At 33.6% G+C, this 144,179-nt stretch overlaps 8 protein-coding genes, 1 long non-coding RNA gene and 1 pseudogene across 12 annotated transcripts in view; 5 read left to right on the top strand and 5 right to left on the bottom strand.

The window, feature by feature from the left end:
* LOC132738926 (uncharacterized) overlaps nucleotides 1-1,256 on the top strand; it is a 1,480-nt gene extending 224 nt beyond the window's left edge. Inside the window, exons 1-4 of the mRNA XM_060726546.1 lie at nucleotides 1-170; nucleotides 487-549; nucleotides 801-891; nucleotides 1,093-1,256. The exon at nucleotides 1-170 is cut by the window's left edge and continues 224 nt beyond it. Of these exons, the coding sequence (XP_060582529.1) occupies nucleotides 9-170; nucleotides 487-549; nucleotides 801-891; nucleotides 1,093-1,157 (381 nt within the window). The 5' untranslated portion in view covers nucleotides 1-8 and the 3' untranslated portion in view covers nucleotides 1,158-1,256. The remainder of the gene's footprint in view (nucleotides 171-486; nucleotides 550-800; nucleotides 892-1,092) is intronic.
* Nucleotides 1,257-5,332: 4,076 nt separating this feature from the next.
* LOC132738925 (PR domain zinc finger protein 14-like) lies at nucleotides 5,333-19,347 on the bottom strand. Of its 2 annotated transcripts, none has more exons than XM_060726544.1 (10): nucleotides 19,121-19,347; nucleotides 15,467-15,762; nucleotides 10,080-10,256; nucleotides 9,439-9,599; nucleotides 8,949-9,065; nucleotides 8,420-8,570; nucleotides 7,728-7,857; nucleotides 6,892-7,018; nucleotides 6,356-6,466; nucleotides 5,333-5,928 (listed from the first exon to the last, which is right to left on the bottom strand). In XM_060726544.1, exons 1-10 carry the CDS (start codon nucleotides 19,183-19,185, stop codon nucleotides 5,767-5,769), a joined length of 1,497 nt encoding a protein of 498 aa, XP_060582527.1. In that variant the 5' UTR covers nucleotides 19,186-19,347; the 3' UTR covers nucleotides 5,333-5,766. The 2 variants fall into 2 exon arrangements, with proteins under 2 accessions (XP_060582527.1, XP_060582528.1); XM_060726545.1 differs by having other exon boundaries at nucleotides 8,949-9,056; nucleotides 19,121-19,346.
* Nucleotides 19,348-25,797: 6,450 nt separating this feature from the next.
* Nucleotides 25,798-32,818, bottom strand: LOC132738935 (glutathione S-transferase 1-like). Its single transcript, XM_060726555.1, has 5 exons — nucleotides 32,633-32,818; nucleotides 29,162-29,254; nucleotides 28,501-28,616; nucleotides 27,358-27,462; nucleotides 25,798-26,188 (listed from the first exon to the last, which is right to left on the bottom strand). Exons 1-5 carry the CDS (start codon nucleotides 32,763-32,765, stop codon nucleotides 26,024-26,026), a joined length of 612 nt encoding a protein of 203 aa, XP_060582538.1. The 5' UTR covers nucleotides 32,766-32,818; the 3' UTR covers nucleotides 25,798-26,023.
* A 3,539-nt stretch (nucleotides 32,819-36,357) lies between these two features.
* LOC132738933 (probable glutathione S-transferase 7) lies at nucleotides 36,358-41,278 on the bottom strand (annotated as a pseudogene).
* A 5,668-nt stretch (nucleotides 41,279-46,946) lies between these two features.
* LOC132738927 (uncharacterized) lies at nucleotides 46,947-61,951 on the bottom strand. Its single transcript, XM_060726547.1, has 12 exons — nucleotides 61,933-61,951; nucleotides 61,290-61,439; nucleotides 59,365-59,484; nucleotides 58,773-58,888; nucleotides 57,458-57,565; nucleotides 54,256-54,422; nucleotides 53,383-53,389; nucleotides 51,605-51,776; nucleotides 50,520-50,612; nucleotides 49,880-49,995; nucleotides 49,109-49,213; nucleotides 46,947-47,345 (listed from the first exon to the last, which is right to left on the bottom strand). Exons 1-12 carry the CDS (start codon nucleotides 61,946-61,948, stop codon nucleotides 47,181-47,183), a joined length of 1,335 nt encoding a protein of 444 aa, XP_060582530.1. The 5' UTR covers nucleotides 61,949-61,951; the 3' UTR covers nucleotides 46,947-47,180.
* Nucleotides 61,952-63,621: 1,670 nt separating this feature from the next.
* LOC132738932 (CXXC-type zinc finger protein 1-like) lies at nucleotides 63,622-88,704 on the top strand. Its single transcript, XM_060726554.1, has 16 exons — nucleotides 63,622-63,739; nucleotides 73,772-73,810; nucleotides 74,642-74,781; nucleotides 75,222-75,322; nucleotides 75,759-75,895; nucleotides 76,566-76,655; nucleotides 76,837-76,905; nucleotides 78,069-78,169; nucleotides 81,109-81,142; nucleotides 81,634-81,717; nucleotides 83,813-83,985; nucleotides 84,368-84,578; nucleotides 85,715-85,822; nucleotides 86,662-86,805; nucleotides 87,397-87,549; nucleotides 88,099-88,704. Exons 1-16 carry the CDS (start codon nucleotides 63,734-63,736, stop codon nucleotides 88,240-88,242), a joined length of 1,734 nt encoding a protein of 577 aa, XP_060582537.1. The 5' UTR covers nucleotides 63,622-63,733; the 3' UTR covers nucleotides 88,243-88,704.
* A 762-nt stretch (nucleotides 88,705-89,466) lies between these two features.
* On the bottom strand, nucleotides 89,467-99,177 carry LOC132738931 (large ribosomal subunit protein mL46-like). Of its 2 annotated transcripts, none has more exons than XM_060726552.1 (6): nucleotides 99,021-99,177; nucleotides 92,989-93,214; nucleotides 92,414-92,553; nucleotides 91,574-91,722; nucleotides 90,643-90,765; nucleotides 89,467-89,670 (listed from the first exon to the last, which is right to left on the bottom strand). In XM_060726552.1, the coding sequence occupies exons 1-6, from the start codon at nucleotides 99,091-99,093 to the stop codon at nucleotides 89,518-89,520; spliced, it is 864 nt and encodes a 287-aa protein (XP_060582535.1). In that variant the 5' UTR covers nucleotides 99,094-99,177; the 3' UTR covers nucleotides 89,467-89,517. The 2 variants fall into 2 exon arrangements, with proteins under 2 accessions (XP_060582535.1, XP_060582536.1); XM_060726553.1 differs by lacking the exon at nucleotides 99,021-99,177 and adding an exon at nucleotides 96,384-96,571.
* A 1,549-nt stretch (nucleotides 99,178-100,726) lies between these two features.
* Nucleotides 100,727-119,210, top strand: LOC132738930 (adiponectin receptor protein-like). The gene is made up of 8 exons (XM_060726551.1): nucleotides 100,727-100,848; nucleotides 109,117-109,227; nucleotides 110,034-110,139; nucleotides 111,278-111,602; nucleotides 112,400-112,580; nucleotides 113,089-113,276; nucleotides 114,690-114,883; nucleotides 116,263-119,210. Exons 2-8 carry the CDS (start codon nucleotides 109,133-109,135, stop codon nucleotides 116,386-116,388), a joined length of 1,215 nt encoding a protein of 404 aa, XP_060582534.1. The 5' UTR covers nucleotides 100,727-100,848; nucleotides 109,117-109,132; the 3' UTR covers nucleotides 116,389-119,210.
* Nucleotides 119,211-133,534: 14,324 nt separating this feature from the next.
* LOC132738929 (uncharacterized) overlaps nucleotides 133,535-144,179 on the top strand; it is a 23,824-nt gene continuing 13,179 nt past the window's right edge. The window contains exons 1-2 of one of the 2 annotated variants that reach the window (XM_060726550.1): nucleotides 133,538-133,744; nucleotides 140,068-141,870. In XM_060726550.1, coding sequence (XP_060582533.1) covers nucleotides 133,549-133,744; nucleotides 140,068-140,225 — 354 coding nt within the window. In that variant the 5' untranslated portion in view covers nucleotides 133,538-133,548 and the 3' untranslated portion in view covers nucleotides 140,226-141,870. Of the gene's footprint in view, nucleotides 133,745-140,067; nucleotides 141,871-144,179 lie in introns of those variants that run through there. The other variant, XM_060726549.1, reaches the window with a different exon arrangement.
* The window catches only part of LOC132738928 (uncharacterized), a 5,513-nt gene continuing 5,446 nt past the window's right edge, over nucleotides 144,113-144,179 (top strand). The window contains exon 1 of the long non-coding RNA XR_009626935.1: nucleotides 144,113-144,179. This exon is cut by the window's right edge and continues 100 nt beyond it. This is a non-coding gene — a long non-coding RNA (uncharacterized LOC132738928).

Genomic DNA, 144,179 nt, shown 5'->3' with positions numbered 1-144,179 from the left:
AAGAAATCATGTCAAAGTTAGCGCTTGTTTTTCTTCTGATATGTTGCATGGTAGTCGTGACGGAGGCAAGTCATCTTCTGCCCGACACTGATGATGAAATTGCTCGATGGGCCCTGGACGAGATAGGCTCCGGTTATGTACTGATCAATGTTAGGAGGATTAGGCAAAAGGTTTGCTGTATGTTACATATAACTTTTTAACTTGTTTCTTCTGGAAACTGGTTTTATTATTTTTAATTTATTAATGATAAAAGGAGTCAAACTGTTTCAATAATACTAGTATCAGTGTCTTAATAGATAAAATTTGAAAGTTATATATTTACGAAATCTTAATGCCAGGCCTGTTTTGATCTCTGTTATGTGCAATGAATTAAAATGTAAGCCTTTTAGAAATGTTTAGACATTTTAAAAATATCCTCATTTTTTTATTGGGATTCACTTATTCAGTAAAACATGCATACTGTTGATAAACTTTTTTTCCACCTAGCACGTAGACGGTACCCTTTATAATATGAAGTTGAAGGTCCGAGAATACAGACCCGGTGGAAGGGTGAGTGCTTTTAAAGCGTCTTAATTGTTTCCTTATATTTGTTATAAAAAAGATAATGATTTGATGGTTTGATAAGAACTAGGGGAAAAAAACAATACCATTGATTATACTGTAGGAATGAATTTAAACACATAATTAATACTTTTCATTTAAGTGCAATCATACAATTTAACTTTTTCATAAACACGACAATATTGTTTTTTAAATTAAATCACCGAACTTATGTTCTTAACAATTTGATCTATTTTTAGCGCACCAAAATTTTGACCTGTAGGGTGAAGGTCGTGGTCTTCAACAATCGTAGAACTCTCCTGTCTCACAGATGTTTCTCCTCCGGCTCTGGTAACAGTTAGAATATTTACCAAGTATTTTTTCACCAAAGTTCGATTCATTTATCTTTTTTTTCAAGGCTCATGTCTTCTTTTTCTGGTTTTCTGGACAAATTTAGCATTGCACATAATTTCGTTTTCGTTGACAAAAGCTGTTTCTATTAAATATTCTCAATTTCATCCGATGATTTCTTTTTTTCTTATCATTTTATAGGTCGAGGTCCATTTGATTCATCTGAAGGTTCATTTGATTCCTTGGGTTCAGCTGGTCCACACTAAGCAGCGTCTCAGTACTGATAGTTCTTCCGACATTCATTATTTTATGTCTATATGATCGGGTCTACAAATAAATTAATGTAAAATTCCAACTATCTTGTTGTTGTTTTTTTTTTTTTTTCGGGAAGTGCTGGAACTGGAAAGTCTGGTCCTTAGATGCAATGAATATTGCATTTAATCAAACGGCATATATCTGTTGGTGTTACTAGGCAAATTATGCTTCAGAAACGATTAATTTTTTACTATTTGAGAAGGGGCAAACATGAATAAAAATATTTAACATTGAAATCGTGGTTTAAGAGCACGTTAAATAGGTGCTTGATACCTGAAGAAAGTGGCGTTAAATGTAAATCATCGTCAGAGCCCACGGTAAACATTCCTTATTGGCGACCGCGCCGAAGCGCGGCGCCCTTATTGAATGAAAGGGCAATTGCAACTTCTCGAGCCTTTTCGTCGGCCATAATAGCCGAATATTCCGATTGTTGTGAGTGTTTGATTATCAAAAATGAAATGTCGCGATATGTAAAATGAATAGCAAACTGGATAATTTCGCGATGTAAACATATTCAAATGAAATTATCTTATCCGTCAATTAATCGCGCTCTTCGGTATTTTTATTAATCATTTTGTAGTACACAGCGGGTTATTATGTGTGTTATTGCTTTACCTATATACAGAATGATAACCTGAACATTGTGAAAGTCCGAAAATCTATTTATACTGGAACATACGATCCTTAGCTGTGTCATTGGATATCATGAATGATATCCTGTCATGGTGTCAATTGTTATTTGCACTTTTAAAGTCTTTTATTTCCTTATTTTTTGTATAATATTATTTCAATCTCAATTGCAGGTTTATCGAAGATTGAAAACTTTCCATCAGATGCTTTCTTCACAAATTTCTTCTTGCTTGAGAATACCAGTAATGATGAACAAGATACTGAGTGTAAGGTCACAAAAGATACCATGAATTTGTCGATTCAGATTGAAGGATTCAAATATGTATTCGTGTCACAGAGAAAATGAAGTTGGACCTACTTGTGCATTCATATATCTGATGAAACATTTTTTCAAAGCCGCATGCCTCCAGATTACCCAAAATATTTCAAAGAAATTACACTTGGAAAAAAACATACTAAAACTTTAAGAAAAAGTAAACAGATCAAAGATTCAAGTGATAATTTATATCTTATGTGCAATTAATGACTGTATATTGCAGTATTTATCACCATATTTATACTGCGTTACTAACGCAGTAGGGGCCATTCATGCACATTTTGACTTCTTTTTGGTAATTTATGTAGATTATAAGTGCTGATTTCAATGTGTCAAGTATTTTTTTTGTTCATTTCACAATATTTTTGTATTTGTATTCCAATTATGTTTACATTTGTACTGCTAATATTCATAAGATGAAATAAATATTTAAAAAAAAAATGTGTAATGTGTAATATATTGATAAAGTGTTTTTTTATCAACTAGGTAGTCCTTCATGCTGCCTAGCCTTTTAATAAAACGAGTAAAAAGAATTTTAATAAGTCAGTGGTTCAGTATAAAAAATCACAGATATATTGTCCACTGGTCTGATGCATATATATACATACAGAAATGTCACATGACAAATGGGTCGAAGCTGGAACTCTAACAATGGGTATGCAGGTTGATGACCAGTATGACGTGGCCATTGCAAATATGAATCTTAGTTGTTATACTATTTACAATTGAAAAAAGACCACAGTAAGAAACATTGCATAAAAAAAGTTTTTCTAACCTTTAACATTCTTAACTCCATGTTTATTCCTTAAATGTCCTCTTATACCCGATACAGAATTGTATGACTTATCACACTGATCACATACATAAGTTTTTCTTTTATCATCTTTAGATTTTACACTTATCTTATCCTCATCATCAGAATTTTCATATTCACTAGCTGTAAATTCACCAAGAAAAAAAATCTAAATCAATATCCTCAAAGAGAACAAAATCCGATTTTCCATATGCCATATTGCAGTGTATCAGTATGTATAAATTTCATATATGAACATTGCATCTTAAATGTTATCTTTTTATGAAAAATTTGAGTTATAATTTATAATTAAAAACTGTCATTCAATAGCATATTTCAAAAGGGCATTATTGTGTGAAGTAAGAAAACAATCTATTCAAAAATGAAGATTAAAGCTAAATAAGAACATAATTACAAATATATGTGAAAAATATGTTTTAAACATCAAAGATTATCAAAGGCCATGTTGAAAACAAACATGAATAAAACAAAGGTCAGACATTTTATTAAACCAAAAAATTATTACATGTTATAAACATGTTTATAACAGCTGTACACTTTAATTACATAAATAATAAGTCCCAATACAAAATAATTTCTATGTTTATTGACACCTTGACATAATTATATTCTATAATTAATATAAACCATGTAATTAAAGCTATAATTGAAATTTAATGATTAAGTTATTTCTGAATGTATTTTAATTACAAAACGTAAATTTTCTATCATAATTAAATATGGTAAATTACTTTTCTGTATCTGTTTCATATTTATTAATATTAATATTTTTAAAATTGATCGAATGAAAAAAGTATTTAAGAAACCAACAACCTTTTTTTCCTACTATTTTGATTGCCCACCTCCCAAAATCACCGGAAAATTTATGCACGGAATATATCCGATCAACCCGGCATGTACCGTGATTACGGCGTTTAAACACGGCGCTTATCGATCGATCGATTCCAATTGGACACCAACATTGGCACTGATAAGAAAGCGCGAGTGACATATCCCGTTATAGTACATCCCAGATTTATAGAAGTAGTTTTAGTTTACCGAAACGGTCATTCGTGTCGCAAGAACTGGAGAATTTTGCAGGAAATAAAATGCAAACATATTAAAACAATTTATTGCAATCTTTAAGTAGGCAATTTTTACGAATTGTTTTATCATAGTATTATCATTCTTCGTCTGCAATTTTAACATGAGTTGTTATGGGTTTATTGATAGGCATGTAAAACACTCTGATGGATCTGACTAGGTCATTTAAATAGTAGATTGACCTCCCAAATAAATCAATTAACAGATTTTGTCCATTTTGACTATTATGTTGTATGCTCCAAAGAAAATACCACATGAACTTGAAATTCTATCAAATAACCAATATTAATGATAATATCCAAAAATACCCCTATATAGTATAAATAAACTTATACCATATAGGGGATATATTTTGGATATTATAGACCTGTATATTTTGGATATTATCGTTAACATTGATAGAATTAAAGTTCCTGCGGAAAAAAACATTAAATATTCAAATCTCTAGCATGCCTACCAAAGTTCATGATGAACAATGTCTTTCGTCCGCCCATTCATAAATAATATACAATACTGGTTAAAACCAATTAACGATTGAAAAGTTTATAAGAATATCTGGTCATCGGATGTCTACTTGTTCATTTCATTTGCTGCATTTCTTGCTTGGACGCCCTTTGATGCTTTGCATCAATGCTTTTCTTGTATCAATTTGTCATTAAAGTAGCTTATCGCATGGGGCGGTGATGTTTCAAGAGACATGCTCTATTGACAATAACCCACAGTGCGATTTCTCAGATAACGCACACTTCTTTAGAAAAAGTGTGCTTTATTTCAAATAAAGCACAGTCATGTAAGTACACTTGGTTCACGAATAACCTTGACTGTAGACAAAAACACGAGAGGCCCGAACACGAGGAAAATTAAAAATTTTGTCTTTTAATAAATTTCATAAATATTCCATCTGTATATTTTAGATTCGATATAATATACCGATAGATCTAATGAAAATATTAATCATTTCATATTTCATAGTGAATGGCTCGCATATAATTATCATATTTTTTCTGCTTCAGCAGTCAATTTTAGGATAAATCATTTAGATTTTCAAATAGGATTAAAAATCTGTTCTGAATCCGTTTTAAAATTGCAGTAACTGGACATGAATTTGTATCAGATGGCTCTTCTTGTTAATTTGATTTTATTTGGACACATGCTTTCCCTTCTAGAGCGTAAACTGTGCGCTGGGTATATAGATTTTAATTATGGTAAACATGCGAAACAAAAATCATTCAAAAGTAAAATTTTATTTTGAATAAAACAACATACATAAAACCATCACTTAACAATAAATAGAACAAACGGATATGTTTAAAAAAACAGTTACATGAGCTAATTTCTACCAGATAAAATTAGAAACATTCTACCAGATTAAAACAACATTAACGAACCTCGATATAAGGTTCTCTATTCTATTTTCATTCTGGCAGTCAATGTGCTGGTTTAAATTGCATTTTATGCAGTAAGACCTATAGATGCATAAGCCACTTGTAACCTCGACCCCATTGATAACTTTCCGCAGTCCGCACTTTCTCTATAGTTTTGGCCGTCTCCCTCCCAGGAAAAAAGTGGCGAGGAAAAGGCGGAAATTTTACTGATTAATCTCAGATGGCATTCTTAACATTATTATATAATTCTTCTTGGGGTTGGCAGTCCTACAAATGACAGGTGCACTTTTCATTATGAATCAAACAATATTTCAACTATTTTCTTTTCATGATCACTTCTGAATATGAATTGTCATGTGGAACTTCAATTCAAAAGGTTGAGAAAAGGATTTTCCGCAGACTGAGCATGCGCAAAGCCTTTCACGTGCATGCGTTCTTCTCACGTGACTATCGTGCGCAGCGTGGGATGCAAATGCTTTTCCACAGTGCTTGCACTGAAAATAGAAGTAAAATTTTCAGACATGTATAATACTCTACTGTAAACATACTTTTGAGGATTTAACACAGAATAAAGCATTGCAACAAAAATGAATATATTTTGCCTTAAAATAAAGGTAAATAAATCTTAGTGGAGCATTTCATTAAATTTGAATTATGTCCCTTTTTGCTTATCTTTATTCGTTTTTATCGATTGCTGCTTAAGGGGCTTAAAAGGAATAACAGTTTTCATTTAATGAGATATTCTTTGTTCTTAAAGTCGACGCTTCTTTACTGATCTCAAAGTTTCACCCAATTAAGAGCTATGACACTTCATTTTAAAGCGATGATAAACACATCGATCCCATAGCAAAATGCAATCGCCAGTTACATCAGTATTATCATACTGAATCTTTTGACTATTATAACATCATCAATTTTTACCTTAAAGGGTTTTTCTCCAGAATGTTGCCTTATATGAGTCCGTAGAATACTTGAGGCAGTGAATGCTTTATTGCAGTAAACACATTTGTACGGTCGCTCTCCACTATGTACCTGAAACAAATTCAAACATGCATGTTGATTATGCTTTCTAACATATGATATTCGGCATTGTACCAAAATAATTATTGCACTCTATATTTAATTGCTTAAGCCATCGGAAAAATCAATCGGAATCCTTCTATGATTATTCATAACCATGTTCCGGAGTTTGACGGAAAGGACCGAAATGTTGCGACTGCGGAAAAGTTTGTAACACTCTGAAAACATTCAAATTTTCTTAAAACTTTTATGGTATGCTTTGTTATATTAACATGATAAATGTTAAACTGGCGGAAAATGCCGAGTCCTAGTACACTTGTATATTCCATTTACATATCTAATATTTATGTACTTTTTTTATTCATCCTTCGTATATGTCATTGAAACTTCTTTAATATATATAGCATTACTGTTGTGTAAAAGTTAGAATAACTTACTCTCATATGTTTGTTAAGACTTGATGACTGACTGAAACTTTTGTTACAGACGACACATTTATGAGGTCTGTGTTTCTCATGCACGTGCAGAATATGTATCCGGAGTCTGTCACGTTTCTCAAACGACCTGTAACAATGATTAAAGGAACGCTGTACTTAAATAACTTTTCAGTTCCCTAAATATATACAAATTCATGTGATGTATATGGATTTTATGGATTTTATTTCCGGAGAAGCTGTAAGGAGACAGCAGACACGTTAAGACGAAAGAATACGTCGGGAAAAATTTAAAACCGTAAGATTACAGTAAATGTTGCAAGAATTTTTTTATAAGTATTTTATTTTTAGATTGTTTTCCTTTACAGCAAGCTGATACAAATGGACTTGTGGTAAATGAAAATAAAAGTAATATTGGAAATCATTCTCCGAGATCAGAAGTCGTTTCTTGTACTTATAAAAAACAACAAACAAAAAAAACAATAAAAAACACAAAAAAAAAACAACTTCACAACTTAATTGGGGCGTCTTTGACCGAGTGGTTAAGGACGTTGACTTTCAAACCACTTGCCCCTCACCGCTATGTGTTTGAATCCCGACAGGGACTTTGGATTCTTTCATGCGAGGAAGCTATCCAGCTAGCTTACGGAACGTCGATGGTTCTACTAAGGTTCGTGTCTGAAATAATGCACGAAAGGGCACCTGAGGTTTTACTTCACCAGTAAATCTGGAACGGCGCATTATGACCTATGCTGTGCCGGTGTGACGTAAAACTCGATCAATCATAACTTAATTTAAAATATTGAATAATTTGCAGTTAAACTAGTATTAAAATATACCTTGTACATAAATGACAGGGGTACTTCCGGTCACCTTGATCCACACATCTGGTATATTTCAAATGTTTGTCCCTATAGTACTTGTATGCAAATACCTTACCACACCGCTCACACTGGTATCCTTCTGACGCTGAAATATAAAATACAGTTTATGTGAAATAATTACCATACACACTTTGCGCATGTGCAAAATATTACTTCCGTTGAAACGAATATTTCTAAATGTAAAACATCAGAAATAAGATATCATTTTAAATATATAAATTGTATTAGAGATTTCCGGTTTTTAGCTTGAAATATAATATGCAATTCCATATGAAATACATGTAAATACGTAGTAAATTAAAAAAAGGTTGCAGGCTAAATATTAGCAATGAAATTATAAATCTAACACTGCTAGGAAAAAACAACATAATAGATATCCATAGAAAACAGGGATAATTATACATTGCAACAACTATAAACAGTGATGTACGCAGTGTTAATGTCAACGGTAAAAGAACAAATAAGTATTTGATACGTTAAAAATGATTGCAAAAGGCGAACAAATCAAACATTTCTTTTAAATGATATACAGTAAGGACTAATTAACTGGACATAAATATAAAAACATGTATATTAGTGTATCATAGTAAAATTTGCAATGAATAATTGTTTTGCTACATTATAGTGCCACTATTTATTTGACTTACAATCCGCCTCCTCTTGCGCCTCGGAACTGTTTGTTTCCTTGAGGGATACAGGAACGCCCATAAACTGTAAATAGCTGTCCCCATACCATACCAATAGCTCGGTTTCCTTCGATATATCTTTACACACCTCATAATATACATCCCCCTCAACCTATAACAATAGAAGCTAGTTTAAATAATTGTTTAGAAGCTACCTCGGTTTACTCGAACTATCGATATCTCGAACTAGTTTACACGGGTCCATCGAGTAAGAGCGAACAAAGTTCGACTTAAGTGAAAATGGTTGATAAATATCATCAACCATTTGTTGATTTGCTTACAAGTAAATTAGGAGAAAAATGAACATCTTGTAAATATGTTCTCTTCTTTTGTAATATTCATAGCAACTTTGATTATTATAACGTTCTGATGGTCGATTTTTCAAATTACGCTAAAAAAGGAAATATAAAAAAATAACATCCGGCCAATAGGTCGACGAAAGCATCATAAAATGACTAAAATATTGTTGATACAAAATAATTAAGACAACCTGTAGAGCAATGAGGTTCTGTTCTTGCGCATATCTGGCACAGTTGACAAATGCCATCCAGTTCCCAGCATTCCGTCTACCGTCAACAAAATGACTCAACTTCCCGTCCTGAAAAATCTGTAGAGGGTGTCAACTAGTCAAACAATACTGCCAGAAACTTAAAACAAAATCATAGTTGGTAACCCAAAGTTTTCTTAATAAATTCACTAATACATATTTCTTACATTTGATGAAATATTTAGCCATCGTGTATTGATGTTTAACCGCGTGTGAAATGCAGTAATTCAAGAATAAAAAGAAATCAAAGTGAGAAAAGAAAAACAATGTCGACGAAATATTCCAACGTTGTCAATATGTTCGTTAAGTTGTGATTTCAGAATACTAACCATCGCAACTTCTCGGACATTTCCATCAAACTTTGGATAAGCATGGTTATGAAAAATGGTCGAGTTGTTCCAAATATAATACCATGGCAACCAAGTAAACTTACCTCCCACATGAGAGAGTTATCATCATTTGCCTTAATCTCACTAGTGTTGATGACGCGGCCTTTAAAAGGTCCGAACTTTGTACCTTTTGTAAGTACTGGCTTATTACAGAATACCCCATAGTGAACCGAGCCCGCCACCAACGTCTTCCTGATTACCAAGCCTGATAATGAAACAGTTTTGATGTAACAAACATTTCTTCTATATAAATTACAATTTTGCTTGTAGAGACCCGATTATTGCATGTACAGGAGCCAGATGTGGTGCATGCCTTGGTGTTCGTCTTACATGATTGAACTAATATTCAAACCTGAGAAGACGGATAACTTTCCTAACTAATGAAAATAAAACATTGCTTCAGTTGCTTGCGTTATATGATTTTAAGATAAACTTTTTTGACAGCCATCTTATAATCCTAAGTATTTCGAATAATTAATGCCTTGAAATCCCCGAAAATTGAAAATTAGATGCTATGTTTGACAGTTTCAAGATCAAAATAGGAAAACCCCTAATGTTCATATTAAGTAGGAAAGTGTGTAATAAAATTCAAATTTAGGTATCTTTTTTACAGAAAATACTCAGATTTTTCTAAAAACAATTTTCGTTGCCACGTACATCCCGATAAAATAAGTAGAATTCTTACCTTCTGGAAGGTCAAGGCCATCGATATCGACTGTTCGGGTGTCCTTTGTTGCAGTCAAATGTCCGTCTGTATGTGTGCTTAACAACATATCTGACCTAGAGACCGATATTCCTTGGTGTGCCGGTGGTGGGGTCGGGCTTTTCACTTCTGATTTTGTTGACAAGATTCTGTCAATACCTGAAATGACGTTATTTTTATGAATATATTCACTATCTATGTATTTCTATTAATTTCTTGCTAATATAATATATAATACATTATTCAACAAATTCTCAAATGTATATTGTTTCATCGCCTCCCGTTCTATCGTTGTTTTGCAATGATAATGAAAAAGACAAATTCCCAGACATTTTCGGTGTGTATCGAACTCGTAACTCCAATTCCATCTGAGTTTACGCCACAAAAACCAAATCAGTTCTATATTCGTCAGTCTTAAACCACACACTTGTATTGTTTAAAATGTGAATTTCTTTAAATCTAGCCCGAATATGATTTTTATGGTTTCTATAATTAGTATAGGGGTTGAAATTTACGAAAATAGAATTGATCTAGTTTTAAAGGCGTAACGGTTTGTATTGGGTTTCAAGTTCGATTTACACCCGATGAGTCTGTTGGTATTAGCAAAGAAGTTGTTCATTGTAAGCATATGTTTAAAATAATTATCTTTATGGTGTGTAATTGAATAGCAATTCAGAATTCAAATAATCATCTACTAGTATTTTATTTTTGATGTATTTCGGACAATTTATTTCCGAAGTTTCTGTTGTACCGGGTACAAATAGAAGACAACAATACTCCGCTTTGATCGGAGACGCTGACAAGCTCATAAGAGTTCATGTAATTCCCTACTCACTACAAGGTTAATGATGAGACAGAATTGACTCCTTTTTAAGTTTCAATATTTTGATGTTTTTGATGGCATTATTGGTCGAATCATATTGTGACAATACTATAACAATTATCTGGAGATATCTGGTACCAGACAATTCAAGTTGAGTATCTGTTTAACTACAAGCGCGTGTTTCCAATCATAATTCACTGCAAGGTCAAAAGGGGATATTTTCAAATTTTTTTTGCGGTGAGCGCTTGATTTTAATATTGAGTTGAATGTGAGTTTAGGGTCACGCGTTTGTCAGGTTTTATAAAACACTTCTGTTTGTATTATTTTTTTAAAGGAACCAATCAGTGTATGTCATGGCCTTATCTGCTCAAGACCAACTAAATGTCATCACTCTACATCTGCAAGTTCTTTAATTACTCTCAATAGTTTCTATGGTAATCAAATAAAACACGAGTTTAATACCGCGTGCGTAACACATGGCTTAAATAAGAGCTTCATTAACTGGTGAAAATCGCGCAAGTTCTTAAATCAACATTTACCATTGATTACTCGAGGCTTTAATTGACGTATTAACAACACTTGATAATCGTTCAAGTCCTAAAATGACTACACTTTATCGCGATTTTCTATTTGTCTAGCGACAAATAAGATTTTGTTACCCGCTACGGGTACTATTCAGATGACCTAATCATGTTAGCATTCGATTCAAGTGATATTGTCAAATAATGAAATAAAACTTGATGGCGAAATCCAATCTAGATACTCTCTAAACGGGAGGCGGAAAAATCAGTAATCAAATTCGTTTGTGCGCAGGCGTTAACCTTCGATCTCCGAACAGCCAATTAAACGTGAGAGATTAACGCGATGTGAGCTAAGTTTGTTAAGGAGGTGAGACAAGAACACTTTCTGTTGACCAGCAGTTACTTTGAGGACAATAATTATTGACTGTCTTAAATATCTTGTGAATTGATAAAAAGACAGGTCGCTCAACATATCGTACCTAATACGTAAAAAATTTTCTCTTTTAAATCCAAATTACACCACGCTCAGACATATTTTTTTTGCGTGAAAGAATAAGGACCGGGTTAAAAAGAACGTATACTTTTCTTTTACGCCTGACATACAGAGTTATGCTAGTGTAGCATATAGTTAATGAACATAAATTGATATAACTTGGTAAAAAGAAATAAAAGTAGAACAAAAATGAATGTTCAATGGCAATTCATTCAAACTATCAATTGCTAAATACACAAATACTGCAGAAGCAGTAGTATATTGGTAAATACTTTGTCGAAAAAAATGCAAGTTCTGTTGTTGTTTTTTTGTTTGTTTTTTTATTATTAGTTTTTTTGTTGTTGTTTTTTTTGCGGGTTAGAATTTCTTGTGGTCGTGGAAAAATGTTATATTCTACCCTGTAACAAAATAACCGAATAAATCAAATAAGTCAATAGAATAAAAGTAAATCATTCTCAAAATCTTGTATGTTTTTCCCCAAAAATGATTCACGTAGATGTAGCTATTTTTCCAACAAACTAGCCAATGCGCAGAAGGGAACATATACACGTCATACGGCGTTTGTAAGCCTGTAAAATCGTGAACAAGTTTGGTTATAAGAGGTCATGATCTTTATTAAGTGCCCATTCAATTTCAGGAGTAAATTGATTTAGTTTTCAACAATATTTTTCACAATGTTAGAAGAAAGTTAAGCCTGTTTTCTTTACATTAATTTTCTTCTTCAAATTGTTAGTGTTACTATTACATTTCACCGTGAAATCTTGTAGTAACTTATTTTATTAAAGGTTCGATTGAAATAAATATCTGGAATTTCTCCTTAATCCGATGCTAATCCGAAATTAGTGCTTTATCACCGAAATGTAAGTCTTACAACTTTGTGTTTCTTACAGAATTTCACCGGTCAAAGGATTATTAAAAGAAATTAATGAACAGCTAGCGTCAATATTTTGTCGGCAGATAAAGTATGAAAAATCAACATTGAAATGAATAAGGATCATATATTTCGGGTCTAATACCCTTCGAATTGTATACAGATATATGTAAATCAACAAGTTTTATTAGATTTTAGCGAATAATAGGTTCTTAAATAAACATTTAACAAAAGGTGGCGTACGGTAAGGAACGTAATCCGGAAAAAATCCGAACCCCCTTGGTCCGTAGAAAATAAATTATAGAGCCGTTAAATAAACATGCTTCTAGCACGAGGCGGCGTACTTTTATCTTTAGAATTTTAGATATATCCAGCGAAAATGAAACATTTATAGAAAAGATAAGATCCTGTACAATGCTTTAACTTTAAGTCTTACAGCACGCTTCAGACATTCGAAATGTATATATTTGACGACATTTTTTCCCGATCGCTATCATAGTTAAAGAATGTACATCATTTCTAAACGTATCAAAATATTTGTCTAAAATTTACAAATGCTCAATTAGAAACAAGTACTCTCTTTATAATTGAACTATTTTTATAACCAATTGAAATACATATGTTGATCATAGTTGGAAACAATTAAAAAGCCAGTGTTGAGAAAGTCTCCAATAATCTTTAATTGACTATGAATTAAAGAAAAAGAAAAATACCGACCAATCTGTGATACATAAAGCTATGATCATACATTCTTAGATCATACATATATATAAAGATTATTTTTCAGTGAGCTGGCTTGCCTCGGAAATCGTTAATAATAAGAGACTAAAAATAAACAATAAAAACAAGAACGACACCCGTCTCTCTCGCCAAAGTGAATACAAACTAAGAAAACTACATATTCATCGGTCACATATAAAAAAACATTTTTATACATTTGCCAATCAGGAGTCAAACTTACAAATTTCGAAGACCAAACTATTTTATTCTTTTTAATTGGTATTTTATGATTTCTAGTTCTGACAGAATAACTGTCCCAGGTTAAGTACATTTACTTTTAACCGTTTTGTAAATTATTTTAAGCAACACTTCGTGGCTTACGGCACAGGTGGGTTCATTTTCACTGTAAGACCAATTAGCCTACTAAATTTCCAGGGTTCCTAATTTGAGACCACCATTATATACCCCTACAGCATAATCATCGTTTGTTTTGTAATTCATAGTTACTTTTCACTGCGCCTTTTTATTGTCTCAGTCACGTGGAAGCGGTCACAATTAGTAAATACACGTTTGTCTATAATTGTAAATCAAATAGAGTAATTTAGAAAAGCTTTTACCTTTTATTTAATCTGCCCATCGCAAACTTTGTCACTATCAGTACTTAGATCACGTTAATTGTGCCAATGTTTAATTTACTTTTTTTTCGATCTTTGGAAAATGAAGAAGTGTTGAGCGGATATAACATAAAGTATAAACGTGAAATATTACGCCTAATGGCCTCAGAGCAAATAGTCTACGAACATACAAAAAAATCTTTTCCAAACACTTTGGGCGATATACTAAAGAGATAGAGAGCTTCAGTGTTTGTTGATGCAAATATAAAACTTCTATTTTTGATAATTTTCTCATTTAGATATAAGGGTCATATTTCGCCCCACAAGACGTTGGCTCTTACACAAGAAGAAAACAGATTTTTGTATGTTTACATAGGTGGTATAATATCATTTTAAGTGTAGTTTAACACGACTTAACGCTAGCTGTATGGTTGCAAGGGTACGATGCCTGTATAAACACTTAAAGTATAATACAAATCTTTGGTCTATGCTAACAGATGTCTGTCAACGCAGTTTGACAACAAGAAAAAAATGTATAGATTGTCATACTGGCTATTTCAATGTACATAGAAATTGTTCAATAAAGTGCGGCATTTTTAATAAACACTAAATTTTGTTCAACTTCTTCCGCTGTCCAGAATATCTGAATGACTGGCGATTTTAACGGAAATATTCCGAACATCATAAACCAATCTAAATACATTTACACTAGTATCACATAAGTCATGTCTGTTATTATAGACGATAATAAGTGATCTCTAAATACTAAACAAAATTGCCGTCCAAATGTCCAAAAATCACCATCAGCGACATAACCCTCTTTTTTGTAAATCTCCTTTGACAGCATGGTGTAACATAAAATTATGGTTTATGAAATTATACATGTTTAATTAATACTTTTTTATCAACAGAAAATTGCATAGCAATTATAAATATACTTGTATACTTAAAAGTGTGATGATCTCCAATGGGCGCATTTTTGATAAGTATTTCAATTGATGAAAACAATCGCAATATCTTTTGATTTTTTTTAATGAAAAATATCTGGAAAAGACTTCTTAAGGGGTTAAGTATGTTCGAAAAATAATATAGTGTTTACTACAATTTATCATATGGTATAAATTTATATATCATATCGGATCATGTAGCTAACACCTAAACCATCCATATATCATTCTTTCGCAGTCTGTTTTCTTGTATTATACTAAATACTATGAACGTAATTATTTATGGTATTATAGACATTCCATCAAAGACCAATTGTCTTTAAATGGATAAATTTTGTTGTTAATTTTGTGACTTAATGCATTGTTTTCATTACACATACCATAGCTCAAGTCTCCAGACCGCAATCCGGACAAAGCATGACGGCTTTTATCGTCTTCCTTGTTCTTTGTGTAGCCATAGAGAACCATGTCAACTTCCTTCTGACTGAAGTTCAATGTCGGGAAACTGAGTCCTAGCGGCGGGTAAAATCTAGGTGTCAGTAAGCCGGGGCTCATCGGTGATGGACATATCGACTGCGCATGTGAAGACGGAACCGGAAGTAGATTTTGGTATTGTTGAAATGGGAAGCCAAAGGGTAAAACTTGTTGTGGGAGACGATAATCTTCAAATGAAAACCTGAAAATGAATGTAATATTCAGAGTTGAATTTGTACTTGTACCTATAAGCATATACAAGAATGAGTTTCTAAAGAAAGCATTCATTTTCTAAGTGACTCACGAATGCTAAGATATTTTTTACTGAATGTAACATAAACCTTTATTGAAGCCCATGTGAAAACGCAAATGGACTTAAATCCTTAAACTTATTTTTAATTTAAAAACATTTGTAAAATATATTCATTATTTTCGTGACATTATTAATCAACAAAACAAAAAAAACCACGACAGTTTACCTTTATATCTTATTAAATAGTCTCATATATGTACACAATCCCTTTCAAAACATAAATACAAACATATAATAAAATTATATATTGCATTGACATTTTTTTTATAAAAATCATGAGAAACTTTCACATATATGCATGGTTGGAGATTTACACAAATGGGATAAAACCGTAAAAATACACATTTATATTGTATAATATTCATTATAAAGAAGCATTCCTCCAAACACATGCTAATGTTCATAAAAAAATTGAAAATATATTTAAATAAAGTGAAGAAAGCAAAGACAGAAAAATCAACTTCAACGAATTACCAGAAGATAGATCATATAGACATACAGATATACGAAAGTTAGCAACACTGGTAGAATTATGTGATACAACCGCCAAATCAATGGCATAGATATATATACATACAATATATATATATATATATATATATATATATACAATATATTTTTTCACTAATATGAATGAAATAATTTTTTTAACATAAAATGATAACTAGCCATTCTTTGATCTTTCTAATAATTTGTCAAATTTCTTCTTTATTTCTGAAAATACCTCATGTCATTTTGCCTATGCCTTAGGAATGAAAAAACTTTTTTTCCTATTGTCGGATTTTCTAATTTCCATATACATGTATACATATGTTGAAAATATTTAAGTGTATAAAGCTCTATCTAATATATTTTTATATAGTATTTTTTATAAAATACAAACAGTAACATTACGTTGTTTAAATAATACTATGGTCGATTTTCGAAAAAGTTGTAACACAAATGTACATTGTACATCGACAAAATAAGATATTCTGGAACAAAATACTATGCTGCCATTTTAATTATAAGTAGCGTTTTAACCGTTTAGCAATGATTTCCAGCGTGCGCCATTCGCTCGTTAGGACTATACAAACATATTTCTTTCAAAAAGATATTTTTGAATAATTTCTTTTTCAAAATTCAACCAAAAATTTATTAAACTTCCGTTAGCAGATATATAGCTTTATACACTTTAAAATAATAGATATATTTTTTTGAATGCTCGGGCAAATGAAAAGAAAAAATGTAAATTGACTGAAAAGTTTAAATCATTAATCAAAAAAAGAATGAAACTTTATACACTTATGAATGTCTTGAAATAATTATATTGTAGAAAAAATAATAAAATGATAAAAGATAAGCTTTTTTTATTTTCTCCAAGAATGAAGAGATGCTTGTAATATAAATAACAAATACATTAAAATATTATCCAACTGAATAAGAAAAAAAAAACAACAAAAACAAAACCACGCACATACAACATTTTAAGTATATACATGTACTGTATATACGAGTAGATGTATATCAAAACTATACATGTTTAACAATTTACAATCAATTATGTTGCGATCATATTTTGTATAAGAATAAACTTCATAATTATCATCGAACATTAATATTAATCTAAATTCCATTGCGAAAAAATCTGACTGTAAGACAAGAACTTGGACTTTTAATTATCGGTTAGTTTTCTGGTGGTAAGAGATTCTATCCATGCGACTTGTACAGACCAAATCCATGCTCTCTGATCCTGGTCTGCACTGTGCATTATGAAAAATTTTGAGGTCCCACCTGAGTAACCCCGTTTATTTTCCTCTTTGTACCTTACATCTTCAATATGCAATGTATATATTACATAATAATTGTAATAATAATTGTAAATATATGTTTTAAAATTTTCCCTTTTAAATAAATAATGGTTGCGTCCATAATGAAAGATGGATAAGTCAATTTAAGATATTTATGTGTGGCATGGGTTAATAGTTAGTACCGGTATATATTTTTTTTTTCTGGCGAGACGTTGGTCATTCTGTTTTCTTACATTTAGATGTTTATTTTTCTAACTACATTTAACCTTTGCCATGAAGCATTAAAAGTACTAGTAACAGAGACATAGATAACATCTATGTCTTTGTAGTTCAGATACTATTTTCAAACTCTCTATTACTTGATAATAAAATATTTTAATGTTCATGTAATATATGTGTTACCAAATAAGTGCTTGTTTTTCTCAGTATAAATATTTTCAACTCCGAAGTCATGGATAAAAGTAAAACCGGTTACTTTTAAAACTTTTAAAAGTAGTGTATTTTTGTAATTTTTTTTTCAAAATAAAATGGTTATATTTGCAATAAAATTAGTAAATGTTACTAAATTTGAAGACATAATATATTTTCTTTGAAATAAATATTGTATTGAAGTTTTGAATATTTGAATAGCTAAGATTTTAGGAAGAGAAAAAAAACAAAGGAATCATTAGAATTTGAATATTTTAAATTTTAAATCTTAAGTCTTTTATCAAAAACTTTGTAACATAATTATATTGTTTAAATATCTAAAACACACTTAACTTCCTAACTTATTAAAATGTCAGTATGACAACATTATGATCATATTACAAACATACAATTATTTAATTGAAAAGTTTTTTTTTCGCGAATCTTAGTCTTCAGTGTTGTTAACAAGAAAATCAATCATAAATTATTGTTACTGTGGTAGAAAAGAAAATCAAAATGCATATTTCTAATATATTATCATGTTGGTATAATTAACCTTGCCACGCTAAAGAACTTAAAATTTTCAATGAATCTGCTCAAAATCATTTGTCGTCATTTTTAGTGATAGTTTCGAAATATATTTAGTGGCTAGTAATCTAATGATTCGCTATCCGCATGGGTTCAAACCCCGTCAGTGGCAAGTCGTTGTTTCCTTGAGCAAGAAACTTTTCAGTCATTGCTCAGTACTGGTTGTTCAAGGAACGGATTCGAAAGTGTGTCTATAAGCTTAGAGCTTCATATACAATCGAACTAAAATGTATTCTGTATAAACCAAATTAATTCTAACAGGATAGCGTAGCGAACAGTGTGGACCACTGTTCCGATGTGCATGTTGATCTTGGTCTGCACTGGTTGCATGGGTAGATCTTTCTGTTGCCGCCAGCAGGCTATTGTTAACCAAGTATCCCGAAGACTACGTTTATAAAATGTACTACAATTTAATAAACTTACAAAAAGAAATAAATACGTCTATAAAATGAATTACTTACCCTTGTATGCCATTTAGTGGTGCCCTAAACCGCTCCTGGAACAGCTGAAGAAAATTTGCTTGCATTTTAACTGTTCACGACGGAAAATGTTGATGTTCACACCTTATGATTAGAGCTGTTTTAATAATTGACGATTCAAAATATTACTTTATTTTGTCTGATAAGCATTTAATCCATTTTTAAGTGTAATCATTGACTTATTAGTCTTATTCTTTCTTTCTTTATTTCTTTACTTATTTATTTCTCTATTTTTTGTAACAAAACTTTGTATCTTTAATATTTCGAGTTATTTGACAGGGAATTTGAAGATGATGGGGTTTTTATTGCCGAAAATCTTTGCTATTTGATAGTGATAATTGATTGGCAAACGTTAAACAACTATTTGTACAATAGGAACTTAATATTTGCCTTTCATTCGCTATATTTTCAATATAATTTCGTTTGCGCAGGCGCATCTGGAGGTGAATTAGGAAAAGAAATAGCCTCAGGGGGAGAGAGAGAGAGAGAGAGAGAGAAGAGAGAGAGAGTAGAGAGATTGAGGAAAAAAAACTTTTTTCAAACAACAAAAAACCCAACCCCCCCGAAAAATATTAAAAACAATTTTTTTGTTTGTTCCTCCCCCCCAGGCGGCTGAATAAAAAAACCAAAAAAAAAAAAAAACCCCTTTGTTCAATAACAAAAAGGACCCCACCCCCAAAACCCACCCCACAACATATATATATATATCGCCCCGAAAAACTAAAAAAACCTTCCCCCCCCCCTATTTTTTGAGGCAAGGGATAGAAAAAACAAAAAAGCGGGAAGCGGGGAAAAAAATAAGAAAAAAAACTTTTTAACACAACACACACCCCCAAAAACAAAAAAAAAAAAAAAACAACCAAAACACCCCAAAACACACCAAAAATAAAAAAACAATGGAAAAATATTAACATAAAAACTTGGGAGAGAGAAAAAGAAGGGCGGGGGGGGGAATTTCTTATTTTATGATATAAACAATAAACTTCTTCCAACTGGGGGCAGTCTTTTAAACCCCCATTTTTCCAACGGGGGGACTTTAAGCATCATAACGACTTGTACCCGCGATCCGGGCAATTAAGAAAATAATAACATATGAATATAATTAAGGTTGTTAAAATTTAAATTCTAAAATGATAATTATATTCTATATGTAAAGGAGTATTTCCTATGCTAGAATTATAACTGAATTAACATAAATGATTGAACTCATATATAGGATAATTCATATAAAAATAGAAAAATAAATCACAGAGTTATATGTTCTGTTATGTAAGTCTTTGAATAAATTTAGATAAAATCTATAAAAGAAAAAAGACATTTAAATAAATTGATGAAGATTATAATGATTTGCAATAGAAGGGTACTGATTGTTGAAATAATTTTTAGAGATCAGCCCATTTTAACGATCCGATAATTGATAGAATGTTTTATAAGGTGACTTATAGTATAGTATAAAATGGTATTATATTGGGAATCATATTGAAGTTGTAAACGATTTTAATTATCTAGGGGTTGTTTTTAATTATACAGGTTCTTTTGTTGCTAAGTAGGGAAAGGTTTAAAAGCTATGAGCATTTTATTGAATAAGATAAACAAATTTCATTTAAATCCTCATGTTTCACTACAATTATTTGATGCCTTTCATGGCTCAATACTTAATTATGCATATCCGGTTTGGAGTTTTACTAAATCTAAAGATATAGAAAGGGTACACCTTAAGTTTTGCAAATCAATATTAGGAGTAAAACAATGTGCTAGTAATAATGCTGTGTATGGCAAATTAGGTAGATACCCCTTACATATCAACAGATACGTACAAATCATTAAATTTTGGCTTAACTAAAAAAATTAAAAATGTTACAAAACAACAATTTTTCACCAAAATTAGGTGAAAGACCACATGTTAACATGGAAAAACTAGATTTTGGATAATTCCAAAGTTTTTCATCATTTTTTGTTAAGCTTGTAAATACGGATAATATTATACTGAAAGAAATTTATAGATATACAGTAAGCAATAGTTTGACTGGTGTAAATAATTGGGTTCATATTAAATGAATTTGGCTTTTCTTATGTGTGGGACAACCCATTAAATATCAAAAGTAGTTTCTTTTTATCTGAATTTAAGCAAAGAGTTATTGATTTTAGGCAAAAATGGTATACAGACATAGAAAACAATATCGTACTAAACACTTTGTAGAGTTATATCAAAAAAGACTTTTGTTTGGAACCTTATTTAAGAAATATTTATTGCAAAGGTATATGTATGAATATTTGTAGAATTAGAATATTTGCTCATAACTAAAGGATTGAAACCGGAAGATACGGACGTAATAAAATACAAAGAAATGACAGATTATGTCAATTATGTAACTTACCAGAAATTGAAGATGAATATCATTTTATTTTAGTTTGTCCATGCTATCAATATATACGAGCATTTATCAAGCGTTATTACTATACAGTATTAGACCTTCTATATATAAATTAGTAGATTTACTACGATCAGATAATAAAATATACTTGTAAATTTATGAAAATATATAGATGTAGCCAATAAAAAGAGACAAGAATTGTTACTACATGTACCAGTTGTTAATTCATAACACATTTTGTAATGATAATTGGTTCAACTTATTATCCTTATTATCGTTAAAAAGATACATGTGATACTATACTTTTGACGCCGTTATTTTTCACATCTTTTTTGTTTTTTGGTGTTTTTTTTTCTTTGGAACTTATTATTTCTATGAATGATAATGATGTTGTGATGTTCTTTGTTCCTTTATTTGCAGCTGTCTGTTCTCCGTTTGAAACAAATTTTCTAGAATGTCATCAGTTAAAACTTTTTATGTTCTTCTTATTATTTTTTTTCTTTGCTTTTGTCATGTGACCACATAATTATTATATTTGTAATTATTGTATGTAACGAGATACTGTAAATGTATAAGTTACCGAAATAAAATATTTCTTCTTCTTCTTCTATGACTATTTCAGTACGAATGACTGCTTGTAAGACAGACCCTTTGGCTAATACTCCGTGGAAATTGCATGGAAGTAAATTATCAGCACTTTGTGCTTCAAAAATCTTAAATAAGGGCATGACTTGTGACATGTCCGGGGTCTGTTGTCGATAGCGAAAGCTGCATTATGTGCCTTCACGGGCAGATGGGCCCTCCTTAGACATTGCATAGACTATATAGGATGCATATAATTGGTTAGATATATGTGATACACATCATCGTTTACGATTTAAGTCTTTTTTCTCTATTTTATTTAATAGTTTTATTTGTTTCACAGATAACCTAATGTCATATAATACATGTACATATTTATGACCAACGACATGCCATAGCATTTGATTGGTTTACAAATTTAATTAGTGCACGTGTGCTTATTTATTCTTAATGAAGTAACTTATATGTCCATGTTACCGGGAAATGAATCATCTATATACATGTTGATAAGAGTATATGTAGGTTATTTGTGTTTATGATAATGTGTTTATTGAATAATAATTTGAGTCTGAATTAGTAATTAGTAGTTCCTCTAAATTGTTCGTTATAATTCACTATATAACCGATTACAGTGGATTAGATTATACTAAAGTTCGAGGATTCTTTCTATGAAATAGTTCTAACATCTGAATTGTACTTCATGCTGACTTCGGCAGTATGTCTGCGACAAAAAAAGCCTACAGCGTCTCGTAGAGCATTGATAAAACGGCCCTAGAAAGGTGGGAAGCGGTTTGTGTTCAGAGAGTGTTATCAGAGGAGTGGGAGGCGGTTTGTGCGTACCTACTTCCCGAGGGTGTTATCAGAGGAGGTGGGGCGGTTTGTGCGTACCTACTTCCCGAGGGTGTTATCAGAGGAGGTGGGGCGGTTTGTGCGTACCTACTTCCCGAGGGTGTTATCAGAGGAGGTGGGGCGGTCTGTCCGTACCTACTTCCCGAGGGTGTTATCAGAGGAGGTGGGGCGGTTTGTGCGTACCTACTTCCCGAGGGTGTTATCAGAGGAGGTGGGGCGGTTTGTGCGTACCTACTTCCCGAGGGGGTTATTAGAGGTGGTGGGCGGTTTGTGCGTACCTACTTCCCGAGGGTGGTACCAGGGGAGGTGCGGACGGTTTATATGTGTTCCTTCTTCCCGAGGGTGTTATCAGAGGAGGTGAGGCGGTTTGTGCGTACCTACTTCCGGAGGTTGTTATCAGAGGAGGTGCGGACGGTTTATGTGTACCTTCTTCCCAAGGGTGTTATCAGAGGAGGTGGGGGTGGTTTGTGCGTAAAGTCAACTTCTTTATAATCTCTCTCGCCTGTAATTAGTTCTTCTTACTAATTGTTCTTAAAAATGATTCTTTGAAGTTTGCCTAAATTTGTTTTAACTGAATAAAATTAAGCCTCTGGGTGAAGTACAGATGTTTGTTTAATACAGATTGGATATACATGTATATGTTTAACTTCAGACTCTTTTACTCTTGTTCATCAATCACTGAACATGTAACGTTTAGTAGTTACAAATAGAAACGATTGGCACCTTGGCTTTCCATATTCAATTTCAGACTAAAACCGTCTGTAAGTCTTGCAAAATAACCATGTTTTCATTAATAAACCTCAATTTTACTCGCCTGTGGTGACTCAAATATTTAAACTTGTCTGATTTGTTAATCCTTCTTTGGGGGTTTCAATAACAGTACCTGTATACATTGACGGTACCATCACACAGTATTTTTATAAGATCATAGCCGAACGAAATAAGATTATCTGCTTTGTTGGATTAAAGTGGGAACTTGAAAACCTCAGCACGCAGTTAACGTTCCTAACTGCTGTTCAGCTGAATATTCTTAATATCAACATTTACTCAACTTGTTGAAAAATATTGACATTATGTACATTTTGAGAATATTACGCATGTCGGATGACTAATTTGAATTTCAAAATGACTCAACGTTTCTTTACTATGATTTTATGTATTTTATCATCGGATACATGTTTTGTATTATAATTATGTTTAATAAAATTATGTTTAATAAAATGCGAAAATGTAACAATGCTAAAAAGCGAAAATGCAACAATGCGAAAACGTAACAACGCGAAAAAGCGAAGTAGCAACAATGCGAAAATGTAATAATGCGAAAAAGCGAAAATGCGAAGAATCGACAAATTATACTTGTAAGTGTTTTCGCATTTTTGTATTTTGGACCAGAAAAAAGCGTGTGTTTTTTCGTTTTCTTTGTCTCTAAAATCCGAAAAAAGCGAAGACACGAAGAGACGACAAAGACCAACTATGCCGTTCCTTCGTGTTTTCCCATTTTCGCATTTTGAGGCGAAGAAGCGAAAATACTACATAGCGTAAATCAGCCCCCATAGATTAGCCTTTTTGCCACCAGTATAGAGCCAGTCCACTGCTAACGATGTTGTTTGTATTTTGTATTAAAATCCCTTAAACTTTGAATGGACAGTTCCATATTAGAAGCAGGGCAAATCCATTTAACAATTTACAGCAGGTAATCTTTATTTTACAATTATAACAAAATCTGATAGAATCATTAAATAGTAATTCATGTATAAAAAGAGTATTAGAATTACCTGTAAATAGCATTTTTCTATTGAATGTATATGGCAACTGTTTGCAAAGAATAATAATAGTTATAGATATATAAGGAATGTAAAACTTTAAACGAATTGCTGGAAAAATATTTATCACTATTTTACAGAAAATAAAGTTGCTTCAGATTGGCAAAACGTGTATGTTACTTTTGAAGGAGAAGTAAAAACAAGAATACGACGGTGCAAGTCAATTCGGCTCAGTGGCAACTCGGCTCCAAATCAACCCGACTCGAAGTCAACCCGGCTCCAAATCAACTCGGCTCCAAGTCAACATGGCTCAAAGTCAACCCGGCTCCAAGTCAACCTGGAGACTTCGTTACAAGATCCTCGTTATCTGTCCTCGGTTTAAGGTGCTAGTGGAAGGGTTTTTTCTTTCTTTTTAACGATGAAACGACGATCTCAGTATGATTACAATAATAAAATTGGCATCAGTCCAAATGACGTTAAATATTTGACCTTAAATCATTTTTTGCTACTAACGCAATGACTACCATACGGCAATTTCGTATGAAAATTAGCAGCAAAATGTTATAAAGTGAGTCTGAACAGTTTTAGGAGACAAAGTCACTGACAACATAGCCTTCAAGCCTGTAGTAAAAAAATGCTGGTGGATTTGAAAGAACCGTTGCTTATGAGGGGGGGGGGGGGGGGAGGGGGGATAAGCCGCTAAACAGAAAATCTTCAATTATATTTTAGGGATATTCTTAGCAATAGAGCGTTTAGACACCCAACATATTGCTTTAACTCTGCCAATTGTGTCAATACAAGGTCTTCTGACTTTGACTATCAAATTTATATATTTATTAGAATAAGAAATTATGGTCTTTTACCTACTTCGTTAAATCAACGTCAATTTCCAAGCAATAGGGATTTTACAATCATTCCATTCAGTTAAGCAACTGCACACGAAAAAAATGATAAAAGAGACATTAATGTAAGTGAACTTTGACAATTTCGTTAACTGACCAACAGAACAACAAGTTTGGTCAAAATTGACACGAACTTCCGGTTTCCAAGGTGTTTATTGGTGAAGGTGAAGGCAACAAGCATAACATAATTGTTCTTTATGGCAATTTATTTATCACTCGTTTCACACAGCAGTTCTACAACGACATTTTCTAAGTACAGGTACATGCATAATTGTAAAATATCGTCTGAGAATATTGTATAAGTACAAAAATACAAATCTGCAAATGGTTCGAATTATTGGCCTGGAAAATTCGCCGCTTTGTTCATTGGTCCGCTGTTTGGTAAACATATCTTATCAAGTTTCAGGTCGCTACTTATTGTGGTATTTTCGGCATTGTTGCGATCCATTTTTGTATCCTGGCATCAGATTTTACGACATCCGCGTGTTTTTTTATGTCTGGTGCTGATGAAAATAATCCCGGAAAATTTGTCTCACATTGATCGAATATATTATATATTTGTATGTCGGCCAGAGAGATCTTTAATAAAAGAAAATAAAACAAATGTTTGTTATCATTATTATGTAAAAGATTAACAACTGGTAGGCTTATCGGATTGAAAAACAGCCCGGAAACATTCAAAATATTTTCATTTCATCATTTGGCATAAAAAGTATTAAACAAGAACATGTTTGGTAAACGCAAATATCCCCTACTTGTAACAATTAGAGGAAGAAAATAGATAAGATAAATGTTAAGAAATCTTTTTTGAGCACCCCTGACACACTGACACTTAAAATTCCTTCCAAAGGAAGAAGACAATGCAAGATATCATCCCACCAAACACGAAAAACATCAGTCAATAAATAAAGGCTGAAAAATCAAATATTTAGAAAGCTATTATTGTCACCTAAGACCTTGACCCACTGACCCAATCTCAATCTCAATTCAAAGGAAAAAGACCATGCAAATTATCTTACTACAAAATATGAAAGACATCTGTAAATGAATAAAGCCTGTAGGGGCAAAAGTGATAAAAATTTATTTTAGCACTAAGGACCTTGACCCGGAGTCATTAAGAGGTAAAATATTTCTTAATTTATGTTCCTACCATACCAAAATACATCTGTCAAAAGAAGAAATGTTACACACGTGAAAGTGTTAAAATATATTTTTGGTATTCGTGACCTTGACCTTGACCCAATGACCCCTTACTTAACCTAAAGGAAGGAGATTTCCCAAGGCATTTCAGTGTCTTAAACATGAAAGGCATCAACTTAAAACTAAATGGTGCATAATTAAAAATATACATTTACTTTTTTTAAACCAGTGACCTCGACCCATTTCTCCATAAAAAAGAGAGAACCATTAAAGATATATACCCTTTAAAAATGCAAATATTAGGAGACATTTTTAATATAAATCCATCTATGCAAAATTGGTTAAACATAAAGGGTATTGACCTTCCATGGCGTTTTTTTTTCCACATAGATGAGAAATGAACTCGCTATACTCATACAGACAGTCTTACCAAATGACGGTGTTTGCCGACTTTATGCGAGCGAGTATTTTCTCGGTTGAATACGTTCATTACGACAAACGTCTCACATTGATTTGATTGGCTTCTCTAAGTACAAACGTAAAGGGGGACCACTGCGTCAGAGTTTGTCATTATAATTGCTGTTTACAAATTATAATAGTGTACGTACCTTTTTACCAATAATAAAACCGTTCTCGCCGAGCTGTGAACGAAGTTTGATGTAGTCATTGAGTTTGGGGGCATTTTCTGTGGTCAACTTTTGTTTTAGCTCTTCCTATGAAAATTATAATAATCAGTTAAAATATTTATGCTGTCTTTCAAGAAAAATAACAATGGTCTTCCTGTAGTTGAAATCAAAATGTTCAAGGTGAGCTTCAAAATTAAAATTGTCAAACACATTATCTTAAGACGTTATCAACTAAGTTTCATGAAATACTCTAAGAATATACTGAAATTTTAAGCAGAACAAAATGAAAGCTCGAATAATTCACCTATAAGAGTGACAATTATCTTGACCTGGAGTGGCTGCAGTATGCATTATGTATATTCCGTCTCAATATGTTTAGAATTTGACCTAGTATCATAAATATCTTTCTAGGGTTGTCAGAGATAGGAGCAAACATATAGTGATTACTCGAGTTTTTACCATCAAGTCTGAACATGATTATATAGAGGATATTTGTTGAGTTCAGTGTAAGATCGGAATATATTTCACCGAGTGAGCACGAAAAGGTATATTTTACGCGTGGCGCAGCATGAACTTTTGGTGTTCACAAGGTGAAATATATTTAAATCTTACACTAAACTAAACAAATTTTCTTTTTAATAATATGCAAAGAAACGTTTTAAAAAGACATTAAACCTAATACTGAATGAAAAGCGCGCCAAATAATAATACAACGTGACGTCATTTACGACGTCACGTCATTAAGTTCGTTCCCAGTACTGTGCACGCTAGTATTTCACTGAAACACCCTTAGGGGCTTAAATCAAAACATAGATAATTTCACTGTTTAAAACAGTGAAAATATCAGTTTTATATCACTGATATATTTCTTTAAACCACCGAAAAGCATGTGCTTACTTTCTTCAAATCATTTCATTGTGGTAAACTATTAAAATCCGTGTAAGATCCTGAAGTTATGTACAGCGAAAACTAGACAAACAGACAGACGGACGTTCTTTTCAGACCTACACTATGATGTTATTTCTTTCATATTCTTTGATCTTGCTAGCAACAATCATCATCATCATCCTCATCATCATTATCATCATCATCATTGTTAATGCATTTAACTGCTTTGGCATTTACCTTCGCTTTTTCATCCTTTTCATAGAAAAGTTTAAAGACTTCTTTCAGGAAGTCGGCAATGCATTCATATACTTCGTCTATCAGAAGTTCCTCCTCGGGGGATGCTCCCAACAATCCTAAATCATAAAAGAATACACTTGTCTGTAAACTACACGTAATAAATAAAACTATAATTTTGAATGATATTAAGAGGAATTTTTTTTTAAGAAGTAAAAGCCTTTTATTTGCAAAATATTGAAGATAGAAGATAAACGCTTTTCATTTGTGTATTATGGACAATGTATATATAGAATAAGTCATAACAAGTATAGATTAGGGACATTTGTACCCATATTCTATTCAGGATCATTACTATCATTGTGTTAAACTAAACATTGTAGAAATGTTTGTGATAAGAAGTTTTGTAACAAAATACTTTCTTTTTTTATGCTGCATGTAACAAGATTTCCAGGTATCACAGTTCGAAACGTCATACTTATGACAGCAGCATTGACCGTGATCAGTCGGCATGTTTGATCAGTGAGATCGTACTCCAGACAGACTGACTGACTGACTGACTGACTGATTGATAAGCGTTGGATATGATAACATTTAAAACATTAAAAACTCGTTATTGGGTGTAAGATAGTTCAAATTTATGTCAAACAACTGATAGGCCTACCAAATTTTCGTGCCAAATATCTGGCACAAGCTGCAGACTGACCATACACAGTACCATTCACAGTGAGTAGTGGCATCTGCTTTGTAGGCGACGCTGTAATTCAAACATAATATATCGCACATATTATTGCTGTATGAAGACAAAGAATATTGGCTGCTGCTAAAGCCTCGGTCTCACTTACTCCCGGCAGAGCCCAGGACCATCCCGGTAAGTTACCGGGATGATCCGGGACGATCCGGGATGAAATTATTGTTGCGGTCACACTTACCCCGGCAGCACTACGGTAGTTCCCTACTAACCACCCAGGATGCGCTCCGGATCATCCAGGCAGAGCCCAGGTGTAGCTACAGTTCATGCCGGTGCTTCCCCGGTCGTTCCCGGATGACGCCGGAAGAGCCCCGGTTGACCCAGGCAGATCCCCGGTCGATCCAGGCAGAGCTCCGGCAGAGCCCAGGACGATCCAGGCAGAGCCCCGGTAGAACCCCGGTGGATTGAAAACGCCCGAAAATGATAACTTTGATACATAATTTTTATTTAATATAATATCTATTGTTCCAGAATAGTAATTCATGATGATTTTCTGAAAAATCCTTATGCCATACTGGATAGAAGGGAAATGGGAAGGCTTTTAATACAAACAAGTGCAATCATCAAAAATTGTCCTTATTTTTTTTAAATGATCTGGGCTTTGCCGGGGCTCTACCGGGGCTCTACCGGGATCAACCGTAGCTCTACCTTTATCCTCCGGGGCTCTGCCTGTAGTTACCGGGGCTCTGCAGGCATATACCGGGGCTCTACCGTAGCTCTACCGTAGCTCTACCGGCTATATCATACCCCGGATCATCCCCGGTTTGTGCCGGCAGAGCTACGGTGCTTTCCCGGTATCACCCCGGTCGTTCCCGGCAGAGCTAAGGAGGATGCCGGCAAAGCTATACCTTCCCGGATCATCCCGGACCACCCCGGTGATATTAAATATTTTATTCCATCCGGGGTCGAATGCCGGATGTTCCCGGATCATCCAGGACGTTGCCGGCAGAGTTACGGATGTACCCCGGTTGTTCCCGGTCGTTCCCGGATCACCCCGGACGTCTACCGGGGCTCTGCCGGGATGTAAGTGAGACTGTAGCTTAAAACATAGTAGAAGTAACAAATAGGCATGTCTTGATTTGTTAGAAGAAAAAAAAAATTACTAACCATCGATTTGGAACGTTTTTGTGCGTCGTATTGTCGCTAGCGATAACACAACAAAGCGCTGTCGGACATTCGTCGTGTCTTTCTTTCGCTAAAGATGCACGCAAAACGGCGCGTAGTTATGCGACGTGTTGTCGCGGTGTCACATTGTTGCTCGGCTCAAATCGAAGGATTGGCGATAGGGCAAAACGACATCGCGAGCCAACGCGCCGTTTGGCTAGCTTCGTTGGAGACAGGACGAAAGGCGATAGAACGACAGCACGCCGTTTGGCGTGCTTCGCTAGCGACAAGACGGTAAGACGATAACGATTGAGGTTGTGTTGTGGGCTCGCTATCGACAACGCAAAGCGCAAAGTGTTCCAAATCAGGCTCAGCCAACATAAAGATGGCAGGACTCTGATATATGGATTACCAAAGTGCAAAAAGTTCGATTCAAACACTTTTCGAATTTTTCCCGAATCGAAAATGTGTGCTTTTCAAGAAATAATATATCCCAAACTGTGATATTATTGCTCAATAACATCACTGTCTGGAGTTCGGATGCGGGGAATTATAACACGAGGGCGTAGCCCGAGTGATATAATGATGCGCATCCGAACGACAAACAGTGATGTTATCAAGCAATAAAATCACCGATCTTATATTATTCCGATTCTAACACGACATCAACAAATAAATGCTGCCGTGCATTATAATTAGCTATAATTGCGCCTGCTTTGTTTCCATACTTATTGTCAGCCCGTCAAATTTTTAGTGGTAACGTCACGTGTATAATGATTACGTCACATGTCTAAATATAGAACGTCAAACAGCCATTTTATAGCATAATAACACACACCACACTTTTGATAGGGAAAAACGCGGGTCGTGTTAGCATATGCAACAGTCACTATTGACGTTCTATATTTAGACTTGTGACGTAATCATTATACATGTAACGTAACCAATACAAATATGACGCGCTGAAAATAAGTACGGAAACAAACCAGGCACAATTTAGCTTAATATCAGGTACGGCAACATTTATTTGTTGATCGAAATAATAGATCTATATCCTAATCGGTGATTTTATCGCTTGATAACCTACTGTTTGTCGTTCGGATGCCCATCGAGGGCGTAGATATAATTTCTCGCATCCAAATTCCAAACAGTGATGCTATTGAGCGATAAAATCACTGTTTGGGATATATTATTTCTTAAATAAACCTCGATTTTTGCGTCAAAACAAAACAGGCGCATTGACCCGACTTTGCCGGGAGAGACGGAAGTTAAACTCTAAACTTGGCCGGTTTTCCCAGCTATCACCGGTGCACGGAGTTTGCTACGTGAAATGTCTGCATGAGCCGCCTCATTATTAAGCATTTCTAAACCACCAAGTTTAAATAGGGCATTCCTACATGTGCGAATTTAACTGGTACAGGTCTAAATAATTTTTTCATGTTAAACCAGTTTTATATAATTATATCAATATTATTTTGCGTTACTATCTAAATGTGTACATTTAGATCTACTTGATTCATAACAATGAACAGGATCTTTCAAATAGGATGGTCTTGAGTTTGACCAATTTTACGAAAAAAAAAGATGTCGTGATTACGTAATCTCTTCTATTTGAAAGACCCTGCCTTGGCGCATGAGCCGTAAAGGCATCAATTTTGTACTAAATCTTCATTAACAAAGTATGCTGTATGGTAACAGTTCAATAACGTATGTAGATATCTAAGTCTTTAAATCAATAAAGAGTAATCATTATGGACAAGACTCAAACGTCTGCATGAATGATACGGAATGATCAGCGTTATAGCACTATATATTCTGATTTTCGGGCTAAAAGATCGAACCGAACCACATAGCGCCCGAATTAACAATTAAAATAAAGATAAGCCAATTAACTCTGAATTAACACCGTACGCACGTTCTATATATATAAAAAGTACGCACTTTCTAGATATATAAAAAGGTCACAATTAATTTTGCTGATGATTTAATTGGGATTTAAATTAATACAGGATTAATTGGAGCAGTACCGCTATAGGCCCTTGCAGAAATCATGATCACAAAAAAGACGAGTTTTACATTTTTCATTCACTATCATACATAAATCGGTGTGAAAAGATGAATTAAACCTGTTCAAGTTCATTCTGTTGGGTAAAAAGGCAAGATTTTAGCATTTTATCATTCAAGCGCCTTGTCCGGTATGTACCGGAATACGGTATTTAGTGTGGTGCTCCAATTTATTTTTAGTCTCACTCATTTAATTGTACACATAACGTCACTTACCTTCCTTAACCTTCGCCCACTCGTCTCTGGTCAGCCTCTCATCCTCAAAAGCCTGTTCAGCAATCACTAAAACAAGCCGTATGATTTCTGCGTTTCCTTTACCAGGAAAATAAGACACCTTGTATGTAGCCATGTTTTTGAATGAATGTACACATGTAACTGAATCCACCGACTCGTGTACTAGATTTGATATACTCGCGTACTAGTTTATCCGCAACGATCAATACATGTACAGGTAGGTCATTCAATAGAACATATAAAGGAAGTTTAACTATGCATTAGCGTAGAGACGAAGATTAAAACAATGTTTTGAGGATATATTCAAATTTGAATGAACAATTCTTAATTTTCATACGTATTGCTTTTCGATTAAATATGAAAAATGATTATAACAAAATAAAGAAAGATTTTACCTTGTTTTTGTTCAATAATTCTTTGTAGGCTATTGTGTTGGATAAGCATATCTTAAGGCTTCAACAGACGATAGGATTTAGTTCTACAACACAAATAGAGACAATGTGTACAATTTTCAAAGCTATACAACACTTGAATTCAGACAGTGATTCTGCATTGTATAGGAATCATCTAAGGTGTCCATTAAAAAAGTTCCCTCCCAATTGATTCCTTATATACTTTACTCACTAAATATTTTTTTCTCCATGAAAAACACTTACCGTAGACAAGAAAACATCAAGAGACACAAGCAAAAGTGTCACCAAAACAGTATGAAACAAGAACCAGTTGATGCTCCCCAAGAAGGTTTTAGGCACAGGTGGCAGTATCAGTGTTTGGACACCCCACCCCTATCTGCCCCTGGACCCCTACTACAACCCTGAAAAAAAATTCAACACTCTAAGGCTTACTAAAAGGTACCAAATACAAAACCACCGATGAAATTATATAAAAAAAAAATTTTTCCACTATCAAAATTATAGTTATAGAAAGGTGAAAAGCCTACTATATGTTCATTTTGCCAAACAATGTTGAACACGGGAAATCGTCGTTTCAATGAAACCTACCTACCTACAAACTTTCATGTTAATATCACTTATAATTTTAGAGTAATGTCCCGGACAAAGTTCAAAGCGTCAAAATGAACAAAGGGAAATAACACCAAAATTAGGCAACACAAAGTTACGGTTCTTATACACTGCAAACCTACTCAATGAGATCTATCTATCCGCAAAGTTTCATGTTGTTAACTCTTATAGTTTTAGAGTTATGTCCCGGACAATGTTCAAAGAGTACAAATAAACTAAGGGCAATAATTCAAGTATTTGGCAAAGCAGAGTTACGGTTCTTGAGCACTGCACGCCTACTCAATGAGATCTATTTACCTACAAAGTTTCAAGTTGATACCTCATATAGTTTTAGAGTTATGTCCCGGACAAAGTTCAAAGTGTAAATATAAACAAAGGTAATAATTCAAAGTGTAAAAATAAACAAAGGTAATAATTCAAAAACAAGGCAAGGCAGAGTTACGGTTTTTGTGCACTGCACACCTACTTAATGAGATCTATCTATCTACAAAGTTTCATGTTGATACCGTCTATTGTTTTAGAGTTATGTCCCGGATTAAGTTCGAATCGAAAAATAGACAAAGGGCAATAATTCAAAAATAGGAAAGGCAGAGTTACGGTCCTTGTGCACTGCACACGTACTCAATGAGATCTATCTACCTACAAAATTTCATGTTGATACCTCTTATAGTTTTAGAGTTACGTCCCGGACAAAGTTCAAATAGAAAAATAAACAAAGGGCAATAATTCAAAAATTAGGCAAGGCAGAGTTACGGTTCTTGTGCACTGCACACTTACTTAATGAGATCTATCTACCTAAAGTTTCATGTTGATACCTCTTATTGTTTCAAAGTTATGTCCCGGACAAGAAAAGCGGACAGACGGTTGTTCCAACATTTTGGGTTTAGGGGCTATTTTCTTTGTTATTTTCTTTGTTTTCTTAATGGCTACAAGCCCATAAACCCTTTGAACCTGGAATGAACCTATTGTTCTTCTTTGTTCTCTATACTGTTATGTAGCCCCTAAACCCAAAATGTTTGCTCGGACAGACGGACGGACGGACGGACAAAGCGGCGACTATATGCTCCCCCGAAATTTAACGGGTAGCATAAAAAAACATCCGAGGAACAAAGACGGCGCCGCCTTGGAACGGTCGGCAGCACAAGTACTGCTTGGGAGTTAGCTCTTAGCCCCAACATGTTCCTTTTAAACGAGACATTGTAAATAAAATGAATCCCTGCCAAGCGAAATTCTAACAGTTGTTATGGTTACAAAAGGTGAAATAAGTAGAACATAGACATGATCATGTAAATACATGTAAAAGTAAACCCAATGACCATAACAAAAGTACTCAATGTCTGACACCGGAAGACAGAGCAACAAGAAAGTCACCTGTTCAAGGGCCCGACGAAGCAAGACAGAAGACGAACATTAAGACAATTCAATCCCAAAGGGCTTTAAGAACTGTCCATCATAGAGTCTCCCACTTGGTCCGTCAGATGTAATCAAAAGAGGAAAGCGTAGTGTCAAACTGTAAAAGGGTTGAACACCAAGCATGCAGTATGCCTTAAAATAGTAGGATCATAACCTCTTTTAATAAAACGTTTAATGATTTTAGTAAAAACAGTGGAAGAATTGCCATGACCCAAGATCTTACGAAGTTTGTAAATCACATCGCCATAAAAATCAGGCTGGCTAATCCCTTGTCGCAGAAGTGTTTTCAAATTACTATTGAATTTTGAAATTAAATCAAAATTACGAATAAAGTCTACGAATTCAAGAAATAGTTGCCTTCACACATTAAGATTTGCTTGTACATCTTAGTTTTAATTGGTGTTGTACTTCAATATCCTACCGTCTGTTGTTCATCCGAGCTGTTCTACAGAAATAAGAAACATTCTCCTGTCGCCATCGCTCCCGTCGAAGTTTCTAATTTATGTAGAACAGCTACGGATGAACACTAGGTATATGTTAGTGTTCATCCGAGCTGTTCTACAGAAATTAGAAACTTCGACGGGAGCAATAGCGACAGGAAAATGTTTCTAATTTCTGTAGAACAGCTAAGGATAAATACTAACATACTTAGTGTCTTCATTATTATTTACTTTACTACGTCACTATGCGGTTCTATGAAGTACTATGAAAAATAGAAGTCGACTTTGAACGAAATTCGATATAGTATATCTATTTTTGTTCTTCTATGAGAATTAACGCACATAATTTTGAAGAAATACAGCGTTTTCATTGGATGATAAATAAAGCTGAACACTAAGCATGTTAAGTGTACAACTTTATTTGTCGCTATATTTCTTAAAAATTGTGTGCCTTAATTTTTATAGAAGAACAAAAGTCGATACTATACGTACAGTATCGAATTCCGTTCATGGTCGCCTTCTATTTTTCATAGTACTTCATGGAACCGCGCAGTGACGTAATTAAGTGAAAAATAATGAGACCAAATAAAGCTTGACAACAATCGTAACAACTCGGCAATTTCCTTCAAGTTCGGAATTCTTGAAGTCGCCAGAGGTGTTCCGATTGGCTTGACATTAAAGTATGTTAGCAGGAATTGACAATATCGTCTGTTTATGTTGTCGTGAAATTTCGCACATCGTTAAAACAGCTGTTTGGTCGGTCTGTATGCGGAATATGGACTTGATGACGTCATAATAAATATAAAAGGGCGTATGAAAATGAGGTATAATATTGCATGTTCTCTATGGCACTTTATTATCATTCGTTTCACATAACATTTAGATCTACAACGATATTTTCTAAGTACATGTACAAGTATAATTGTAAATAATCGTCTAAGAATGTTATATTAGTACAAAAATACTAATCTGTAAGAGTTTTGAATTATTGGACTTTAAAATTCGTCGCTTTGTTCATTGATTCGCTGTTTGATAAACATATTTTAAGTTTCAGTTCGTTTCTTATTGTGGCATTTTTGGCATTGTTGCGATCCACTTTTGTATCCTGGCATCAGATTTCACGACATCCGCGTGTTTCTTTATGTCTGGTGCTGATGAAAATAATCCCGGGAAACCTGCCTCACATTGATCCACTATGTTATATAAGTGTATGTCGGCCAGAGAGATCTTTAATAAAAGAAAACACAACAACTGTTTGTAATCTCTATGTTGTTTGTCCATTTGTAAATGGTCCATTAAATGTCACCCCGTAAAGGAGCAAAAACAAATTCCATAAAAGTGAGAACTGGTATATTTATAGTAAATGGCAACAATTCCGACGACTTCCACCAGCAGGCTTTACTAATTTTAGTTTTTAGATGAGATAGTACAAAAATATACATCTGTTAATGAGTCCAGTCAATGAATTACTATTGGGTATTGAACTTGCATGGCGTCAGTTTGAGTTTGTAAGTTTTTTTTTTATAGATGGGAAATGAACTTGCTGTACAGACAATGTTACCATGCAAAAGGTAACATATTGTATGTGAAATGACGGTGTCCGCTGACATATGCAAGTACTTGATCGTTTCAATACGTTCATTGTCAAAGCTAAAATGTCTCTGAATATGATTACAGTTTATAAATTGAACAGTGTACGTACCTTTTTACCAATGATAAAGCCGTTCCCGCCGAGCTTTGATCGAAGTTTGATGTAGTCATTGAGTTTGGGGACATTTTCTGTGATAATCTTTTGTTTAAGCTCTTCCTATGAAAATTATAATAATCAGTTTAAAGATATTCATGCTGTCTTTCAAGAAACAACATTGACTTTTATGTAAGTGAACTTCAAATTTCAAGGTGAGCTTTAAAAATAAAATTGACAAGAAATACGGTATACGAGGTATGACCAAAATGTTCTCGGTCCGACATACTTCTAGCCACTACACTGACATTTACACATGATACGTCGACACTGATATTTTATTGAAGATAACTGCCCGCGTTACATGCTGTTTTACACAGTTTAATTTACATAAAACATACTTTGGTCAGTAGAGAGGTGAGACATTTAGACCAAATGGAGAAAGTTGAAATCAGAGCCACCATGTAATACCTGTGTAAGAAAGGGGATGTCCCCCAAGGAAATCCATAAGACTTCATGGATACACTTGAAAAGTAGTCCACTTACTATAGCATTGCGAAAAAATGGGCTGCTGAATTTAAGAGGGACAGAGAGAGCATTTGATGCGATGAGCGGCCTGGGCGGCCAAAAGAGGCCACCAACGATTAAAATGCCAAAGCTGTGCACGATCTGGTCATGTGCAACAGAAAGCGAGACCTGCGAAGTGGGTATAAGCTTTGGTTCAGTTCAGGCAATTCTGACTGATGAAAGGTTTCTGCTAGATGAGTCCACAGACAGTTGACTGGCGAACAGAAACGGGCCAGGCTTGACATTTCAAGATATCTTATTTATTGCTACGAGGATGATTCAAGATAACATGGGTCCATCATTTCGATCCAGAATAAAAAGAAAAAAAACAAAAACAAAAAAAAACCCAACAAAACAACAGCGCGTGCAGTGGAAGCACCCTGGTTCACGCCCTCTGAAGAAATTCAAGAGAATGCCATCAGCAGGAAAGATGATAGCATCATTTTTTTGAGATAGTTAGGAGGTAACCATAATTGACTATCTTGAGCAAGGTCGTACCGTAAACGTAAGTTATGCAGACGGATTGAGGCGTCTGCGTCAAAAAATCGCAAGTAAAAGGAGAGGCAGACTGACTCAAGGGAGCACGACAAAGCGCCAGATCACATATCCCAAGTTGCGATGACATCGGCTTTGAAATTCTTCCCCATCCCCCATATTCTCCGGACTTGGCTCCCTCTGACTTTCAACCAGTTCCGAAATTGAAAACCAAGCTTCGTGGCAGACGTTTTGAAGCAGAAAGTATGTGGAGGTGGTCAATGAGTTCTTTGAGGACCATAATAGAGTTGGAGCAAAGGTGGACAAAGTGCGTTGATGTAGAGGGCGATTATATTGAAAAGTAAAGCCAATAGTTGGGTTCTCAGACTACCGGAAGTACATCGGGCCGAGCACTTTTTGATCAATCCTCGTACCTGTCAAATAAGTTTCATGAAAATCTTCTAAGGATATATTGAGATTTTGAGCAGAACAAAATGGAAGCTCGAATAATTGACCTTCAAGAGTGGCATTGAAATTGTCTTGGAGTGGCTGCGTTATGGATTCTATTTTATGTCTCAATGTGTTTAAAATTTGACTTTGAATCATAAAAGTCTTTCATGGGTTGTAAGAGATAAGAGCAAGCATATAGTGAATACTCGAACTTTTATCCTCAAAACTGAGCATGATTATTTACCAATCGCTTACATTCTTTTAGAGATACTTATGCAAATTAATGACAAAATATCAAATGATCTTATGTACTCAAATCAGCTAACATGACATTTTGTAAAGTCCCAGCATGAATTTCTGTTTAAATTCTTAATATTTCGCGTTTGAAGTATAAATGTTTTTATACATGTTGAACAACATTTAGACGCCGACAGAATCACCGAGTAGTTTTTAACCAATCATGTGACTTGAACAAACCCTGGAAGCTACAATGACAGACAGTGTGGATACTGTTTGATTTTGAAACAATTATTAAACAGTTATTCTTTTCATATTCTTTGACAATCATCATCATTATCATCATCATTATCATCATCATTGTTTTTGCCTTTAATTGCTTAGGCGTTTACCTTCGCTTTTTCATCCTTTTCATAGGTAAGTTTAAAGACTTCTTTCAGGAAGTCGACAATGCATTCATATACTTCGTCTATCAGAAGTTCCTCCTCGGGGGATGCTCCCATCAAGCCTAAATCATAAAAGAATACACTTGTCTGATTTGTAAACTACACGTTTTAATAATAATTTAGTAATAAATAAAAACGTGTGTGCCTTAAAAAAGGAAGATGTTATAACACTACAATTTTGAACGAAATTAAACATTTTTTACCAACAAATTAACCTAACTTATTAACTTACCTAATTAAACTACCATTGATGATATGTTTGTGAAAAGAATTTTTTTTAAACAAAATACAAAATAATCTTTATGCTGATTTGTAACAGCCCAGTGTCATAGTCCAAAACGTCATGCTTATGCCATCCGTAATGAACAAGACCAGCCAAACTGATTAATCGTCTGCTTGATTAATTTGTTGATTAATTGATTTATTGCTTGTTTGATTGATTGGTTGATTGATTGATATTATATACCATTTAAAACAGTTGGGGAAAGAAAGTTCAAACTAGTGTCATACAACTGATAAGCCTACCATATTTTCTTGCCAAATATCTGGCACAAGCTGCCGTCTGACCATACACAGTACCATTTACAGTGAGTAGCGGCATATGCTTCGTAGGCGACGCTGTAATCAAATAGAATATATCGCATATATCATTACTGTATTCGGACGACAAATATCGACTGTTGCCAAAACATAATTGCAGTAATCCACAAGACAAAATCGTTTTACATATAAACATCTCTCTTTTGGATTATATAATTGTTGATAAAGCATAGTTATTCACCCAAACCTCTAACCATCGAGGGTGGCAAGACGATTACTATTTTTGCGCTGCGCATTACCCCGGCTGTGCCAGGAGAGATGGAAGATAAACTCGGCCGGTTTTCCCCGCTATCACCGGTCCAGGCGATGTGAGCAGAGTTATACATGCATGTACCTGAAATGTCGGTATGGGCCGGCTAATTATTAAGCATAGCAAAATCACCAAGAAGTTTAAAAGGGGCATGTGTGAATTTAGCTGTTATCTTGTAATTTTTTTTTCATATTAAACCAGTTTTTAACAATATCTATCAGCGATAGATTGCATTACTGCCTAAATGTTCGTCACCTTGCATGGTACGTAGTCAAACTCATTAGACATCGAGATAATTTTGGACAGGCGATGGCTAATTGATGGCTTAACGGTTGACAGAATGAAAATAAAGTGAAAATGACGCTGAATTTATGGCGTATGAGTGGTTAAAAAGTAAACTAAATCTACATTAACAAAGATAGTGTATAACTGCTATTTGTATTCATTATAATGTTTCTACGGTCTATATGCTATTTATAAAGATCGACAGAAATGTATGAACGTTTAAGTAGTTCCTCAAGAGTTGTTGGCCATGGATATATATATAGAGAGACTTCCGGGTGATAACAATTTTAATGGTATTTTGACTATGTTCACTGACCATGTGACCTATAGGTGTCTTTAATTCAAAAATGTAACATCAGTTACAAGACTTTAACGTCTGAATGAAATGAAATGAACAGGGTTAACTGCACTATTCTGACTTTCGGACTCTTAAACCGAATTACATAACGCGCGAATCTGTTTAGAGATTAATACAAATCGTCTTTTAAAGATAGATTCTACAAATATTCATATGTAAAACAGCCTGTTAATTCTTTAAAATATCATTACCATTGTCCTCACGTTCTATATCTTCAAGAAATGTTCACGATGATATAAATGTGACGTCACTTACCCTCCTTAACCTTCAACCACTCGTCCATGGTCAGCCTCTCATCTTTAAAGCCCTGTTCAGCAATCACTAAACAAGCCGTATGATTTCTCCGTTTCCTTTCCAAGGAAAATAAGACACCTTGTATGTAGCCATGTTGTTGAATGATCCACCGACTTGTGTACTAGATTTTGATGTACTAGATTTTGATACACCCGCGCAGGCTACCGGTTTATATACAGGTATAGGAAATTTAATAGACCATATAAGGCAATGTGTACACCGGTCTCACTATTTGACACCGGTGCGTATTTGTACAATGCCATATTATACAATTATTGACTAGTGAGCCATTGAATATGATGTGATATTCACCGGCAGATGACATATTGACCGAGGCGATAGCCGAGGTCAATATGACTTTCTGCCGGTGAATATCACATCATATTCAATGGTTCACTAGTCAATAATTGTTTTATTATATGAATAGGCTAAGAAATTTTAAAAAATCACAAAAGTACAACCTTATAATTATACATGTACAAATTTTGCCTCGTTGAAGCGCGGGAAAAAAGACGCACGTGTAAGGCGTGCAACGACTACGCGAACGCTACGCATACAAAAATAATTCAAGTTTATACTCATCATTGCGGTGTAACCTTTAAGTATAATAATAAAGTATTGATATTTTAATCGAGAAATATGCCATAAAGAACAAAAAGCAACAATTTTCTTTTAATTAACACGCGTAATTAACAGTCTACGGTGTATGATCATTGAATATGAGTCTCAATCTATTTTTAGACTGGGAAAATCCAATTCAGCCAGTGAATATGATACTACACCCAGTAAATATGATTTTATAAAAAGTTCTGTTGACTACTGTTTGGACCAATGAGATTGCAGCTATATTTAGATCATATAATAAAAGGTTTTAACTCGTCTATTTGACACATCAGTGCTTTAGCGTAGAGAAGAAGGTACAATAAATGGTTTTAATTTGAATTAATTAACGCACTGCTCTTCGATTATATATGAAAAATGATCATGATGATGATGAGGATGATGAATCTGTAATTTTCGTTTAAAAATTAATATTCTATTTGTTGTAATTAAGCTTGTTACCACACTTAGGTGAAATTTTATATAGGCTTTTTGCAACTTACAATATTGATAAATCTTCATTTCAACATTATATTTATGATATAAAACCATAAAAAAGAGTTACAGTAGGCTGTAGTGTATGACAAATAACAAGGTAAAATACATAAAATTATGAGGTTTTTTTTTTATTTTTAACAGTCAATTCAAGCGTTATAAAAATAAATTAACGAGTTTTGGGGTGGGATTCAGCGCAACGCATGCGCGTGTTAAAAGATGTGGGTAAATATTCTCACACCCTTCCCCCACCCCAAAACAATATTCTGTTTTCACTTAGAGAAAATTCAGCATATTTGACTCATGACACTATAAGAAAACTAGCTAAATGCCAAATCCCCTTTTGAATATGCGTTACTATTTGTGCCTCGAGCCTAACCTGCAGCGTTCTTTATTTAGAAATGAATCAAATGTTGTTCGTCTGCTTTACCCGTATGCGCGCGCAACTTCAATACATGTATCAGCAGATAAAGGTCTATACTTAAATTTAGTACCATGAATTTTTTTGCAGTGTCATTTCAACATTTAAAGGAAATGTGGGGAAAAGACCTTGACTGTAAACATACTTGGCCTAGACAAAGGCTTTCTTTTAATATGGTCGTTGTCGTCGGAGGTCTCTTGTGATTATTTTCCTCATCAGTACATACTAACTAGCCAGTTTCTAAAATGCTAAATTGATTCTAAATGTCACAGTTCAGAACTGTTCACTATTTAGAGGAAATGATGTGTAACCGCGATACGGTATTCCGAGGGTCCCGGGTTCGAGTCCCGGTCAGGCTGCACATTTTTTCTCATCCTGTGACATTTGGCGCCCAGCGGTAGACCGTGACTGAGTTTAATTTACATTGCTCTGTAACTCTGTGAAATTCGAAGACGAATTTTAATATGGAAGGGGGGCATGTCTCGGTTCAGAACTATTCACTATTTACGGGAGAAGATGTTTAAGCGGCCTGAAAGCTCAGTCGGTAAAGCCGCGGCACGGTATTCCGAGGTTACCGGGTTCGAGTCCCGGTCAGGCACATTTTTTCTCACATAATGTATAATTATCATATATACATATACTATTTGCAATCAGCTTCAGTTGACTTTATACTACTTCAAGAATAACAAATTGTAAGATTCAATCTGGTGATATACATAAATACATAAATATTGACTACCATTTAAGTTCATTGGTTTGTTTGTTTGTTTTTTGGGTTTTACGTCACATCGACACAGTATAGGTCATATCGCGACGTTCCAGCTTTACTGGTGGAGGAAGACCTCAGGTGCCCCTCCGTGCATTATTTCAGGCACGAACGGGCACCTGAGTAGAATCACCGACATTCCGGAAGCTAGCTGGATAGCTTCCTCACATGAAAGAATCCAAAGTCCCTGTAGGGATTCGAACCCACAGCGGTGAGGGAAGTTCATTGGTGATTTGATTTATTGTTGTTGTTTCGTATTTGGTAACATCAGGCTTACATTGTTGTTTTGCACGGAACGTTTTATAAATATTTGGCTACGAAGTTCTATTTCATTTACATGTATTTATTCATCTATTTATAAAATATAACGTAAGATATTAAGCGTGCACCACTTGATGTTATGCGATAAATGATATAATACACACCTCGAGGACAATGCCATACTATATATCTCAAGGTCATTGCTATACTACACAGCCCGAGGTCATTGGTATACTACACACCTCAGGGTCATTGCTATACTACACACCTCGGGGTCATTCGTATACTTCACACCTCGAGCTCATTGCTATACTACACACCTCGAGACCATTGCTACACTTCACACCTTGAGGTCATTGCTATACTACACACCTTGAGGTCATTTGTATACTCCACACCTTGAGGTCATTGCTATACTACACACCTTGAGGTCATTTGTATACTCCACACCTTGAGGTCATTTGTATACTTCACACCTCGAGGTCATTGCTATACTACACACAGAGCATTCGATCGAGGTCATTGCTATACTACACACCTCGAGGTCATTAGTATACTCCACACACCTCCAGGTCATTACTATACAACACACCTCGAGATCATTGCTTTACTACACAACTCACAGGTCATTGCTATACTACACACCTCGAGGTCATTGGTATACTTCACACCTCGAGGTCATTGGTAAACCACACACCTCGAAGTCATTGCTATACTACATACCTCGAGGTCATTGCTATACTACACACCTCGAGATCATTGGTATACTACACACCTCAAAATCATTGGTAAACTACACATCTCGAGGTCATTGGTATACTACACACGTGTAGGTCATTGCTATACTACACACCTTGAGGTCATTGGTATGCTACACACCTTGGAGGTCATTGGTATACTACACACCTTGAGGTCATTGGTATGCTACACACCTTGAGGTCATTGGTATGCTACACACCTCGAGGTCATTGCTATACTACACACCTCGAGGTCATTGGTATACTACACACGTGTAGGTCATTGCTATACTACACACCTCGAGGTCATTGGTATACTACACATCTCGAGGTCATTGGTATACTACACACCTCGAGGTCATTGCTATACTACACACCTCGAGGTCATTGGTATAATACACACCTCGATGTCATTGCTATACTACACACCTCGAGGTCATTGCTATACTACACACCTTGAGGTCATTGGTATACTTCACACCCCGAGGTCATTGCTATACTACACACCTCGAGATCATTGCTATACTACACACTTCGAGATCATTGCTATACTTCACACCTCGAGGTCATTGCTATACTACACACTTCGAGGTCATTGCTATACTACACACCTCGAGGTCATTGCTATACTACACACCTCGAGGTCATTGCTATACTACACACCTCGAGGTCATTGCTATACTACACACCTCGAGGTCATTGGTATGCTACACACAGTCATTGGTATACTACACATCTTGAGGTCATTGGTATACTACACACATCGAGGTCATTGGTATGCTACACACCTTGAAATCATTAGTATAATACACACCTTGGGGTTATTGGTATGTTACACACCTCGAGATCATAAGTATACTACACACCTCGAGGTCATTGCTATACTACACACCTCGAGGTCATTGCTATACTACACACCTCGAGGTCATTGGTATGCTACACATCTTGTGGTCATTGGTATACTACACACATCGAGGTCATTGGTATGCTACACACAGTCATTGGTATACTACACACCTCGGGGTCATTGGGATACTACACATCTTGAGGTCATTGGTATCCTACACACCTCAAGGTCATTGGCAAACTACACACCGAGGTTATTGGTAAATTACACACCTCGAGGTCATTGGCAAACTACACACCTCGAGGTCATTGGTATACTACACACCTTGAGGTCATTGGTATACTACACACCTTGAGGTCATTGGTATACTACACACCTCGAGGTCATTGGTATACTACACACCTCGAGGTCATTGGTATACTACACACCTTGAGGTCATTGGTATACTACACACCTTGAGGTCATTGGTATGCTACACACCTCGAGATCATTAGTATAATACACACCTCGAGGTCATTGGTATGCTACACACCTCGAGATCATAAGTATTCTATACACCTCGAGGTCATTGCTATACTTCACACATCGAGGTCATTGGTATACTACACATCTCGAGGTCATTGGTATACTACACACCTTGAGGTCATTGGTATACTACACACGTGTAGGTCATTGCTATACTACACACATCGAGGTCATTGGTATATTACACACCTTGAGGTCATTGATTTACTTCACACCTCGAGGTCATTGGTATACTACACACCTCGAGGTCATTAGTATACTACACATCTCGAGATCATTGCTTTACAACACACCTCGAGATCATTGCTTTACTACACAACTCACAGATCATTGCTATACTACACATCTCGAGGTCATTGCTATACTACACATCTCGAGGTCATTGCTATACTTCACACCTCGAGGTCATTGCTATACTACACACTTCGAGGTCATTGCTATACTACACACCTCAAGGTCATTGCTATACTACACACCTTGTGGTCATTGGTATACTACACATCTTGAGGTCATTGGTATGCTACACACATCGAGATCATAAGTATACTATACACCTCGAGGTCATTGCTATACTACACACATCGAGGTTATTGCTATACTACACACCTCGAGGTCATTGGTATACTACACACCTTGAGGTCATTGGTATGCTACACACCTTAAAATCATTAGTATACTACACACCTCGAGGTCATTGGTATGCTACACACAGTCATTGGTATACTACACATCTTGAGGTCATTGGTATACTACACACATCGAGGTCATTGGTATGCTACACATTTCGAGGTCCTAGGTATGCTACACAGCTCAATGTCATTTGTATACTACAAACATTTCTATAGCTCTGTAAATTGTGACAATACATCGGTCTTCTGACTTTGACTATCACTTTATATATTTATTAGAATTAGAAATTATGGTCATTTACACCAAACAATAAGGATTTTACACTCAATCTACTAATTTGAGCAACAGTAACTGTACATAAAGATGATTAAAGAGACGTTTCTGTGAGTGAATTTCGTCAACTGGCAAACAGAACAACAAGTTTGGTCAAAATTGACACGAACTTCCGGTTTCCAAGGTGTTTGTTGGTGAAGGTCAAGGTAACAAGCTTAAAATAATTGTTCTCCATGGCACTTTATTTACCACTCGTTTCACACAGCACTTCTACAACGATATTTTCTTAGTAAATGTACATGTATAATAATTATTGTAAATAATCGTCTCAGAATGTTATATTAGTACAAAAATATAAATCTGCAAATGCTTTGAATTATTGGCCTGGAAAATTCGTCGCTTTGTTCATTGGTCCGCTGTTTGATAAACATATTTTATCAAGTTTCAGTTCCTACTTATTGTGGTATTTTCGGCATTGTTGCGATCCATTTTTGTATCCTGGCATCAGATTTCACGGCATCCGCGTGTTTCTTTATGTCTGCTGCTGATGAAAATAATCCCGGGAAACCTGCCTCACATTGATCCACTATATTATATATCTGTATGTCGGCCAGAGAGATCTTTAATAAAAGAAAATAAAACAACAAATGTTTGTTATCACTATGTTTTATTAATAGATTAACAATTGGCATGATAATCAGATTATAATGAAGCCCGCATGCAAATGTAGTGAAACATTTCAAAATATTTATTTAGAAGGTATTGAACAAGAACATGTTTCGTAAACACTGTAAATGCCCCCGGTGCAGATACCTGTACCAACTTTTCAAAAAAAGATTTACGCATTCACAGTTACAGGCGGAAAAAATGCCAAAATATGTAAATACAGTCATGGCGTTTTGTTATTGCTATTTGATGATATTGAAACATATTCAATTTACAAATAAATATTCATCAAATATATACATGACCTTGAACCCAGTTACCTCACATTTTACTCAAACTTTTGAGGACTAGTAGCTGAGGTATGTCCCTTCTTAATGTGAACTCAAATCTTTTATGGTTTTATAACATAATTATGATGCTCAAATGAAGATTTATCAATATTGTAAGTCCCAAAAAGCATTATTTGTAAAGGTATTACCGAATTTACATTTCATGTTAATAACGGTAGGTAATTACAAATTCTTTTTCTATAAAGTCTAAGTCAAACTTTTCAACAAAAAATGAATGCATATATTTTAATGATTACATCATATTTTAATGCGAATAAACATTTGCAGTATATATCTAGCATATTCTTGGATGTTTGAAAATTGCTTTTTAGAATAATAATAATATACATATAAAATTTCACAAGTGTTGTTACATCCTTCATTACAACACACAGGATCTCCGGATGGGAGTATTAAAAAATTCCATAAACATGAGAACTGGTAAATTTATATATATCACGCTATTCATGCGACTTTCAACAGAGACTGTTACTTATTTTAATTTTTGGATGAGATAGTACAAAAATATTTTGATAAGTTCATTCATTGAGTCTTGAACTTGCATGGCGTAAGTTTGAGTTGGTACTTTCACATAGAAAGGAAATAAACTCGCTATACTCGTCCAACATGCAAAATAAGATACGGGAAATGACGGTGTTCGCGAGAACTTGATCGCTTGAAAACGTTCATTACGACAAACTCCTCAAAGTGATTTGATTGGCTACGCTTAAATCAATCTCCTATGCGGTGATCACAATCTGCCAAGGAAGGTAATCACTGTGAGGCGTTTGCGCAAACTCCTCACAGCGGTTACGTCACGCTTTGCTACTTTAACCACTGCCACCACTGAAATCACGTGATGATAGTTGTATCATGTGACAAAAACATGGCGGCCAGTTTCAGAACGCCAAGGATCCCATATCAAACTGGCAGATTTATAATTACATCCTTACCAGACAAAATTAGTTCAAGACACACAATTTGTTATCACTTTAAAACAAGTGCCGGATCAAATCTTTTTGTGCAATCGTTCAATAACTGTTTCTATTCTGCCATTGTTTACTGGTTGTTACTATGCATACGGTGTCACAGTGAAAATATCTTTCGTTATGTTTACAAAATAAGTTTTATACGTATAATTTTTTACTTTCTTGTACATTAAGCATAACTATTTAACGAAAGAAAACTAAAATGATATAAAGTATTATATTTTAAAATTAAAAGTGAAAAAAATATATCCGGCTATATTCGACCGAATTTACTTGTGGTGGCAGTGGTTACTGTACAGATCAGGGGAAGTAACCGCTGCGAGGAGTTTGGCGTTTGCGCAGTAGCGACGCAAAGGGGACCACTGCGTCAGAGTTTGTCATTATAAATGCAATACGTACCTTTTTACCAATAATGAAACCGTTTCCGCCGAGCTTTGATCGAAGTTTGATGTATTCATTGAGTTTTGGAGCATTTTCTGTGGTCAACTTTTGTTTAAGGTCTTCCTATCAAAAATAAGTAATAATCAGTTAAAAATTTTATACTGTCTTTAAAAAAAACAACACTGACATTAATTTTGGGGCGATTGAAATTTTCAAGGTGAGCTTCAAAAATAAAATTGCCAAGTACATTGTCTTAAGACGTTATATACCTATTAAATAAGTTTCATTAACATTTTCTAAGGATATACTGAGATTTTGAGCAGAACAAAATGAACAACTGACCTTTAAGAGTGACATTGACCTTGACTTGCAGTGGCTGCATTATGCTTTTTGTACATACCGTCTCAATGTATTTAAATATGACATAGTATCATAAAAATCTTTCTTTCTAGTGTTGTAAGGTATAGGAGCACATAGTGAATACCATCAAGTCTGAGCATAATTATATACCAGCCGCTTACATTCTTAACATCATTTCATTGTGGTAAACTTTTACCAAAGTTTTCATTAAAATCCGTCACAGTTACTGAAGTTATGTAACGGGCAACCAGACAAACAGACAAACGAACGTTCTTTTCAGACCTACAATATGATATTATTCCTGTCATATTCCTCGATCTTGCTTAACCAACAAGCATCATCATCATCATCATTATTACCATTATCATCATTATCATCATCATCATCATCATCATCATTGTTATTGCCTTTCAATGCTTTTGTGTTTACCTTCGCTTTTTCATCCTTTTCATAGAAAAGTTTAAGGACTTCTTTCAGAAAGTCGGCAATGCATTCATATGCTTCGTCTATCAGAAGTTCCTCCTCGGGGGTTGATCCCAACAATCCTAAAGCATAAAATAATACACTTGTCTGATTTGTAAACTACATGTAATAAATAAAAACGTGTGTGCCTTTAAAACGGAAGATGTAATAACACTACGATTTTGAATGAAATTAAGATTTTTTATCAACAAGTAAATGCCTATTATTTGCAAATTATTGACTACAGTAGATAAAAGCTTTTCATTGTATTATGGACAACGAAGAGTAAAAGTCATAACAAGTAGATGAGGGACATTTGTAACCTATTCATGGGCATTATTATCATTGCGTTTATCTCGCATTGTAGAAAAGTTTTTGTAACAAGATACTATCTTCTTTATGCTGCTTATAGCAAGATTCCCGGTGTCATAATCCGAAACGTCATTCTTAACCAAGAGCCGCTGGCTTGTTTGATCAGATTGATTGATTGATTGATTGATAGATATAAGATTGATTGATATAAGCGTTGGATAGCATTAAAATCATGAAAAACTCGTTCTTTGGTGTAAGATAGTTCAAACTTATGTCATACAACTGAAATGCCTACCAAATTTTCGTGCCAAATATCTGGCACAAGCTGCCGATTGTCCATACACAGTACCATTTACAGTGAGTAACGGCATCTGCTTCGTAGGCGACGCTGTAATTCAAACAGAATATATCTCACACATTGCTGTATGCAGACGACAAATATCGGCTGCTGCTAAACATACTAGAACATACTAGTAATAGAAGTAATCTTCAAGACTATAATCGTTGAACATATAGGCATAGAAGAAAAAAATAACATTTTAGATAAAGCATAATTATGCACCCAGACCACTAACCTTCGAGGATGGCAAAAACAAAAGTGTAAGAAGTACGAATAAAGCAAAAACAAGCGCATTGACCGGCTGTGCAAGGAGAGACGGAAGATATTATTGGCCGGTTTTCCCCGCTATCTCCGGTCCAGTCGATGATAGCGGGGTGCATATACGTGAATGCCGCGGTATGGGCCAGCTCATTATTAAGCATTTCTAAATTACCAAGAAGTTTAAATAGGTTATTCCTATGTGCAAATTTAACTGTTATCTTGTATAGTTATTTTAATGTTAAACCACAATATTTTGCGTTACTATCTAAAAACATGTACATGCATGTACATTCTTGGCACATCAGCGGTAAAAAAAGCATCATTTTGTTTCTAAATCTACATTAACAAAAACGATGTATAACTGCTATTTGTAGTAAAGATTTTTCAATTTCTATGCTTTTTATTTCTAATTTTCTACGTCAACGGTTCAATACCGTATGAAGATATCTTTAGATGAACCTTTAACTAGTTCCGCAAAAGTTGTCGGCCATGAATATATTGACCGTTACTACAAGAGTCTTTTTTTAAATCCATCATTGACAAGACTAAAAACGTCTGGACCAGGGTGTACTATTCTGACTTTTGGTCTAAAGTTTGAACCACGTACAGACACTTGGAGTGTGGAACTCAAGTTACTAATTAGATAAAGCACGAATCTTTTCAAAAGATGAATAAAAAATCGTCTTTTAAAGATATCCATTTTTAAAACAGCGCATTAATAAAATATCAGTACTCGCGTTCTATATCTTTGAAAAACGGTTATTATAAATTTTGCTTACCGTCCTTGACCTTCGCCCACTCGTCTCTGGTCAGCCTCTCATCCTCAAAGTCCTGTCCAGCAATCACTAAAACAAGCCGTAAGATTTCTGCGTTTCCTTTACTAGGAAAATAGGAGACCTTGTATGTAGCCATGTTTTTGAATGAATGTAACTGAATCCACCGACTCGTGTACTAGATCTAAAATATTTGCGTACTAGTTCTATACAGGTAGGTCAGGTAGGTCATTCAATAGAACATAAAAAGTTTTAACTCCTCTGCTTGACGCACCAGTGCATTAGCGTAGAGATGTAGTCAAAATATATTGACGTGCTAAAGCTTGGTTCTGTGGGGCAGAATCTCGCTTTAAGAGGCGAGATATTGCCCAGACACGAAAATAGCACAATATTTAAGTAGAGACGGAGATAAAATAAATTGGTTTGAGTATTATAGAATGTACAATTTCTGATTTACGAAAATACCTGAAATTACTAAAAATCGCGTTTTTTCCATGTTAAAACATGGACTGACATATCATTTTGAAGAAAAAATGTTGTTTTGTAGAATTTTTTATATTTCTTTCATTAACAAAAAATGATGAAATTACCTGAAATTACTAAAAATCGCGTTTTTCCATGTTAAAACATGGCCTGACAAATCATTTTGAAGAAAAATTGTTGTTTTGTAGATTTTTTTATTGTTTTCATTAACAACAAATGATATGTAAAATCAACATATTTTCCCTCCCCGTGTCGTATCCGTTGATAAATAATGAACGTGCGCGACTTAAAGATCCTGTAACACATTTTTTTCATGGTTTTATTTCATAAATATGATGCTCAAATTAAGATTTGTCAATCTTGTAAGTTCAAATAAGCATTATCTATAAAGATATTACCCAATTTAACATTTCGCGTAAATAAAGGAGGTAATTAGAAATTTATTTTCTATAAATTTTAAGTCAAATTTTCCAATAAGAAATGAATGCATGTAACTTATTGATTAAATATAATGTGTACAAATATATACAGTACACATTTTACATATTCTTGGATGTTTGAAAATTGTTTTATTTGCATAATTATATACATACATAATATTTTGCAAGTATGTGATACACACAGTTACAATATCAATCACAAAACATATAGGATCTTTAAATATAAACATAAAATGTAGCAGCCGATAAAAGCTAGAATTACTTAAATTTAGAATTACCAGAAATTATTTTGCAGTTCATTTCAAAATTAAAAGGAAAAGTGGGGAAAAGACCTTGGGGGCATAACCCACAAGGTATTTTAACAAACAATCCGTCGCTTGAGGTCTCATATAAATATTTTCTTCATAAGCCTTTAACTAATACATACTAACTAGTTCCATGTGTAAATTGATTCTATTGCAATGAGGAACTGATAGCGAACAGCATGGATCCTGATCAGCGCTGGCTGGTCTTGATCCATGCTGGTCGCAAACGGATTATGTTGGTTTTGTCATGACGCGGCTCATTTGGCTTTTTAGTTACATGTAATGGAATATCTAGTGTATCCCGGGAATGTCAAGCGACATTACGTTTATCACCTGTGGCTTTTAACATTTAATAGAATGTCAGGTACTTGTTTATCAAAAAATTCAGGCGACATTTATTAATTGCCGCGTGGCTTGTAACATTGAATAGAATGTCAGGTACAACAATTATCAAACAATTAAGGCGACCTTTAGTTAATCGCCAGTGACTTGTAACATTTACTGTAATGTCAGATACTAGTTTGTGAAAAAATTCAGGCAACCTTTGGTTAATTACCGCGTAGCTTGTAACATTGAATGGAATGTCAGGTACAAATTTATCACAAAATCAAGCGACACTTACTTAATCACCAGTGGCTTGTAACATTTAATGGAATGAATTGCAGGTACTAGTTTATCAAAATATTCAGGCGACATTTATTAATTGTCGCGAGGGTTATAACATTTAATGGAATGTCAGGGATTAGATTATCAAAAAATTCAGGCGACATTGTATTAATTGCCGCGTGGCTTATAACATTAAATGGAATGGCAGGTACTAGTTTATCAAAAAAAATCATGCGACATTTATTAATTGCCGCGTGGCTTATAACATGGAATGGAATGTCAGGGATTAGATTATCAAAAAAAATCAGGCGACATTTATTAATTGCCACGTGGCTTATAACATGGAATGGAATGTCAGGTGCTAGTTTATCAGGAGTGTCGGGAGACAATCATTTCATTATATATTTGACTTGTAAATAACATTTAATGAAATGTCAGATAAAATCTAGGTTATCATCAAATATCAAGGGTGTTGTCTTTCATGGCTCACATTTTCATGGAGAAAAAGCTGGGACGCTATACAGACATTAAAATTGTTCTCTTTCTTGGCTTACAATACCTTATGTTCTAAATAGGAACAAAACATGGAACAAAGTATCATGTAAATACATGTATAGTTTATTTCAGAGTAAGTATAGAAAGGATGAGAATTGAAACGTTGCGTTTCTATTAATGAAATTAAAAAAAAATCTCTTCTTTGAAGACGAATAACTTCCAAATGAATAAAAATCGTTACTTTTATCGGAAACGACTACAAACCTAAACACAACATTAATTATAAAGCATATTAATGCTAATCTTTATAAAACTGTCATTCAATCACTAAAACTGAGGTGGTGGCATTTCTTTGGTCCATTTAGCTATCTTTGGGTCTGATTTCACCTTTTCCATGTGTTTCTTGAGTTCAAGGTAAGGCGCGAAAACATCAGCCCCCAGCCTATCTATCGTCTGGTCAATCACATTATACAACTGCAAGTCAGCAAGGGTTGTCTGAAATTTTAAAAACAATAGATAAATGTGGTGGCTGATTTGGTACAATGCGCGTTGCGTTGTCGATACCGACAACGCAACCTATATCGTTATTGCATTTAGTCTTGTCACTAGCGACAACAGGACAAAGCGCCAAACGGTACGTGCTGTCGTCCTGTCTCTAGCGAAGCACACCGAACGGCGCGTTGTCGTGCGGCGCGTTGTCGCGATGTCACTCTGTCGCTTGGCTTCGATAATCAAATCCTTCGATTTAAACCGAGCGACAACGTGACAACGCGACAACACGCTGCACGACAATGTCGCGTTTGGCGTACATCATTAGGAGAGGACGACAAGACGAAAGTCCGACAACGCGCCGTTTGGCGCTTTGTCCGGTTGTCGCTAGTACCATCACGTCACACAAAAGCGTTCCTAATCAGCCACCTTAGATAAACGCTTTTCATATGTTGGTCGACTATGGAACGCCGTGACTGTCTTATGTTATCAATGTTTTTGCTATCTTGTGAAACGATGATATAATTTTGTCAATTAAGCATATTATCATGTGCAATAAAATCATATCTTGTCTAAAGACAATGCTGACTTGTTCAAACAGCATGTTAACTTGTCAAATAATCATTATGACATGTGCAGACAACATGTTAACTTGTCAAAGTATCATGATGACTTGTGCAAACGACATGTTAACTTGTCAAAATATCATGATGACTTGTGCAAACGACATGTTTACTTGTCAAGATTTCGTGATGAAATGTGCAAACAGCATGTTAACTTGTCGAATTATCGTGATGACATGCTCATAATACCTTAACAAGTTAACATGTCTTTTGCACAAGTCATCACGATTCTTTGACAAATTAACATGTTGTCTGCACAAGTCATCATGATACATTGACAAGTTAACATGGCATTTGCACAATTAAGTCATCATGATACATTGACAAGTTAACATGCTGTTCGCACATGTCATCATGAAATGTTGACAAGTTAACATGTCGCTTTCACAAGTCACCATGATACTTTTGACAAGATATCATGTTGTTTGCACATGTTATCACGATGATCTGACAGGTTAACATACTGTTTGCACATGTCATCATGAAATTTTGACAAGTTAGTATAGCATTTGCACAAGTCATAATTATGCTTGGACAAGTTAACATGTCGTTTGCACAAGATATCATGATACTTGGACAAGTTAGCATGCTGTATGCACATGTCATAACGATAATTCGACAAGTTAACATGCTGTTTTCACATGTCATCATGGAATTTTGACATGTCAGTATGTCATTTGCACAAGTCATCACGATTCTTTGACAAGTTAACATGTTGTCTTTACAAGTCATCATTGTTATTTGACATGTTAACATGCTGTTTGCACAAGTCATCATTAAACTTTGACAAGTTAACATGGCATTTGCACAAGTCATCATGACACTTTGACATGTTAACATGCTGTTTGCACATGTCATCACAATAATTCGACAAGTTAACATGTCGTTTGCACAAGTCATCATGATACTTTGACAAGTTAACAGTACGGTTTGACATGTCAGTATGATACAAGATAACATGTCATTTGCACAAGTCATCACGATTCTTTGACAAGTTCACATGTTGTCTTCACAAGTCATCATGGTTATTTGACATGTTAACATGCTGTGTGCACAAGTCATCATGATACTTTGACAAGTTAACATGCTGTTTGCACATGTCATCACGATAATTCGACAAGTTAACATGTCGTTTTCACAAGTCATCATTAAACTTTGACAAGTTAACATGGCGTTTGCACAAGTCTTCATGACACTTTGACAAGTTAACATGCTGTTTGCACATGACATCACAATAATTCGACAAGTTAACATGTCGTTTGCACAAGTCATCATTACATTTTGACAAGTTACCATGTCATTTGCTTAAGTCATCATTATACTTTGACAAGTTAACATGTTGTTTGCACAAGTCATCACGATACTTTGACAAGTTAGCATATTGTCTGCACATTTCATCATAATAATTTGACAAGTTAACATCTGTTTGTACAAGTCAGCATGTTCCTTTGGCAAGACGTGATGTAATTTGCACATGTTAACATGCTCAAACGACAAAATAATATTATCGTTTCACAAGATAGCAAAAACATTAATAACATAAGACAGTCACGGCGTTCCATAGTCGACAGTGATTATGCAATAGTCCTGATTTGGGAGTGGCTAAGAAGTGTCACGTGGTGAAGAGTTATAATCAATATATCACTTAAAGTTGATTTTTTACAGCAGCTCAGTCACATAAATCGCTTTGTAATTCTGAGTACGAAGGTCTAGTAAGCCAGGCATATACTTTACTCACATTATATAATTATGTTATAAACTTAATAAGTAACTTAATTGCATGAATAATAAACTTGGCTTCTAAATGTTTTTCTAAAAGGCACTCCCGGTGAAAAGGACACAACCAGGGTCATAGTCAGTGTATCCGATGAGACAACTTGATTATGGAAGTCTTAATGAATGCTTTCCCGCAAAAAAAATAAAAATAGAACATCTGCAAATATCGTAGCAAGTCGTTTATTTCCGAAACGTTAGTTTTTCAAAATATTGGGCATTAGATCATTTACAATCGTTATGTAATAAACGGTTAAAATTATTTAATATTGAAGATTGTGAAAATTAACGTTCCGGAAATGACCGATTTATTACGATATTGGCCGATGGCTGGAAAGCATTACAATGGAATTTAACAAAACAGTAGTTGTGGTCATGTACAATCACAGAAGCGACTCGTGTTCATGTATATATAAGCAGGTATATATAAACCATGTATGAAAAAGACGTTCAATTCCTTGTGCGGATCTCATTTTTAAAAATAGTTTTTTTGGAAATGAAGACTATATATAGATTACGTTACATTTGTATATACGTTTATCTCTGTAAGCGCTTTCAATGTTTTTATTACGTTATGTAATTGCTATATTTGCTATGATTCTATTATACGTTACTGTTTGAAGTAAAAGCAGATTAAAAGTGTACCGATTTTCCAACAAGGTACCCATCTTGTCCATATGTATCTGACCTATTTTTGACATAATCTTCCAACCTTTTAAGGGAGACTGTTTTAAACTCCTCTGTAAGTTTAGCCTGAAAATATACAAATAAATATCGGGTCACAACTTTATTTCGCAGTTATTTTGTTTTGTGAAAGATAATTAAAACTTTCAAAAGATATTTAAATTTTATACCAGATACATGTATATGAAGTATCCGTGCAGCATTAACATTCATACTATTGTCTGTCTAAAGTTTGAAATTTCGGTAAAGAAATCCTTTACGCTTCTAATAAGCTGTTCCCAAGTCAATGTAGAGCAGGTTTCGTGCTATGCGAGACATTAGACAGGTCTTGTGTTATGCGGGAGCTTGGACAGGTCTCGTACTATGCGGGACCTTGGACAGGTCTCGTGTTATGCAGGACCTTAGACAGGTCTCGTGCTGTGCGGGACCTTGGACAGGTCTCGTTCTATGCGGGACGGACAGGTCTCGTGCTATTCAGGACCTTGGACAGGTCTCGTGCTATTCAGGACCTTGGACAGGTCTTGTTCTATGCGGAACCTTGGACAGGTCTCGTGCTTTGCGGGACCTTGGACAGGTCTCGTGCTATGCAGGACCTTGGTCAGGTCTTGTTCTATGCGGGTCCTTGGACAGGTCTCGTGCTTTGCGGGACCTTGGACAGGTCTCGTGCTATGCAGGACCTTGGACAGGTCTCGTTCTATGCAGGACCTTGGACAGGTCTTGTTCTATGCGGGACCTTGGACAGGTCTCGTGCTTTGCGGGACCTTGGACAGGTCTCGTGCTATGCGGGACCTTAGACAGGTCTCGTTCTATGCGGGACCTTGGACAGGTCTCGTGCTATGCAGGACCTTGGACAGGTCTTGTTCTATGCGGGACCTTAGAAAGGTCTCGTTCTATGCGGGACCTTGGACAGGTCTCGTGCTATGTAGGACCTTGGACAGGTCTCGTGCTTTGTGAGACCTTGTACAAGGTTAGCAGTTTTACTGAAAAGCTATTTTATAGAATGCGTTATTCTCAAAATAGGAAAGTAAAACTTTCTAAACAAAAAAAGGAAAAAACGAGTACTAAACCAGTATCTTTCTTATCAAATTTTAGATAAATCTACCTGCCTCAAGCGCGGATCCTGGTGTTGTTTTATTACAAAGGGAGTCGCAAATGTCGACAAAGGGTAATTCACATTCCAAAGGAATTTCACTTGGTTTTGACTTGGTCATGACTTAAGGTTAATTTTGCAGATTGTGAAAACATTTTTCAAGTGGTTTAACTATAACTTTCAAACCTTCTCTCCTTGGTCCTGTTGAAATACGATTTTGAACAATTCTCTTTGAACGTCCATGGCAGTTTCATAAGCTTCGTCAACTATTACCATCTCTTCCGGTGAAGAACCGAAAAATCCTGAAATATCGTAAAATGTCTTTCAACTTAAAACCTTCAGATTTATGCTTATCTTCATGAAAAGTTTGAAGATGGAATTAAATGAATATTATTTTATATTAACCAAAAGGAATCATTTTACACATTTTCAATGGCACTTACAACCCACGTTTATTACAAAAAGATGTCATAATGTGCCCTTGCGTTAGTTATGCAGTAGAAATATAGTTACACATTATGAAAATAACACCATTACTAGCTCATTAATCGCTTATAACATGTAAATTATTACTTGAGTCTTGAATCTTTCTACTTGGCATAAAAGCCTACATTTTTCACAAGTTTGTTTTATTGAAATATTTTCTGCTCATCTGGAGGCGTGCTGCTTTAATATTAAACTTTCACAATAGATAAAAACAGTACGAATTTCGTCATTTTATATCTGTTATCATTTTCTCAAAATCACATTTATAAACTAAATCATAAAAAACACGAACCGAATTTCATTGCAAGGAATCTTGCGCATGCGCCTGATTGGGCTAGAACAGTTTCTTTTCCATTCTCATTTACCGTCAGGGAAGGCAGCTGTTTAGTTGGTGGACATCCTGGACCGTCCGCTAAAATGTAAATAATTTCATTAGTTTACCGACGTTAAAGCGGAATTTCATATTTAACTGGTCATAGATTGTTTAATAAATCATGGATATTGTGTTCGCTTTAATACTAAAAGTAATACTTGTAATTACAGATATTTTGTAACTTGACTAGGCCTTCCTCTTTATATCTCCTTTCTATTCAACCCTGCGCCTACCCGCGGTTATTTTCCGAATCGATTCATGCTTTTCCACAGGTAAACTATAGACAGACAAAGAACAAACGATCTGAGCATTTAATACCTGGGGTTTTATGAAAATGTACATATAATTTAAAAATGTACGCATGTATACTAGACTACCTATTATTCACGGTTGCCTTATAACCCAAACCAAGTATACCTGCCCAAACATGTATATCTTTTTACACAATACAAATGTATCAAATTTCTAACAAATGCAACGGTTTTTTTTCTATATGAACGTCGCATTATTGTGATTTTAAATGACTAAAATAAACACTTAACATGCAGGCACTTTATGCCTCAGAAATAAATAAATTTGTACTTTTTTAGAAAAAGGGCCTCGAGTTATCTGTAGCATAAAAAATATATATTATACAGTGGCATAGATGTGACATGTGTGTTTATATTTATCTCGTGCACACAAGATACTGTGTCGTGGGCACAACTAGCCAAGTCGTGCGCTCGAGATAATTAAGTGTTACGCACGAGATACTATGTCGTGGCCACGAGTTACTAAGTCGTGCGCACGAGATAATTAAGTGTTGCACACGAGTTACTAAGTCGTGCGCTCGAGATAATTAAGTGCTTAACACGAGATACTATGTCGTGGCTACGAGTTACTAAGTCGTGCATTCGAGATAATTAAGTGTTGCACACAATATACTATGTCGTGGCCACAAGTTACCAAGTCGTGCGCACGAGATAATTCAGTGTTGCACACTAGATACTATGTCGTGGCCACGAGTTACTAAGTCGTGCGCACGAGATAATTAAGTGTTGCGCACGAGATACTATATCGTGGCCACGAGTTACTAAGTCGTGCGCTCGAGATAATTAAGTGATGCACACGAGATACTATGTCGTGGCCACGAGTTACTAAGTCGTGCGCACGATATAATTCAGTGTTGCACACTAGATACTATGTCGTGGTTACGAGTTACTAAGTCGTGCGCACGAGATAATTAAGTGGTGTGTATTAGATACTATATCGTGGCCACGAGTTACTAAGTCGTGCGCTCGAGATAATAAAGTGATGCACACGAGATACTATGTTGTGGCCACGAGTTACTAAGTCGTGCGCACGAGATAGTTAAGTGTTGCACACGATATACTATGTCGTGGCCACGAGTTACTAAATCGTGCGCACGAGTAAATAAAGTCAAGGGCAGGAGATACTATGCAGTGGTCACGAGCTATTAAGTCGTGCGCACGAGGTAATCAAGTCCTGCGCACTGGATAATTAACCAATTTGATTATGCTATATCTTTATTACTGTACTGATTGCCAAAAAGCAACAGAAAGAAAAAGATAGCTTAGATAATTGGACAATGAATACCAAATTAAAAGCTTTTGAGAAATGAAAATGAAAGAATTTCTCGAGTATAATGGGACTTTCAACAGTGCCAAAGATAGGAACAATACATTATTGGACACACATGCTTTCGTCGTGTAACAAAGAGTGTCTTGGTGGTACCATTCAACTCCCCTCTCTCGTCATTCAACATGACAAAATCCGGTTTTATTTGGATTACAGCTTATAGCTCATATAATGACTAAATAATTTATTTTGAAAAAAGGACTCACCTGCTTTTACTTTCATCCATTCCTCCCTCGGTAAACGAACATCTTCAAACTTCACCCCTTTGGCACTTAGAACAAGCCTTAGTATTTCTCCGCCACCTTTTCCAGGAAAATACGTTACTTTGTATGTAGCGTCTTTACTCATGTTTAAACCTGAATAATTGTGTGTGTTTTTAATGAATTGCAAACAACGCTATGATCCGTCCTTTGTTATTACCAAGGTGTAAATGCACAGGGGCGTTCTAGATTTTTATTGGTAAAATACAGGAGGTGTCATTAAACGGAACATAGGCTTGATATAAATAATAGGTATATCGACTCTGGAATCAGAGAAATTTATATGATGGAACGACATGACTGTATTAAAAGTTTTTTATTAACAAATAAGCGCCCGTCAATGAAAAAAGTGAAGAAAAGATTACTTCTGTAAGCAGACCTTATTTTGGGTATGTGACAAATATATAGCAAAATATCATATTCGTGTTGCTTTATTACTTTAATTATCGAACTTGTTGAATAAAACGTAATCAGCTCGTTCAATAAATTCAGTACTGAACATACACTCATTCAACATCCTATACATATACATGAATATTTCTTATTTCATGACGTCACATATCAACATTTGAAAATGAATATACTTTACATAGATGGTTATACATCACTACGGTGGCATAGAGGTGACATTTGCAGTTTAATTTTATCTCGTGGCCACGACTTATTATCTTGAGGCCTCAAGATATTATCTCGTGGCCACGACTTATTATCTTGTGGCCACGACTTATTATCTTGTGGCCTCAAGAATTAAACTCGTGGCCACGACTTATTATCTTGTGGCCACGACTTATCAGCTTATTATCTCGTGGCAAATGTCACCTCTATTCCACCGTACATCACATTTCGAATATTATCTCTAGAAACGAAATTATTCGCTAACAGAGAGCAATATTTTGGTAAACAAGTTTCGATTCATCACGGTAATTCAGAGTCTTTAATAGATCTAAGATATACGCTACCTTTGGTATCTGTTCAAAACACCTAAAATGCCAGCTTATACATGTCCAGCTACTCTTCACTGAAAACACACTTTGCACGAAGAATACATGACTTATAACATACTATATATAGTAACAATAAAGGGATGTTACAAAATGACAAAAATAATGTTAGGCTTTACAAAAATTATAATGAACAAATACATTAAACTATTTCAAATTAAAACTTATTGAATAACCATCAGGTGTACGAAAATTCATGTATATTTATAAGTTTTGACAAGAGCATGGAAGTCACGAAAAACTTTTTTAAGTTACGCCTACGTACTGTTACCATAGATATTTAAAATGTTCCAGTTGAATGATTTTGAAATAGGCACTTCATAAATTAGGCCAAGAAAATGACTTCATGTTAATAATTAAAGAAGATGCTTTTATAGATGACTAGTTAAACTATATGAAGTCCTGCAACACATATAGTGGAAATGAGTTCGGGTGAAACAGTTTTATTTCAACATAGCCGGCATAGTTTTGCATATGTATTTTTTTCTGTTATACTATTAGAATTACAGATTTTGACAGGTTATATGTCCCTATACAAACGGTTGTTTGGAAAGATAACCCGAGTTATATTGCAAACAACTGTTTATATAAATACGGTCATATATAACCTGTCATATTCATAATGAATTTATAATACAACAAACTTCCTTTTTTAGAGAAAAGGTTAGATTTCTGCAAAACTTGACCCGAGTCTTGTTTATTAAGTATACAAACGTTATGACTGGTGACAGTCCGAGGTCCATATTCTCAGTGCCTGAAAGGGCTGATGGACCCTCATTAAAGCGTAGACTACAGATACATGTAGTCCGTACGGTTAGCTCAATAGGTAGAGCGTTTGGCTGTGAATCAGACTACCTGGGTTCGATTCCCGTAAGATGCAGATCACTTTCGTTGTGACTGATCATGAAATATTTTCTATGGTCATTCGCACTGTACAGAAGTTTCAGATTCTTCATTTATTAGTTCGGGATCATTCTTCATATAGAGCTAATCTTTTTCCCGGTGAGTGGTTCCGATTATATTCCTACACTGATTTTCCTTCCAGATATAATAGTGTCCGTCATTTATATGTCTTTCGACATAGTGCTGAAAAATGAACGCTGGAAATTCCGGTGTCATATAAATAATAAGCTTATTTACTATGTGCACACGCGACATGCGAGGGATATTACGTGCACAGCCGATAGCCAATACGTGTGCACGCTATGTTTACGTCATTGCAGACACCAGTAAGAGACGACAACGTTTACAGGTTTTATAGTGTAATTATATTAGTAATACTCTTCCGGTTTTAACAACAACAACAACAACAACAACAACAAAAAGTGTTTATTAGGATATTTTTGGTCTTTTTACCCTTTCATACAGATTGTTTAGGTTAAATAAAAAATGACGGTGAGTATTATTAGGTGCATTTGTGTGTGTGTGTGTGTGTGTTGTGTTTTTTAAATTTAATTTCAGAGTAGATCTACATCGATTTACCTGCGTTTTAAAGCGGCGGCACGAAATACCCAAATATACCCAAATACACCCAAATATACCCAAATATAGCAATTTTTATTTTTGTTTGTATAAAATATAGATTATAATGAGAAGTAAATAATCATTTATAAAATAATATGACTTAGTCTGCTATAACTTGCATTCATTCCGTTGAAATGGGCAGTTAAGATGTAAGAAAATAAAGTTGTGACATTTGCTTATCTACTACATGTTTATAGGTTCTTTATGAAAGTACTTGTAATTTTAAATCAAGATATGATATTTGTTGTCTACTTACATTTTTAAGGTGTAATTTTGTTGAAATTTCATATCATAATTATACAAGTGTCCATGTTATTTAAAAAAAAATAGCTTTAATGGAGTACATACTAGATATACTGTATACAATGATAGGAAAATGTATATTTGGGTATGTTTGATTATATCTTAGTGATAGTGCTTATTGTATTCACGGTTAAAACAACACCTTTTTAGTATAAAACATTTATTTTTAGGATATTTGGGCAATATTTGGGTATATTTGGGCAATATTTGGGTATATTTGGGTGTATTTGGGTATTTCGTGCTACCCGTTTTAAAGCAAAGGGACCGGCACAGTGTTACTGTTAAGTAATTCTAGAAAAAAAGTTTACATATAACATATAGACAAGGGGTTGAACTCGCCAAATCGGCAGAATGTGACTAGTCCAGTATAAGTCAAAATTGAAAAGTCATTTTTACGTAAATCATGTTAAGTTATATAGTGAAAACCCATTGTATCTAGTCCTATAAATATGACATCACTTTGAGATATTTTTGCTTCTGGGCAAAGCAATGTCATATCGAAATTGCTCAAAAACCCAGTGTTGCATCTAGGCCACAAAATTGCGCGATTTGCGCATATTATTTGCAGATCGCAAATTTTTATGAAGGCTATGTGCGCCAAGTCGCGCATCTGACAATCTTTCTTTTCAGTTATCTTCATCATATCTTGATCGAGCTGATTGAAGGCTTCAGCTATGTTTTTTTTCACTCGCGGCTATGACTTTAATTGTGTGCAGCAGCTACTTGGTCATCTCGAGTGTGTATTGTAGTATTCGTCAAAATTTTATTTTTTATTGCCGCTGTTTAGCGTAGGATAGCTGTTAAAAATGCCTAAATGTAGGATAAATGAATTCTTTCAGGTATGTAATATTGTTTGGTAAATGCATGTCCCCCACATTTTTTTCAAATCCCCCACATTTTTCAGTTGAGTGGGGGACAATCCCCCATAATTGATAATGTAAAAGAACTAGATTTTATTGGCCTATGTGAAACATTTCTTAATGAAAATTATTCTGACAGTGAATATGTTTTAGATAATTATCAGTTATTCCGTTGTGATAGAGGTTCGAATGGAGGTGGTGTTATATTATATACAAAACAGTGTTACCCTTGCTATCACAGGACAGATTTGAATAGACAAACAATAGAAGCAATATGGATTGAGGTTAAATGTGAAAATCAAAAATCTTTCCTTGTTGGATATATTTATAGACCTCCCTCATCACCTTCTAGCTGGAATACAGATATTGAAGAAATACTTGAAAAGATTTTTCTAGAAGGCAAAGAATTAATTCTATTTGGAGACTTTAACTATAATTATGTCAATTCAGCAACAATTAATAACACATGGAATCATGTTACAGATACATTCAATCTCCATCAACTTGTTAAAACACCAACCAGAGTTACTTCCACTACATCTACTATAATTGATCATATCTATTCAAATGTTCCTGATAATATACATAAAATACATGTACCGGTCCTTACACTTAGTGATCACTACTCAGTCTGTTTTGTGCGCAAGTCTAGACATAAGCCTAAACATGGACCTGTACATTCTGTAATAACTTATAGAAATATGAAAACTTTTAATGAAAATGAATATCTCATTGAATTACAAAATCAACCTTGGTCAGTACTTGACATATTTACAGATACTGATGATGCATTAGACTATTTTATTAATACCTTAACATCAGTCCTAAACAAACATGCACCACACATAACAAGGCGAGTTAAATATGTAAATCAGCCAGACTGGTTCACTCATGAAATAGCCGAAACAATTAAAGAAAGAGATAAAGCAAAACAGGCCGTAAAATATGATACTTATAAAATACTTCGTTCAAAAGTCAAGAAACTTACTGCAGAAGCTAAAAAGAATTTTTTCAACACAGTAATCAATGAAAATAAAAAAGATACAAAGAAAATGTGGCAAAATTTAAAACACCTATCAGGGAAAAATACTAATACTCAAACTCAATTCATTAACGATGAAAATGGAGAACCAATCACTGATCCTGCTGAAAGCGCAACAAAATTTAATGAATTCTTCACAAGTATTTTTAAAAGGGCACCTAATGTCAAAAACTATCCCGAATCATATAAAACTAGACTAAGAGATCATAATTCAAATTGTTTCAAAACTGACCAATTGTTTCGAATTCCTCCAATATCTGAAAAATTTGTGAGGAACGTGCTTGAAACTCTAGACTGTAGCAAAGCAACTGGCCTTGACCAAATAAGTGCTCGTTTCTTAAAACTAAGCTGCCATGTTATCTCAAGCCATTTGGTTAAAATAATTAACCTAAGTATTGATACAGGTAAATTTCCTACCGCATTTAAAATGGCTAAAGTAATTCCAATCTACAAAAAAAGGGTCTAAATTTGATAAAAATAACTATAGACCAATCTCTGTTTTACCTGTTTTATCAAAAATCATTGAAAAGCATGTATCTGATAGTCTCAAACAATTTCTTGAAGACAATAACCTTTTTCATCAAAAACAATCTGGGTTTAGAACAAGTCACTCTTGTGAAACTGGTCTAACATCCATAGTAGACAACTGGATTGATCAAATCAATAACAACAATCTTGTAGGAACCATATTTCTTGACCTAACAAAAGCATTTGATCTAGTTAACCATACACTACTCATTGAAAAACTTAGTTGTTATAACATCTCAGATCATACATTACAGTGGATCCAATCATACCTAACAGAAAGATCTCAGAAGGTATCTGTGTCAGGCACCATATCTGAGTCTTTGGGTGTATCAGCTGGAGTCCCTCAAGGATCTGTCTTAGGGCCCATTTTATTCTTGATCTATATAAATGATTTACCTTTACATCTTGAACACTCAGAAATGGATATGTTTGCAGATGATGCTACAATAAGTGCTACAGGACGTTCCAATGAAACTTTAAATGTAAAACTTCAAAAAGACCTACACTCTATTCAAGAATGGTGCACTCACAGTGCTATGATACCTAATACAGACAAAACTAAAGCTATGTACATATCAGCCTCAAAAAAGACCCAACATTACATTCATGCATCAACAAGTACACCACTTCAATTATTTAACAATAATATAGAGTTCACTGAATCTGAAAAGCTTCTTGGAGTACAAGTTGACAATTGCCTAACGTGGAAACTTCAAGTAGAACAAACAATAAAGAAATGCAATAGTAATCTCTATCTTCTTTTAAGGTTAAAACAATATCTCAATTTACATGCCAGGGGACTTTTCTATAATGCCAGTATATTTTACCTCATGTAGACTATTGCTTTTCAATTTGGGAAAATTGCTCAAATAAACTTCTTGAGAGAATGCTAAAATTTCAAAAACGAGCAGCTCGCATTATTCTAGATAAAGCTGCAGATGCACCATCTGAACCTCTTTTCAAAGAATTAAGATGGATGAAATTTAATGACAGGGTTGAGTACAAAAAGGCTATCCTGATAATACAAATCATTACATAAAGAAAACTCACCATACTACATGAAAGATTAATTTCATTTTGTCTCAACTTTACATAACAGAAATCTCAGATCAACAAACAATCTTAATCTACATGTCCCTTAACCTAATCTTGAGTTTTACCGTAAATCACTTTCTTATTCTGGAACTAAAATCTGGAATTATATACCACTCTATGTACGTCAGTCTGAAAGTACTGAAAAATTCAAAAAAACCTTGCATAAAGTGGAAGTACTCTGGTTAAACCAGTACCATAGTATTATGTTTGTATAATTATGTTTACTGCAGTTTTCATTGTTAATGGTTACTATTTATGTTTAGTTTGTCATTGCATTTATAACTAGTTAATGCTATGTTTTATAATATTACATTGTCTTTTGTACAATTATTTGATGTAAATATGTTGTAAATATGTTGAGGTACATATGGAAGATCATTTTGGCGAATATGTAGCCTCGTTAAATAAAGCCTTTATTATTATTATTATTATTATTATAATTTTGAAATTCTAGATGCAACACTGGAACCCATAGCACGTTCTGCCAGAAAATCGGGCGGAACGAAAAACAGTAAGACAGCGGTATTTACATTAATTTTGACAAATTTATGAACAAAATTAAAAAATAAATACCTTTAGACAAAATAATGAAACTATCCCATCCATACAAACATGATTTAATCCTCTCATGTAATTAAATTCCTTAAACAGCCGATAAACGAATGGCCTACATCCAGTGCGCGAAAACTGATTGGCTAATTCAAATGCAAGCGTTTAACTGATTCAGAACAATTGCCTGACAATAGACTAAAAGAGATTGATGTTTATATTTTATTTTCAATTGATAAAGACATTTTTGAAAGTTTGGTCTATGATTGAGCATGAAATTGAAAGAAAAGAAGAAAAACAAGACAATAGACAATTTTTGAGTTTTTTATAATGCTATGTGTTTTTGAGCAAAAACTATTAGACGTCAGACTTGACCGACATAAAACTATAACAAGCCTATGACGTCTAATTTATTGGACTATTGTATCGATCTTTTTTACAAATCTTTCAATTTCTTGCAAAATGCACCACCTACTGATTGTTAACATTAACAACACTGTCACGAAAATCTTTCACATTTGTTTTTGTGCCTTACAAATGGTCAAAAATGTGTTTCCAGTGCTGCAAGACATTGTAGATAATAAATAGATATATAATAGTGTGTTCTTATCAAAAGTACATTTACTGTCTGATAAATGTTCCCAAATTAATGCTGACATTTTAAAACAGACATCTTTGTTTGTTATTAAGTGAAAAAATCTAACATAAAGATGGTTCAGGCTTCCCAATTTTTGACTAATTGAGCGATTCTCACAATGGCGTGACCTAATTCTTCAACGTTTTTGACATGTCTGTAAATATCCCAATTTTCCAAAGCTAAAAGCTATATATCAGTGATGTTTGCCATGTAAATATTATACTGTGCTTCTCTTAGTTCATGGTACTTAATGCTTTGAAACAAGAAAGAGACAACACATGAAACTTAATTACTTATGGTACAAAAATTGTCATAAGCTGTAACATAGTGGTATTTTCTGCTGTATGACACAAGAAAACAACAATATATTCAGCCAAAATCAGTTTAAATGGGCAAGACGTAGACCATATGTCAGCCATTTTGAAAACAATTTTGTCATCATTTAAATGGCGGTAATGGTGTTTTATTTCATTTTTTTCATGTTTCAGTTAAAATTTCTACGTGCTATTTTGCTAAAATTTTAAATATTAAAACTATATGTACATTGTAACTCAAAAATTATTTTTTCAACAAACAAGAACATTTAGAAAATGATGATTGTTTCAGACGTATATATTTCATACGTATGCACAAATTTATTGTTGCTTTTTACAGAAATTTGTAAAATCTCGTTCTGTTTTACATCAAAATCTAAAGATTTAAAACATATTGTACAAAAACTTTGTTGTTTAGGTGTTTGAATAAAATATATCAATTCTGACCAATTTTAACACTGTTAACATGAAAATATGCCATTACCGTGAAATAAGTGATGATGCGGAATTAGTGATGTTGAGTATATGACAAAAGGATCAAAATAAATTAAACAAAATAAAGATTCAGGATGATTTAATTTTTTAGCTCGACTATTCGATAAGAATAAGTAGAGCTATTGCAGTCACCCGAGCGTCCGCGTCGGCGTAACCACTTATGTTAAAGTTTTTGTAATAGTTCAAATATTTTCAAAGTCCATTGACATATGGCTTTGAAACTTTGCACACTTGTTCACCATCATGACCCCAACCTGTAGACAGGAGGAGGTAACTCTATCAAGCATTTTGACAGAATTATGCCCCTTTTTCGACTTAGAATTTACGTTAAAGTTTTTGTAATAGTTCAAATATTTTCAAAGTCCATTGACATATGGCTTTGAAACTGTGCACACTTGTTCACCATCATGACCCCAACCTGTAAACAGGAGGAGGTAACTGTATCAAGCATTTTTTTTACTATCAAGCACTAAGAATAGTCGAGTGTTGCTGTCCTACTGACAGCTCTTGTTATAACTTGATTGTGATTTATGTGTAAATAGATCGATACAAAGGGGTTCCAGGCTATATCAATTTGCAGCTAAATGACATCACTAGACGTTGACAATAACATTATTGTTCCCACTTAAACCGTTTTTGAACAATAGGGCTGGGGCGAGTATCCGAGTACTCGGATAATCACAAATCAAAGTGAAAAATTGAGTTTGAATATTAGCAAGCCCAGAGATTATGGATCCCGATCTTATTTGTTTATATACATTTACGGTTTCTCACCCACTAAAAGTTGAGAAAAATACAATTTGAGTGTAAATTATTGGAAGTTCATATCAGTCAATCTCAGAAGCATAAATATCTCAAAGTGATGTCATATGTATAGGACTAACAGCCTTCATGCAATATATAGAGATATCTATCAGTAAACAGACAATTTTGCTAAAAATCCCTGGTAGACAGAATTTGCGACAGAACTATTAGGTTCTTAAACATAGAACAATACATGTTTGTCAACTGAGAACATGTCAAAGTCACTTGATTGATATCTTCAGGAATTGATGTTTTGGGGGGAAAAAAGCAATATATTCTCTTTCAAACGGAATAAGAACCAATGTTTTAAAAAATTTTATGAATCATTCACCATGATAATATCATTTCATTGATATTGGCAGTAGATTTTTTTATATTGTCCATGCAAATGAGAAGATTCCTGGCCTTCTACAGCACAATGTATGAATAGAGAGCCAGGACGCAGACAGTGTCAAAAAGTGAAACAATGGCAAGATCTTTTCTTGTATTGGTTGGACAATGTTTTTAAACCAAGTTTTATGATTGAGATGAATACCCAGTTTGTGTAAAAATATTAATTCTAACATGACCCGCATTTTTCCCTATTGAACATAGAAGAAACGAAAGTGTGTGTTATTATGCAGGCACAATTTAGCTAATTATCATGAACGGGCAGCATTTATTTGTTGATGTCGTGTTAGAATCAAAATAATATATCCAAATCGGTGATTTTATTGCTTGATAACATCACTGTTTGTCGTTTGGATGCGTATCATTATATCACTCGGGCTACACCCTCATGATATATAATTTCCCGCATCCGAACTCCAAACAGTGATGTTATTGAGCAATAAAATCACAGTTTGGGATATATTGTTTTTTAATTAAAAGTTTTTTTTCATTGACAGCTGATAATAACTGATCAATCTGTGGGCTTGATCTTACCTGCAAGGCTGTTGACATTGTGTGATACAAATTAAATTAAAAAAGAAAATCAAAATTTGTTATCAGATACGCATGGACAAATAATTTTATACAAAGGTAGTTGGTTTGAACAATTCAGATTTAAAGCATTGATAGACTGATTTAACTGTTAAATCATGCTGAACGATTTTTCTAGTGGTGTATGCTATACATTTAGGTTTTTATACGCCCGTTTGAAAAATGGGACGTATTATGGGAACGCCCCCCGCGGGCGGCGTCCAATTTTGTCCGGAGCATATCTCCTACATGTATGGAGGGATTTTAATGAAACTTCATAGAAATGTTCACCACTATGAGGAGCAGTGTCATGCACATGAACCAGGTCTCTAGGTCAAAGGTCAAGGTCACACTAAGAGCTCTTTGAAAAATGCTTGTCCGGAGCAAAACTTCCACATGTATAGAGGGATTTCAATATTACTTGGCACAAATGTTCACCATTGTGAGGCGGAGTGTCGCGCGCAAGATTCAGGTCCTTGCGGCCAAGGTCAGGGTCACACATAGAGGTCAAAGTTCAGATAAAAATATGAAGATGTGTATATGGACCATTTAGTCATCATTTATTGAGGGATTGTAACACAAATGGTCATTATCAAGACTATGGCTGTGATACATATAATTAATGTCAATATATACAAGGTCAAGGTCACTAAAGATGTTGAAATATCGAGATTTTGTCTGGAGCATATCTCCTACACGCATGGAGGGATTTTAATGAAATTTCATAGAAATGTTCACCATTATGAGAAGCCATGTCACGCACATGAACTAGGTCTCTAGGTCAAAGGTCAAGGTCACACTTAGAGCTCATTATAAAACGCTTGTCTGGAGCAAAACTTCCACATGCATAGAGGGATTTCAATATAACTTGGCACAAATGTTCACCATTGTGAGACGGAGTGTCGCGCATAAAATTCAGGTCCCTGCAGCCAAGGTCAAGGCCACACATAGAGGTCAAAGTTTAGATAAAAATATGAAGATGTGTATAGGGACGATTTAATCATCATTTATTGAGGGATTGTAACACAAATGCTCATTATCATGACTACGGCTATGACATATGTACTTTAGGTCAATATATGCAAGGTCAAGGTCACTAAAGATGGTGAAATATCCAGATTTTGTCTGGAGCATATCTCCTACATGTATGGAAGAATTTTTATAATACTTTATGGAAATGTTCACCACCATGATGTGTATTGCTCCATGCATGATCCAGGTCTCCAGGTCAAAGGTCAAGGTCACACTTAGAGCTCATTGAAAAACACTTGTCCGGAGCAAAACTTCTACATTCATTGGGGGATTTCAATATAACTTGACACAAATGTTCACCATTGTGAGGCTGAGTGTCGCATGCAAAATTTCAGATCCCTGCGACCAAAGTCAAGGTTACACATAGAAGTCAAAGTTCAAATAAAAATTTGAAGATGTGTATAGGGACCATTAAGTCATCATTTATTAATGGATTGTAGCACAAATGGTAACTATCATGACTACAGGTGTGACACATTTAATTTAGGTTAATATTTGCAAGGTCAAGGTCACTGGAGATGATTAAATATCCAGATGTTGTCCGGAGCATATTTTCTACATGCATGGAGGAATTTTAATGTTACTTTATAGAATTGTTCACCACCATGAGACGTAGTGCCTTGCACATGAACCAAGTCTCTAGGTCAAAGGTGAAGGTCACAGTTAGAGCTCATAGCAAAACACTCGTCTGGAGCAAAACTTCTACATGCATAGAGGGATTTCAATATAATTTGGCACAAATGTTCATCATTGTGAGGCTGAGTGCCGTGCATAAAATTCAGGTCCCTGCGACCAAGGTCAAGGTCACAAATCCTGTGCATATCTTCCCTACTGATTTGTTTTAAGGTTCATTTAACAACACAGTGCCAAGGATAAAAACTTGCTTGCTAGATAACACTTATCCATAATGCCCCCCCATAATGCCCCCATCTCCATCTAAAGCTTTCATAAACGGGCGTATTTTGTGACTATGGCACCCTTGTTTAGCAATGTCACTCAGTATGCTGTTGTATATCACAAATAACATCATTCATACAATGTACAATGTATTATTATTGGGCCACTTTGTCACAATTACTGATACTAGGGGTATGCCTCTAACTTGTGATGCCTATTTAGTATTCTTACCAAGAAGGTGTCGTCAAACTGAATAAATTATATTTCCATAAGTTTCAGCCTACCAATTATACAAATCAATAAAAAGTTGTATAAAGTCAATTGTAAACTAGTACAGTCAAGTAAAGTTTAATAAAAAAGAATCAAATAATTTAAATCTGATTTCAGTTTCAAGGATCTTTTGAAGAGTTTTTCAAGCAGCAGAAGGTATGTTAACTGAAATAAATATATTTTTTTTAGTTTTTACCAATTTATTTTATTTTTATTGTGTTGGAAGCTATAAGCTTATTGAAACACGGCTTTAGGGTTATTTCCTCATGTATAATATATATAGACAAAAAATGGTATATTGACTTCCATACAAAATACTAGATCACTATATCTGTACTTATTGCCAAATGGCTTAACTATTAAGCCAATGTGTATCTCCTTGGTAACAAGACAATAATGTTAAAAGCTTTGTCAAAACTACAAATGATAGCATATTTGAAGAGTGCAAGGTCTGGTTAAATTAGAACTACTTTTTCTTTGGATGGTTTTAGAACAATTTTCTTTAGTGTATGGAATTTGTTTGTTCAGCCCATGCTTATTTATGAATATTTCATATAGGGAGCAGTATAAAAAATAAATAAATATAAAACTTGATCTCTAATACATGTGTGTCACTCAGAGCTAAACATATGAGTGAACTCTGTCCATAGTGAATGTGATTCACTGACGTGATTAAAAAGAATTGATTAAATCATTGAATATTATGACATCATGATACATTGTATGTATTTCTTTATTGGCACACCATATCTTATCTATAGACTTACTAAATTTTCCAATCTGTTCAAGCTTTAAGGAAAAAGCAGTTACCTACATTTGAACATCTACTTTTTTTATTTATTTATTTAGATAAAGTAGCTAATGCATGTAATTTTATTCATTTATTAATATTTATATCTAATCTTAGAAAAAGCAGTTAACATACATGTTCTTTATTTCTGCATTCAGAAATATAGCTGATACATGTACATTTATTTCTATTTTTAGAAAAAGCAGATCAATCAACAGTTTGCTCTACCAGAGAGGAAAGCTAAAGTTGACCAACTTGTTAAAACAATAGAGAACACAGATAATCCTGATACTAGATATTGTATATGTCGATCCACAGATGGCACACGCTTTATGATGTAAGTGTCCATTTATAATATTGAACTTCAAATGTTTGTGAAGGTTTTATTCAAAACAAGGCTTTATGCTGTTGACATCAATGTCCAACCTGTTTCGGTTCGCATCCTGTGTGTAATTTATGTTATCATACAATGCACAAAAACTGTGCAATATTGAACAATTAACTTTCTGAACAAACCTTCAATATCATCATCACCACAGTGTCAAATTCTTTTATTTGCCAACATCTCAGTAATAAGAAAAAAAACAACAACAACTGTATGATTCTGTTTCATTTTTTGTTTACATTATTTTCAACGATCTCATTAAAACCATACCTTAACTGTCCCTCAACCACCTATCGCTAGCGAAGAGAAATGGACTAAAAACGATGATCTGATTTTAATGAGATTGTTTCAGCAATATATATGTATGTATACATGTAATTGATGTATTTCAGAGCATGTGACAATTGTGAAGAATGGTATCACGGTGACTGTATAGGTGTGACAGAGAAAGATGCTCAGTTTATCAAACAATATTACTGCGGTCCATGTCGTCGTAAGTACAATAAATCTCTAGAATGCACTTGGTTCATTTACGCGTGAACCCAGTTTTTCTTATAAAACAAAGACTAAGCTGTGTAGTCTGCTATTACATGGAATTTATACATGTATATATACATTGTATGTATTAAGAATTTAGGAAAACAACATTGACAAAACTGTAAAGATGCTCAATTTATTACACAAAGAATGGTCCATGCTGTCATAAAGTCCAAGTATAAAGTAACACATGTATCTCTAAACTTTGGTCAGAAGAATAAAAAACAAAGGAAAGATTTACAGAATTGATAAGCTGACGAATGCCTTAATTCTATTTTATTCTTTAATTAAAATGTATGTACATACATGTATCTGTACTAAAAATGTAAATGTACTTTTTTCTGAATTGCATTTTTTTTCTATTTTGTGATCATTTGTTTGTGTTATTTCAGAGAAGGATCCTTCTTTGGTTACTCGATACAAACACAAGAAACTTAAAGAAAAGGCAGAGAAAAAGATATCACTTAAACCGGAGAAACTTGACAGGGCTGCCCTAGAGTATAAGGGCAAACTTCGGGAACCAGAAATTGTAAGTACTAAGACTGGCAAGATATCTTTTACGATATTGTGCACATGTAATGTAAGTAAAATAAACCATAGAGGATGATACTGTGTAATGTAGTATAAGTAAATAATAAACCATAGAGATCTTTGTCAGATGTTCTTAAATTGTCAACTAATTTTCCAAATTGTGTGCCTATGAACTGTGAAACGGCTGTTAGATGTGAAGTATTTAATACATTACATATGAGTAAAAGTGTACAAGTATGTATTATAAATTCTCTGAACTTTATAGAATTGTTTTTATAAAAATATGAAAAATGTTTTAATCAAAGTGTTTCATGTCATAAGAGTTCAGTTTATCAGTATTGTAATGCAATATCGGTATAGAACCTTCAAGGCTGGGTGGTTTAGATTTTTTACTGAATTCAGTTTTTTACCCTTATCTGTCTGGGTTCTGAATCAAAAAATGATTTTATCCTTCTTGTAACAAAATGTATTGAAAATAGTTGAATGTCATGCAGACTTATTTTAAGAAAGAGGAAGGAGCTATTTCTTTCTACTTATTAAACAGTTTTTTTTGGCTAAAGGGGCAAGAAAACTTTTAGGAGAAAACTTGTCTCCCTGTGGGAAGAAGCAGGTAAATATAGAAGTAAAAAAAACCTCTGGTATTTTGATATGTTTTTATAAATATTAAGGGAGAAGATAAGAAGAAGTCCAGTAGAAGATGTGGACAGTGCACGGCGTGTCATAGAACAGAGGACTGTGGGAGATGTGACTTTTGTAAGGTAGGATTATATATACAATGTACATGTATATAAGCTAGTAATCACCTGAGCAAAATTGTTTATCCCCTATGATTGTATGATAATTAACTAATTTGATCAAACTTTATAATAATAAAACGATTGTTTGATAATTTTTAAGAATTATAAAGAGGTTAAAATAAATCTTTTTGTTTCAATACAGGACATGAAAAAGTTTGGCGGACCAAATAGAATCCGACAGAAATGCAGACTCAGACAATGTAGTAATTTTGTAAGTTTTTTTTTATGATAGAAAGTTATAATACAAGAGCTAAGTTTTGATCATGAATGTGTCTATAGTAAGTAATTTCTAATATTGTGGCCTGATCAATATATAGAGGATATTGAATGAGTGTAAGTTCAATACTGAATTTATTGCACGAGTTGAATAAAATTATATTATGCGAGCCTCTGGCGAGCATAATATTATTTTATTCAACGAGTGCAATAAATTCAGTAATGAACTTACACGAATTTAATATTCTATTTATCACATACCCAAAATAAAGACCGTTTAAAGAGAAATAAGAGGCATTTTTCATTGACGCGCCTATAGTATAACGCTAACATTTAGCGCGTCATTACACTATGTTTGTATAACGCTAATGACGTCACGTCAAAATATATGCACGGCCGTGCAATACCATATTTACGGAGTCGCAAAATCGGCACGGGTGTGTGATAAATTAGTGTAGTAAAGAAAAATGTTTTAGACAATCTTGTAACTGTCCCTTATTACTAGTATATCTTTAGTCAAAAGTGATAAATTTTTGAGATCTGGAAAGCACAGGTTGTATAGGGTGCTATAGGGTGCTTCCACCACAGGAAAAAGGTGGCTACATTTACATTACAACTGTATTGTGTGTGACATAAATTCCACAAATAATTCTTACTTTTTATCTGTCTTTTATGATTAAGAGGCACTTAAAATCTATCAAAACCTCTATAGGCAAGTTTATGTTTATGCTTTTTTTAACCATTGCCTCCTAAGGCTGTGGGTTTGAATCCCAGCAGGTTGTATGAGTTCTTTCATATAAAGAAGCTATCTTTAGGTTTAAGAAAGGTAGCTTTTTTTTGCTTAGAGCTTGCCCATGACAAGTGATGGGTTATTCCCAGAGTCACCATATGACTTTTACAGTGTTTGTGCAACTTTAAACATAACCAAATAAATTAAGCTCCTGTCAGCATTGTGCTTTTCTTTCAAATGTTAAGCCTAGACACATGATATACAATGGATGTTTTGAACAAAATTCTTAGAAAAGAACATTTAGCAGATAATGAGTCTTGTAAGACGATATGCATGTGCAGGCATACCTGTCAACCAGTCTGTATAATGGAAGCATAGGAATATTATTACTCCTGCCTGCATAATTATTTATTCCTGATTTTTTTTAGGGTTTAGGTATATTAACAGTGAAAGATCTAGATGATTCCATGTCATCGCCTCAGTTGAAGGATATATTATCTAGTCCTGGTGGTGTCATCAACTATCTGAAGTAAGTCGAGAAAAATTCAATGATGTTGATATATTATACCCCCAAAAACAAAGTTTGGGGGGGTATATAGGAGTCACCCGGTGGTCGGTCGGTCGGACCAGACGTCCGTTGCATTTTCCTTGTCCGGAGCATAACTTGAAGACTAATGATTGGAATTCAATACAACTTCATACAATGGTCAAGCACATTGAGAGGAAGTGCAGTGCACAAGAACCATAACAATCTTCACTAATTACAGAGTTATTGCCCTTTGTTACTTTTCCTTGTCCGGAGCATAACTTGAAAACTACTGGTTAGAATTCAGTACAACTTCATACAATGGTCAAGCACAATAAAGGGAAGTGCAGTGTACAAGAATCATAACTCTATCTAAAGTAATTTCAGAGTTCTTGCCCTTTGTTACTTTTCCATTGCTTTCTTTTGTCCGGACCATAACTTGAAGACTAATGGTTGGAATTCAATATAACTTCATACAATGGTCAAACACATTGAGAGGAAGTGCAGTGCACAAGAACCATAACTCCATCATGACTCATTATAGAGTTATTGCCCTTTGTTACTTTTCATTGTCCAGGGCAGAACTTGAAAACTACTGCTTGGAATTCAAAACAACTTCATACAATGGTCAAGCACAATAAGAGGAAGTGCAGAACACAAGAACCATAACTCTATCTAAAGTAATTACAGAATTATTGCCCATTGTTACTTTTCCATTGCTTATATTTGTCCGGAGCATAACTGGAAGACTAATGGTTGGAATTCAATACAACTTAATACAATGATCAAGCACATTGAGAGGAAGTGCAATGCACAAGAACCATAACTCCATCTTGACTAATTACAGAGTTATTGCCCTTTGTTACATTTCCTTGTCCGGAGCATAACTTGAAAACTACTAGTTGGAATTCAATACAACTTCATACGATCATCAAGCACATTAAGAGGGAGTGCAGTGCACAAGAACCATAACTCTGTCTAGAGTAATTATTGAGTTACTGCCCTTTGTAACTTTTCCAGTGCTTTTTTCTTGTCCAGAGCATAACTTGAAAAGTACTATTTTGAATTCAATACAATTTCATACACTGGTCAAGTATATGAGAGGAAGCGCAGTGCACAGAAACCATAACTCTTTCTTGACTCATTTAAGAGTTTTTGCCCTTTGTTACTTTTTAATGTCCAGTGCATAACTTGAAAATTAATGTTTGGAATTCAATGAAACTTCATACAATGGTCAAGGGCAGTGAGATGAAGTGCAGTGCAGAAGAAGCATAACTCTATTTTGACTCATTACAGTTATTGCCCTTTGTTACTTTTTTGTCCAGTGCATAACTTGAAAACTAGTAGTTGGAATTCAATACAACTTCATACAATGGTCAAGCGAAATGAGAGGAAGTGCAGTGTACAATAACCATAACTCCATCTTCAGTATTTGTAGAGTTATTGCCCTTTGTTCCTTTTCCTTGTCCGGTGTATAACTTAAAACTAATGTTTAGAAGCGCAATGAGAGGAAATGCAGTGCTCAAGAAGCGTAACTCGTTCTGGATTTATTACAGAGTAATTCAATAAAACTCCATCAATGGTCAACCATATTGTAAGGAAATGCAACATACAAAAACCACAACTATCTTTAATTGCCCACAACCATAACTCTATTTCAATTCTTTAACAAGGTATTCTGTTACTTGTAACTTCCTCATTTCCGAAGCAATCTTGCGGGGGTATTAATCACATTTAGTGATAGTTCTAGTTTTATATGTTAGTTTATTAAGTATATGATGACAAGATGTTAATATGTAACAGCTTTAACTGTGGCATAGCTTCCTTTAGGCCAAGAAGCAGCAGTCAATCAGTGCTTTCCATTAATGGAATTTTTGGAGTCATTTACTCCTGATTTTGGCTTGTGACTTTCAAATTCTAATTCCTTTTTCTTCTTTACCTATATAATGTGACATCCAATGTCAGACATTTTGTAGTCTCTGACTTTCAAATTTTGAAACTTAATGGAAGCCCTGGTCAATATTTTTTTCTTAGAAAGTGAAAGCATTTTTGTCTGCCTTCAAAATGTAATTATCCCCTGGATTCATTAGTTGTACTAAATATACACCATTACACACTTCTGCCAGTCCAGAGCAAAAACATTCTGGGGGGATTATGTCCTCCAACCCCCATAGAACTTACATCTAAATTTAGACTAAGCCCTTGTTACTAAATTTAGACTAAGCCCTTGTTACTATTATTATCCTTAGTATCATTGTATCAATATTGTATGAAATATATTTCATCTGATTTTGATCATTAATAAGTTTGATGCCAACTTGATATACTGAACTGAACAGTTTCAGTTTTTAAAAGGTAAAAGAGCTGTTTTGGAGATACAAATGTATTTTCAAACAAGGATTGGACACCCACACTATATACCGTACTCTGGTATATACCGGACAATGTGCTTGAATGATAAAATGATAAAATCTTGCCTTTTCATCCAACGGAATGAACTTCAAAAGGTCCAATTCATCTTTTCACACTGATTTATGTATCATAAAGAATGAAAAATGTAACAATCAACAAACAAACAAAAATTGTCTATTTTGTGATTATGATTTCATGAGGTACTGCTTCAATCCTGTATCTAGTTAAATCCTTGAAGAATTCCTCTTTAATCTGTAATTTGCCCCTCTTTGTCAAGTTTAATTTGGAAAATGGGGAGATGGGCAGATAACTTGGGAGCCATAAAATGAGACTGAGTGTAAATAGACTAAGTAATTTACAATTTATAAATGATAATGTGTATATGAATCGTTCTCACCTATGTATACATCTTTCTCTTTGATCTGAAGGTTATAGGTTCAGGTTTGAATTAAGACGAGGGAGCTCGACATTCTGCCCATGGGCATAACTTGTGTTTATTATATGAAGTAATTTGTATATTCTGTTTGCAGGAGAGACCAAGAGAAGCAAGACAAATCTGAAAAGGTAAGCAAAGTTTATTATATAAATAACACATACAGGCTTGTGGGTAACAGTAAAAATAACATTCTGAGGAAAATACTGTTACTTGAGGCATTAATTAAATTTGTTGGGTGTCATAGTCACTCTGGTGATGCTCAACAAATCCCCCTTCGTGAAGAACTATGGAAAAAAGTGCCTGAATTGAGAAAACAAAATGGCAGCCATTTTATTTTTTTAAGGGGGAAAAAACTACATGACCAGATTTTAAACTGTTAAAAAGTACTGTTACCTATGTAACAGTTTAAGTTTCCTAGTCTTGTGGTACACTTGCTTTTTAACAATAAGAATAACTCCAAGTGGCCTATTGGAAATTAACATTACAATAAAAGTGAGGGGTAATAAATTATTATGACTGGCCTTAAGATTAAAATCACGTGACAAATTAACAATTTTTATTCCATCATGTTTCAAATATTTCTCTTTTAATTAATGTTGTTTTTTTTATTTCTGTTTAGAAACGAAAGAAGAGATTATCAGGAAAAGAAGATACACCGAGGAAGAAGTATAAAGATAAGAAATCTCCAACAAAGAAAAAACAGGTAATTATCATATCACATGTAGCTTTTCTAATTCATTATAATTTAAATCAGTCTTCTCAAATGCAGTGCAGTGAAACTTCAAAAGAAAATAATATGGACCTTTCTTTAAAGCAGGACAACACCAATTCCAGGACATTTTTATTGAAAAGGGCCTTCAGCTTTTATTTTTTGTTGGAAAACAATACTGTGTTGTTTCAAACTTCGGAAAAGTGCATCATATCACCATTAAGTCTTCTTCAAAACAGCATCCAAAGAGCTACTTATAACATGCAGTGAGGTTGATCTCTAAAAATAAATATAGATAGATTTGGAAACAAATGGTCTGCTTTACTTATTTACATATAGATAGGGTTACGCTGAATAAGAGGTATCAAGGTGTTTTTTTTATTGTTTCTGTAATTTATCGATGGCAAATTTCATTTTTCACCTTAATGCTTTAGATTTGACAATTATATCTAACATTTTATCTAAAGATAACATATTATCCGGTAACCCTTTAGAAAAACTAAAGACCACTTCAACAATTTAGAAAGTGTTTTTGATTGTAAAAAGTTAGTAAAATGTTTATCAGAGTCTTGCTCTACAAGTGAAGCTAAAAAGCTGCCATAGGGCCTAAACATTGCTTGTGTCTCATAAGAAAAATCTGATGAACAGGGCCAGGAATGGAATGTTTTATTTTTCTTTAATTTATTGTGATTTTGAAATGCTTTTTTTTTACATGTAAAACAATCACAAAACAATGGCAATTAAATAAGTGTGAGAATGACATACCATTCGCAATTATATAGAGATACTCCTTATTTTTACAAATTGATTGGTAAGCAATGATTGACTTACAATATATCTGAGTAGTGATTAGGGGTGTCTTGGTTCAGCAAAATGATAACCGTTTAAATGGCGACCTAAAAACCTTGTTAAACGTTTAACTGACTATTCTAATAAAATTCTCATTTACAACATTAACTTTGTTTCTTAATGACAAGATATGACATTTTGGTAGTATTTTTTTGAAGTCAAATTGATTACAATATATATATCTGACCGTACCTGTAGTGGCCAAGCAGAGCATAGTATTTATAAACCCGCCTCTGTGTACTGATAAGCACGCCTCTGGCTAGATTCTGCAAGTATGTTTATATTTCAGTTATTAATGAGTCTGAATGTGAGCATATCTTTTATGAATGAAAAATGCTATATATAACCATCCCGTTTTGGGTCTGATATATCTATACAACACTGACAACATAACAGTACCTGTTTAATCGAATGAACGTGACACCTCTAGTATTGATATATTTTGCACCTCTAGTATTGATATATTTAACACCCCTAGTATTGATATATTTTACACCCCTTGTATTGATATATATTTTACACCCCTAGTATTGATATATTTAACACCCCTAGTATTGATATATTTTACACCTCTAGTATTGATATATATTTTACACCCCTAGTATTGATATATTTTACACCCCTAGTATTGATATATTTTACACCTCTAGTATTGATATATTTTACACCCCTAGTATTGATATATTTTACACCTCTAGTATTAATATATTTAACACCCCTAGTATTGATATATTGAACACCCCTAGTATTGATATATTTTACACCCCTAGTATTGATATATTTTACACCCCTAGTATTGATATATTTTACACCCTTAGTATTGATATACATTTGTATTTAACACCCCTAGTATTGATATATTTAACACCCCTAGAATTGATATATATTTTACACCCCTAGTATTGATATATTTTACACCTCTAGTATTAATATATTTAACACCCCTAGTATTGATATATTGAACACCCCTAGTATTGATATATTTTACACCCCTAGTATTGATATATTTTACACCCCTAGTATTGATATATTTTACACCCTTAGTATTGATATACATTTGTATTTAACACCCCTAGTATTGATATATTTAACACCCCTAGAATTGATATATATTTTACACCTCTAGTATTGTTATATTTTACACCCCTAGTATTGATATATTTTACACCCCTAGTATTGATATATTTTACACCTCTAGTATTGATATATTTTACATCCCTAGTATTGATATATTTAACAGAAGGGGAGAGAACATAAAAGAGAACATCATCACAGGCATTACCAGGAGTACGAGGAAGTTGAGGAACCAGAAGAGGAAGTTCAGAAACAATGTCTGGGTCCCGGCTGTGTCAACCCAGCAAGATTTCAATCTAAATACTGCTCAGAGGAATGTGGGATGAAACTGGCAAAGAGGTTTGCCCCTTGTGAATGTATAGTAAAATCTCAATAATAAATAGAAAAGGTCAAATGTGAAAACAAAGATGGCCATCCATCATAATAAGTTTTTTATTATAACACAATTTACATGCAGATTTGATTAAATTTATTGATTTATCCTGTGTAATTGAATGATGGGCCAAAAACCACTTACATTCCTGAAGGCTTGTACTGACAGTATACATGTATAAATTATGAAGTACATTGTATAACTACAAACTTCACCTATGGTATAAAAAATATAAAGAAAAATAGGATATAACCATTTATTCATAACATTAATGTGGGCAATAAGAAGACACTAAATCTTTGTAATTTGACAATTTTATTTATCATTTATTGAAATTTTTATTTCCAGCCGAATATATGAACTGTTGCCACCAAAAATCCAGCAATGGCAAAGTAGCCCATGTGTGGCGGAGGAGAAAAATCGCCGTACATTAGAGAAGGTCCGTCAAGAACAGATGGAAGCCAGACAGAAACTTGTAGATCTGGATTTAAAACACCAGGAACTTGATGCACTTGTTGAGAGAGCTAAACATGCCAAATGTGAAGATGAAAAGGAACAGGTTATTACTCCTATTTGCCTTATTTACTTGGATATAAGACACATTTTTGTAATATCAGTTTAGAATGTTATTTATACACCGTGTCTTATGAGTGGTTCATTAAAGTGTATTACAAACATCTGATAGTTAAAGCTAAATATTGCTGATTTTAGTCTAAAGGTAAGACAATGAAAAATTTATTGCAACCCGAAAGCTTGCCTGTTATTCATGACCCTTGTATTCCTGGAAATATAAAGTACTGGTGTCATAATGAAATTATTTGGTGATGGTCATGGACCCATGAGTTCTTGTTAGAAAGGCAGACAACTTGATATGACAACTTAGAAGAATAGGTTTCTACTGTGGAAAAATAGGTAATTACTTGTTAGTTTCAAGTAAAAGCTGATAAAATGGATCTTCAGCCCAGATATGACCAAAAATGTGTTTAAAATTGCTTAAATTTTGAAAATGACAAACAAAAATTAGCATAAGTCTAATAATCAAATCATCATTAAACAACTAAATATCTTAGAAAAAATCTATTGTTTGATGAGAAACGGTTCTTGATTGTGTTGGCAAATTTAGTAAATCAGCAATTTTTTTTTCCAATTTCAACCTCTAAATGGGATATACCTTCAATTCACAATGACAAAAAACTTTTCTTTTAAATTATTATCAAGTAAATATGTATGATAGAGAATTTAAATGGTACTAAGATAATCATTAATGATGTAATTTTCTTTTAAGTGTTATGAAATCTATAGTCTTAATTCTTTGAGTAATTCTGTTCAAGTTTGCATTTTAATTAGTACTTTTTAGATAAGTTTTTTTAGGTATTCTTTAGAACTTTATTTTTTTGTAAGTATTAATTAGATAAATCTATTCTACCATAGACTTTCATTTGTGAAATATTACAAAAATACAGTCAAACCTGTTTAAAATCCCACCTCCAAATAAAGACCACTCTTTTAATAAAGACCATTTTCTTAACAAACCTGTATTGATTTAAAGAACAGATAAACCTCCAAATAAAGACTAGTTGTCTATAACGGTCATATTAGTCTCTCATTTGGGTGGCTTTATTTGCAGGTTTGACTGTAGAAGAAAAAAACTATAAAGATTAAGATTTCAGTTTTCAAAATCAATTTATGTTGCAGCCTTCAGAGTCTGAGGATGAGACAGAATACAATTTGTTCTGTGTAACATGTGGACTAGAAATCAGTCAGAAAACTGCACTGAAACATATGGAGAGATGTTTTGCTAAGGTATGTTAAATAATCTAAGTATTAAATATCTTTATTGGACTATTAAAGAATCCAAAGATTCACTTATGATTACATCCATACTACAATAATTTGTTGTCCAGTAGAGTTAATGTTTGATATTAAACGTGAATGAAAATTGAAAGCATATTGACAAGAAAATTTAACTTTAAATGATATAGAAACATTAATATAAAAGTGTGTTTATCAGTTATTAAGTGATACGGTAACATTGATATAAAGGGTTGTTCATTATGATACCAAGTTTCTTATAATGATTATGAAGTAGCAAAATATATTATATTTCCTCAAAAGAATACGCTATGATAAATTTGAGGATTTCTGCCTTAAAATGATAGTTTCACAAGTTGACAGTCATTGCTACCAGTATAGAGCCAGGTCAGCCTGTACACACATTGTCCAGTCTGATGAGGTTTTATCTTGTGTGTTACTTAGCTTTCAGTGCTTTGATGCTGATACCCTTAAAACTTGTAATTGACTGTTCCAAATTCATAGCAGGGCAAGTCCATTTCAAAATATAGTTGAATGTGACTTGACAACCTGCTAAATAATATGTATCTTAAATGGACTTGTCCATCTTTCAATTTGGACAAAACCATTAATCAATTTTAGGGAAATTTTCTGTGTAAGTACTGACTGTAATAGAGTATGATACAGTCTGTGATCAGACAGCACAGATATGCTGGCAGATGTTGGTCTGCACTGGTCACATGGGTAGATTCAGTTGCCATCTGCAGGCTGGAATGACAATGTAAACTTGGCAACTATATAAGTTGCTAGCACTTCTTATTCTTATATTGTAAAATGATATTTATTTGCAGTTTGAAGCACAGACCTCATTTGGATCCATTTACAAGACTCGTATAGAGGGCAACTCAATGTTTTGTGATTTTTACAACAGTCAGAGTAAAACATACTGTAAACGACTCAAAGTAATATGTCCTGAGCATATGAAAGAACCCAGGGTATGCTGTTCTCTATATATACTGTAGACATGTTAAATTTGTGATGCAAAAGTTTCACATGATAATTATTATGTTTCTTGGTCACAAAAATACAAGCTTTCAATATAGTTGGTAAAACTACTATACATGTAGTTTTAAACAACAGACTAACTCTGGAATAAAGAATATTTGGGATTTTCCCAGCTAGTTGTAGGTACAAACAAACTTTTACAGATACAGCTTCAAAAATAAGGGCAACAGGTTGACTAATCTATAGTGATAGGTAGTGCACTGTAAAAAGTTTGTACCTACAGATTAGCTGGGAAAATGCCATATTTGCGGAGTTCCGGATAACATCTATTGCAATGGTGCTATATATTTAATGTATGTTTAAGTAGCTTTGAATGGTATACTTGTTCGTTTCTTTTCCTCATAATAAGATTCTGTTTTAAGATTTTTCATTGCTTATGTATTACTGATATGACATACATCTTGTTTAAAAGAAGGATTAAGAAGAAAGTATTTTAAATGCTTATATTGAAATAAAAAAAAGTTACTTTTATATACATATATACCATACTTTGCTCACAAGATTCGGTTTTGTTTCATCAGGTAGCAGCAGATGAAGTTTGTGGATGTCCAATAGTATCTGACGTGTTCGAAGAGAAAGGTGAAATTTGCCTGACTGCTAAACGAAAATGCAACAAACATTATGGCTGGGAAAAATGTAGAAGGGCTCAAATAGATATGGAAAGAGTAAGACAGGTAAGTTTTGTTGATTTGAGAAGGGAATTTTTCTGATAGCTTGAAATTTGCCCAACTGTTAAATGCAACTGTAATTAACATTATAATTTAAAAAATTGCTGGACAGCTTCAACAGACATATAAAGAGTGAGGATGGTAGTTATTTTTATTGGCTAGTCTGTAATTAACTTACGTTTTTTCTTAGCAAATACAGAGGTACATACAAATTTTACTGTGACAACATGGTAAATATATCGAGCACAACACCTCGGTCATCCTATTGAGAATGATTGGGCACCATGAAGTTAAAGCAGTAAAATTTGTTTGTAGCTCTGAATAAGATTGAGGAAAAACACATTTGCTAAGTGCTGGATAACATCTATTGAAATGATGTAGATAATTTCAAGTATTGTGTCCCTGTCAAGTATCATACCAAAGAACAATACTATTTCTTAAATTTTGTACTTTATGAGTTATTGCTGTACAAGCTTAATAATGAGAGCAGCTTTATAACGCCAATAATTATTACTTTATTATTATGTTGAAAATCATTTGTTGTGTTTATTTCAGTGGATGAAAATAGATGACTTATTCGAGCAGGAGAGAAATGTCCGACACGCACTTTCTAACAGAATGGGCGTACTTGGTCTTATGTTACATCAAACAGTTGATCACAATCCTTTATACCCTATCATCGTACCTGATATGGATTGAATTCTATATTAAACTCGTATGAACAATTTGTATCAAATATTAAGGATATTTCTTATAAGTAAATGGTTAATGACAAGAGATCTGCAGATTCTGATTTTAAAAATAATCTTGCACTAAAAAGTTGTTTGAATGTTGATTTAACCATTGGCTTGTTTCTAGCAATAAACTTTGAAAGTCACAATGAAAAGTTCCAGATTCCATCAGGACAGTGCTGGTTCATAAAATATGTTGTTGTTTTTTTAAATAAAAACTAAGATGTTTATGCACATTTTTTTGACATCAAAATGTTGATTTTTACATGAGAAAATGATGAGATAAGAATGGTGACGTTGCTCGAGTTTTGTATCAGAAATGTTACGCAAGTGGGGAAAAGAAATTTTGTTGAAAATATTTTAAAAACATGTATCATGTGTTAGATTGAGATATGAGTAATAAAATAAAAGATCAAAAGATGAAATGTTACATGTCTGGATTTTTTATCAGTTTAAAAGATTGTAAATGTACATTTGTATGACCAAATGGTAATGGTTGCCAACTTCCAATCACTTGCCCCCTTACTGCTGTGAATTTGAATCTCGCCAGTGACTATTTTATACAAGAAAGCTTCCCAGGTGGGGAACAGGTTAGTGGTTCTATTCAGTTGTGTGCTCGTACTTGCAATAATTTCACAGGTTTTCCTCTTCCGGTAACGCTGGAAAGTGGTCATATGAGCCGTACAGTGTGGGCTTAATTTGAAAGACAACTAACAGCTTCTCAAGTAGATCACAAAAAGGGCTGTGGCATTTGCCAGTCTTCTTTAATACCAGGAGCTGTGAATCAAGCTGGTACTGTTACTCATTTCACAATCAGATATAGAGATCTTATAAATCTATGGTAGACTGTAGCTCAACTTGAATACCCCAAATTCAGCATGGCAAAAGGTTTATGTGTTACTTACATGATTGTTTCATCGCCTTCATCAGATGAATTCCGTAGACTTATCCTGCTCATTTTTGAATCTGTCCATTTTTAAGTGTATCAATATGGAATTTTACAATTAGCTAGCCACTAGTATAGAGCCTGGTCAGACTGCAAGGGTGTGCTGTCTAGCCTGGCTCTATACTGGTGGGAAAGGCTTATCACTTTATGTTCTAGCAGGTTATAGGTTAAAATCAAATAATTTTACAAGCAATTATTAACAGTATTCGCTATACATAAAACAGTAAGTAAATAACAACTTACAAAGACTGTAATTAAATTTTATTGTTTTAATGACAAATATTTTGACATTTTTATCTACAAATCTATTAGAAATTCTTCGATATCTTCTCGGTAGTCCGGTAGGAAATAATCTTTTAATTCATCAATTGTGACCCATTTATATTCTGTATTGTTATTGGAACATAATTCCACATCACCACCCTGGTAATTTGCTTTGAAAAAGAACAACTGAAAGAGAAAGAGACAGCAACGGAAAATGACAGTAAGTTAAGAAAAAGAAAATGCCAGAAAGCTAAGAAAAACCTGATTCTATAAAAAATATACCTTGGCTTTGATATTTACTTTGATATTGATTATAACTATAACCATATAGTTTCTCAAAAAGTTAACAGTATGGAAATCATTGTTTCATAAGCAATAACCTCATAAAAGAGGTTTTACTTTATACAAATACCTTTGAATTGTTACTGTATCTGAAATACCACCTATATTTTTATATTCTTTACTTTTGCATACCAGATAGGAATGAAATCAATAATGTTTTTTAACTTCTAACCATCCATCTGAATTTGTATAATGGACTTTGCCCTGCTTTGAATTCAGAACAGTCCATTTTAAAATTTAAGGGATTTCAATAACAAAAGTACAAAAAATTAAGACAAGTTTGAGATGCCAATAGTATAGAGTCTGGTCAGACTGCCATTAATATTTCATATAATGATTCTTAGCCCTTTATCTGCTCAATTTTTGAAATGGACTAGTCCAGCCTGTCCATTATCAATTTTAAAAATATCAAGATAAAAAGTTATAATTAGACAGTCAACAGTATATAACCTGGTCAGACTGCATGGACATGCAGGTGGGCTTGGCTCTTTTCTCTTGTAGCAAAGGTTTACCATTTTTGATTTGTTTAGAGCTCCAACATTAAATTCTGTATTTAACTGAGCATGATGTATATTACACCTGTCACTTTTTTCGATGAGTTATGTTTGGTACCATGATCTGAATTGGTCTGACCATATTTGGCACTAGATTAGGCACTAGGTTACGTGTACAAGTAACTATAGCATGTAATAGAATGTATATGGCAGAAATATTAAGTTATATAAAAATATATTTTAACTGGTTCTGAACAATGTTTGGATTTACTTTTATGCAAAAAGCAGCAGCCCAAAGAGTATGAAAAATGGAAATTAATACCTTCACTCCATATTCATCTTCACTTTTTGGCAGCTTGTATCTCGTGTAACCACATGGAGCATTTCCAATAAATTTAGCATTTATAGAACCTCCACAATGTGTTGATAAAGCTCTCTCTGCTGCCTGCAGTAATACAAGAAACATTTTCATTTATGGTTTTGTTTTGAACCCTTAACCTGCTGTACTTGTGCAATGGATTTGTCCTATTTTTAGTAACGAATGTCACTAATGAGTTATAAATAGCTCTCTGGAAGCGATTTTTAAAGAAAACTTAGCAGTAATATGATGCACTTTACCAAGGTAAAATTACTGAAATACTTAGTTTGAAACAACACAGAATTGTTTTTCCAACAGAAAATAAAAGCTGAAGGCAGCTTTAAATGATGCATGGAAGAGCACTTGAAAGGTTTTCCTTAGACCCTAAACCAGCAAAGCTGGGAAGTCAGTCACTACATGACATCTACAGTCCAAACAAACTAGGGCTGTCATTGAATATCACAATATTGATATATCATTGATATTCATCATTTGATACAATATTGATACAAGCTAAAATTTATTTATTTCTGTTCGTGAATATACCTCTCTATTTTGAATAAGAGAAGTCACTTTTTTCCAGTATTCTTGGCTAACTTTTAACTCTGATTTAAATGTAAGCGACAAAATTAACAGAAAAAACAAACTTTCTGTTAGTTTGTAGTATTTGTAATGTCTAATACAAGCATGCATAACACCATGATCCCAATTTATAACACAATGAAATTTTAAAATGTTTTTCATTGTATCTACTGTCGAAGTCGATATATCTTCGATATTTGTCTCTCGATACATCAATACAAAATTGTCCATCAATGACAGCCCTGTAACAAACAAAGATTCACTAAATGTCTTTAGCAACAGTTTTAATATAGTTAAAAACATGTATATATACCTCTCTCATAGACTCTCCATCTTGTCTCAAGATCTGAGGAAAGGCCCACTCTGCCTTTGTGTCGTCTCCCCAATGTTGCTTAGTGATGAGGACTAATCTTTTATCTAATTTCCTATTTGGAGATGTCATGTCATTATTTCTGTCAGCATCTAAAAATAAAAGTAAAAAATAAAATCTATGTTACTTATTACCTTTAATCTGCTGAATTTGCATACTGATTCATCCAACTTTCAATTTGGAACAGTTCATTTTAATTGAAATTTGAGCTGCCAACTACTAACAGTATAAAAGGTTGGTAAATCTGCACTATATTGGTGGCTGGTTCCTACTGGTTCAGAGTTATTTTTTTTATTTAAGTGGGTTTGTAAAATAAGGTTTGGTTAATTTGTAATTTGTATAAAAGTGTTTGATTTAAGAGACAATCTTTCAGGAATATACATGTACTTGTATACATGTATTTAGTTTGGGTTGTTTTTCTGGTTTTTTATGCAGATTTAACACATGCTATGTGATCATACCTCAGCAGACAATTCACCCAACCTGAATTCTTGGATTCCTTACCCTTAATTACCAATTTATCTTGCAAGTGACTGACTTCTAATCCCACATGACTTCAGAATCAGCTGTGAGAGACAAACCACCATTAGACACAATATAAGAGATCACCTTTCACAGAGAAATTAGGCCTTGCTCAACAATAATACAATTCTTTTTCAATTAAGCCAGCGAACATACTTGTAAACATGCAAGAGAAATAACACGTTTATTTAAATGCTGTCTGTCCAGCTTAAAAAAAAACAACAAAACAATTTATAGACATTTCAAACTGGCACTGCTCACCTGTTATTCTATCAGCAAACTCAAATTTGTCCAACTCTTTTTGCCATTCATCCTCCATCTCCTCCGCAGTTAGAAGTTTCTCCTCTACCACCTTTTTCTTCACTACTTCCTTCTCTTCTGTGGGCTCCATCTTCTTCTTCCTGTATAAAATCCAATGAGAATCAGAAATGACTTACACTGACAGAGGTACTTTTATAATTACATAAATCATTAGCAGTACAATTACAAAAAATAAGAGCCGTGGACAATTGTGTTTGACTATTCTCAGTGCTTGATAGTAAAACAAGTGCCTGGGTTTATGAAGTTCAAGAATGAAGTTAAAATTTAAAAGGCCCAGGGCCATAAGTCTCTCCAAATCTATGTAAGACTAATGGGTCTTGTATACTGACCTTTATGCTCTTAAATAAGTGTGTGAGGTTGCAACCCATTGCATTCATTACTTGCATGCAAAAACTTAACCAAAGTGTGATGCAGATGCCTAGGTGAGTACAATAGCCCTCCCTACTCTTCAAATAGTCGAATCCAAGCCCTGTATAGATAACTACATGTATTATTATAGTAAAAACTGTACATACTTTTCTGCCAGGTTTTGTAATTCATGATCAGATAGCAAGCTGTTGTTGATCTCAATCTCTGTAAGATAATCTTTATACTTCTGTTCAAATTCATTTAGAGGTGTAGTGATCACTGGGTAACGTTGTAGGCACACAGCACTGTGAAGCTGCCATGTTTTAGCCTTAGCCACACCTACTGCCTGACTGTATCTTTGAAGTTGACAACAACCACAAGTCTTTGATAACACTGAAAACAAGAAAGCATTATCAGCTTAAACATATTACTGGACACAAAGTAGAATTGTTTCACTTATAGGCCCTAACTTTAGACTGCCCATTATGCCTCAGAAATGCTATCATTTTTATTTCTCAAAATCTTTTTATTTTGAGTATCTTGTTACAGTTTAAAAAACAAGATTGCATTTGAGAAAAATGCTATGCCACCGCATGGTTCAAATTTCATAGCTGTACACCAAAGGACAAGAAAGTAGGTCACATCATCAAAATCTAGGTCACCTGATATCAAAGTTCAATTTTACAACTAAAACTGTGTACATGGTCAAAATGTCATTGCTGTACATCAAAGGACAAGAAAGTAGGTCACTGTCCCCTTGGGCAAGGCATAATTTTGACCTAAGGGTTTAATTCAAAACAATTTTGATACAGGTCCACCAAACAACATTTCAAGTCAAATATCTAAGCTATAGCTTTCTCCCATTCAGAAAACATTTGTTTTATTTTCTGTTTTTACTATGTGTACATAATGAGAATCACTGCCCCCGGGCAGGGCCAATTTTGACACCAGGGGAAAATTTTGAACAACTTTGGTAGAGGACCTATAAATGATATTATATATCAAACATCAAAGCTCTATGCCTTGTACCTTCAGACAAAAATATTTTTTATTTTTTCACTATATGTACATAATGAAAATCAATGACCCCCGGGGCGGAACCAATTTTGACCCCAGGGCTATAATTTGAACAATCTTGCCAGAGGTTCACTACACAATGTTTCATGCAAAATATCTTAACTCTAGCCTTTGTAAATTTAGAGAAGATGATTTTTTAAGTTTGTACTATATACATATAAGGAAAACCTATGGCCACCAGGGGGCGGGGCTAATTTTGACACAAGAGGCAAAATTTGAATAACTTTTGTAGAGTACCTTCAGATGATATAATTTAACAAATATTAAAGCTCTAAGCCTTGTACCATCAGACAATAAGATTTATTTATTTTTTACTATATGTATATATTGAAATCAATGACCCCAAGGGCAGGGGAAAAATTTTGACCCCAGGGCTATAATTTGAACAATCTTGCTAGAGGTTTACTACACAATGTTTCATGCAAAATATCTAACCTCTAGCATTTGTTAATTGCTAGAAGAATTTTTTTTGAAGTTTTTACTATATACATATAAGGAAAACCAATGACCCCCGGGGCGGGGCCGATTTTGACCCCAGGGCTATAATTTGAACAATCTGGGTAGAGGTCTACCAGACAATGCCTCACACAAAATATATAAGCTCTAGGCCTTTTGGGTCTTTACAAGAAGGTGTTTTAAGTTTTTACTATATGTACATATAGTGAAAATCAATGACCCGGGGCGGGGCCGATTTTGACCCAAGGGCTATAATTTGAACAATCTTGGTAAGGGTCTACCAGAAGATGCCTTATGCAAAATATCTAAGCTCTAGGCCTTTTGGGTTTTTACAAGAAGGTATTTTAAGTTTTTTCACTATATGTACATAGTGAAAATCAATGACCCTCGGGGCGGGGCCAATTTTGACCCAAGGGCTATAATTTGAACAATCTTGTTAGAGGTCTACCAGACAATGCCTTATGTAAAATATCTAAGCTCTAGGCCTTTTGGGTCTTTACAAGAAGATTTTTTAAATTTATTCTTATAATTCCTTTTGGTTGCCATGGCAACCAGATTTCTGCATGGAATGAAATTCTTTGAACAACTTTGGAAGCCCTTCACCCAAGGAACAATCCTGCCAAGTTTGGTTGAAATTGGACTAGTGGTTTTTCACAAGAAGATTTTTAAAGTTCACTATATAATCTATATAACACACACACAAACACACACACAAACACACACACACACAGGTGAATCGCTATATGCCACCGCATCGCAGATGCTGCGGTGGCATAAAAAGTTATTTGCCATATAAATGAATTATCGCTGGCCCTTTTGCTTTGTTGGCAATTAAAATGAACTAGTATTTTGTATGGAATACTACTTTGTTTACATTTTGCTACCTTTACAACACATTACAGCATGTTCAGTGCTACTTTCTTCAGTTGTTAAACATCTAACATGCTCTAAATCTATTATAAAAACATTATTTAACACACATGTTTGACATTTCTAAAGAATTTAATAAATATGGATTTCTGAGGCATAATGTGCCTTTATTTATTCATATATTTTTTTTTATATTTACATTCATTCATTTTAATTATTCATTTGTTAGTTCATCTACTTGTAAAACCACTGAGGGCATTGTAAGGTAAGGTAAGAGTTTGTGGTATTCATTCTGTAAAAAATTATGGGGTTACAAAAGAACAAAGGAATAACTAAAAAGAACAATCTATGAAGGATGTGGGTCTGTCCTGTCATTTCTTTGACTATTTATTTTCACAGAGTTCTACTAAACACGAAAACTTTAAATATCACTATACTGGATCAATAAATTCAGTAAGTTCAATTTTGTTGAGGGTTTATATTTGTCTAAGTAATAAAATAATATTAAAATTTCAGCCAGGCATGGGATTTAAAAAAAGAGCTGGAGATCATACATGTGATAAAGTATGATGTTATGGTGATTATACTTACCAATCTTATCAATATATTGTAATTAATATTATTATTTCTTGCTTGTGTAATATGCTAGGTTGTGAAAATGCTATGAGGGGATAACAGGGGAACTGAGCTTTATTTTACCTTCAAGTTGTTCCTGGTCAATGTAGGCAACATTGCTTTTATTTTTACACTTAATATACTGGTACATACTAACATACTAGTGACACACTGGAAATTGATTGCTACACACCAATATTCTGCTAGTCACTCACAATTCATGTAAATCCTGATTTGTTCCTAATACAGAAAACCTGAAGTGTACAATATACATGTATCTGTCCACTGTAGGTATTATTCTAGAACCCTTATACTGGCTTCCTATGACGGTATATCTGAACTTTGGCAAATAGGTTGGAAGCCCCATTTTTACAGCACAATTGAGAAAGTTATTTAAATAGCTTTTTTTCAGTCTAATACTTACATTTTGTCTAGTTCAAGCATCTAGAACATTGGATACTAATGATCAAAGGATGTATCGTGGACAAACCAGTTTTCAAACCTCTAAGCATTCAAGAGGTTGGGTGAGAGATTAGATACTTACTCGAGAAGTGTTGAAATATGTTATTGAATAGGTTCTACTTTCATGCCAGTAGGTAAGTATAAATCATATTCGGCATTGCTGGGTAAGGGTATTGTGGGCAAGGATTTTATCATCTGATGGCGGAGATCTACGATTTTTGTGACAATGATGTATAATTTAGAATGCCAGACGTTTCACTCGCAAGACATTTCACTATTGAGATGTTTCACTCCCAAGACGGTTCACACCTAGACATTTCACTCCCGATTTGTAATTGTATGGACATTTCACTCCCATTTTTTTTAATGTTTATAATAATTTAGGAAAGTTAACAAATATTTTTTTCATTTAATATTTTGAGGAAATTAAATTTTATGTTTTATTTTTATTGATATTGAGGGTATTTTTAATAAGAATTTATGAATTTGAAGAAGAAAAAATGAAATGTTACAGAATGTGTAAATAATATAATCTAAACAGTATAGCATCTGCTCAGAAAAGAGAATTTTGTTCTGTTTAAAAAGTGTTTTGAATAATTCATGTTAATAGGAGTGAATATATTTGTTTCGATGAGGACATATGATAAATTATTAGAAGATTACTCATTTAATTATGGGTTGAATGATGAGTGGTTTAAATGAAAAACAAATTTCTAAAATTTTATTTTTTAACAACATGAGAAAATTCTATTTATAATAGATTAAAAAAGATTATAGAATAACAAAAAAAATATTACATATATTTATTATTTTTTGCAAGTCTAAAACTATGAAATGCAAAAGAAATGTGTATAAAATCAAATATTCTTTTAAATTATTTATTTATCAATTTATTTAACAGAAGCAGAGACATACATATCTATGTCTCTGACAGAAGCCATTACAAACTTATGTAATTGTGGTGTTAACAGTAATCTTGTCACCTAATTAGTTGTATAAACACTGAGACCATCAACTAACAGTTTGACATCACTATTAAATTAGTTGTATGAACAATGCACTTTAGCATCAACAGTTTACTAATCAGTTGTTTATTGGACTCAGACAACAGCCACATATAAAAGAATACAAAGAATATCAAACATTAGACAGTGTGCAAAATAGAGCTGTAAGATACTTTTTAGGATTACACAGATTCGCACCTGTAGCGGCCATTACAGGGGATATCGAGTGGTTACCAAGCAAATTCAGAAGGTGGATAAATATGCTACGCTATTGGAATAAATTAATGAACATGGACGACCAAAGACTACCTAAAAAAGTTTTCACTGCAGACTATAATATATGCCAAAGTAATTGGTCTAACGATATTAAACAAATAATGATATCGTTGGGTCTCAGTACCTATTTTACAGAAAAGAGACCAGTTGATTTAAAACTAGCAAATGAAAAAATATTAAGTCTGTTTAACGAACAATGGTATACCTCTGTACAAAATAGCCCAAAACTACGAACATATAAACTATTTAAAACAAATTTTAAAACCGAACAATACATAGTATTAAATTTAGAGAAGAATGAACGCTCGATGTTAGCACAGTTTCGGTGTGGGATTTTACCCTTAAGAGTAGAAACAGGACGTTTTATTGGTGAAAATGTAAACCAGAGAATATGTACATTCTGTGACCAAGAACAAATAGAAAATGAAACTCATTTTCTCGTAGAATGCACAAAATATGATAATATAAGACAGCAAGTGTTCGGGGATTTATTGTCAGATCCATCCTATATTAATAAAAATAAAGAAGATAGACTGAACTTTTTAGTAAATGAAAATGCTAGAAAAACAGCAAAATATATTGTGAAAGCTTTTATGTTTAGACGAAGCCTTATATACTCCTAGCGATTTGCACAGAACTTATATATGTGTATCACTTATATTTAATGCCATCAATTACTCATATATCTAATTGATTAATTTACTTGATAATTATGAAAGTGAAAATATACTATTCTATGTACATCGTCCATATATTTGAAATTGAACTTGTACTATTATGTTTAATATTTGAGAACTATACATAGATACTGTATTAAATGTCAACAGTGACTAATAGGCCCATGAGGCCGGGTGTTTTAAATACCTTTATTAAAATATTTGTATATGATTATATTGTAAATAACACATGTCACTTTAATAAACAATTTACCTTACCTTACCTATAAAAAAGGTATTGGGAACAAAAACTTCTCCAAAATGTTGTATTTATCTATGTCTCTGATTTAATATATATACCAAAATCAAATAATATTTAATCAGATAATAAGATATAAATAAATTGTATAAGATTATCCAATCAAGCAAAAAAGCTAAATAAACTTTAACAATTATCATATACAAACTTACTGAGACAAAGTGAAATCCCCTTTAAGTTTTTAATTTATTTTTATTATAGTATATCACAAGTATCAGAATAATTTTGGCATAAAAAAGGAGTGAAACGTCTTCAAGACATTTCACTCCCACTTGGGAGTGAAGCGTCTTGGTGTGAACCGTCCCAATAGTGAAACGTCTTAGGGTCTACCTATAATTTATCCGAACTATATTTTGTCCGAATAAGAGTAAAAAAAGTCAAAAAACGAATTAAAGACATTCTACCAAGAAAAAAACATAGGTTACGTCTGCAATTTAATTTGCGGATTTACAATCATACCCTACCGGTTGCATTCTTTGTTAATGTCTTCGTATAACATGAAGAAATCAGTCGAGAAACTTTCAAGGGCGCAGACATCTTTGATCAGTGTATTCAAGGCGCTTGTCTCCCTACTTTGTAAGATTTGATTATAATAAACATACACTCCTAAACTAAAAGTATATAGAAAAGGCATTGAACTGCATTTTTTTTTCACCGATTAGCCATGCGAAAATCAAATGATATTTGCCCGAATAATAAATTTGTGAAATTCTAATAACAGTTTTGACAGGAGAATTAATTATATTTACATCTACAGCATTCAATCTGCTGTCAAGCATTCTACTTAAGAAGAGATAAGATAAAAAGTTACTAATGATCGAGATGTTAATTTAATTTAAGTATTACACATTTATACATACAAATGGAACGCACGACGGGGTGTCATGGTAGTTCTAATTAATGTATTGATAAAATTTCGTTATTTCATGAAATTTTTAATAGCACTTAAATGTTTTACTAGTTTTATTGCTATAATGTATAAACTGTAGAAGCTAGGTAACAAAGATGAAAAAATATATTGCAAAGTTTTAACCTGATTGGAATATATATATAGAATGTCGGTTTCCGATCTATAAGGCAAAGCAAAGTAGGATGAACATCGTGATGCAGCATATGTAAAGATTTCCATGACGTCATAGTGATTAGCGCCCTTTGTTTCAAAAACTAAAAAATAAACCGTAAGAAAAAAAAATGAAAATATTCAATGTTTATATACATAGAATTAAGGTATTACCACCCTAATGGGCACTATAAGGAACTAAAAAATTGACACCATATAGGTCAGATATATACCTTAAAGTACACATGTATGCCAAACTAAACAAAGTTTACCGTACGGAAATCAAGTTATGGCCACTTTTCTGAACTCAAGCTAGGATGTTATGATCGAGGGCCCTTTTTTAGAAATGAGGAACCTTTAAATAATCTGCAATAACATTCTAAAGAAAAATGTTTTCCCATGAATTTTTGGTAAGAAACAAATAGTACCATTCAGCTAACAATCCACATAAGCAAAATTATGGTTTCTACATAAATTTTTTGAAATCTGTATAAAAATGATTACCCCACCCATTTTTACCACGTGTCTGACCATTTTCCTACTTAGGGAGCCTAATTTAAAAAATCCTTAAATTTACCCAAATGAGTGCCTGTTTTCAAAGTTTCCCTAAATGTTTAAAGAAGTATATTGGTTGATCTTGTAAAATATGAAATACTTTTACCGTCTAGTTTTGATTTTATTACACTTTGAAAATATCAGGTACCATATTTATTACTAGAAAGTCAAAATAAGTTTACATTTTGGCCATAATTCTTTTCAACTTTATAATAAACTTCACATGAACAATAAATATTTCATGTAGGCCAAGAAAATCTCTGTAAATATCCGTCGAAATTTACGTGTAACGTTCAATTTATTAAAAGAGTGGGGCAGTCCGGTATTAAGTCTAACCCGTCTTTTTATATTTTAGGCAGAATTATATTTTATCGTTAAGATTTTCAAATATCAACTGTCAGTCAATCACCATGAAATATATAATAGACAATTCAGGTCAACTTGACTATGAAAAAAAAAGAGAACAAATTTAGCTAAAAGAAAACTTGATTAAACTTTTCTTTTTTGCCAAATCATACAACAAACAAAAATATAAAGCGCCCGAATGAGTTAGATCAGTGGTATCCGGATTCTACTGATTTTTTCCTTGACAACATAGAAACCAGCGGAACAAGGAATCATTTTGTTGACATATTTTACTTAACCAAAATGACTGAACTATTGTTTTAAAAACACCAGTGAGTAATCATGATAAATACGTTTTTGCTACTGAATTGAAATTACACAGTTTACCACTGAAAATTAGTTAAAACTCTCACTGTGAAAGCTTGCGTAACTTTTGTTGTCAGACACACTTTTTTCTCGGGGTCAACTGGTCAACAAATAATGAAACAAATCAATGTCGCACTAGTAAAAAACAGAAGATTCCTGTATCATTGTTTTTCATTTTGAAATTATAAGCTTCAATTTAATACCTTTCTATTTCCTTTTGTTTGTTAGTCCAACTAATTAGACTTGTCAAAGAGACACCGAGATAATTTTGGACGGGCGCTGTCTTTTTCCAAGTCCAACCACGAACTGCATTTTTATGCACGGACGCTTCCCAATTAGAAGTTGTTGGGAGCGAAAACTAGAACAGTTTCAAAGAAACGGTATACATTACCTGAACGAGAATCGTTTTTTATGCAAGATTCCAAATTATCATACTTCAAAGTCGAACAGAAGTCTAAATATTCCACTTTAATTTTTAATCGTTGAATGTTATTGAAAGCGGCCATATTGGAAAGCGGTGTCATGGTAAAATCCATGGTGTAACACAGGTATCGGCGGCGATCGATTGTATTTGCCAAGCTTTATTATACAATTTGTTTATGTTATTTATATGAATTATTGCAGGAATAACTCTTTTATTCACACACAAATATTTCAGCATTAAAAAGAGAATTTGAAAAGAAAATTCTGATAACCTTACTTACAAATTAAATAGTTTATGATGTCAGATCATACTGCATTTAAGTTGTCAAATTAGATATTATTAAGTTGGATTTTTTAACATCTGTGATCATTAAGTGAAATTTCTGAACTACCTTTTTATTTTATAACCCTGCCATGATTTCCCACATACGAAAATACAATGAAATTGTAGGTACATCTTAATGAATTATAATTATAATTATACTATACATGATGAAGCAAAGAAGAATTTCAATTTATATTACACTCCATATCAATTTCTAGTTTATTATCTTTAAAAGAAATTGAGGACGGTTGTGAAGGGGAAGAAGTTCAAAACAACCAAAAATAACTTTAAAATTCCGAAAAAAAAATCTTAAAATTTCAAACTATAAAATGGAATTTCAGACAGTCCTCAGTAAAATACAATTGTCGCACAGATTTGATGGGGTTTATGATAAAAACGCAGCAAGAGGAAATTTAGTGACCGTTATTTAGACGTTGAATAGCATAACAATGTAAGACAGATGGGAGAAATGTTTGAACGACTGTCGCAAAAGGACACCAAAACCTCTGATACCCATTAAAAATTCCATGTTGTCTAGTTCCCGTTGAACGGCACCTCGAATGTGTCACATTGAAAGTTCCATGATTACCGCCGTATTATGTACACATTTGTGGATGTTGATTAATAATTTCAACATTATTATGTTTAAGTTTTCAATTCTGTTTAAACCGGCGAAAGGGAGCACTCACACCTACCAGAGCCGTCTTTGGCACTCCTGTGTATTTATGTTTCGATTTTGCAGTTTCAGGCGTTTTTGGTGGGTTTTTTTTCGAGGGGGGATACATGATTGTGGATAAGTTTTTTTCTTCTGTTTCTTTACATTTCTTTGCTTGCTTGCCGAACCTTGTATTGATAATCATTATCTGTTTGTTACGGTTCGGTATACATGTATACAATATGATGAACAAGGAAAGGCGGCGTTCAATGAACGCAACTCCCACACGACCCAGGAACATGAACCATTGGCAAGGAGCCCAGGATGATTCTAAATTAAAACGGGACAGGGCGCAAGGGAGAGCACGGTCAGGCTTATCACTAAAATGTAACTGAGAAGGAAATCAAAGAAAATAAATAAATGAATGATTAATAGGACCACTAAGTTAACGAGCACAGGGGAAGGGGATAGGAAATTCGGGAGGGGGCGAAATAAAGAAATAAAAACTTAGGGGCAAAGGGAAGATACTTACCAAAGACGAGAAAACAACAAGGGACACAAACAAAAGTGTCACCAAAACAGTATGAAACAGGACCACTAAGTTAACAGGCACAGGGGAAGGGGATAGGAAATTCGGGGGAGGGGGGCGAAATAAAGAAATAAAATTAGGGGCAAAGGGAAGATACTTACCATAGACGAGAAAACAACAAGGGACACAAACAAAAAAGTGTCACCAAAACAGTATGAAACAACAAGACATACACCTTATACATTTATAAGTCTTAATCTGTTCATTTGAAAAGATCTGATCTTCTCAATGACTTTTTTTTAATATCCTATATAAAAAGATTTATTTCAATTAAAATATGTGACCCTTCCTTTAAATATGTGACCCTTCCTTTATAGTTACACAGCATATGGCTGGATCACAATAAAGTTCCCTTTTAGTAAATTAATAAAGTATGTCAAGAAGACATTTAACTTTATCAATAGGTTTAATATGGTATTATACATCGGCAATCGGTGAAAAAAAAGAGCTCTTGAAATATTATTTGTACAAATACTGAATAATTTGAAGTGTATTTCAAATAGTTTCCTTCAATATTTCTTTTACGTTCTTAATTGTCATATAAATATGCATGTATAAATAAAGTCAGTATTTTATCCGAGAGTGACATTTGGCAGTCATTAGCAGTAAACAAGAAGGCAAACCACCAATTGATAAATGTTGAGTACATGTATTAAAATATTTAAAAAATATTAAACAACAGGACCATTGCATTTTAGGTTAAATACAATGATACTTTTCAATAGTATTTAATAATGCACACATTTATTAAAAAATGATGAATAGATTTATTTCCCCCGATATTTTGTTTAATTTAATCTTCATGCGTAACCCACACTTACCTGCTAGACACACTGGTAGCTACTACCAGCTTTCACGGAATCGATTTTTTACGATGACGTCATAACATGTCCGCCGAAGATAGAGTAGACAGTACAAATTTGAAATAAATCGCATGTATGCGTTAAGACAGGTACAATCTAATATTTTTTTCTAGGAGAAGTTAGTACTAAAATTTATATTCTATTGATCTTTAGAGGTAATTGAAGTTACTTTTAGGTTTAAGCAGTAAAAATCAGTCCAAACTATCGATAGTGTTACCGGTAGATTTTCCGTGCGTAAAAATGACAGTTAAAATTAGGCGTAACGGTTTGACAGTAAGAAACAAAAGTCTGTAAAATGGGTCAAACCGATCACGCCGAATTAATTAGGCTATTTGTTTGTATAATTTGTTGGTTTGTCCCACGTGAGTCAAAATCCATTTTTGGGATGACATGCAAGTGTTTTGGTATCACATACATTATTCCCCCAAGGTACAGCTTTTCCATCAGTGTCATTGTTTTGATATGAAATTAGGCAAAGCCTAAGAATGGGGAAGTCGGTTAATTAAAAGTTAATTTTTCGTTTTAAAGGTGACATTTGGCATTATATGCACCGCTCATTTTCACTCGCAATACAGTACTCGACGATTATTATTTAGCCGAAAAGTTGCGATTGACCGTAATCAGAATAACCCGCCTATTATCATTGAATAACATTGAAAATGGCACCGCCCAACTAGAACTGACACTGAAAATTTCATTGATGGTATAGAATTCTGGGTACGTTACGATACCGAAATCAACTTGATTTCGGTAAAGTTACCGAAATCAACTTTTCATTACCGAAATCAACTCGTAAAAACCAACCTAGTTAAAATATTGCTATTATTTCTTCATTATTTGATGAAAAATAGTGAAATAGACTTTCAGTTAAAAAATCTACTGAAAATATTTTATTTTAATGATGTTATTAACAAAAATGTAATTATTGAGTTACTTCCCTTTGTTCTAAACGACCCGTTATGTGTTTAGCATTACCGAAATCAACTCGTAAAAACCAACCTAGTTAAAATATTGCTATTATTTCTTCATTATTTGATGAAAAATAGTGAAATAGACTTTCAGTTAAAAAATCTATTGAAAATATTTTATTTTAATGGTGTTATTAACAAAAATGTAATTATTGAGTTACTAGCCTTTGTTCTAAACAACCCGTTATGTGTTTAGCATTACCGAAATCAGCGGTGAAGTTTAAATTATGTATATAATTAGTAGATAGTAGATTAGATAACTCTAGTAGAGCTCTATTTTATAGACATATTTCTGTTTTTAAGTTTCAACCATATCTAAATATTATCAATGTTGAACGGTTTTGTAAAGATCTCACTATGTTAAGAGTATTATCACATAGATTGCACATTGACTCAGGTAGATGGACTAAACCAAATAGTACACCTTTAAATGATAGAAAATGTTTTTCATGTAATGTCTTAGAAGACGAATACCATTTCATATTAGAATGCAATGTATATAATGATTTAAGAAAAAGTCTGATACCGCCATATTAGCATGTCATATATCTGCACGTGATTGTCGTGCATAACAATATTCTAATCAAATCGTATTTTTAAAAAGCTATGATCGGACTATGATGGAAAAATAAAATACTCTGTAATATGAGTTAAAGATAATTATAAATTTTGTACATGTTTATGTTTTATGAAGAAAAAATATCCAACTTCAACCAGAAGTTTATGATTTTCTATTATAAATTTGAATACAGATATATAATTCGACTGCTCTGAAAATGTTCCATAAAAATTGTATAATGTATCAGGCAGTAAAATTGGAAAGTTTGTGTCTTTCTTTTATTGAACAGTTAAACTTATTTTAGTCATTTATTTAAATGTTTAATACGAAATAAACAGATGGTTCATTATAATCTTTTATCTTTAACATACATTGTATGTCAACTGTACCTCCTGTCTTAATTACTTCACACCTTACTTAATACAGTAATACACAGCATGTCATATCGTACAAGTTACAACATTTCATAATTGAAATTTGTCAGTATAAAGTGTTCCATTTTTTTTTCATCATATAAATATATACCAGTCATTCCATAAATTTATGCTGTTTACAGATATGAAATTTAAAATGATTTTAAATCGATCAACATAAAATCATGACTTAACACTTTTTCAATAAGTAGAATATGTAGTTAAGTATCCGGGACATCAAAAAATTGCATACATTTTTGGAACAACTGATAGGCAATTTGGTAATAATAATATCAAAGCACCTTGTCTCATATACCGAAATGTTTTCTACGGAAACGTTTAGCGACCACCCCTACAAATTAGTTAAAACAGGTCTTTTGACAATTTATTTAATATAAAATTATATTTTTACCAGCTTAATAGATCTGAAATATTTATAATATAGAACTATAAAAAAAGTCTTTTAAAAGATTGCGGTTAACGAGTATGTTATGTCAACTAACACCTCCATTGTCCGAGCACGTGTATGCTTGCTCCTTATTAGTAAAGGTGTTATGATGAATGGCTACCGCTACGTCTTTTTATTTTAATCAAATCATAATTATTGGATTTAAATTAAATACTGTGATAATTTCCAATCAACTATTTTAATAGTGATCTAAATTAGGCGGATAACTTCAAACACAGTTTTGTTTAATCTTGTATTTTGAAATCATTAAGAAACATCAAAGAGATGATACGCTGCTATGTTATCTGACTAAACATTGAAAATAAGCGATATGAATTCAAAGTTTAAAACTCACTCAAATACCTTTTTCATAGACTTCTGAAATTCATGCAAATATTTTAGGTGTTGTTCTCATCTTTGAAATGAAATCTGATTTGATTTCGGTAATGCAACACCTTAATAACAAGGGAAGTATTCATGATATAATATACATATCCGTCAATAACATCATCATTTTTTATAATTAAATATTATTTTCCTTTGTTTATGGTTCAGTTTGAATGATTTTATATTAATTAATTAAACAAGATCTATGAAAATGTTTATTTTAACTTTTACAAGCCGATTTCGGTATGGTAACATATATTTCGGTTCGAAGTAATCTTGATATATAGGTATTTGTTTCTAATTTCATAATTATTAATTATTTCGAACTGATTTTTTGCATGAAAGTCAAACTAAACCTATTGTAATAGATTATAATGAAAAAATTATAATAGAACGCTTAATTGTGATTTAACAAGTCGATTTCGGTATTGTAACATATATTTCGGTTCGTGACAAATTAGGGAATAATCTTGATATTTAGTTATTTGTTTCTAATATCATTATTAATGATTATTTCGAACTGATTTTTTGCATGAAAGTCAAACTTTACCTATTGTAATATATTATAATGAAAAAAATATAATAAAACGCTTAATTGTGATTTTATAAGTTGATTTCGGTAATGAAAAGTTGATTTCGGTAACTTTACCGAAATCAAGTTGATTTCGGTATCGTAACGTACCGTAGAATTCTATGTATTCTTTAATTGTTTTTTATTTGATGTTCTTTTAAATATACACATGTTGTCTATAGCTGGGCAAGCCAAAGTCCAGGCCCGCTTCGCGAACCCAGCCTTTGACTTCCCCGTATGAATATTATCACTGGGGTGTCATCGTTCTGTCCTGTCAAAGCTTTAGTGTAGCCCATTATTCAAAAATTTCAATAGTAACCAAGATTGAACAAGAATACTTGCTTAATATGACAAGGGGCTTAGAATTCTGAAAGAAATGTTTTTGGAGTTATGCCACATTTTTAACTTTAAATTTTTAAGAGCCAAGCCTTAACACCACATGCGGTGCTCTTGTTTTAACTTAACATTTAACACAGCTCTCATGGCAAGAACTTTTAGATAGCAAAATAGTGATAACTGATATGCAGGGTTTTATGAAACGCAGAATTCTGCTTCCCTTAGTAATACAGGTAAATCTTGAACTGTGTCTGTATGTAAGAAAGTTATCTTTTTATGTCCAAGTGTACGCACAAGAATATTCCTAGAGTTTCTGACCTGATCTGATTATATCACTTTCTTCCTGAATTTGCATTTTCGAACAGATAGATAAATTGGCATTAACGGACTAGTAACATACATGTATCAATTATTAATACCAGCCAATTGATTGGTGTAGAAAGAAACATGTGTGGATGATTTCTGGTTTGTTAGAACTCTGCAAAACGGCTAAATTGTTTCTTTTCGGGGGGGTTAAAAAAAAAAAGATGAATGAGAAGGTAATACAGTCAGTTGAACTGACAACTGAGAGTCATCAGAAGCTGCAACTTATAAACATGAGCAGGATTTTCTAGTTTCATGACTAGAAAAATTTAAATGGCTGCGTGATGATGATAAAATGTTCTATGACACTTGCATTTCTGTGAAAAGTTCCACAAAAGTTCCAACAAACCAATTTAAACATTCAATTTTAAAAAGCAATATTGAATTGTATATGTTTGAAAACAGTACCTTTAAGTGGGTAAATAAATAATTTTTCTGCAGAATTGAGTGGTCTTCATAGTCTCTTTCAGTTAAAATAATTTTGGACCCCTAAAAGTTAGGCCTTGACCCCTACTTTTCTAGTCTTTGCATCCACCGGACCCCTAAAATTTCAAAGCATAAGGGGAGGCCATCAAAACATACAGTCACACTTCCTACATTCATTTAAAGTTGATGGATCATCCATATTTTTCCAATCAGAACACGAAAAGAAAAAATAATAACTAGAGTAACATTTTTATGTAACATTTACAGTTTAATCGGACATATTGTCCATTAATACAGAAACTTAATGGGGAAAAAGAAATTTAATTGCGAAAAAGAAATTTAGTTTGGAAAAAGAAATTTAATGGGGGAAAAAGTTCCAGTGATTTATATTGGAAGTACAATATCCTGGTAAGAGTATGAGGAAGTGACTTTTGCTATCAGTAAGTTTAATCTGAAAGAGAGTGTCACCAATTTTCTTTTGAATGTTCAGTAGCATAAAGCAAGTTTTGAATTGATTTTCCTATTAGACAGAAAGTGTGACCATATAAATACTCTGACATCAGTTTAAAGCTTAAATTACCGGTATATTGTACAGGGGGTTTCAGTGGCTGAGTGGTTAAGGTCAAACCGCTTGTCTCACACTGTGGGTTAGATACCTGACAGGGACTTTGGATTCTTTCATGTAAGGACGGTATCTGGTATCTAGGTTTTAGAATGTAGGTGGTTCTACTCAGTTGCCGGTAAGGTCAATACTAAAATTAATTGTTTTACAATCAATTTTCTGAACACAGTATCGAAAGTTAAGCTGATTCTAATACATGTAGGCTTATCAGTAAGGGTTGCTACCGTAAGACGTTAAGTATATACACAAGTATAACACAATGAGTAAATGTAAAATCTGTTTTCAGAATATTGTTATAAAAAATGGCAGGAGCATCATCAGAGATTGGACTGTACATAGAGGCAGAACCTGTAGTGTTACAACCTAAATGTTCCAACGGAGTTGCTAGTAGGAATCCGTAAGTTTTTAAGACTCAAGTTGTAAGATTGCTTCATGTAATTTTATTGTCAGCAGGCAAACTGTATTATCATCATTGTGAAATACATGTACATGTAATATACATGTGTAGTGTTAAACTTTTTTAGTCAGCAATAAAATATCCTATTACAGTGATTTTCACCTTGTATAACTGAGACCTATAAAAGGCCTCTCCTCAAATGAATTTTTCTTTGAAATCATGCAGGTTTTCCCAAATATCTAAACTTACACCAGCTTTCTTTCTTCCCAAATTTGAAACTTTAGCAATAATTTTTCCCAAAATGAAGAGGCTAAGGTCTTTTCCCAATTAAGTGAGAAAATTCACTGAGTTATGTTCCATTGTTAACTGTGAAATATGTTGTTTAAGTGTATTATCAGCAACAAAATATACTACACAAAGCCTATTTTGTCAGCAGTGAAACATTTTTTGTCAGCATTGAAATATACTTGTTGAATTTTATTGCCAGCTTACAAGCCTGCCAAAATAAAGCACATATGAGCCGTGCCATGACAAAACCAACGTAATTCGTTTTTGACCAGCATGGATCCAGACCAGCCTGCGCATCCGCGCATTCTGATCAGGATCCATGCTGTTCGCTTACCAACTCTATTACAAGTAGAGTAACTGATAGGGAACAGCATGGATCCTGATCAGACTGCGTGGATGCCCAGGCTGGTCTGGATCCATGCTGGTAGCAAACCCACTATGTTGGTTTTGTCGTGATGCGGCTCATTTATATATATAATGCAGTGATTTTACAAAAGTTTTTATATTTTATTGTACAGAAATGTATATATCAACAGTAGTAGTGATGATGAAGATGATAGTCTACCAGGCAGCAGAAATCATGATAAGATAGTGAAAGGACACTTATTAGGAAATGGTTCAAAGGTACCGTATTTTACCTATAACAAAACCCTACCTACTTTGTTATTTAAAACTTCCACACAAAACGGGTCTGAAAACATCAGCATATATGTTTGCTGTTATTAAATATGCATAGAAGTAAAATTTGCAGCTTTGTGGGATTGTAGCTTTAAGGTGTTTTCTCTACTGTCTAAATGTAAGCGGATCAAAAATGTGGTGAAATATTTATTTGACAGACTTTTTCTGTTAAATCAATTTTAGAAGCTAAGACCCACCAACAAAAAGTGTTTATATAGGCAAATAAATACAGTGTACAGTAATCATGGATTGAAAGAAGTCATTATTGATAAATAGCTTTTCAATTTTGTTACATAAAGTTCATAGCCTGTACTTCGGTGCAACATGTCCTGTCTCTATTGACATCTAATCTGTTCACTGCAATTTCACCAGTTTTATATATTAAACCCTCATACCTTCATATTAACAATAGACTATTCCAAGTCAAAGTAGGACCATTCAAGTCCATCATACCAGTTAAGGGTTAATGAAGTTTCATATTAACCCTTAACCTTTCGATATTGTGTAATGGATTTGCCTTCCTTGAATTTGGAACAATCCCAATCAAGGTTTTAGGGTCTTCAATATCATATTACAATAATTGAGCTACCAGGAGCTTGTAGCAAGGTCAGATGACATAGAAGTACAGGCTGGCCTGGCTCTATACTGGTTGCAAAGACTGATCACTTTTGATTCCAGCAGGTTAAGGGTTTATAACTTAATGTGTATGTTATTGCCAGACAAGTAGCGAAATAAGTGACAAAATTAATGTTCTTTAGTGGCATCATATTTAATATTTTCGAAATCATTACTAGCAGTTGTAAAACAAATGTTCTTTAGTTTAGCTTATCTTAAGTTCTATTGAAATAATTTTTTAGACAGATTGCATAGACTACATTTTCATTTTACTCTAAAGGTCCTGCGTCATGTTTGATATTTTTGAAATCATTACTAGGAATTGTAAGACAAAATGAAATATTCTTCATTTTAGCTTATTTAGCTTGCGTTTAACACAAATTGTACAGAGTACATTTTCATTTTACTCGTATTCACAGGCCTGCTGTGATGAAGTTTTAAAGTTCTATGTTTTCATTTCAATTTACAGGGAAACAGCAGATCTTTGAACACATCAGTAATTGAAGAAGAAGTAGTGTATGAAACTGATGATGACGATGATTCTGAGATTCATTCTCGTGTTGGCGACTTTTTTACCGCGCCGTGCAGAGCGGCTGAACAAGCGGAGGAGTTTGTGAAGAAGGTGTGGGAAGCCGGTTGGCGCGTTGTCCATCATAATACCTTGCCAAATTGGTTAAGAGACAATGAATTTCTACATAAAGGTCACAGATTGCCAACAAATTCCTTTGTGGCCTGCTTTAAGTCTGTTTTTCGTATACACACTGAAACAGGGAATATATGGACCCATTTATTAGGTGAGTGGACATTTAAACAAATATTTGATGTAAAAATTGACCAGTTTTCTTAACCATGACATTGTTTGTTCAGTTTTATACTGATTAAACATATTTCTGTTTGAATCACTGCTGTCAATCCACCTTCCTGCCTTTCTTGGATGACTCACTAGTAATTAACAATTTCTCTACAAGTGACTGACTTACTCCACATGATTTTTGTCTTGTATAACAGTTATGAATTTTAGAAGACACAAGTTTGCCTCTGCTTATCCATGTGGGGAAGTTGTTGCTGCCAGTAGGTTAAGAACTCTTTAAGAGGAAGCAATTGTGAACATCATGTTAAGGGATCTTGTAAAAAGAATTAGATATACAAGTACATGTACAAGCTATTAAAAATAAAGAAGGAATGATAAAGTTGGTTCAGGTGATCTTTTGAACTTGCCATTGTGAAGGAGGATGGCATCATACTATAGTTAGCCATGCAACAGTACTGAATTTGTTTAGATTCATGGACTCCATATTGATAGCATATTTAATTAAAGTCAGTTCCACGTCTTGTGTCTTAAATACATCTGATGTCTTCCTTGACCAATAAAGGTGGAAAGTCGCCATATGACAATTACAGTATCAGTGTAACTTAAAACCAAACACCATCAACAAGAAAAACAAACACTAGCATTGAAAGATTTAGAAAACTTTAAGTGCTGTTTTTTCGACAAATAAACAATAAACATTCATTGATTACTTGGTGTTTGTGAAATGTTAAGTAGGTGTATTATATTCATGAAGTAATGTAAATTTTCTCCAATTTACAGGTATGATAGCCTTCCTAGGGATCACTGCCTATTTTCTGTCTCGACCAACAATTGAAATCCAGTGGCAGGAAAAGGCTGTATTCTCAGCGTTTTTCATGGGTGCCATCATGTGTCTGGGTTTCTCATGGGTATTTCACACAGTCTTTAACCATTCACAGAGAATAGGGAAACTTTTCAACAAGTAAGTGATTTGAACAAGTATTATATATGAAAAGTATCACTGTTACTTAATTATTTGTTCTTGAAATAAAATGATTGTGCATGATTATGGCAAATTTTGTTGTGATTATGTTTATACTGTATAAATGAGTATGTACATGTTATTTATATGCTACTCTATATGAATACATTGTATGTGATATAAATTTGATGGGTACGCTATTAAATGAAAAAATGATATTGTATCAGTGAGATATATTCAATATCATTCATCAATGAGATAAAATATATATCATTCTCCAATAGGATGGATAATTTATATTACTTACTAATGAAATATAAATTTAAAACTATCTCACTCATCATTGCATGATAATGTATATGACTTACCAATGAGATATGAAATATATCACTCATCACTGCATTATAGTCTATATGACTTACCTATGAGATATAAAGTATATCACTCACTAATGAGACTTAACGCTCACTAATTTGTCTGAAAATTGACAGTAATGTTTCTGTTTCAGGTTGGATTACTGCGGGATAGCTTTCCTGACAATGGGATCGTTTGTACCATGGTTATATTATGGATTTTATTGTCAGATGGGAATAAAGATCATATATATGGTACTGACATTTTCCCTCGGAACAGCTTGTATAGTAGTATCACTTTGGGATAAATTCAGTTTACCAAGATTTCGAGCTCTCAGGGCTGGTATGTATTTTGTCCTTTCAAAAATATGTTGATTGAGCTGGTTTGTCCTTCTGTCCATCCTTCTTCCACACAAACTGATATTTTCATTTCTCATAGTAGTATTATTTACTGCTTAGTTAACACAGGACTTGAAAAACCCATGATTTTTTATGCCTCTCTTGAAACACCCTTGAAAAATAAATTTTACCTCCAGGACCCTTTGAAAATACTTGAAAATTAACTGAATGGGCTAGAAAAATCCTTGAATTTGAAATTTCTGCCTTGATCTTGAAAAAAAAAGTTTTATTAAGTTTGAAAAAAAATCAAAGGAAATTTATTTTTAGTTTATACTGGCTATAGTGCTTCTAACTGCATAATACTGGCAATAGTGCTTCTAACTACATTTTACTAATGTAAGTTGTTAATTTTGAACTTTAAGGCCTTAAAAACCTTGTGAAAGAAATGGTTTTTTATCAATCATGTACTGACAGAGACATAATCACATTACATGGAACTCTACCCTTCAGTAGTGTTTCAAGTTGTTTCTATCAAGGTCACTTATAGCTTAAAATAGAATTGTATTCTTTTCCTTGTTGTATGGCCATGATCTTAGCATTGCGAACGCAAATTTGGGAGAACATTTATCAGTGTTGTAGATGTTTATTTTACAATTTTGATTTCTTTATTTAGAGAAATTCTTGTGAAGAAAGGTAAGAACATATTTGTTTTGTGAGTAATGTACACTTTGAAAGAGAAAATAGGCTTATGGAGTATTTTGTTGGAATGTGGAAGGAGAATAATCATATTAACTACTCATGTGCCTGAAACAATGCCTAAAGGGCAATCAGAATTTTATTCAGCATGCTACCAAAACTTCAATATCAGATTGTTTTGACCAAAATAAATGTTTTGTTAATGTACCTTAACCTGCTGAAACTAAAAGTGATTTGCTTTTGCAGCTAGTTAAGTGTCGGAATGGCCTGCTCATCCATGCAGCCTGACCAGCTTTGATGTTGACATTCCTTAAACCTTGAATGTCCCAAATTGAAAGAAGGGCAAGTTCCTTACACAAATTCAGCAAGTAAAGGGTAAGGTTGCTACTTTAACGGGGCTTCCGTGACAGAGTAGTTAAGGTCTTTGACTTCAAACCACTTGCCCCTCACCGCTGTGGGTTCGAATCCCTTCAGGGACTTTGGATTTTTTCATGTGAGAAAGCTATCCAGCTAGCTTACGGATGTCGGTGGTTCTACTCTGGTGCCTGTTTGTGCCTGGAAGGGCACTTGAGGTCTTCCTCCACCAGTAAAGTGGGAACGTCGCCATATGACCTATAATGTGTCAGTGTGACGTAAAACCCAATTAAACAAACAAACAAACAGATACTTAAACATACATGTTAACATGGAGTTTTAATCGTATGTTGCATTTCATTTGTAGGAGTGTTTATAGCTTTCGGTCTTAGTGGTGTGATTCCAGCCATTCATATTGTTAGCACAGTGGGATTCTGGGATGCGGTCAATAAGGCGTCACTCGGTTGGTTGGTGCTGATGGCTTTTCTGTACATAACAGGTGCAATCATCTATGCAGTGAGGATTCCTGAGAGATTTTTCCCTGGAAAGTTTGATATCTGGGTACGTACAAGTTTGTCCTGACTTACATTACATCATTTGGTTTAAACATATTTATTTAAGCTCCAATTCAAAACAAGTTTGAGTCCGCTTCCTGGAACCAACCAGTACTAGTGTCGTACGAAGAAACATGGTCATGACCAGATTCGGACTTGAACCCATGGTCCCTGGGTTGTGAGGCAGACACCTTAACCACTAGGCCACCTCTTCCTTTATACATGGTTTACATTATTTAAGACAAATTAATAGCATAGACTGTAAAAGGGAGATTTTTTAGGATGTTGGAAACATGATCGATTGGTATTTTTGGGATTTGGGTTCTTCTCAATATTTAGAGTTTACATAATTTTTGGGAGGATGTTAGATTAGCTCTAAATCAGAAAACATTATCTGTGGATGGAAACAGAAGAGCTCACAATGTTACACATTGTTAAGCATACATGTATATATCTTTCACCAATTGGGGAAGTTTTAAAAAGATAATATTTTTGATTTGGGAAGTTACACCAATTTTAAGCTAAAAAATAAGCCAATGAAAAGATTTTTCTGACACAATGTATGCAATTTATACGTTATACCTTGATGGGTAATTATATTTGATCATGACCATTGTCTCCAGGGTCAATGTTTTTCTAAAAGGTCAAAGTTGACTCTGGAATTGTGGGACATGGGCATACCTGTATTTATATTAAGCTATGACATTGAACAATTTTTTCTCTAGGATGGCATCAGACAAGTTTCCAAAATTATCTATGTACATGTATTGATTTACTGTGTAATTTTAATGATGTAAAAAAAAACATTGGTGGGTTAGAAAAATCATCACCTTAGTGCAGTAATTGGTTAACTCCTTATATGATTTAATAGGAGTTAACCCGTTACTGCATCAAGGTAATGAAATGCTTCCTCAACATTGCATTCTAAGCAAAAATGTGGCAGTGATCTGAATTATAAGAACATCATGTTTGTTATCCAGTGGTATCTGGTGCCATCCTTGGGTTGAGGAGATTTTCTCTTTGTGACGATTGATCTCCGACATCGTGTCTAATTCAGGATAAGATTTAAAGTCTGTCACTGGCCAAAAATTTAGTGATTACTGTAAGATATCCAGGAAAGTCTGTTAGGTGGACTGATCACCTAGATATGATTAAAATCGTGTTGAAATCAGCGTAAAAATCAGACAACCAAACAAAGCGAACATCGAGCTAGCGGAGGTCAGTGTTTTCACTTAAATTATGGCTTATGTCTGAAATAATTTACTAGGATGCAATAAAGATCTTTTTCAAGTAGTTAAGCATAGGAAGCACAGTATTGTATTGTAGTGTAACATAAACTTCAGTAAATAAAAAGTAAGTATTTCTTATTGTCATTTGGTTTTACAGTTTCAGAGTCATCAGATATTTCATGTGTTTGTCCTGGCCGCAGCTTTTGTACACTACCACGGTATAACAGAGATAGCCAACTATAGACTTACTTTAGGTGATTGTCTGTCCACGAAATTCTTCTAGATGTACAAATATACCTGATGTTAACCTGTCTAAATCAAAGAGCTAAAATGCTGTACCTTTGATATTATAAATAAGAACTCTCTTTTTTATATTTTTTTTATACATTGGTCGATATGTATTAATAGCAACAAGAGAAAAAATAATTAACAATTGTGTAAATAATTAGATAGTTAGATGAAAACTTTAATGTATAAACAAGAGAAATTTAAAAGATAATCATGAAGAAACACTTTACAATTATATGTGGTGAAGATTATATATGTTAAAGTATTGCTACAGTACCATATCTATGCAGAAACTGTTTTTCGATTTTTGGATTACTTTAATTTTATTGTACCTACTAAATGGATCTTAAGCCATCCAAGAATTTAACGTTTAAATTTCTACTCTTGATACATATAATTAAAATCACAAATTCAATATCTCTAGAAAATGCACAATTCTTATTCTTTGCAAATTTTTGTTTCACCCTAACCCCACTTAATTGATGCAGTTGACTAGTCCAGCTTTGAATGAGGAATGAATCATTGTTAGTTAAAGGGATGTCAGTACAAGAATTATGAAAATAGTTATAAGAGTCTTGGTATGACTGCAGGGATGTGCAGATTGACCTCTGTACTGCTGGAATAGGAAAGTTAACATTTCCACTGGCATTCAGATAGTTAATTTGGAAATTATTAACTCTTATTTAACTTGCTGAATTTTTTCTAATAGACTTGTGCACTTTCTATTTTGGTTTTGTAACTGTTCATTATCAATTTTGAGGTACAAGTAAGAAAAATGGAAATTTAAAGTTGGTCAGCTAGTAGTTAAAGTTAAACCTGATTAAAACATAAACTGGATAGATGTATGGGCTCACCTGAATATATAATGGTTGAAAAATTTAATCCCTTGGGTCGTTTAAGTACAAAATTATCTCATTCATTTTGTACATGTATGTATCAAGATATGGGGGCAGACGTCAACAATATTAAAAAATTTACTTGCCTTTAGATAAGGAACCATTTTAAAATCTACAATAAATCAGAGTTGCATAATGATAATTTCTCATTGAACTATCTATTGATGTTTTTATTGGAAAGGACACTTGTGTTTAGGAAAAGAACTGATCGTAGTTCCATTGTATGTTTTTTGTTGCTGTCAGTTTTGTTGTAGAATATATATATGATGTACAACATTTGAGCTGCGTCATGACAAAGCCAACATAGTGCGTTTGCGACCAGCATGGATCCAGACCAGCCTACCCATCTGCGCAGTCTGATCAGGATCCAGTCGCTATCAGTTTCTCTACTTGTAATAGAGTTGGTAAGCGAACAGCATGGATCCTGATCAGACTGCACGGATGCGCAGGCTGGTCTGGATCCATGCTGGTTGCAAACGCATTATGTTGGTTTTGTCTTGACACGGCTCATTTAATCATTTGTTATTGCTGCACAATAATCAGACTGATATAGTCCCAATATTTTTCTTTATATCACATCTGAAATTTATGTTGACATGTTTTTCATTTGACCAAATGTCTTACTATGAATTGTCGTGCACTGAAATCATGTCATTTTGTAACTTGTACATATCATCTTTGTATAGGAAGCTTTTCTTGTGAGAAGTTATTCTCTCAAAACTTAATTCTGTTTATTTTACCTAGATCTGTTGCCATTAAAACTTCACTTCATTTAATTAATGAATAAATATTTTGTATTGAATCAATTAACATCTTAATGATTTTGAATATAATTTTAATGATTTCACTTAGTTTATTGTTTTAATATGTATTCCTTATTAGATGTATTTAATGACTCATTAAAAGTAAAGAGTCTGTCCTAATGATTATGTATTGCCAAATTAATGATCATCTGAGTTATATAATGATTTATGTTATGAAATGATCTTAATGATTGCCTGTTGTCATGTTGATGATTAATGATTCATCTGATGTTGAAAAAAATATCTTAATGATTAAACAGAGAATTTGATTTAATACATTATCATGATAATTTAATGATTTATCTAATGTAATTAATAAAAGTGTATAAAGCTATACATTTGCTATAAAAAATTATAGTTTTAATTTTAAAAAAAGAATACTTCCAAAATGCTTGTATGAAATAAATACTAGTATGGAAGTAAATTGCCTTAAAAGTGAATAGTGCATGCACGAAAATCTTTGCTAAACAGATAAAAGTTCATAAAACCCTATTTTAAATATCAGAATAATATTTCGTTCTGTAACATTTTATTCTGTTTACATACAATATTCATGTGTATTAAATAACAGAGATATTCTATGTTAAAACTCTATCGAAAATCAACCATAAGATTATGGAACCGATAAAATTTGACTGGTGATAAATTTTATGAAAATATTTCATAGTATATAGCTTTATACACTTTGAATTAATGATTTAACAAACTTAATTATCTCAGTGATTTAATGATTAATCTAGCCAAATGATTTATGAAACTTTGTTATTCCATATATCATCTCAGAGATTCATCTAATGTCATAAAACATCTTAATGATTTATATTAATTTATATTGATTTAAATGGATCATTTTACATAATGAATCAGTGGTAATGGGGTTTTATTGATTTTTTTCTTCAGTTTTTTCTGCAAAATCATGTTACATTACCAACATAATGGGATTTTCCTTATTAAAACATTATACGGACTCGTTAATGATTAGGTAAGAAATGCTGTTAAAGTGGCCTTTAGCTTTACTTAAGATTAAATATGTTATTTTTAGATAAATCATTTTGTATAATTGTCGGATCAAAAGAATTAAAATGGAAAATGAAATTTTGGTAAAAAAAATGGTAAAATACATAAACAATAAGAAAACCCCTCTATACCTGTGATCTACCGGTCCACTCTATATCTAAATAAGTAAAGCAGATGATTTGTTTCCGGATCTTCTATTTTTAGAAACGTAAGTCACTAATTTGTTATTAATACTTATTGGGACGCTGTTTTGAAGATGGCTTTCACAGTGATATGATGCACTTTACCAAGATAAAATTTCTGAAATACTTAGTCTGAAACAACACAGAATTATTTTTCCAAAAGAAAAGAAATGCTGAAGGCCGCTTTAAGACATTTTAATGCATCTTTTATCATTTGATAATTTAATTGTACATATATGCCGGATGTAATATTTGATTGAAAATTACACTGTTAAAACAATTTATAATTTCTTTGTCAAATTACAGTAAGTTGAAATTGAGGCCAACATTGAAGATTGGGAAAATGAATGTGCTAGCCTCATTAAATAAATTTTTACACATGTTCATGTTCAATGTACAGCTATAGAATGTGTAGTTAAAACATTTCAAATGTCATGTTCTAACAATATTTTGATATTTTTTCTTCTTTGTGTCGAAACAATCAGAAATCAGAAAATCTTGTTTAATTGGCTGATAACATTTTTTTAAACCATCTATAAACATAGCCCATTTTATTTTTAATTTTCAGCCTGTATGAACAAGAAATAAGAAATAATAAAATAATTTTGAATATGTGATGATAAAGTATGTGATAATTTATTTAAAAAAAAAAACAACTTTTTTTTTGTCTTATATTACTGATGCATATTTTCATATAAATTAGGGGGTAATCTTTTCTTTTGGTAAGGGTTTAAAATTTTTGTAATGTAGATAGAGTTTTTTATTGATATATACATATTTATCAGTCTTTTTTATTTTTTCTTTCAAATGAAAATACAATGCTGGTAATGATCAAAATTAGTTATAGTTTTTGTGCGTTTTTTTTTTAATTTTTGTTTCAAAGTGACTTTGACTATTTCATTGGTATATTGTAAATAATTTTTGATAATTGATGATATTTGAATTGACTTTATTTTTTGATTAATTGTCTTAAAAGAGTGTGGGAGGGGGTGGGGTGGGGACACAAATATTGGTTTAAGGTTTGAGAAAGATATCTTCAGATTACTGAAAATTGCTTAGTAGACTTCATTGAAGTTAGAATAATTATCACATTTCAGATTTTTTTTTTTGTATGATAAGTAGTTGGTTTTTATTCCTTAAAGGAACACTCCACCAGATTTGTGCTTATTTCTGAAAGTTTAGGAAATGTTTAAAGTTGCAAAAAAAATGTTATCATGTAAACAAATTAAGTTGTTTTGGCTAGCTCATAAGCAGAAATAAGGCATTTAAAATACATATAAATTGTATAAGATTTGCCTAATGATACACACATTTTGTCTGGGTCTGTTCTAATTAGAATAGTCAATTTAGTCTGGTTTTGATATATATTTCTTCATTTCCTAAACTCTTAATGTAATTTTGTTAAAGTTGATCTTTTTAAAAGTTGGATTGCTCATCTTTAGGGGTGCAGCGTTTTATTTTCAGATATATGTTTTTTCTTTTTGAATCAAAAATTTTGTAAATTTATGACATAGATGTTATCTACATCTCTGATCATAGAGGTATGACAAGAATATGGAGCTTTTTTCCGAGGTTTGAAATGACTTGCAGTGGTTAAATTATGACAGAAAAATGAATTTTTGGAATTTCGTTTTAGAAATTGTATTTAATGCTGTAATCAGATTCACATAGAAGATTTTACAAGTTTGGTAAAAGAGTTAGCTCCCTTTTTGTTTAAATTTTCTCAAATGTTTAGAACTGTTATATGATATGAATGTATGTTACGTAAAAAGTACATATTCAAAAATTGTTTGAACGTGTATATGCTAGGTTATATCCAGATACCTTCTATGATAAGAAAAACACAGGGGTGTTTCTAATTGTGTAATGAAATTTAAAACTGTCCATTGGTGACTCAGAGACATATGATTTTTGTTAGGTTCAGAGACGTAATGATTTTTAACCAGGGATAGGGTTAGGTTCACTTCAGTGCGATATCAATGGAATTCAAAATTAAATTACTAAAATTATAATGTCTTTACAGTTGAGCTTGACCAGACTGCTCTAATGTGCTGTGAGGCCTGGCTAAATTTTTGTGGCAAGTAAAAGTAACTTTGGCAGGAAGCACTCTATGATGAAGCCATTGAAGGGTTTCTTTGCAGATTTGCGGACTTTTTTGAATAATTATATTCCTGTGAAGCGATCAAAATAACCAAAATTGTAAAAGGGGAGTCTAATAAACGTTTGGAATATTTTCTGGTGCCTGAAATAAGTCTGGGAGAAGCACCGGAGGTCTTCCTCCACATGCACAGCTGGAAGAATGTCATGTGACTTTTTCAGTGTCCATGTGTAATAAAAGCCAGTCAATCAAAGTTTTGTCTTAATATTCAATTTTATCTAGCTATCTTGGAATACTGCCAACTCTGCCAACTCCTCTCGTGAGTGTTATAGGCAGGAATTAAGATTCCTTTGAAATCTAAATGTAAGGTTTAATTCTATTTTTAGTTACTTCTATCAATGTTTACTTTAAAGAAATCATGTCGTTTCCAAAGCTGAATTATAACCACGATCTTAACATTATTATATTTTAAGATCAATATTTTATATGATATAAATAAATCGTGTGTTTTGTGTTTATTGAAGTTAGTTTACATCTACTTATAAAAAGTAAAGTGATAATCTTTAAAGGCACGCTATGCCTTAGAAAGAAAGAAATTTTTACATCTTTAGAAAAGGACAAACATGTTTTTTTATAATGGTTAAAACAAATATTATATGTTTGTTACCATAATTTGTCATAAATAAAGGTAGCAAAATGTAAAAAAAGAGTACAATGTAGTATTACTACTTCCATACAAGATACTAATTTACAATAACTGTACTTATTGTCACATAGCAACAGATGAAAAAAGATGGTTCAAGTAATTGGCCAATGAGTAACTTTTTGGATACTTTAAAACAAATTAAAAGTACACCAAAATTAAAAAGGTTTTTTAGAATTAAAAAAAAGCATTTCTGAGTCATAATGGGCCTTTAAGGAATTGAGCTATTATTATTTTACAAACGATACTGGGTTATTCATCATTACTGACTTAAGATGTCTGAATTTATTTATAGACGTACATGTATAGAAATACACATGTTCATGATTACTAATCGTAAGATAATTTGTTTTCAACAAAATATGGATGAAAAATGGTAAATACAAGTTTAGAAAATTTATTTTATGTAGCAAGAAATTTTTTTACTAGAAAAGCGGAGCTTTCATTCACAATACTGACAAAATTTTGCATAATGTTATAAGTAATCAGAGATAAAACTTTGAAAAAAAATATTTTCTATATTTTTAAGGAAACAGCAGTATGAAAATTGTTACTTTAGTTAGAACAATTAAAAAAGTGTGAGAAAGCGACCTGACATTTGAATGTTTGTACATGTATACGGATGTTTTTTATGGTAATGTTATTTATTGATTATTGTACTGTTCATATTACAGATTCACTCTTTAATTCACGTTTCAAGTTTGGAAAAAATATAGTTGAAGTTATCAAAAAATAAATTGTTACTGAAGCTAATTAAGTGTCATTGTTTTTTGTGTGTTTATTTGTTGTCTATATTTGGTCTCAATGGCTGGAGTGGTGCATGATTCTGTATCGTTAAACCCTCAGTTATGTACTTTCGAAGGTTCGATGCGCATTTTAGACCAGTATTTTGTCGGCGATGCATACGTACTTAATATTGCCTGGTTTCCTGAATTCTATAATCACATTTGGAGTCTGCACTCTATATTACTAACACATACTGGTGCCGGATGTGGGAACGTGGGCATGTTAAAGGTAGGCGCTGTAGCCGTGTGACACACCGGAGTTTAATACCCTGGTTACGCGACTTCAACAATCCGACAGGTAACGCCTAGATTTTAAGTACAGCCGGGAATTGTCAAATGAGCCGCGTCACGAACAAACCAACATAATGGGTTTGCGACCAGCATGGATCCAGACCAGCCTGCGCATCCGCTATCAGTTTCTCTACTTGTAATAGAGTTGGTAAGCGAACAGCATGGATCCTGATCAGACTGCGCGGATGCGCAGGCTGGTCTGGATCCATGCTGGTCGCAAACGCATTATGTTGGTTTTGTCGTGACACGGCTCAAATGATTTATATATATGTCGCTTTAAAAACTCGGTCATAATGCATAAACGGGTCTCTATAAATGAAAAATGAGGTAATTGGATAAATATTACTGTAGTCAATTCTTATAAAATTATAGTAAATTGAAAGCCACAGACAGCTCAGCGATGTCAAATGATATAAACATTTTATACACTTAACTCTGAGGGTTGATGGAGAAAATTCTTTTTAAAAAAACCCAACAAAACAACAACAACTTAAATTATTTTTTTGTTTAGTTCACGATGCGCATTAAAGATTATTTTACTGTGACTAATGTAGTTTTATATAAATTGCAAGTAAAGAAAAGCAATAACAACAATAAACACACCAATTATATGAGCCGTGTCATGACAAAACCAACATAGTGGGTTTGCGACCAGCATGGATCCAGACCAGCCTGCGCATCCGCGCAGTCTGATCAGGATCCATTCTGTTCGCTATCAGATTCTCTACTTTTAATACGGATGCGCAGGCTGGTCTGGATCCATGCTGGTCGCAAACTCATTATGTTGCTTTTGTCGTGACGTGGCTCATATAGCAACAAAGAACACAATGAAGCAACAACAAAACACAAACATTATTGTGATGTTGAACTTGTATATTTCTTTATAAAGGCTAGCCATGTGTTTGGATAGCAAGCCATGTGTTTGGATACCAAGCCATGTGTTTGGGTACCAAGCCATATGTTTGGATACCAAGCCATGTGTTTGGATATCAAGTTATGTGTTTTGGTACCAAGCCATGTGTTTTGGTACCAAGCCATGAGTTTGGTAACTAGGTCATTGTGTATCTTTAAGCCAGCAGTACTTGCACAGGATCATCAGACGAATTTTTTTTATTCGATTGAGTTAGAAGCTGTAAGCTAATTGAAACACTCTCAAATCCGTTCCTGGAACGAACAAGTACTAGGCATGAGTGTAAAGTTTCTTGCTCACGGAAACAACGGCATGCCCCTGAAGGGGTTTGAACCCACGCCACCAGCAAAATCCTGAGATTATTAGTCCGATGCGTTAACCACTCCATCTTTGTTGGATATACCAACATAATGTATTCGGTTACGTCAAGCTAGAATAAAACTATGCGTTAAGCTTTTAAGTTTAAAAAAATGAATTTTATGACAGTATGCAAAACAAGAAGATAGTACGGTTTTTAATTTTATATATATATTATTAAGCAGGTTACAATGCATCGAGTCCAGAGCTCATCTAACTGATATCGTAGTTGCAAAACATGTTTTCCATTTTAAGTACTTTTTAATGGGAGAGCCTGGAGTAAATGCTCATCAAACTAAACGATTTCCGTGTAAATATCTTATTTACAGCATATTTTCTTTTTTAAAGGTACATGTGTACTCTTGCAGTTTCGGTGAACTTTTCTTTTAACCATTAAGTTCAACGTTTAATTTTGCATGAGATAAATTCTAAGGTATGCTTAAAACAGTCGCAATGGCTTGGCGTCCTGAGGCCATGATGGGGGTCCTCACGGCGACCACCCCGACCCTATAGCGTCCATGGCGTTTTCCGCCCTTGCAACGCAGTAAGGTCGCAAGTTCGTCATAGTCATGGTTTTGCCGAAGCCATCAGTAATTAAAAGAGTATGGTTAGACAACAGCACAACACGTATGTTGGTGACTTATTTATTAAACAGCATGCATCAACTCTTTGCATGCCGGGAAAATTATCGTCTGCAAAATTGTGTAGTCTGCTAAATTGTTTAATCTTATCCAATTTCTCGAAAAGATTGACTGTCAGAGCTGTCAACAATTGCCATGACTACCTTATGTAAATTAATAAATTACGGTTACGGTCTGTTTCTTACGGTGGCACAAAGGTGACATGTGTGTGTTTTTAGCTATCTTGTGGCCACGACTTAGTAACTCGTGGCCACGACATATAGTATCTCGTGGCCACGAGTTAGCTATGTCGTGGCCACGACTTAGTAACTCGTGGCCACGACATAGTATCTCGTGGCCACGAGATAAATAAAAACACACACATGTCACCTTTATGCCACCGTAGTTTCTTCGTTCGGTTGAGTAATAATATTTACATTATACATGTACTTCACCATGTACACTGAGCATGTTGTTTATTTTATGTTAGCAATCAATCAAGAATGACTACACTGAACTTTTACCCACCTCCCCTCTAGCACAGCAGTTGTGCGATATTAGTCATTCATAAAATACTTAATGTCAGTTTTCTCAAAATTAAATGCGCGCGCGCGTGAGTAGTTTCTGTTGTTGTTTCTCTACTAAATCCTACGCTTATTTCAGACCAAGCGCCATATCCGTGTAGAACAGATAAACAGTTTCAATACATCGCTAACTTTTGAAGTAGATGATACCGCTTTGTAGCTCATTTCACCTGGAAATAATTAGTGCCTGGTTGAAGAAAGCACGAGAAGTTAAGGAATAATTATTTGGATTTCGGAGAAAAAAAGTTATGATGTTTTTGGTTTATTTACTGGGTGTGTTAGCGGTAGCGTACGGATGCTCCATACCCGAGGGTGGGTATAAGGAACCTACGCCGGCGGACAATGTTTACTATGCAAAACACGTCGTTGTCGGAGAAGTTACAGAGATCCTAAGACCGGATCCCAAGTTTAATGATAATTAAAATAGCATTTAGGTCATGGAACGGGCAATGTATTTACAAAGGGGCCCTTTTGGGGGAAAAATACCATGGGGGGAGCAGGGGGTCACTACATGTATTTTTCACAGAAAAAATAAGATAAAAAAGCGTTTAAATTTTTTATAGAATTTTTAATTACAAAAAATTTTTATTATTTTTGGCGAGTTTAGGGGGTTATGGGCAAGAAATGATTCAACATATACATTACATTAAAGGCAAAAAAAAAACAATCACTTGCAAATTTTTTTGTAAAAAAGTACATAAACATTTCTATCCAATTTTCTTATTATTGAATTTTTTCACGGTTTAACCCTTTTTGTTAACTAGTTTGTGTGCATAATTTTTAAAATACACTTTTTTTGTTTTTAAAAAAAACATGGTCTTGATATAAAGTTCGAACCCACAAACCCTTTTGAGACAGAACTTAACTACATTTACTAGGGTTCTATTATCATTGGCATATTATTCTAAGATTTTATGATAAATTGAAACACTTTAAACAAAATATTAAAAGACAAAATTAACTATTTGACCATTTAATATAATGTAAAAGCGAGTTGCGTTAATAATGTAATAACTCGCTTTAGAGATGCTGTTTTTACAATTTTGTAAGAATTCGTTTGACAACTGTTGATAATTTAAGATAAAATCAGTCCCACCTTTCATCGAATGATCGAATAACAATCTGACAAAAGAACAGTAATTTTCTGGTCACTAGTTCGCAAATATTAGAAATGTTATTCAGAAGTCACATTAGTATTTATTATGAATGATTACATATAGTAACTGTGCCCGCGAGCTACGTGCTACTGACATACGAAGAGATACATTGTTTTCCTCAGTCACTCACTACGCCCGTTTCACAATAAACCTGTTTTTCACCTGTTTATGTTATAATTATACATTTAGACTTAATATATTCATCACGTGACTAATTGTTTACAAGTTCATGAATGCTGTTTACGCTGAATAGTTAATAGGCAATCTAGTACTGGTTAACTGTTTGACAACGATGTGGTGGTTGAACTGTACTCTGGTAAATTTTATGTGGCTTACTGCCGTGATCCGGAGTTTAAATTACCAACACCCTTCACCAATGACGATATTATTACAATTATTTTAAATCCTAAACCACTATACTTGTACACTAATTGCCAAATTGCAAGAGAAGCAAAAGACGGTTCAGGTAATTGGAAACTAGAATAGGACAACAGAAATAAAAAGCTTTGGAGGAATAAGAAAAAAATAAGCATTTTCTGGGGCATAATGGGCCTTTAACTATTTTACGTTTGACCAAAAATCTTCTTTATTTGATATAGTGTATGTTTATTCATATTTCACTTGAGCTTAAAAAACGATATACTTATATTCAACAACATTTTTACATACACTTTATCCAACACTTAACATTTTTACACTTTTTATCTACTCCGTGTTGTTTGAATCATGGGCGACCTTTTAAATATGTCGAAACAGTTTATACTAAGTGGATGAAATTATTGAAACAATGTCAAATTATGTTAGTAAAATACAATCACTGTCATGTGCCAAAACGTCAGTGGCAAGTGTTGAAGGATACACTATAGTTTGTTAAACAATAAAGCAAAACATACCCATACCACGCTAAATATTTTAAAGGCCCATTATGCCTCAGAAAGGCTGTCATTTTTATTTTTAAGAACTTTTAATTTTTGGTATCTTATTACAGTTTCAAAAAAAATTAGATGAACCTTGTTTTGCTTCCTTTGCTCTGTTAGCAATAGGTTTAATTATAGTGAATAAGTATTTTGTATGGAAGTCAAATTTACGAGTACTATTTTGTTTTACGACACATTCCTTTACGTTCAGTGCTATTTTTTCAGTTGTAAAACATGTGCATGTAACATACTCTACATTCATTATTGAAACATAATTATATTAAACCAAATATTTGACATTTCTAAACAAGGCGATCCAGTCCGCGCATTTTGTTTTACGACAGCATTCCTTTACGTTCAGTGCTATTTTTTACTGTTTACTGTCAACTGAACTGCTTACTGTTACAGCGACTGTTTAACATGTTTAATGCTTACTGTTAATTGATAAATGCCTACTGACTACACCTGTCTAATACCCGATTAATTGCCTGAAAGTAAATGTTGACTTTTTATGTCCTTCTTCCAATGTGTTTATATGTTACAATGAGGCCGTTTGAAACAGTATTGGTCAAGGAATTACTCAGTATCATTTATGAAGACTTTGACTGAAACCTTGGAACTTGTTACATTTATACATGTACATGTATGATTCTCGTTTTACTAAGCAGAAAAATAAGTATATATCTTTGCAGGCATCTGGAACTTTTCCAAATCATAGACCTGTGAACTTTATAGAAATGTTAAACTAACCAAATATTACAATTTTTTTCTGTCATTAAATCTTGTTCGGTAATTTTGAGCTACCAAAATAACTGCTTGCTTAATTATTTATACATTATATCCCTGTTCAAGCTTAGATACATCTACCATATAACATGTTTATTATAATATTTGTTCATTAAATGATATTGACCCTACCCTATAACTATAGAGCTTAATGGTCCAAATCGTACATGGAACCGTTTATTTCTATCTAAAAATGTTAATACTTGTTCTGGTGATTGTAGACCGTACATTTATACCTTAATTCTACAAAGCCTTAGATTTGACTCAAGAAAATGTTATTTTAGTAGATGTTAAAAAAGCATGATGAGTAACATGTCAATTATTGTGTTATAATTGGAAAGTCGATGCATAATAAAATCATTGAAAGATCTTTGAGTTACTTGGGCATTATTAATACAAAGTGTTGTTAGTATTTGTTTTGTCGATATGATGAACTGCGGTATCCTAAATTTGAGTCACTGTAATGCCTTCCGCATGTAAATTCTTAGTTTTTGCAGTATTGCCTGTGTTACATTCTGATTTTTATTATTTATGATAAAGGCATTAAAACCACATGATAGAAAACAGATTTATCAATATATTGCTGTACGGCCGTCTTTATATTTCATTGCCTTAAGAAAAGAATGTTTAGGTTACCTTGTAAAGCTGTTTTGAAGAAATATATTCAGTTAACTTGCCAGATATTGGAGCTTCAGATGTATTTCTTATGGAGCTAATGATATAACGTAATCTTCATCTTCCTAATACATACTTTTCGCGATCCCATCCATTTAAAATTGATGGACTAAGACACTGTATAACCCATTACCCGATATACACGCCTTTTAACGCCTTTTTTACCCCCTTTTTTGTTGTCTCAAATGGTGAAAAAATACCTCATTTAGGCCCCCAACACTTGTTTTTGTTTGAGAAATGCTGTTTAAAAAAGTGACCACATTTTCGGCGCGGCCCCCAACCAAAAGATACATTAGGGGGTTGCCAGAAGGAGGTACAAGAAAATTTTGGACTTTTGAGAGGCTAAAAATGACCACAGATCGATCATAAGGTAACGTGTAACCAACGCTGAAAAGCATTTGACTCTATCTCAATCCATTTAGAAGTTGCAGCATTTTGAAATCAATTTTGATGGAAAAAATCAACAACGCAAAATAGTGATTTTTGGCAATTTTGAGATGTCCCTTCGTTGCCATGGTAACAGGAAATTTAAGCCTGGGCATGTTGTTACAAAGGCAATGGTTAAGTAAACATTTGTGCCAAGTTTGATTAGTATTGAAGCAGTTTTATAGTTTTATAGCAACTTGTAAATGGAGACTTTTCAATGAAAACAGCCATTTTTCACAAAATGCTCATGAAGTAATGGGTTAAATGTGGACAATTTTGAATACTGGTCAACAAACAAACTTTGCTTTATGGATAACATATATATAACCATTTTCAATTCATTTTGTCATAATTTTGTTTTCCGGGGAGCTAAACATAAACAAAATTACAAGAAAATTATGATATTTTATTTTTAAAGAACTTTTTTATTTACAATTAAAACGAAAACAAAATACACTTATTGATTATAACACCACATAAAAAGTATGTTTAGTCCCAATAATGAGACCAGTAAGCTAACATTTTCTTGTATACACCGTTATTTAAAATAAAAATTATGACACGCCTGTAAAAAATCAAAATCTATATAAAATATTTGTAAAGTTTCGGGGAAAGCAATTAATATAAAAGCAGAATTATAATTAAAAGTTCTGTTATGAATTATATACATGTAGTTGTAATGAAATTATATTAATGTAAATATACTCTGCAATGTAAAGTGATATACACGTTGTAAGAAAGGTAACTTAAAAATGCTTCATATCATATCATAGAAGCTCTACACTATCACGATATCTTAGAACTGTTTACCATTGTCTTGTAAATTGAACTTGTCAAACCTTTAGAACCCTGATAGAAATAGTAATGACTTTCATTGGATGATTCTAGCAAATACGAAGGCAGATTTGCTCATTGGTTTTACTTGCGGTAATTGCAAAAAGAAATAGAAAAAATAGCCAACTAAAAGTTCACCTTTAAGTGTGTTTGTTAACAAGATAATTATGGAAATTATAAAAAAGATGGATTTTAAACAAACACGTCAAAAAAAAATATTGTAACATTAACATGATCATTTTGTCTATCAGAAATTTTTAAGTAAATTTAAATAGTTAAGAATCTATTATTTCTCATAGTTTTTCAATAGCACAATTGAATTTAAACAAGAGAATAACGATGGCTTTTCATAAAAGTAAAATAAGCTGGTCCAAACTGTAATTTATCACTTCATGTTTGCACTCTTTATGTCATTGAAATATTGAACGTTTTTGAAACAATTTGAATACAGCCAAGTTTGTCTTTGTTTATGCTTTCAGAAGGAAGCCGAGTTCAACTCGCCTTTAAGATCCAATACATTTATGTAGTCTATTCCTCTTCCATTGTAATTTCAATATTTCCATACAGGTGTATTGGTTATGTTACTTGTCTGTGAAGTCAATGAAAGTATAGGCTGTTCCTCCATTGAAATGTTTCTGTCAGATTTATCATCTTCTGTACTAGAATAAAATTGATACTACAATTGTATTATTAACATTCAAAGCTCATATCTTTGCAGAATAAACTATCAAGAGTGCAATCAACTTAACAAAAATGCATTACATAACATCTTATAAGGAATTACACATTTATAAGCTATAACTAACAGCCAATGAAAACTGAACCTAAATGATCTCGTAAATGAACTCACACATTTTTGATTATGAGAGAATGTTTAGCCTAAATTTCACCAGTGACTTCACCAGTATATTACAGATATTCTTCTAGAAATTATTACATTGTCAAATGAAAGTTTAATAAACTATGAAATTCTAAATAAAATAAGGGAGGTCCAGATCTCCGCCTCTCAACCGAGGAATAGTGGTGGGCTCAAGCCCATCCATGTTGATTGTTGAACACAGATTCTTTGTGAATAAGTTATTATTAAGTTGATTTACCCTAAAATGAGTCCTATATTTGACAATTTATCAATCACCTGTGCAAGAGGCACGTGGAACCATTTCATAACATAATCAATGCAGTGTGCAATGGTGAGACATACACAAGTAATTGCAATGAATTCGAAATTACAAATTATTAGGCTTAATTATAAGATAATCCTTTTTAATTTACTTACCATTGTTTTCCCAGCAGCTTTTTTTTCAACAAAATGGCGGATGCACATGTGTGTACATTCGGAATACTTCTATTTGATCCATACATAGACTTAGACTGTCAATAAGCAGTAAGCAGTAGGCAGTGAGCAGCAGGCTGTCCAGTTAGCAGTAGGCAGTGAGCAGTAGGCTGTCGTTTATGGAATTCCGTACTTATGTGACATTTCCACACTTTTTTCCCCGGAACTTAATTCGTTTTTACGAAATAATGATTTGTAAATACGAAATAATAATTCGTAATTACGAAATATTAATTCGCTTTTTATACATTTTTTCTGTTTCGTTTTGTCGAAATTATTGAGTTTTGAAATAAAATATTATGTTTTTATGATCGCACGGTACCCATACATAAATTGTAAGGAAATATTCTTTTTTAAATTGTTTTAAGATTAATGAAAGACTGGAGCCCCCCCCCCCCCCCCCCCCCCCCCAACACACACACACACACACTCGCCCTTTTAGTTTTACTAATGTACGAGTATATGATAAAAGAAAGGAATGATATAGCATGTTTCTGTTTTAAAGAAACATGTCATAAAAGAGTAATTGCCTCAAACAATAAACATTGCTGATAGGAACATGTATTTGACAATGAGGAAAAAGAGACCATTTTGGATAGAGAATGACTTCTCACTCAAAAAATCCTGTTCACTTAAATATTATAACTTGAGAACCATTCGGCTTATAATCGCAAGGTTGATCAAGGCTTGTAAAAGGCCCATTTGTGAGATAATTTAAGTAGGTTCTTTGTCAAGCTCACAATGACCTTAAATAAGATTTCGTAAAAAGGAATTAATATTTCGTAATTACGTGTTAACATTTCGTAAAAACGAATTATTATTTCGTAAAAACGAATAAATATTTCGTAAAAACAAATTATCATTTCGTAATTACGAAATAACATTTCGTTTTTACGAATTAATATTTCGTAATTACGAAATAATATTTCGTAAAAACGAATTAATATTTCGTAAATACGACTTAATATCTCGTAAAAACGAATTAATATTTCGTAAAAACGATTATTATTTCGTAATTAAGAAATAATATTTCGCTTTTACGAATTAATATTTCGTAATTACGAACTGATATTTCGTAATTACGAAACAATATTTCGTAAAAACGAATAAATATTTCGTAAATACGGTTTAATATTTAGTAATTACGAATTAATATTTCGTATAAACGTATTAACATTTCGTAAAAACGAATTAAATGCTGTGGGAAAAGTGTCGAGAATGTCACCTTAGGGGCTCCGTAGTATACCATCAAGTCTGAATAAAGTACTTTGAGACTTGATGGTATACGGTATTTTTTCATATATTTAAAAATTGTTTGGAAACCAGTTTAATTGTTGTAATAGATGTCCCATTCGTGTTTAAATAGTTAGAGTGTTTACAGGGGTGTATCCCGTTGGGGGGGGGGGGAGGATCTGACCCCAAGCGTCTGTGGTTTTGGCAATAATTATAAAAATGTGGTAGAATATTCTCTGACAGCACTTGTTTTAATACTAAAATAAATATTTATAACCTGACAAATGAGTCAAAAAAAAAAAAGAATTCCTGTGTTTAATAAATATTGTGAAAAAAATATTAAGGTATGTGTGTATATGTAGATATATTTAATAATCGAGAAGTCTCATCTGATGTTTTTGTCTTCCTAAGAAGAGGACATTGAGACGTTGAGCCTGTACGATTTAGTAGTGGTCACTTGCGGTGAAATTGGTTGTAACTGATATGTCTTTCAACAGATATATATAACGGTCAAGTGCGTGTAGCGATTCCTGATTATCCAATCATTTATGTCTATTTCAGGTTTTATACCCGGTCACTGCACATCGATGGATGTCGAGGTTGGCAAGCATTACGTGCTGTTTCTAAAGGGTAAACAAGAAGGTGATGATTTTTATGAGCAAAGTCCCGGTCAGACTGCTGCCCCTAAAAGTAAATTGATGGACTACTTGAACGTCTGCGACCTGTTTATGGAATATCCGCAAGGTGAGTGGCATTAAATACCATATTACATGTAGATAATTCAAAATGTTTCTTTCATTTTGACCTTAGAGTCTTTCGCAGCAGTTTGTGAAAATTGGATGTCCAGTAGATGACTTGTATCGATTTTAAGGTCACTAGGCCAAAGGTCAAGGTCTCAATGACACTTAATGGCATAATCCTTTTCCAGCAAATTACTTGAATAGAATTACGAAACTTGGAAAAGACATCGCCCAATGTCCAGTAAGTGACCTGTATCGAATTTAAGGTCACTAGGCCAAAGGTCAAGGTCTCAGTGACTCTTGGTGGCATTTCCCCAGTAAATAACTTTAATAGGTTTATGAAAATTGATTGAGACATCGCCTATGACCAGTTACAGTAAATGATCCCATACCTATTTGAGGTCAGTAGTCCAATCGTAAAGGACACGGCAACATCCAGTAAAAAGCCTTTTATACTGGAAGACTAGAGAATGAATAATCATGGGTCTATGGAACTTTGTATAGACACATTGCCCATGACCAAGAAATGATCCATATAAATCTAAATTGAAGTAAGTATGTCAATGGTCAAGTTCATGGTGACACTTGGTGTAAAATCTTTGTCCGCTTAACAACTTGAGAAGGAATCAGACTTTGTTTGTGAAACCTAGGAGGGACAATGCCCGTGAAAAGTTGAGGTCAAGGAAAAGGTCACATTGACACTTGAAGAAAATGCTTGACCGATCAATTACTTATTTTTGATGTTTCTTTTTTTTTTGTCATATGGAATGACGGAGAAAATCATTTACTCCTTACCACAAACCCTACTGAATTCTTCGAGCAATATTCTTAACCTGGAAAAAAGTCAATCAAATAATTTTGTTTGTTTGTGAGATAGAGATATTCACATTGCTGGAGATAATTTATTTCTTAAATCTGACGGAACAAAAAAATCTTGAAAAGGACAATTTTAGTTTGACATTTGTGTATCGGTGCTTCTTTAATATAAAACAAAACATTTGAATTAAGAAAATAAGTTATTAATTTTGCCCTGGCAAATTAAACATTGTTAATCAATGATGATTACTTTGTAATTTCGATTATTTCTTCATGTTGATTCACCAGTTGTATTGCAAGAATTAATGTTCTTACATATGTTTATATGCTTGCTTTATGGAATTTATGTATACGCATTAGTCATTTTTTCATGTTATATTCATTATTAAATTATGTATTATGTATTCTACGCAGGTTCTTTACGAGTTGAACAATATTTTGTTATCCAACGAGTTCAGTATATTTAGAAATAATGGTATTCTTTTTATGACATAGTAGACATACTCCAAAAATATGAAAGATTTGCAGTAAAAATATTCTTTTCTTTGTTGACAAGTTTATATACCGCCATAATATCAAAAATATATGCACACCACACCCGTGCAGTACCGTTTTACGATAATACGAAAATTCTGCACACATAATATTATACATGATGTGAATTAAATGAAATACACTCGCGTCGTTTGCATTGAGATAAATATAAGGATGTCAGATTTTATTCAAATATTCATTAATCTCACTTTTAGTTTTATGAAAACTGTACATATTATAAAAGCTGCAACACTTAAATTATCTTTTATTGCAAGTTATATATATACGGCTGATTCGTTTGCGCACGAATACAAAAAAAAATTCGTCTGCCGCTCTCGCTGTTTATTCGTATTAAACATTTATAATTTCGCTACAGTGTTTAGTTCAAGGTAAATTCTCTTTATTATTTTATGCATGGTAATTTATTTAGACTAGATTTTATGTAAATACAAAAACAGCAGATTAATTGGCATTCTAGCATGCGTGAGTTATTTTCTTATTTCTTTAATTAAATATAGGGCCAATAACATTCATAGAAACATAAATTCTAAAGAAATTTTCTTTCTCCTTTGTTTTTCCCGCAAAGACTAAACATTTTTGTTCGTACTGATGCATGTACGGTGACTAAAGTTGCATGACGTATTTTTGCGTTTTCGCCACACAGTCGGGAAATGTTAAATCAGAAAGATACGACGAAGTTTGTTCTGTTAATATCATCATAAAACAAATATTTTGTAGATGTGTATTATATTTTGTTGTAGAGAAACAAATTCTTCTGACATAGTGTGTACTATTAATTAATATACGCGTGAAATCTTCGGAGTACTGAAGCATATGTATGATTGAAATGCAGTGCAAAACAATCCCGCACTCACACGCAAAAATCAACGGCTATTCATTACAGTCCTCCCATTTTTTTGCAAACTTTGCAAGGAATTTTGCCTGGACTGGGCGGCTATCCGAGTTCGAGAGGTCGAAGTTTAACTGTATTTTATATGTATATATATATATATTTCAGCTTAATTAACAAATTCAGAATAACAAACATGTATATATTGGAACAGGAAACGACATGGTTTCAAGTTATTGGTGTTAACTGAATTCTTATTTGGTCATTTGGTTGATTCAGATCCGCTAGAATGAATTTTATCATGTTCTTTCTTTAACCAAATATAAGCTTTAAGGCTCTTAAAGCCTCAAAAATGTTATTACTTTTATATCTCTAACACTTTTACCGGGTATTTTTATTTCTCTAAAGCCCCCTCCCCCCCCCCCCCCGCCCGCCTTTTTTGCGGAGGGGGGTCTTACTAATCGTAGGCTATGCGCGATTGTTTGTTATAAAGTATTTGATATAGAAGACACAATGTCACTCTGTTTACGCTTCACAACATGTAATTTTAAACAAAATCTCTGCTTCTACTACATGACATGTATCTAACAATCATGTTCTAAATTCATCACTACAGCTTTAAAACATAGATTTATCTTTTCTTCAAAAGAAAAAACAACATTTATTTGTACATTTCTGAGGTTTATTGTGCCTTATGATCATTAATATTCCTAGAAACTTAACCCGCACTTAATCTGTAATACAAATTCCAAAAGCTGATATTTTTTCTGTTTGAGATTTATGTTCTATTGCAGGGAAGATAATTTTGCTGGTGTCACAAGAACTTGTACTTCGATCAACCCTTTTTACCCATTCCTTATTTGCACCACCACGTGACACATTCGTGATTCTGCAAGCTCGTGTCATATTTCGTTATTGCACAAACATGTGACACAATCTTTTATAGCACATACTCGTGACACACATTCATTATTTTACAACCCTGACTGCACGACCTGGTGTCGTTGTCCATTATTTCACAAACTCTTGAGACAATATTTCACTGCATTTACTCGTGACACATTCCATAAATACCCAACCTCGTAACACATTCGGTGATTTGTACGACATCGTGACGCATTCCTTTACTGTTCCTCCTCGTTCATCACACAAACTTTGAAAATAAATGCAAATAGTAAGAGGGCAGCGTTGGACTCCTGCCGTTACACGTAATCAACCGAACTATGACCGAAAAGTTTCGTGTGGTTATCATCGTGGCGTCAAATTCACGCGTCAAGCTTAATGTATATTCCAAGGGCGTAGCGCCCATTACGCACAATACGCAATTGCGTATAAAAAAATTCGGAAGGTAAAAAAATAAAGTTGAGAAAATCTAAGTTTTAATGACTTTATCGCTATAAATTTAGATCTCCATTTCTGTTTACAAAATATTTCGCTGCGTCATACTGTTTACTAGTGTAAACTATGATTGCGTCACTCTATCGTATGACGTTTCTATTAATTATCGTAATATATGTGCAATAGGAATTTAAGTTAAGTTTCTGGTTAACTCGAAGCATTTACAAACTTGTTGCACAGAGATAAATGAAAAGCTCAGCATTAATTTATCTACAAACTAAGGCTCATAATAACTTATCGTTGGTTAAATTCTCAGAAAATAAATATTATTAAGACTTTTCTTAAAGATTCAGACAAATCCTTTCTAAATCGTTTTCTTTGGAATAGCCCTATTTGAAAACGACTTTAAATCTTCTAGATCAAGATTTTAAAAATCATCAACTCGGGGCAAAATTTAATTTTTGGTGTGTTGTTAGTTGTCAAAATGAAAAGAAACATCCGCCAAATTCCAGGACAAGCGACCCTGTTTATGGTCCTAAAACAGGACCCCATTCAAGTCGATAATGAATCTGACCAGGCAGAAACAAAACAGAATTCACAAGACCTGGCATGTGACCCTCCTGTGATCAGCAAATCAGACGCCAATGTCGCGTCTCCTTCTCTCCCTTCTTCTTCTCCGTCCACCTCCTCCTCTTTGTCTCCCCCTGCTTCTTCTCCCCTCGAGAACCGCTAGAAGCTCCCTGGGAGCACGATTCCTGGATATCGGAAGTATTGATTTCAGAAGCTGACTAAGAGTGCCATATTCTAAAAAAATGTTGTCCTCACCAAACGGTTCGAGCCACATACAGGTTGGGTTGCACCTCTCAGAGAACTCGAAAAAGGGCAACAAGTAGGCGAGTGCCGGACTGTGTGTTTGAGCAAGAGAAGCACCCATCTACTTAAAGTACATCCCTTTATTTAATGGGGGTATTTTGTCCTCCATGTTTTGCCTTTAATGCGTCTGAAAATATGCTTGTTGCTTGTTCGTTGATTGACTGGAGCAACGCTAGAAAAGTCGTTGATGGGCACACACACTCAAAAGAACACATGAATTCCATCACAAGAGCCGACCACTATGTACGCATCTGCAGGAAGGAAGAGCAGAATGTGGTCGAGTTCGGATCAACGGCCTATCGGCAGAAAGTACAAAAGAGAGGCGTTAGCAGCCATCATTGAGGCCACATTTTTTGTGGGCAACAAGATATATCTATGAGTAAGTCCGTTACTTTCTCATCACCGCCTGAGGAGACCTATGGGGTGATCTTTAGACCATTTAATATCTCGTTGTATCTGGTAATTTCCCTACTTTCTTACGATGGAATAGAAGTGTTCTCAAAGTATAATTTTGCTCGTACATTTGGAAATAATACATACACTTCGATAAATAAGACTGAAGGCTTAAGAGAAAAGCCGTTCTTACCAAACTTATTTGATGAGAAATGCTATAAAAAACTTGTTATCTGGTTAAATGCGTTTTACAATTGAACGGGCATTCATACATAAACCAATTTCATGATCTGCATCCTTAATCAAACTTCACATGGAAAAAAATTTGTTTATATGCACGTGTAAAATAAAAAAAACTACAAGGCGTACACTTCCTTTTATCTTCACAAATCTGTTCGAAGTTATAATGAAATAAGTTAAAAAGTAAAACGAGCAGCTATATGTTTATCAATTTATGGGGAAAATGACTTGAGAATGCGCCATGCTTTACGTGCAAAAGTTGCTTCAAGACATGCCAGAGTCCACGATTTAACATCTAATTTTTCAAAATTTTCCGGGGGAGACCCCCCGTACCCCCACCAGCGGGAGGGGGACACCCCCTTCCGCACGCTCCCCCTCTCGGCACTTCGTGCCTCGCTTTGCGTATAATTTTTCAAGCCCTAGCTACGCCCCTGTATTCCGTCAGTTTGATTACTAGTATGTTGCTAATTGAAGAAATATTCAGTAAATATGTAATAAATAATACAAAATACAAAGCAGGAGCTTAGCAGAGTGCTCAGTACATTATATTATAGAATACGGTCCCTAATGTGCATGTATCATGTGAGCCGCCATTTTGGTATTTCTTCAACTAATGACGTCACAGTTGAAAACACGTACTTAGCAGTTGTCGAAAAAAGGCGAGAACGGCTTCGGCTTTACCGAAATTTCCCAAAATAAGCCGATATTTAATGATTCATCATTAGGGTTCCTAATCGCACCGGAAACCTTAAGAGCTCGTTACGTCATTTGACAAAAATCGCAAAAAGATTTGAGTGTGACTAAAAAAAAGGATTGGAGCACCACACTAAAAACCATATTCCGGTATATACCGGACAAGGCGCTTGAACTATAAAATGCTAAAATCTTGATTTTTCACCCAACGGAATGAATTTTAACACGTCTTATTCAACATTTCACACCGATTTATGTCAGATAATGAATGAAAAATGTAAAAATCGGCGAAAAAAAAAACGATATTTGTCAATTTTGTGATCATGATTTCTGCAAGCGTCTACAGGTACATCGTCGGATACCCACGATTGATAAACATGTCACATAACATGCAATCAATGTTAATGGTTCGGCCGTGGGTATCCGACGATGCTACAGGTACTACTCCAATCCTGTATTGAGTTAAATCCAAAAGATTTTAGATATACAATATATGTAGTGTTTTTAGACATTTCTAAAGATGCATGCATGAATATAAGAACAGAACTTTTTCTGTGAATAAGGCGTGATATTAAATTTATATTTTGCAGAAAATGGGTTCCCTCTCAAGCGCAAAGTTTGTCCAGAAGTGAGCAAGATTTCACCATGTAAGCGTCACAAGGTGGACGGTGATCCCAATGGCACAGCAGCGACGACGATGACGTCATTAATTACTATTTCTTTCTGTGTTCTAGCTCAATTAATGTAACATCAACAAAATATTTGATGCATTGCTTTATATTTTGTTATTTCTTCATAAGCGATTTTGTATTTTGATACTTATTTTATCTAGAGTTTAGTACAGTTCATATTTCGCTCAAATGGTTGATATTTCTCAAAGCTGTCTGTAATATTACTTTTTTATTTCTTCATTAAAGAGAGATTACTCTTAATTAACGAATGATTATTCATTAAATGCCTTTTTTAAACTTTTATTTCTATTTCCAGTAAAAATATTTAAATTTGGTGTCCAAAAAGTTACTCATTGGCCAATCACCTGAGCCATCTTTTAAATCTGTTCCGTTGTAGCAATTATTATTAGTACTGTTATACTGAATAAGTATTTTGTATGGAAATCAGAATACTACTTGTCTACATTTTGCGACTTTTGTGACAAAATTGAGCCGTGTCACGACAAAACCAACATTATGGGTTTGCGACCAGAATGGATCCAGATCAGCCTGCGCATCCGCGCAGCCTGATCCTGATCAGGATCCATGCTGTTCGCTATCAGTTTCTCTACTTGCTATATGGTTTGTAAGCGAACAGCATTTATCGTTTCTTTCCTCAGATAACAAGCATCTAACATTCGTTAAAACAGATTATTGAAACATTATAAAATCGATGCCCTTTCTAAAGAATTAAAAAAAAATATTTGTTTGCCAGGCACATTGTGCCTTTAATAGATGTATTGCAATTTGATCAAATTAGCAGATGGACAGATTGAGTATTTTGAGAGGTTGATACTGTGCCATGGAATCGAGCGATTATCACTGACAGTTTATATCATAATCATTCACATACATATCTTAATTTACTTATTTATCTAGTTAGTGTTTTACCGAAATATGACGTAAATGGCGTCGGAGTTACAATTGTTGTATATTGTTGTATTTGATTTGTTCCGCTTGATTAGACCCGTTCATCAAAATTTTGCCTAGATATTTCTAATTCAGGCTTCGTGAAGAAACATGTCTTTGACAAAAACTTCAAGCTCATCGATTAAAGTATTTACTATGCACAATTGACTCTCGGTATCTCAAATTTCAAGGGCCGGGTATTTTACTTCGAGATAAACGAAATTCGAGATACTAGGAGCTATTGTGATGACGTTTATGTTTATATCTAATTCTGTACAGATTTACATCATTGCGTATTGACTTGTGCTAAAATTCAACAAATTCAGATAAGACTATTTCGACCAAATGCCGTTTACAATTACTAACGCAGCCGTTCTTATCCGAAGTTTGACGGAAAGGACAAAGAAGTTGTGATTGGATTAAAACATAAACGTTAACATCATAACTTGCTTGGCTTAATTTTTATTATTATCATACTTTAAATTTTAATGAAAAATACAATCACGTTTTTTAGAGTTTATTATTATTATTATTATCACTGTCTGCAAATCGGATGTTATGATATTCGGCTAACACTTCTCATTGTTTATTCTTGAGATCTTAATCATCTGAAGTGTTTACATAATATACGAATACAATCATGTTACACTAAAATAAAACAAATATGTATGCTCTCATGAAATGGAATGCATGCTATATTATTAATATATACGTTCATAACGCTCTATGTTAGACGCATAATGTATTGTATGAAATAAAATATTAAACAATAAATTGACTTTATGTTCTCTATAATTTGCTTTGGCATTGCTAAAAAGTTACGATTTTAGCTGTACAAAATTGTTTTCAATAAGATGAAACAGTAAGCAGGGGATCATTAAAATTTATGTCAGTTCAACTTTGTCAGTTTAATGTCAGCTCGACTCTGTCAGTTTATGTCAACCCGACATTGCCAGATAATGTCAGCCCGACATTTAAGTTTCTGTCAGTTGGACTGGCAACACGATTTGTCAGTATGTAGCCACTCGATTTTGTCAAATTATTTCAGATCGAAATTGCCAGTTTAAGTCAACTTGACTTCCTCACTGTGTGGCTACTTGACTTTGTCAGATTAAGTCAACTCGAATTTGTCAGCTAATGGCAGCACGAGTTTGTCAGTTTGTGACTGCACGACTTTGTCAGTTTGTGCCAACTCGACATTGTCAGCTAATGGCAGCACGACTTTGTCAGTTTGTGATAGTACGACATTTCAGTTTGTGGCAACTCGACTTTGTCAGTTTTTGGCAGCTCGACTTGTCAGAATATTTCAGATCGAAATTGTCAGTTCATGTCACCTTGATTTCTTTCACTCGACATTCTCAGATTATATCAGCTCGTTTTTGTCAGTTAATAGCAAACTGATTTTGTCAGCAGCCGTTCGATCAATATAATTTGGTAAATGCGTACTAACCAATTTAGTGTTTGAAATCATTTGTACGATTCATATGAAAGCTGTAATCCTATTGGCCAAAAAATATGTTTAAACACTAAACATTGGTTCTGCTAACAGCTTCGGAAGCACATTCGATTTAGCTTTCAAGTTTGCTTATTCGACATTATTATAGTATTATTTTAAAATACCGTAGATCTCTTTTAAATAGAGGATATTGAATGAGTGTAGGTTTAATACTAAATTTATTGAACGAGTTGAATAAAATCATATTATGCGAGCCTCTGGCGAGCATAATTTTGTTTTATTCAACGAGTTCAATAAATTGAGTATTGAATCTACACGGATATAATATTCTATTTATCACATATATAAAATAAGAACGGTAAACTGTTATCAAGAGTCATTTTTCTTTGACGCGCCTATAGTGTAACGCTAACATTAGCGCGCTTTAACGCTATGTTTATAGCGCAAATGACGTGACGTCAAAGTGTTATTACACTATATTTTTGAAATGGACGTCACGTCAGGCTACAACGTAAGTCAACGGGGAAAAATATAATTTTAACATTTCGACCATATTAATGACTTTATGAAAAAAATGAAAAACATGCCTAGAGATATTGACGTCAGGGTTAACATGACATTAATTTAAATGATTTTACTATTATATTAAATAAAAAATGGAATGTTCAAATTTGATGGGACAGACTATAGTGTAATATCGTCTATTCTAACACAACCCGCATTTTTCCCTATTGAACATAGAAGGACAGAAAGTGTGTGTTATTATGCAACAGATGCACAGTTTGACGTTCTATATTTAGACATGTGACGTAATCATTATACACGTGACGTAACCACTAAAATTCCGACGCGCTGAAGATAAGTTCGGAAACAAATCAGACGGAATTTTGCTTAACTATCATGTAGCCTACCGCAACATTTATTTGTTAATGTCGTGTTAGAATCGAAATAATATATCCAAAGCAGTGATTTTATCGCTTGATAACATCACTGTTTGTCATTCGGATGCGCATCATTATATCACTCGGGCTATGCTCCCGTGATATAATTCCTCGCATCTGATGTTATTGAGCGATAAAATCACTGTTTGGGATATATTATTTCTTATTGGGGGCGCAAGCCCCCAATGTAATTACGATAAATTCAGCTTACTACCCTTTGAACGCGTTTAGGCTATCTAGCTGCGCTGAGCAAAAATAGTTCCAATATTTTGCCATAATATTCAGATCATCATTATACCGTATCTATTTTGAAATTGACTGGTCATTTTATTACTAAATTTTAAATCCTTTTATCACAAAATTACATATACCATTGCTTTACGCGATTTGAATATTACTACGCTAGCAGTCGATAAAAATTTAATGAGAACCAGTTAATTTGTTCTACCTTCTGGTTCCCGATGCACGAGAGCCAAAGTACTTGCATACATTTGGTGCCAATTTTATCAAGTCATAAATTAACTAACTATCATAGAACACAATAATTCAGGAAAAATGGAATACGATTTTCATATTAGATAACTTTCAAGCTTAAAATGGTTAAAAAGTGTGAATGACAGAGTAGTCTAAAAATTTGTATGCGTATGAATACGAACTATATTCCCTCTGACGTCATTTTCCCGAAA

Source organism: Ruditapes philippinarum, unplaced genomic scaffold (assembly GCF_026571515.1).
Source record: "Ruditapes philippinarum isolate M1 unplaced genomic scaffold, ASM2657151v2 ctg3002_1_1_1_1, whole genome shotgun sequence".
Classification (NCBI taxonomy): domain Eukaryota; kingdom Metazoa; phylum Mollusca; class Bivalvia; order Venerida; family Veneridae; genus Ruditapes; species Ruditapes philippinarum.
Note: the sequence above shows the minus strand (reverse complement) of the source record. Positions and strands in the feature narration are given on the sequence as shown.

What these genes read in the sequence shown, in the direction of transcription:
- LOC132738935 (XM_060726555.1), bottom strand. Translation starts at nt 32,765, where the DNA reads ATGGCTACATACAAGGTGTCTTATTTTCCTGGTAAAGGAAACGCAGAA. An exon ending in AAAAGGATGAAAAAGCGAAG is followed by an intron (nt 27,463 to 28,500) that starts GTAAATGCCAAA and finishes TAATTTTCATAG; the next exon opens with GAAGAGCTAAAACAAAAGTT. An exon ending in GTTTTATTATTGGTAAAAAG is followed by an intron (nt 26,189 to 27,357) that starts GTACGTACACTA and finishes CTTTTATTAAAG; the next exon opens with ATCTCTCTGGCCGACATACA.
- LOC132738927 (XM_060726547.1), bottom strand. An exon ending in AACAGGACCAAGGAGAGAAG is followed by an intron (nt 57,566 to 58,772) that starts GTTTGAAAGTTA and finishes GTATATTTTCAG; the next exon opens with GCTAAACTTACAGAGGAGTT. An exon ending in GTTTCATTATTGGTAAAAAG is followed by an intron (nt 47,346 to 49,108) that starts GTACGTATTGCA and finishes CTTTTATTAAAG; the next exon opens with ATCTCTCTGGCCGACATACA.
- LOC132738931 (XM_060726552.1), bottom strand. Translation starts at nt 99,093, where the DNA reads ATGTCTGCGCCCTTGAAAGTTTCTCGACTGATTTCTTCATGTTATACG. An exon ending in TTACAAAACCTGGCAGAAAA is followed by an intron (nt 92,554 to 92,988) that starts GTATGTACAGTT and finishes GATTTTATACAG; the next exon opens with GAAGAAGAAGATGGAGCCCA. An exon ending in GTTTGCTGATAGAATAACAG is followed by an intron (nt 91,723 to 92,413) that starts GTGAGCAGTGCC and finishes TTTTATTTTTAG; the next exon opens with ATGCTGACAGAAATAATGAC.
- LOC132738925 (XM_060726544.1), bottom strand. Translation starts at nt 19,185, where the DNA reads ATGCAAGCAAATTTTCTTCAGCTGTTCCAGGAGCGGTTTAGGGCACCA. An exon ending in CCCTGTCATTTATGTACAAG is followed by an intron (nt 7,019 to 7,727) that starts GTATATTTTAAT and finishes TCATTGTTACAG; the next exon opens with GTCGTTTGAGAAACGTGACA. An exon ending in CTGGAGAAAAACCCTTTAAG is followed by an intron (nt 5,929 to 6,355) that starts GTAAAAATTGAT and finishes TTCTATTTTCAG; the next exon opens with TGCAAGCACTGTGGAAAAGC.
- LOC132738932 (XM_060726554.1), top strand. An exon ending in TGGAGAGATGTTTTGCTAAG is followed by an intron (nt 85,823 to 86,661) that starts GTATGTTAAATA and finishes ATTTATTTGCAG; the next exon opens with TTTGAAGCACAGACCTCATT. An exon ending in AGCATATGAAAGAACCCAGG is followed by an intron (nt 86,806 to 87,396) that starts GTATGCTGTTCT and finishes TTGTTTCATCAG; the next exon opens with GTAGCAGCAGATGAAGTTTG.
- LOC132738930 (XM_060726551.1), top strand. Translation starts at nt 109,133, where the DNA reads ATGGCAGGAGCATCATCAGAGATTGGACTGTACATAGAGGCAGAACCT. An exon ending in TATATGGACCCATTTATTAG is followed by an intron (nt 111,603 to 112,399) that starts GTGAGTGGACAT and finishes TCCAATTTACAG; the next exon opens with GTATGATAGCCTTCCTAGGG. An exon ending in ATTTCGAGCTCTCAGGGCTG is followed by an intron (nt 113,277 to 114,689) that starts GTATGTATTTTG and finishes TTTCATTTGTAG; the next exon opens with GAGTGTTTATAGCTTTCGGT.